Source organism: Lontra canadensis, unplaced genomic scaffold (assembly GCF_010015895.1).
Source record: "Lontra canadensis isolate GAN:19392208 unplaced genomic scaffold, GSC_riverotter_1.0 scaffold27, whole genome shotgun sequence".
NCBI classification, from domain to species: domain Eukaryota; kingdom Metazoa; phylum Chordata; class Mammalia; order Carnivora; family Mustelidae; genus Lontra; species Lontra canadensis.
Genome location: NW_022631021.1, coordinates 1736018 through 1864818, shown reverse-complemented (window position 1 = coordinate 1864818; position 128801 = coordinate 1736018). Strand labels below are relative to the sequence as shown.

The 128801-nt window shown below is 46.7% G+C and overlaps 2 protein-coding genes across 6 annotated transcripts; one reads left to right on the top strand and one right to left on the bottom strand.

Moving 5' to 3' along the window:
• Nucleotides 1-38959: 38959 nt before the first annotated feature.
• BNIP5 (BCL2 interacting protein 5) lies at nt 38960-49538 on the top strand. Its single transcript, XM_032864579.1, has 10 exons — nt 38960-39599; nt 40932-41051; nt 42658-42722; nt 42979-43219; nt 44231-44362; nt 45183-45244; nt 45547-45787; nt 46551-46682; nt 47773-47837; nt 49191-49538. The coding sequence occupies exons 1-10, from the start codon at nt 38960-38962 to the stop codon at nt 49536-49538; spliced, it is 2046 nt and encodes a 681-aa protein (XP_032720470.1).
• A 7383-nt stretch (nt 49539-56921) lies between these two features.
• PNPLA1 (patatin like phospholipase domain containing 1) lies at nt 56922-105346 on the bottom strand. 5 transcript variants are annotated; one of them, XM_032864346.1, is made up of 11 exons: nt 99375-99866; nt 76104-76336; nt 74858-74923; nt 73418-73627; nt 71639-71699; nt 65087-65674; nt 63851-63929; nt 62078-62203; nt 58236-58341; nt 57409-57467; nt 56922-56982 (listed from the first exon to the last, which is right to left on the bottom strand). In XM_032864346.1, the coding sequence occupies exons 1-10, from the start codon at nt 99577-99579 to the stop codon at nt 57441-57443; spliced, it is 1701 nt and encodes a 566-aa protein (XP_032720237.1). In that variant the 5' UTR covers nt 99580-99866; the 3' UTR covers nt 56922-56982; nt 57409-57440. The 5 variants fall into 5 exon arrangements, with proteins under 5 accessions (XP_032720237.1, XP_032720238.1, XP_032720236.1 ...); XM_032864347.1 differs by lacking the exon at nt 56922-56982 and adding an exon at nt 105171-105346 and having other exon boundaries at nt 57006-57467; nt 99375-99495; XM_032864345.1 differs by lacking the exon at nt 56922-56982 and having other exon boundaries at nt 57006-57467.
• Between the last annotated feature and the right edge of the window lie 23455 nt (nt 105347-128801).

The window sequence follows — 128801 nt, the reverse complement described above, 5'->3', positions numbered from 1 at the left end:
CCCACCCCCCACCCTCCCGCAGGTCAGGAAATCCCCAGCCTGAGAGCCTGAGCAGACTCTGAGTCACTGTGCAGAAGCTGATAAGGATTCCTGGACTTTGGCCCTCAGAGCTGCCACCACTCCTGTGCAGGGCTTCTGTCCTGGCTGAGCCCTGCCCCCGGCTCTGGACAGTTCCACGCCAGGGAGTAAAGGCTCACTACAAAAATCCTTGGTCTCAGGGCACCTGGGTGGCTCAGTGGGTTAAGCCTCTGCCTTCAGCTCAGGTCATGATCTCGGGGTCCTGGGATCGAGGCCTGCATCGGGCTCTCTGCTCAGCGGGGAGCCTGCTTTCTCCTCTCTCTCTCTATGCCTGCCTCTCTACATACTTGTGATCTCTCTCTCTCTCTGTTTCAAATAAATAAATAAAATCTTTAAAAAAAAAATCCTTGGTCTCTTTCCTCTCTCTTGAAACTGCTCCATCTCCTTGACTTTGGTCCCGGGTGAACCCTTGCCCCATAGCTTTTCTCAGCATCTCTAACCCAGAACTCCACAACTAGACTGGGAAAGCCTTTCAAAATCCACTTGTCCAGCCTCTCCTTTTATTGATAAGGCAACTGAGGCCAGAAATGGGGAGGGACGGGCTCAAGGACAAACAGCCCAGCTCAGCCTGGCCGACTCCTCACATTGCCTCAGAAGTCACTTTTTCCAGGTACGATGTTGGCATTTTTTTGAGGCATTCGTTCGTGGTTGTCAACAGCAGTGTATCCCGGGGGCTACGTCTTCACCCAGGGTGATGAATCCCACCCAGCACTAGACCCATGGGGTCTGGGCTTGGGCAGAATCTACCACCCCAGAGTCCGAATGCCCGGTCATCCCGCTCAACCCCGAGGGAAGCCCACCCTTTCCCCATCTCCCCAGGCACATCAGGCCCAGGTCAGCGATATCCACCTAGGTGCCATGAATAAAAGGATTCATCTAGCCCTTCCTTCCACCAGCGTTAATGGAGCACTTGCTGTCTATCTGGCACCAGGTGAGGCTCTGGGTTTACAACCATTTTTGGCACAGATTCCTGAAAAGTGATGGGTCACTGAAAACAGGTCAAGATGGACTTCCTCACAGATCATTTTTAAAAAGCAAGAGATAAATTTTCATGATTTGAAAAAGTAGCCAGCCATGTTTGTCTCTTATTTTTTTTTTTGCCAAATAATATTGAAGTCAAAAGTAAATAAATAATTTATTTAAAAACGGAGTGTGTTAAGAAGTTCATTAATGAAATAAATGACACAAGTCACGGTCTCCATACAGTCAAGCCACTTACGCATTCACCCAGGAGCATGGGCTCCATGATTCTCCATTTCTGCTACGTGGGTTCTTGCAAACAGTCTTTTTCTCCTCACAAGGAAGTTCCACTTCTCCCCGGCTTTACTGAGATGTGATTGACATATGGCACCACGTAAGTTTGTGGTGACAACATCTAACACTTCCTTCAATCCTGGTGATACTGCCATTTCTTGGGCTCTTAGGGGAAACCTGAGCTGATGCTTGTGACCTGTTGTCCCTGTCGTGGAGGAGCCTAGCAGTGACCATCGTTCTTGACTTCTTCCTCTGGTCCCTCCCCATGATGTCAATCCGCATTTTCTACTCAAGTCTTGTCTGGGAAAGTTTTATAGAGATGCACAGAAAACACATACATTTACAGAGCAAGGGCTTGTTACCTCCAAACTATCCAGCCTCTGGAGATACCTGCCAAGGCACTCTTGGCTCAGAAGGAGTCTGGGAAACGACCAGCCCCCTCCTGTGTGCCCACTTAGCCCCTCAATGGGACTTCCAAACTAAGCTGCCACGGGGGCCAGCTCCAAGATTTGCGTGGGGAGTTCAAACCATGCGGTTCTGAAATCAGGATACGCCCATGTAAAAAAAAAGATTTTAATCATGAACTTAAATTCCTAAATCCTTTTAAGTGAATTGTGGATGTGGGGAGGGGTGGGGCTGGCATCTGAAGGAGGGTGCAGCCCTGCCTTTGGGAAGTTCACTCATCAGTCCTTGTCGCAGTCTTCAGGGAGAGGTGTAATGAGAGGCATGTCCCCTGGAGACAGTGGGGGACAAGGTGGCGCTGGGAGGTGCCAGAGAGAACACCCCTAGGAAGGATCATAGAGGCTTCTGCTCTGTTTTTCCCTTTTTTTTGGAGGGCCTGGAGGTGTGGTGGGGCTGTGGGCTTCATGATCACGAGGAGTTGAGGGTAGGTCAGGGGCTGACAGCAGAGGCCCGTCCCTGGGGGGAGGGGGCAAAGGGGTCACCAAGTTACATGCTTGGGTCAGCCTTGCTATCAAGGCAGGAGAGTAAACCAGGACCGGGGCTGACACTCCCGTAAGGGTGAAGAGCGCCTTTGGGAACAGGGAGGGGTCGTCCTGTGTCGGACCCTTGAGGGCCTACCAGAGAAAACTCCCGACAGCACCTGTCGCACATACCCCACTTCCTGGGGCAGCTGATGCTGGGAGGAAAACACGTTATATAGAGCCAGTGCACAAGGAGCCTTCAAGGGGTCACTCAGCAGACTATCAAACTGCACTCCATGCCAGGGTTTTCTGCCCTGCCTCCCAGAGGCCTGGCCGGCTGCTAGGCCTGGAATCAACTGTTCATTAAAACCGTGCCCTTTCCTCAGAACTGAAGTGAAACCAAAAGGAGAAGAGGTGAGAGGAGCAGCTGGCCTGGGACAGGGCTCTGCACGGGGCAGGGAGCACATCTCCCTCGGGGACAACTGAGCCCCGGGCTTCACCACCCAGAGCAGAAGGAAGGCTGGGCCAGGAGCCGGAGCCCATTTCAGTGCTTTAGGGGGGCTGAGCATAATCTAACACTCACCTTAGATGGGGCTGCCCTGGCCCACTGAGCTTCCGAATGTCTATGCTTTTGTTGATGACACAAAGCCCGTGGTCCTGTTGACAGGTAATGCCCATTGCAGCTTCAATGGGGCCGTTGTAAGGGCCTCTGATGATAATAAATGATGCAATCAGGTAATAAACATAATGAGAACATGCGTTTTGGTACACAGACTCTTCCAGGATAAGAGTCCATGGGGAAAAACACTTTGAGAGAGTTTATTTTTGTTTTTGTTTTATTGTTGCTGTTGCTTTTTTCTGGGGCTGGTTTCACAGAAACTCACGTGGAACTGAACCGGGAAGTTTTTGCTCCTGGGCAAAGACAATTCAAGGTCACTCCAATCCCAGGGACATGCCTTAGCAAGCCCTGAGTCCCGCTAATAATAAATCCTCCCCGTAACCGTTGCCTCTCTGGAGCCTGCCGATGCCTGGCCGGGCGCGGAGGCCCCACCGAGCTCTCACAAATTAATGCAGACCCCGGTGAAACTGAGAGCGTCTACTCTGTCTTGGGGACCCTCGGGCTCTGGGCTTATCCCTGGGAAAGGGCTGCAGTTTGAAGACATGTCCACCAGATGGCGCAAAGCCTCTTTTGTAAGAGTGTAGGAGCCCATGGTGGGCTCACTGCACCTGCTCTGGGTGGGGGCGAGTCTGCCTTCTCCTACCAGGACGTGAATACAGATCTCCAACCCAAGCATACCCCGTAAGCAGACATCCAGCCCCGGCTTAAACACCTCCGGGGACGGGGTCAGGGTAAGTAGTGGGGGTTGGGAGAGAGGGCGAGGAGCAACCTATTCAGTGATAATGTCACCCATCCTTTCCCAACACTCGGCCCATGGGTTTCTAAAATCCCTAGCACCAGGCTCTTTGTTGTGAATAATTTAGTATCTCCATCTCTAAATCTCTTATCACCTTATCCTTTAGTAGTTTATCAAGAGTCTGAACAGTGGCTCAGACATGATTTTTCAGTCTGGGACGCGGCCAGGGGCATGTCAAAAGTCACTCTACCTGCCCACTCTCCTGCCCGCCCCCCGGACCTAGATAAGGAACCCGAAGGACTGAGACTACCTGAGTTCCCTGGTGGCTTTCGTGAAGGCAGCCTCCTGGGCCTCGGTTTCCCTATCTGTAAAGTGACTAACAGCTTCCCTTACCCTGACTGCCACATTAACTTGTTGAGAAATTGTCAATGAAATGATGCATTCATATATTTACCAGATATTTATTGAGCACCCCCTATAAGGTAGGCACTGTTCTAGAAAGTAGGGAAGACGTAAGGAAACAAGAAATGGCACATCTGATATCAGGCGGTGCAGTAAATGCCATGAAAGGAGATACAATGGAGTCAAGGGAAGGGGGAGCATTCTAAATTGGACTGTCAGAGATGTCACAAGCATGTGAAAACAGGAGCGAGTCATCTCCCCCGACAGCCATTTCCCCCTGTACTGTCTGTCCCCCTTCTCTGTGGCCTGTAGTTCCTACTGTGAAAGTGAGACAGATGGTGTTTCTGAGTGTTGAGATAGATACTGTTGTTAGTTTCTGTTATGTGCAATCAGAAGCAATCCTAGTAGATATGAATAGTGCAGACGGAAAGGCTGGGAAGGGAGAAGACCAAACTGACCCAGAGCTGCTCCTCTCTAGTCCCCTCTTTTCCCCTCGGGGGAACCACAAGCTAAGGCTGATGAGATCATCAATTCTCCTGAACAGGCCTCAGCTCTCCAGGTCAGGCCCGTCTACACATCTCAACTCAAGAAAGCACTGGGTGCTGTTGAAAGCTCTCTGACTGGAAAGCCCCAGGGTTCTAAATGTGGCTCTTGAAATCCCAGCAATTCTTACCAGGAGGAGATTTCCCTTCAATCACACACTCCAGCTAGTGACATGCTCAGGTTCTCAACCTGTAGCCTGGGGTGGAAGGTGCCTATCAGCTTATCGGAGAGCCGATGTCTGGGGGTGGCTGGTACCTGGTGAGTAAATCTCCAGAGAGATTCTGGAGCAGCTGACAAAGCACTTTTCTCCCTACCATCCCTTATGAGCACCATGATCAGACTCTATTTTAGGGATAGGACAACTGAAGAGCAAAGCTATCAGGGGATCCCGAGTGTATGGGATCCTGCCTTTCATTCAGGACCCTTTTCAAGCTTTGGAACAGACCATCCCAACTCCAGCTTCGCACAAACCCTAATGTGATTTATGACCAAGAACGTTATGTTTTCATGGCTGAAGAGTGAATAATTCACCAATTTGGTCTCAATCAGCCACAAAAAGGGAAAAGGATGTTTGACAAAGCAGAAGATCTGAACTAGAGCTAACAGCAGAAGGTCCCCAAAGAAATAGCAGAAATGAAAGCTGGGCGGCCCAACCTCATCTTTATTTTCAGTCAGATGAAGTGCCTTTCTGATGATGCAAATTCATTTATTTGACTTTGCAGTGAGTTGGATGTGCCCAGATCAAAATCCAGTTCCTGGGTTAGATGGGACAGGGGAAGAGGCATCCATCATTTCTGCCCACATTCCATTGCCAGGACTCGGGCAGGTGGCATACAGATATGGTCCTCAGCTCCTTCTGAATGCTGTCCCACCCTTACTTATTCCATTCTCCAGCCTTCCTTATCCTGCTCTGTGGTGAGGAAGCTGACCCATGGGGATGGCACCAATGGGCTCCTTTTGTCCTCTGCTTGTAGTTGGCTTGGGTCAAGGAAGCCTCTGGCAGGAAAACTGGAGAGTGTGGCCAAGGTATGTGTTTCCGCCAGTCTCTCCTTGACTGGGGACTTTCCCCCAGTCCCAAGCAGGTCCATAGGTTGGCTATGTTCTTCTACTAAAGGCCACGTTTCTGTCTCCAGATGGTCACTCCATACGGTCACTCCCTCCAAGTTTTGTTCCTATTCCCTCCACTTGCCCTTTTAGACTGAGGGATGGTAACCACTGCCCACTCTTGGCTGCCCCAGGAAACTGTGCCAACATTTGCTGTTTTCCCTACACCCTGGCTGCATCCTTATAAATGGTATTGTTATTAAACTTTCCACGATTTTCTGGTGCGAGTGGGCCCTCTGCTTCCTGCCGTCGTCCTGACTGCTCCATGTGGATGCACATAGATGCAAGGGGGGCTGGGGAAGGGAGTCCCAGCCTGGGTGTTTCTCCTCATGGTATGGAAAGGACTCTTTGGTGGACAGCTGTCTCTGCTCCACCCGCTCTGACCTCTACGCCTTTGGCTTTTTTGTGTAGGCTATTAGAAGGTAATGCCTCTTTCCCGCACCCCAGTTTCCTCATCTGTAAAATGAGTGAGTGGGCTGGGGAGGAAATCTATTCACCTGACATTCGGTAGCCCCTCCAGCTATAAATGGTGTCTCTGTTGTCCCGAGCTACTTGGCTCCTTGCCTGTGAACTCAAATGCTGGTTTCTCTTTGTGGCTCCAAAATAAAAGTAATCTCATAATTACTTATACTCATAATGTCACATAGCTTCTAACTTCCTCTTGTAAATGCAGTTGTGCCTCTCCCCAAGACCAGCCAAATTCATTTCTTGAAGCCCTAAACCCCAGTACCTCGGAATGCAACTGTATTTGGAGTTAGAGCCTTTAAAGAGGTAATTAAAGTAAAATGAGGCTATTAAGGTGGGCTCCAATCCAATCTGACTGGTGCCTTTCCAAGAAGAGGAGATTAAGACACACAGAGAGACACCAGGAATATGTGCACACAGGGGAGAGATCCTGTGAGGACACAGCGAGAAGGCAGCCATCTGTAAGTCTGTGGTACTCAGGGATGCAGATCTTAGAAAACTAACACATGTTCCACGTTGGGTTCCAGCCATTGAAGGCTGCTGTGTGTTATGGCTCAGTGCTTTGGTAACGTAACCTGTGATGGTAATTCAGTGGAGGTCAGGGAGTCCCTCAAATTTCCCTCAGTAACAAATCTCTACTTGAAGCATGACTCTTCATAAGACAGAGCCCCAGAGAGATGAGCAATGAGGTAATGTGGGATTCAACCCAGCATCCCTCTTGTCATCCTCCTGGTAATAACTGATTTTACCTCTGGGAGTAGCTTCTGTCCTGCTCCATCACATTCTTCTGCCTCTGGCCTTGGAGAAAAGCCTGCAACCCAAGCAGGGCCACTGAGAGAAGCTCATTCCCCTGACTACAGTGATTGTTCCAGAGAAGGCATGTGACCCAGGACAGGCCAGTCAGAGTCCTTCCCTGGCATTTTTCTGACTGGAGCTGGCCAGGAGGTTACCCACCCCACCCCACCCCCAGCTGGTAAAGATCATGCCTTCTGCCATTATGGTATGACAGAGAAGCAGATGAGGCAAAGTCCTGACAGGGCCTGCTGTCCATTTCTGATCCTTGGGAGCTCTGAGCTGTCCTGAGCCCCAAAGATCTTCCTTTAATTCTTTGACAACCCCGATAGCTTCCTAACAAATCTCCTTTCACTTAAGTTGGTTTGAGTTGGGGTTTCTGTCTTATACAATTAAGAATGCTCTAACTCTATTTTGAGGAGATACAGTCCTTGCCAAAAATTATTTGGCACTCTTCAAGTCTGCTCCCAGGCCTGCCACTTCTCTGTCTTCTAGAAGGTGAGTTCCCTATCCCCAGAGGTTTTCAAGGAGAGAGGGAGTGTCCTTTGTCTGGGATGAATCAGAAAGAATTGCTGCTTTGGAGCTGAGGAGATTTCACTGGGTGGCATCAAATATTCTCAGTACCAGTCACTATTCCATTATGTACCTTGTCCTCTTGCCAGGGATTAGAGAGGCCTACTGCTTGAACACAGCTCTACTTTTGTCCCAAATTCATACATCAAGAGTTTATGGACATCAGTATAATAGACTATATTATTAAAATGGAACACAAAACACATACCATCATCTCAACAGACACAGAAGAATCATTTGGCAAAATCCAACATTCTTTCATGAAAAACATACTCATATCTTGGAATAGAATTGAACCTCTCCAACCTGATAAATGTTGTTTATGAAAACCTGGCTGCTACATCACACTTAATGGTAGAAGATTAGATGCTTTCCCCCTAATGCCAGGAGGTTCTAGCCAGGGAAATTAGGCAAGAAAAAGAAATGAAAGGCATTCAGTTAGGAAAGGAAGAAGTAAAACTCTGTCTGATCATACATGTTTTAATATTGCATATTGAAGAGACCCAAGGAAAAATATATATTAGAATGAATAAGCAACTTGATCGTAAGATATAAGACCAATCTATAAAAATCAGCTGTATTTCTACACACCAACAATGAACAGTCTGAAAATGAAATTTAAAAACAATCTTATATACACTAGTATCAGAAAGAATAAAATACTTAGGAGTCAATTCAAATAAAGAACAAGAAGTATATTTTCAAAACTACAAATCACTGTTGAAAGAAATTAAGGAGGATCTAAATACATAGGGAGATATTCCATGTTCATGGATCGGAAAACTTACTATTGTTAAGATGGCGGTACTCCTCTAACTGACCGACAGATTCAGTGCAATCCTTCTTGAAATTCCAACTGTTTGTTTTTTTTGACAGAAATGGATATGCTGATACTAATATTTATATGGAACAGCAAGTGACCCTGCATAGCCAAAACAATAGCCAAAGTAATCTTGAAGAGGAAAACAAAGTTGGGGGATCCATGTTTCCCAATTTCAAATTTTACTGCAGAGCTACAGTAACCAGAACAGTGTGGTACTGGCATAGGATAGACATGTAGATCAGTGAAATAGGATTGAGAATCCTGAAACACACATTAATGACAATTAATTGTTGATAAGTGAGCCAAGACTATTCAGTGGGGAAAGAATAGTGTCCTCAACAAATAGTGTTCAGACAATTGGGGATCCACATGCAAAAATGTGAGGCTGTATGCTTGCCTCACACCAATATACAGAATTCAACTCAACACAAAATTCATCTCAATACAAAAATTAACTCAAAAGGAATCAAAGACATGCATATAATGGCTAAAACCATAAAACCTTTGGAAGAAAACATAGGAGTAAATCTTCATGACTTGGATTATGTAACAGTTTCTTTTTTTTGTTTGTTTGAAGATTTTATTTATTTATTCGTCAGAGAGATAGAGAAAGAACAAGAAGGGGGAGCTGCAGGCAGAGGGAGAAGGAGGCTCCCCATGAGCAAGGAGCATGATGTGGGACTTGATCCCAGGATCTTGGGGATCATGACCTGAGTCAAAGGCAGATATTTAATTAGCTGAGCCACCCAGGCACCCCCAGATAACAGTCTCTTAAATGAGACCCCAAAAGCAAAAATAGATACATTGGGCTTCATCAAAATAAGAAGACAGCACAGAAAATGGGAGAAAATATTTCCAAATCGTATATCTGACAAGGGACTTGTGCCCAGGAAATATGAAGAACTCTTACAAACCAATAATAAAAAGAGAAATAACCTAACAAAAAGGGGCAAAAAACTTGAAGAGACAATGAAAAATCACAAAAAAGATATATGAATGGCCAATAGGCACATGAGAAGTTGCTCCCCACCATCAATCATTCGGGAAACACAGACCAAACCACAATGAGACACTATCTCACGCCTACTAGGATGGTCCTAACACACAAGTGTGTGGAGAATTTGGAACCCTCATACATTGCTGGTGGCACTGTGAAATGGCGAGGCTGCTATAGAGAACAGTTTAGCCATTTCTCAAAAAGACAGTATAGATTTACCCTATGATCCAGCAATTCCATTCCTAAAGACATGTCCAAGATACCTGAAAACAGAGGGCCACATAAGAATTCATACACAAATGTTCATTGTGTCATGCTTCACAATAGCCAGAAAGTAAAAACAACCCAAGAGTGTATCGGCTGATTAATGGATAAACAATATGGGGTATATCTATCCAATAGAATATTATTTGGCCATAAGAAGAAATAATGTTCAGATTGTATGATCCCACTTCCACACAATGTCCATCCAGCTAAGCAAATCAGTAGAGGAAAGAAGTGCTTATGAGCAAACAGACCCCTGTGTGGATTGACAGCTTCCCCCAAAGACAACAGGTCAAAGGCACTTTCCTAGGTCCCTGAGAGTGGGGCACAGCATAAGGATTAGAGCCCAGTCTTTGAATTGTGATGGTTGTGGGCTCGAACACTCCTTCCACCTCTTACGAGACATAAAGTGTTAGAAAATGGTTTCTCTGAGCCCTCTCATCTGTAACATAAGAATAATTCTTACTTTGTAGGCTTCTTAGGGGGATTACCTGCTTGGTAGCTTGGAGTGTTCAATAAATGATAGCTGACATCATCATCATCATCATCATCATCATCATTGTTATTGTTATTTTCTCTTGGACAGAGAAGGAAGAGGTCCCTGGAAAGAAATTTTGACCTTGGATGAGAGGTAGAAGGAAAAGGCCCCCTGAAAGAAGTAGACAGAATGATTTTAGGTTGTAGCTAGGGCTAGCAGGGGACGGATGACCCTCTCGGGGAATGGGGGGCAGGAGGGTGACCAGAGAGGGAAAGGGTACAGATACTCAGCCTCCCAGTACTATCGCCAAGTGGGTTAGAGCTAGATGCAGATGGAGTATTTTGTCACATTCTAGAACTGCAACTTTCCTCCCTTCCTCTTGGGAAGGGGCCAGGAGCTGCTCTGACATCCCATTGTAGATGCTAAGCACGGCACCAAAATCAGCCCAGGTTCCCCTTGGCTAAACCAGTGATGCCAGATACAAATGAATAGCAACAGCTGGCCCATTAGGACTACATCGTTAGTGGCCTGAATGTTTTCTTCTCATCAATATTTGATTCTTGTGCAATAACAGATGATTTTTATTTTGTTCTTTGGCCTTTTTTTATACTTTTCAAATGTTCTGCAGGGATAAGGTTTTTTGTTGCTGTTGTTTTTACTAAAATGCTATTAGGGAACCCATAATAAGCATGACTCATGACAGCATTGCCTATTGTCCATGCTTTTCCTTCTTGTATCTTGACTGTCTCCGTCAAGATTAGTATTTGTGAGCTCTATCAGTCAGGGTTCAGCTGGGGGATAGAGGAATTATGCCAGCTGATTGTAGCGGGAACCGAATCAGGGGCTTACAGTCAGTGGAGGGGTTGGAGGAGTGAGTTCTGAGCTGTGGCCCCCAGGAATGATCTGGAACACCGCCATGAGACCTGTGAGCCGGACATCAAGGGCTACTATCGTTCCGTGAAAGGGTGCCCACAATGCTGGAATGCTGCTGAAAAAGACAGTTTCTCTTGACCTTGCTTGTCCCCACAGGAAGATACCCCATCTCACCTGCTCCTCCCAAATCTTGGGCCCCAGGATCTAATGGTTGGATCCTAATTCACATCCAAAAATCTAGGGGCAAGGGAGAGTGGGGAATGTACTTTTCAGTTTTTCAGCCTATGAGATAAAGGAAGGGACTCTGGCAGAAGGCTGGGATGGAGATGAGTGGGGTCAATCCATCAAAACCAACCTCCTTATATCAAGATTTTGAAATTTCTTTTGGCTTGAAACTTACTTGAGTTAAACAACTGATGATCTCTTTCTCTCTCTCTCTCTCTCTCTCTTTCTCTTTCTCTTCACTGTGTAAAATTTATCTTTGCAGCCTGAAATGACTTTTTCCTGTGTGTGCAGTCTATAAATTTACCTCCGAAGCCCTGGAAACCAGGAGAAGTGGTTTCCTGTGGCAAGTCCTCATATCTGACTTCAAGTGCTCTGGGTTTGGCCGCTGCTGGAATGAAATCCGCTTTTTCTGCAGGAAGTGGGAAACTCCTGTGCGTTATAGGAAGTAAGAGTTTCCACGTATTCTCTTGAGAATAATGAGCACTTCCTGGAGGAAACAATATAACTTAATAAATTCAGTTTTTTCAATAAAGAACTGGCTGCTTAAGAACACACTCAGAGGGGTGCCTGTGTGGCTCAGTGGGTTAAAGCCTCTGCCTTTCACTTGGGTCATGATCTTAGGGTCCTGGGATCGAGCCCCGCATCGGGCTCTCTGCTCAGCAGGGAGCCTGCTTCCCTTCCTCTCTCTCTGCCTGCCTCTCTGCCTACTTGTGATCTCTCTCTGTCAAATAAATAAATAAAAATCTTAAAAAAAAAAAAGAAAACACTCAGAGGTTAAGAAGACTTTGAGACAGCTACACTTCACAAATAATTAAAAGCAAATCAAAAACAAGAGTAGCTCATCAGATCAGTAACAAGGAGCAGCCTCGGTAGTGTCTACTCGCGTCCGGTGTTTTTTGCTGTGAGTGTCTTTGCTGTAGACATTTTTGCTGCAAATGTTTTTGTCACAAAACTAATTGGCCATAAGGTGATTTTGCTGTACAAGATAAAATAACTGGTTGACATTGGGTTTCATTTCTCCATTGACGAAGTTCCCATTTTTGTGTTACATAAATCTTCGCTAGCCCTCAAAATGGTCTAGACAGTATTGAATAGAGGTAGTGATCTTAAAATAGTGGGTGATAACAACTATGTGTATCTCCTTGATAGGAAGTTTGGTGACAAAACTTATCAACAGTGTGACATACCGTATCGAGCAGGCCGCATAATATACTATGCCAGAAAATGATATCTTATCAGTTACAGTGATCACAAAGATCAGTTATAAATACTTTACAGCATTGGCATTTCTTCCACATTTCCCATAGAACTTGGAAATGTCTGTCAGTAGACAGGTGACCATATGCCAAGAGCGAACAACGGTGTGGAAGGCTTTCACAACGCAACACAGAGCTCAGTGACAAATACATCCTACTAGCTGGAAATGGATACCTCTCTTAACGAAAAGAAATTGTGTTCTTTTATGTTTGAATTTACCGTAATTTTATTTACTTATTTGCAAGACAGAGAGTGAGCCAGGAGAGGAGCAGAGGGGAGGGAGAGGGACAAGCAGACTCTTCACTGAGCTTGGGAGACTGACCCTGAGATCACCACCTGAGCGGAAGCCAAGAGTCAGATGCCTAACTGACTGAGCCACCCAGGTACCCCTGAAAAGAAATTTTAATGTTAAAAAAAAAAAAATAGTGTGATGCAGAATGAGGAGATGAATCAACAGGCAAATTAAAAAAATGCATACTATAGTCCCACCCTTATCTGTAGTTTCATGTTGCAGGGTTTCAGTTCCCCCTGGTTGGTTTCATTTACCTTAGTCAGTCAACACTGGCAAAAGCAGACGATTCTCCTCCTATGTCATCACGTCATCACAAGAGGAAAGGTGAGCACAGCACAGATATTTTGAAAGAGAGGGAGAGACTGCAATTACGTAAATTTTATTAGAATACATTGTTATGTTTTATTATTAGCCTTTGTTGTTAATCTCTTACTGTGCCTAATTCATAAATTAAACTTCATCATCGGCATGTACATACAGGAAAAAACTGCATATGTAGGGGTGGGTGTGGTTTCAGGCATCTGCTGGGGGGTCTTGGAACATACCCCTTACAGATAAGGGCAAACTGCTGTACTACTATGAACGAAAGACTTTGAAGACATGTCCTTAAGAACAATCCACAAAATAAAATCAATTTTTTGTACAGTATTACTATGAATCCACATTCTAGATCTTGAACATATTCAAGTAGTTTGTGTTTCCCAATATTTTAAATTCCATTATTCGTTTTTCATGTTCCAGTATGTGCTTTTCAATGAATGTTCCTTTTATTTTTCATGATTTTAGTTTTTATGACAAATTGCCTTCATTTCACAATTTTTTTTAAATGTCCCTCTTACGGGTGCCTGGGTGGCTCAGTGGGTTAAAACCTCTGCCTTCAGCTCAGGTCATGGTCCCAGGGTCCTGGGATCAAGCCCCACATTGGGCTCTCTGCTCAACAGGGAGCCTGCTTCCTCCTCTCTCTCCCTGCCTGCCTCTCTGCCTACTTGTGATCTCTGTCTGTCTAATAAATAAATAAAATCTTTTAAAAAATAATAAATGTCCCTCTTGTATTTTGCATATTTTATCTTTTATGGCAAAATGGACTTGGTCGACAGTTACACAGTGAAAGACACTTGTGGTAGAGTAGAGATGTCTATGGCAAAGATGTTTATGGCTAAAGCTACCTAGACTTGTGTTCACTGTGAGTATGGATGCAGAGAAGCAGTCACTCTCAGCAACCGCAGCTGGCAGGGTAAAAAGGCACAAAGTTTTGGAACGAAATTCAGCAGGGCCTACCAAAAAACTGACTTTATTGGAACTCCTGGGTGGCTCAGTTGGTTTTGGCTAAGTGCCTGCCTTCGGCTCAGGTCATGATTGTGGGGTCCAGGGATCCAGTCCCACTCCTTGCTCAGTGGGGAGCCTGCTTCTCCCTCTCCTTCTGCCTGCTGCTCCCTCTGCTTGTGCTCTCTCTCTCTGACGAAGACATAAATAAAATCTTAAAAAACAAAAAACAAAAAAACTGAATAGATATTCATCATGCTGAATGGATCCCTTGGGACTGAGCCATTCCATTTCTGAGAAAGCACCTTTCAGGAATGTCCTCACATACAAACAAAAATATATTTATAGCAATTGTCTTTGAAACATGGGGTTACAATTGCAAAAATTGGGGAAAAGCCCAAAAGGCTAGCCGTAGGGCTCAGATCAATAAATACAATGGAATAATCTTTGGTTCTGCAGGACACTTGAGATAAATTCTATATATCAAGGAGTCAGACTGAAAGCATGACTTCCTCCAAGAAGTCACAAGGGTTTTATTTACCTCTCAGTGATCCCCAGTGAGGAAGGAAAAGTTGAACTTGGGTTTCTGAATTGTTTAACACCTCGGGTTTAAAAGCTGAAGGGGTGCTACCTTGGAGAGAGAAAGAGTGACCTAGCTGCCGACAGACAGATGGCTGATTTAGGTCCATCTCCACATCCCTGCCTGTGTAGGCTGGGGTAGGAAGGGGTGCTCCTTACACAACGGGGAGTCTGCTTCTCCCTCTGCCTGTTCTACCTGTCGCTCTCCCAGCTTGCGCTCTCTCTTGATGACAGATAAATAAATAAAATATTAAAAAAAAAAAAAAAAAGAAAGAAAGAGGAGTTCCGGAGGACGGGAATGAAGATGGCGGCCTCCCAGTCTCCGGCCCGGAGGAGCTGAGAGCCGGGGGCCCCACTCCTCAGTGTGCCCTCAGAGAACAGCACCCAATTACTCCCGTCACCCTGGCCTCCAGCCGCTCTCCGAGCTGACCAAGCCTGCGACCAATTCAAGAACCTCATGAAGTGTTTGCCACAGTGTCAAAAACACAGGATAAATCCAATACATTGAACCTGTGAAACTATTTTGAGTGTTTGATAATGAAGGCATCATTGAAAGAGTATTATTGGCAATGAAGAAGTCAAACTCTCTGTCTTTGCAGATGACATAGTACTTTACATGGAAAATCCAAAGACTCCACCCCCAGATACTAGATACTCATATAGCAGATACTCCACCCCCATATACTAGAACTCATATAGCAATTCAGTAATGTGGCAGGATACAAAATCAATGTACAGAAACCAGTTGCTTTCTTATACACTAACAATGAAAATATATAAAGGGATATTAGAGAATTGATTCCATTTACTATAGCAGCAAGAACCATAAGATACCCTGGAATAAACCTAACCAAAGAGGTAAAGGATCTGTACTCGAGGAACTACAGAACACTCATGAAAGAAATTGAAGAAGACACAAAAGGATGGAAGAGCATTCCATGCTCATGGATCGGAAGAATAAACATTATTAAAATGTCTATACTGCCAAGAGCTATCTATATATTCAGTGTCAATCCTGATCAAAATTCCACTGGCATTTGTCAAAGAGCTGGAACAAACAATTTTAAAATTGGTATGGAACCAGAAGAGACCTGAATTGCTAAGGAAATGTTGAAAAAGAAAAACAAAACTGGGGGGATCACGTTGCCCGGTTTCAAGCTTGACTACAAAGCTGTGATCACCAAGACAGCATGGTACTGGCACAAAAACAGACACGTAGACCAGTGGACTAGAGTAGAGAGCCCAGATATGAACCCTCAAGTCCATGGTCTAAAAATCTTCAACAAAGCAGGAAAAAACATACAGTACAAAAAAAGAGAGTCTCTTCAATAAATAGTGCTGGGCAAATTGGACAGCTATGTGAAGAAGAATGAAACTTGACCATTCTCTTACACCATACACAAAGATAAACTCGAAATGGATAAAAGACTTCAACATGAGGCAGGAATCCATCAGAATCATAGAGGAGAACATAGGCATAATCTCTTCGACATCGGCCACAGGAACATCTTTCAAGACATGTCTCCAAAGGCAAAGGAAACAAGACCGAAAATGAACTTTTGGGACTTCATCAAGATCAAAAGCTTCTGCACAAGCAAAGGAAACAGTGAACAAAACAAAGAGACAACCCACAGAATGGGAGAAGATATTTTCAAATGACACTACAGACAAAGGACTGATATCCAAGATCTATAAAGAACTCCTTAAACTCAACACACAAACAATGGATAATCACATCAGAAAATGGGCAGAAGACATGAACAGACAATTCTCCAAAGAAGACACAGAAATGGCTAACAGACACATGAAAAAATGTTCATCAAAATTAGCCATCAGAGAGATTCAAATCAAAACCACATTGAGATACCTTACACCAGTTAAAATGGCCAAATTTAACAAGACAGTAAAGAACAAAACGTGTTGGAGAGGGTGTGGAGAAAGGGGAGCACTCTTACACTGTTGGTGGGAATGCAAGTTGGTACAGCCACTTTGGAAAACAGTGTGGAGATTCCTCAAAAAATAAAAAATAGAGCTACCCTATGACCTGCAATAGCACTACTGCATATTTACCCCAAAGATATAGATGTAGTGAAAAGAAGGGCCATCTCTACCCCAATGTTCATAGCAGCAATGACCATAGTGGCCAAACTGTGGAAAGAACAAAGATGCCCTTCAACCAGTAAATGGATAAAGAAGATATGGTCCATATATACAATGGAGTATTATGCCTCCATCAGTAAGGATGAAGACCTATCTTTTATATCAACATGGATGGGACTAAAAGAGATTATGCTGAGTAAAATAAGTCAAGCAGAGAGAGTCAAGTATCATATGGTTTCACTTACATGTGGAGCATAAAGAATAACACGGAGGACACTAGGAAATGGAGAGGAAAAGTGAAATGCAGGAAATTGGAGGGGGAGACAAACCATGAGAGACTGTGGACTCTGAAAAACAAACTGAGGGTCTTGGAGGGGAGGGGGTTGGGGGGTTGGGTGAGCCTGGTGGTGGGTATTATGAAAGGCACGTATTGCATGGAGCACTGGGTATGATGCATAAACAATTCATTTTGGAACACTGAAAAGAAATAAAATAAAATAAAATGGAAAAAGAAAAAAGAAAGAAAGAAAGAAAGAAAGAAAGAAAAGAAAGAAAGAAAGAAGGAAGGAAGGAAGGAAGGAAGGAAGGAAGGAAAGAAAGAAAGAAAGAAAGAAAGAAAGAAAGAAAGAAAGAAAGAAAGAAAGAAAAGAAAAAATTTCAAGGAGAAAAGTCCTCAACCAAAGGCTGAGAGGTCAGTGTGGGTAAAAGGCAATATTCTAAAATGCATGGGAAATACAGAGATGTTGCTGCACTCCCCTCCTTCAATATTCATGTTGACTGTCGCTTGGAGTTCTGAAGCTTCGCACTCACTCAGTTAAAAAAAAGAGACCTTTGGGGGCTTGGAAGGAAGAAGGGCATCTCCCCTGCTCTTTGGCCCCAAACTGCCTTAAGACACTGTTTATTGTGGAAACATAAATAAGAAAGGGCGAGTCATGGAACAGTATATACTGAATGTTCCCATCCATGAACACAATAATAACAATATGTAATGCTATGCTGTTTTCTGTATTAAAAAGAAAAATCCCAGAAAGGCTTATTCAAAACAATGGCTATGTCCAAATGTGGGGGCGTTATGTGGCCTCTGGTGTTTTAAGTCACACACAGACATGAGTTATTCTAGAAGGAAGCTGTTCTGTCCCCAGCCAAGCTGCCCACAGGCTTACCAGCCTGTTGGTAGGCTCTTGTTCTGATAAGATAAGACTTTCAAAGTCTGTCCTGGATGGCTTGTTTTCCGGTTCCCTGGAAGAAGCAAAGAGATCTTACTTATCAAAGGAGGAACAGTCACCTGCTAGGGAAAAGGCCTGCCTCTTCCCCGAAACATGTCTCCTTCCAACTTGGGCCTCCTATCCAAGATCCTGATATCTGATCACATTCCCCACGGAATTCCTAGAACAGTCAGAAGGGCCTGCTGTCACAAGTGTCACCTTGTGGGTGACATCTGCAGGTAAAAATCTGAACCTCCCTTGGACTTACTGGGAGGGTCAGAGATGCCAAAGAACCTTCTGTCACCAAAGGCAGAAAGACCTGTGAATCATACTTTGCCTTGGCTTCAGTAACTTTGATATTGGTTTTACATATTTTATTTCAACCTCAATCATTTTCTCTTGTATTTTATTTTATTTGCTTATTTCTCAGGGCTATGAAAGGACTGCTTTGGAAGTGATGGAATATGGCCATGTCTTCTGCCTGAGATGCACACTTCTGCTGGATGGCTCAGGGTGCTTCTCATTCTAGACAGAAGGGAATATTCCAGTGGGTTCCATACCTTTCTCTTAGTTTCCGGGGGTTGCCAGCAACCCTTGGCATTCCTGGGTCTGTAGATACCTCACTCTGATCTTTGCCTCTGTCTTACACAGCCCTCTTCCCTCTGCGTGCCTCCATGAGTCTCAAATCTCTGTCTTTCTATGGACATCTGCCATGGGGTTTAGGACCCACTCTAAATCCAGGATGACCTCATCTTGAAGTCTTTAACTTAATTATATCTGTAAAGACTTTTTTCCAAATAAGGCCACATTCCCATGTTTCAAAGAGTTAGGACTTGGTCATATCCTCTTGGAGAAGTCATCATTCAACCCACTACAAAGAGGGGCCCAGCAAGAGTGTAGACACTGCTGCTCTCATTGCCCTTTGGGCTACTGCAGTCGGTCACGGCATGTTGCAAATCTCTGTCCAATAATTTGCATGATCTCATATTTGCAAAAGAGCTTCCAGCTCCTGGAGCCTAAATTGCAGCCTTTCATCCAGGTCAGACCTGGCTAGAAGATAGACATAATGGAGCCCTTTTGCAGAAGACACTGAGGTGCTTGATGGATCAAGGGTCCTGAGCTCCTGAGGAGCAAGGGTCTTCTTGAAACTCCTCCTCCTTTCTGATTGTTGTCACTTCCTGGCCTTGGGTGCCTCTCCTCTCCCATACCTGCAACCCTCCCAGATAGGAAGGCTTGATTTGGGTTTGTTCCGTGTCCAGAGAGCTGGAACCACTCGTGGCATTCTGTTTGGGAGCCAGATCATGATGGAGGTCTGACTTGTGGCTTGTGTTTCTTAGTGAAACTAAGAGACCCAGGGTGATGGGTCTGAGGTCCCATGTGGACAGGAAGAAAGTTTCCATGGGGACAGCAACTTGGAAGCTGTCCCTGAGCAAGATACTCCAGGAATCCTCCCCTCACACCCTCTTTACCAAAGAGGTTAGCCAATTCTTTTTTTTTTTTTAAGATTTTATTTATTTTAAAGAGAGAGAGAGAGATTGAGTATGATTGGGTCCGTGGGGGGCACAGAGAGGCTGAGTGCAGAGCCTGATGCAGGGCTCAATCTCAGGACCCTGAGATCATGACCTGAACTGAAACCAAGAGTGCAGTGCCCAAGCCACAGAGCCATGGTGGTGCCCTGGGAAGTTAGCCATTTCTACAATTCACCTGGTGGGGAATTAATCAAGGAAAATATTGTTAACTCATTTTCAAAAATGGAGGATTATATAAAAAATACATATGTACTATGCAAATTGGGAACATTTGGCAAAAATAAATAAATAGATAAGTAAGTAAATATCACCTATAATTCCTTCCAAAATGAAAGTCATTTGAAGTATTTAGGTGATTAAATTTCCATTTTTAAAAACACACTTGCCTGCTTTAATACCATTTAGATTCTTCTGCATGAGCAATTTTATATCCCGAGTTTTCTGCTCAAGGTGTCATAACATATATAAATGAAAATAAACTGGGTATGCAAAGTATAGTTGTATATTAACAATGATGTTAAACATGTATTATGTGTTTACTGATTAGTTCTAAGTTTGCATTTATTTTTGCATCCTTTATAAAATAAGGAGAGTAACCTTTGGCCTGTATTATTTGTTGCAAATAATTATTCCTAGTTTGGTTGTTCATCTTTTAACCTTTGATAGTGTTTTTGATTTGCAGAAGTTTATGATTTTGACTAAGTCAAATCTATCATTTTTTTTCCTTGTATGAATCTTCTCATTATGTTTTTTTTTTTCTTAAAGTAAGTACTAGGTCCAACGTGGAACTTGAACTCACTACCCTGAAATTTAGAGTCACATACTCTACTGACTGAGCCAGCCAGGTGCCCCTCATTATGGGTTTTATTCTTACAAGTCCTTCACCCAAATTTAGTTATGTCCCTATTTTTTTTAGCTTTTTAAAGTAGTGTTATTACATGTAATGCCTTAATACATCTGCAAATTATTTTATACTCCAATATAAAGTGTGGGTCTAAATGAGTCCTCCCTACCTTCTAACCAAGGTCTCCAATACCATTTGCTGTATAACCCACCTCTTCTTGTGGGTTTGTGAGCTTTCTTTCTCATACACAAAATTCATAGATCGCTTGGAATGGTTTCAGAGCTATTTTTTCCTGATTGATTTGTCCATTGATTCTGATTGATGCAGCCTTGTTTTACTTCTTTAGCTTTAAAATACATTTCATATCTGGCAGAGAAAATGTCCCCTCTTTATTTATCTCAATTATTTTTATCTTCCAAAAATATTATGTAACCTTACCTGTCAGTTTTCTAAGGAAATATAGCCAGAGAAAATTTGCCAGTTTCTATATTCAAATTCTGTCAAATTCTCTTTAGTTTTAATCAAAACTATGATGAACTGTGAATTACTAGCAGAGAATTGAAGTTCTTTTTTCTTTTTTAATAAGCTTTCCTTTCAGGAATGTGGATGTTTCTGTATTTTTCTCAAATCTTCTGTACTTCTTTTAGATCTCATATATTTCTTCTTTGGGACAGAGTATTCTCTCTCTCTCTCTCTCTCTCTCTTTTTTTGGAAAGATTTTATTTATTTGAGAAAGAGAGAGTGCAGGAGAAGGGGGAGGAGCAAAGGAGAGGGAGAAGCAGATTCCCACTAAGCAGGGAGTCCAATGTGGAGCTTGATCCCAGGACCCTGAGATCATGACCTGAGCCGAAGGCAGACGCTTAACTGGCTGAGCCACCCAGGCACCCTTGGACAGAGTATTCTCAAATTGCTTTATGGCTGCCAAATTTCCTGCCATCACACCTTCCACCTAGTTATATAGAAATAAAGTAAATAATAAATAGAAAATATTGTAAACAACAGTAAATAGAAAAACTTGACCTTTTTGTGGTATTTATTAGTTTGCACACAGGCTTTTTTGGGTTATTAATCCTAAAAGTTTTCAACTGATCCTGATTTTCTGGTCGTGTAATTATATTTTCACCAGTGATAATAATATTGCCTATCTAGATTTATATCACGAAAGGATTTCAATCTAAAATGGAATCAAAGGATACAAAGTAGAGAATCTCATACATGTACCCTCAGAAAAACAGAACTTAAGAACCAAGAGACTGATTTCCATTAAATGCCTTACTTACAGAAGACAAGACTTATCTACTGATCAGTGAACATCTGCCAAGAATCTCTCCCTATCCTCAAACCAATGAACCCATTGCTTGGACTATGAGCTTCTTGATTGTAAATACAGCCCACCCACAACCCTCAGCTGATTCCCCTGTAGCTTGCTAAATCTTGTGTTTCTTGCATTGCAGTTCCTCTGCTATTCCTAAATAAATTCAAATTTCTTCGTAATTTGAGCTTGCCTCAGTTTACCCCCTTATTTAGGTTGACATTCAGTGGTGTCAGAAGTGAGATTGGAAAGAGATCCACACTCCCCTCCAACCCGGGGAGGGGGGGGACAGGAAAAGGAGCCTCAGAATCAAGCAAGTCGCCTGCACTGAGCCCCTTGAGCTCAATGCTTTTATGAGTGACATTCTGCTTCTGGTTTTGTGAGTCTGCTCTTGAATTTCAAGCTCCCTCTTTTGGTTGAGCTCTCTGACTTTTTTTGGGATTTGGATAAGGACAGATTGTCCTTCTGGTGAGTACTCTTTTGGTTTCTGAATTTAGAATGCACTTGGTTTCTGAATTTAGAATGTGCTTGGTTTATGAATTAGAATGTGCTTGGTTTAGATGTAAACTCGTGAATTTTCTTGAGACCAAGATTAAAACCAAAGCCGATGGGCATGGGTTGGACACCTGGATCCTGCTAGAGCACTTGCCTCCTTTCCAGGAGAGAGAACCATCTGTGAAGCTCAAGACTACTGTGTGAATATAAGGTGATCATGGACCAGGAGGTTCCATGTTAAGTCACTCACCACCAGCAAGAAAATTCTGTGCGATAAGGGACACTGGGTCACACGTCAGATAAATAGGGCAGAAGCTGTCTGTTAGGAAAAGGGAATAAGCTGCAAAAGGCATGCTCTCAAACAAAACTGACATCTCAACCCCAAGCATGATCCTTAGGCTATCTAAGGATATTTTTCTTTGCTCTCAAGAAAACTCCAAAAATGGGATCAAATGCTTTAAGGACAGTCCCCTCCTTAGCAACTATGGTTGGTTTTATGTTAAAGATACGGTCTTTCCTCATGTGCATGGACCAATCTTACTGAAGACAACCTAGAGCAATGACCATGATGAGGAACGTTCCAACTGGACAAGATCGTTTATTTAAAAAATGCACTCAGAAGCTAGGGTTCCTAAATCAAACAAAATGGGACATCTATTTTAATTGGCATGTAGGAGCCTCCAAAAGGCTTCAAATTTCCCAAATAGTTTCATTGAAATATTCACTGCAAAAGGCTAATGAAGAATTAAAGGCATAAAGGTGCCTAAAACAAAAGACCATGGGGCTGATGTCACTCCTCCTGTGCCCTCTATCCTCCTCTATGTATGGACTCATGCTACCACTACATGACTGTAAACAGAAAATAAAGACCACTATTGGTGGTCTTACAGATGCCCCTGTGTCTGTCCTCAAAGGGCAGCTGCCCCCCCTCAATGCGTCCCTCCTAGGGTTGACAGGATCTGAGGAATTTTCTGGTAAACTGCTACCAATGATTTCCTTGAACAGTCAAGGGAAATCTAAAGCTAATGGAAAATCTGGTCAATTTCTGGTAGATACCAGGGCCACACTCTGTGCTTTAATCCCTACTTGCTTTGGATTGCAGATGGCATCCTATTAAAGCGAACAGTGGCCAGCAAAGGGTGAGAATTCTCACCAGGGTCAGCTCTCCTGATTCTCCGTCTGTAGTGCTCAGGTGAGAGAGGAAGGTAAAATTTCACATTGGCTCTTCCTTTCCAAATCCAAATCCACTGGTATGGATCTTTTTTTCACCCCGCACCCCGACCCGGAGTAGCTGTTACTCTCTTGTTTGTCTTGTTTTGTGTCCTAAGAACTTGGCTTGGCAACCATTAGGTTGGGGCCCCCCAAATATGGCCGGACACCAGTGAGGGTTGCAGCCCATTTGCAGGCAGAGTCCATTGCCGGCCCCCCGGGGGACTTGCCTAAAAAGTCTTTCTTTCATTTAGCTATCCCTGGGAGTGGCTCTGAATCTTTGGCAGGTATCAACTTTGGCAGTGTTTGGGGGGATACCTCTTGGGTCCGTGGCGCTGTTTAATATTGCCAGGAACATTTACTGTTTGTCCTGGCCGAAACCTGGTAACACACTAGGAAGGATTTTTTAAGTAGCTCTATGGTCAGAAGTTGGCTCACTTGGGAGCCAATAAAATCTGTACATATACGTATGTGCATCTCTCTCTCTGTATTTATTTCTGTGTATCCATCTCCCTACCGATTTACCTTTTATGCATAACTTTTATTTCTATCTCGGTTCTTAATGCGTGGGTCAGAAGTCCCCAGAACAAGGTTCACCAATTATGAGATAATTGGCTTTATCTTTTTTTCCAGTTTTCAACTGGAAGTCCTCTGATATTTCACTATTGTGTAATAAGTTTTGCAGGTTTAAGAGATTCATGGTCTTCCTGTTTATTTTTGTTTTGTTTGTCTATTTTTTTTTCCTGGACCTCAGGTACAGTTCGTGGTATATCATTTGCCTGTGCAAGGCCCCCTACAGCCTCTCTAGCCTCTATGTGTGTATTTATCCTAGGTGTGTCTCTCTCTCCCCAACTGACCCTGCCAGTATACCAAATGTGTATCTTTTCATCCGTGTTCTTACAAACCCAGCATTGTTGTTTTGCCTGTTCATAATCCGTTTTTTTTTTTTTTGAGAAAGAGAGAGAGCATGTGTGCAAGTGTGCACACGTGCGTGCACGAGAGTGAGGCTGGGTGAGCAGGGGAGAGGGAGAGAGAGAGAAACAGGCAGGCTCCACGCCCAGTGTGGAGCCAATGAGGGGCTCCATCTCAGGACCCTGAGATCAGGACCCCAGCTGCAATCAAGAGTCCCGTGCTTACTACTGAGTCACCCAGGCGTCCCTGCCTGTTTATCTTCTTAATTTACATAATGTTATTTAGTACCTCTCCTTCTGTTTCTCACTTTTTCCCAACAAACACTGCATTTTTAGGATCCTTCCACATTGCTACGTTCATCCAACTAGATGCCTCTCATGTCAAATAATTCTTCAGGGTGTCCCTCCTCCACAGTTTATTTGTCCTTCTCCAGGATCCTTTAACTCTCCGGTCTCACAAACGGTGCTGCGGGGACTCCTCTTTCTGGTGCCTTTATGGGGCCGTGTGAAAACTTCTAGGAGTGGAATTGCTACCTCTGGGGAACACAGACATGAGCCCATACACTACCCTCCCCCCGCCGCAGAAAATGCCCCTGCAGCCTCATTACCATTCAGCACTTCCTAGTCCTCTACTACATGAAACCTGATTTTTTTAAAAAGCCCTGTTGTTGTATTTTTTTTTCCCCCAGTGGTTACTTCCATTGATCTAAGTCATATGTTGGATATGACTTAAGATAAATAATTTTTATCACGAAAAACAAATCCCCACCTACGCCCAGTTTTAAAAAATTCCCATCAGGATTGCATATAGAAATTGTCAAACAGTTTTGTTTAAACCCGTTGACATGGCTCCCTGACAGGAATAGTTTCTTAATCTCAAATTGCCTTTGATTTCTTAAAATACAGTCTAGTGGATGTTGTGGTGAAGTCATTTAATGCACTTTCAAGTTTAATTTGTTGCTTGATATTAAGAAATACTCTGATATTACTGCTCTAAGTGACCCGAATGTATTCCTGAGTTTGATCTGGAAAACCCAAAACATGTGACTCTTTGTATCAATCTGGGTCAGTAAGCTATGGCTTGTCACCTGTTTTTGTATGGCCCAAAAGCCTCAGGGAATGATTTTTACATTTTTAGATAATTGAAAAAAAAAAGATTTTTTAGAAGAGTACTATTTCATGGCATGTAAAACTTATATGAAATTCAAATTCAGCGCCCATAAATAAAGTTTTCTTGGAACAGAGCCACTCTCATTTGTTTACGTGTTATGTATGGCTGCTTTCTCACTCACTCTGTTCAGAGTTGAATAGTTGCAACAGAGGTCATGCGGCCCACAAAGCTGAAAATATTCCCCATCTGTCTCTTTACATCAAAGCTTTGCCAAACACTGGTAAGCATTATTTAATCAACAAAAGCTTATGGAGACCCTGCTAGGGTAGAACGTGCTGTTCTGGTCCCCATGGGCAATCACTGTCCTAACAAGGAGAAGTCGCAAGTAACAGAGATCACAGGGCGACAACTGCTAAGACAACATGGGGGGCTTGACGGGGATATAGCAGAAATCTCTGAGCCACACTGGAGAGATGAAGGAAAGCTTCTTGGAGGGGGTCACGTGTAGGCAGAGGCATAGAGGGTGAGAAGGAGCTGGCCATCCAAAATGGGCGAGGGGAGGCTGGAGGTGGCCGGAAGAATATTCTGGGCAAAGAGAACAGCATGCCCGATAACCAGAGGGACTGTGCCTTGTTGAAGGAACTCATTTGCGTTATGGGATTGTTCTTGTTAAACCATGTTTAGTTTGCATATGAATAAATAATTGCCTAGGTAGGGCTTTTAGTGATGTAAGCAAAGAAGGGGAAGTGAAAGCATTCATTGATTGGTTCACTCATTCATTCATTCGATGAGCATTGATTGAGCACTTTCTCAGTGCAAAGCACCTGGCTAAGTTCTGAGGACACAGAGGAAAAACTGAGGAGGTCCCTGTTGTCAAGGTGCTCTCGCCTAGAGAGGAAAGCAGATAGAAAAATGATTTCCACAAGTATGGAGACTGCCCATACCGCCATGTCAGGGGGGGACCCATGCCATTTCCTACCCTCCTCTCCCTGGCCACCTAGTCACTTCCCCAGCCTCATTTGCAGCTAGGGGTGGACATACAACCAGTTTTGGTCAACAAGACCAACTACTGAGAAGTAGCTGGGAAAACTCTTAAGATTAAAGGTGAAGCCACACGTGACACTATCACTTTGCACCTCTTGCCTACCTTTGAATTTGAATGTGATGGTGTAACAGTGGGATTTGTAGCAGCCATATTGTGATCATGAGGCAATGGTCCTTATTAGCATCCTTAAGCTGCTGCACCAAACCTGGAAATGCCTACCTTCAGGGACTTCCAATCAGATGAGATCATTACACAGCATCATTGTTTAAGCCACCGGTTCTTACCTGGGCATGATTTTGCCCTCTAGGGGCTATTTGGCAATGTCTGGGGACATTTTTGTTTTTCACTACTGGGAGGGGGTACTCCTGGCTTCTAGTGGGTAGGGGCCAGGATTCTTGCTAATCATCCTACAATATGTAGGACAGCCCACAAAACAAATAATTATCTGGTCCAAAGTGTCAGTAGAGTCAAGATGAGAGACCTTGGCATAAATCATTGTTGACCAAGTATGTTTGTTACTGATACAGAGAATGTGAAAGGCGGGCCAGAGCCACAGGAGGGTGAGCAGACCAATACCCACTTTAGGACATGGGAAAGAGGAGTGCAGGGAATTATCCTAGCTGGCTTCACTCCCACAGCCCTGTTAGACTTGATGCAAGTTCCACGAGAGAGGAATGGTCCCCAGCCCCTCAGCTGAGACTTCATTGTGGGCTCCGCTACACCCAGTTCTGTGATGGCCTGAGTCCCTTACTCTGTGGCCCAGGCTAATGCTCAAGGGAATCGCCTCCTTGAACTTTCCCGCCAGTTCTGCCCGATTGGAATTGCTTATATCCATTGTACAACTATGAAAACTGAGGTTCAGAAGAACAGTGGTGTGCCATGGTTAATGGCATGTTTGGAGACTGACGAACAGGTTTTCTCCCATTTAGCCATGTCACTTAAGTATTTTATCTTTTTGGGTGTCACTTTCCAGATCTGTAAAAGAACAGAATTGACTTTATAAACATTATGAGGGGGGATAAAAATAAATAACACACACAAAAGCTCTTAGCACAAGGTCTGACATATAGGAAACATTTCACAAATGGCCACTGCTGGCATTACTGTTCTAGTATGCCCACTGCGGGCGAGGAGCTGGATTGCCCTGCAGCTCTGTCCAAAGCCAGTCGTGTCCTCATGATGGTCACCGAGTTGCCCACTTGCAGTGAGGCCCCAGAAACAACTGAGAGAGGGGAGATTCTGGGAACCACTGGAGGGACAGGAAAAGACACCAAGGCAGGGGAACATGGAGACGGATAGAGATTCCCTGAGCACTTAAGGCAGGAGACCCCAATTCAGTCATTTTTGTCCCCAACCCAAAAGAAACTCGGAGACTGCCTTCTGGCCAGGGGATTTCCGTCCTTGGTCCTGATCTGGCTTGGGAAAGGGTGCTGTCCAGAGTTCAGGTACCTGATACCGAGGAGAGAGGAAGCAGAGCTGGGTAAGTGGAAGGGGCAAGCATACCGGATTGAGGCTGGACTTTGTATTGGCGGATTCTGGGCAGAGGGTGTGGCCCCAGGAAGGAGGGTGTGCCCAGCCACTCTCTCTTTGCCCTTGGACTCACCATTTTCACAATGCAAATTCTCTCACTGGGATACAGTTAGATTTCTGGGAATGGGGGTTCCAAACTCACAGATTCTTGAGTGTCTCTTGGGAAAATTCCTCTGTTCAATATGTCACCCCTCCTCCCCTGGCTCCTGACACTGGAGACCTCCCTTCCACTCCCCATCCCCCACCCCCTCCCCTCTTCATTTGATGTCTTCAATTTCCCTCAAGACTGAGTTTATCTTCTGGTCCCAGTGTTGACTCCACGGGCCACCCAAGAGAGTAAATGGTCCTTCTAAACAAATGTACTGACTCCGGGGGCAGGGGGGGGTGGTTCTCCATTTTGTGAATATGCCCATTTTTGTAAGTGTTTGTCTTTGGGACTAATACAAACAGCCCTCATAGAAGCCGTCTTAGAGCAGGCGCACGCGGTTGAGTTGTGTTTGTATCTAGGAATGGAAGTGCCAGTCTGAGGGTGGGTGTCCACTCAGCTTAGTGGACAACGCCGCTCAGTTTTCCAAAGGGGCTGCTCCCTCCTGAGGCTTAGGAGAGTTCTAGGCCTCCCACATCCTCTCTGACCCTTGGCATCGTCAGTCGGAGAACTTACAGCCCTTACAACCACACTACAGGCCACAGCATGGCTGAGACATGAAAGAGAAAAAAGCCAGCCTTGGAAGAGAACATGCCCTCCGGTTCCCATTTACATGAAACACCCAGGGGGACAAAAGTAATCTACGCTATTGGAAGTCCGGGTTGGGGTCCCTGTGAAAAGCACGAGGAAGGCTTCTGGGCTGCTGGGATTGGGCTTCTTGATGTAACTGCTGGGTCCACAAGTTTATTCTCTTTGTGAAAATTCTGTATGGTTATGATTGGTGAACTTTTCTAGTTGTGATACTTAAATGAAACTTTCAAAAACTATTCTCTCATTTTTCCCCTCTCCCTTCCTCTGTCATCTTCCACCAAAGCACTGACTGAGAACTGTTCCCACCAGAGTCCCTTCCATGGTCATGGGACTCTTACAGTGGCTCAGAGCTTGCACTCAGAGAGCCCTGCGATTGGTTTCATGCTCTGCTGTCTCCGTCTTGAAATAATTAGCACTTTTTTTTTTCTTAAAGATTTTACTTATTTATTTGAGAGAGAGAGAGTAAGCACGAGCTGGGGAAGGAGCAGAGGGAGAGGGAGAAGCAGACCAAGAGTCAGCCTTTAACTGACTGAGACACCCAGGCGCCCCTACTTAATACTTTTTGAACAAGGGGCCCTTTGTTCTCATTTGGCACTAGGCCTCACACATCACATACGTAGACAGCCCGGGTCCCAGGCCGCTGCCAATGTCTCCCCACAGAACCCTGCCCAAGGCTTGGTGTTTGACGGGCACAGGGCCAGGGCTAGGTTGCCCCTCTGACCCCTGATGCCCATAATGGCCCCAAGATGGCTCTCCCTCCTGTGAGAACCCGGGATTATATGTACCTGCAGATGGACTTACTGGGTCCATAGAGTAACTTTGTGCAAAATCAATGCCCCCCTTGGCTCTGCCCCTGCTCTTCCATCTGCCTTTTTTTTTTTTTGTGGTAAAATATACATAACATGAAATTTACTGTCTTTCTTTAAAGATTTTACGCATAAGCAGGGGAAGCAGCAGGGGAGAGGGTGTCTTCGGAAATTTATCATTTTAACCATTTAACCATTTTTAAGGTCTACAGCCCAGTGACATTAAGTACATTCACTTTGTTGTACCAGACTACCAGCCATCTCTAGATCTCTTTCATCTACCCAAACCGACACTCTGTACCCCTGACACAATACTGCCCATTCCCTCCCACCTGTTTGCATGGTACTTCTATGTGTCTCTCCTCCAGGCTATACTGATCACCCTGAGGGCTGGGAGGGGCTTACTCACCTCTGAATAAGAAGGAGCAGGCAGGATGCGCACCCAAACTGGAGAACCAGGCTGAGAAAACGCAGTTTCCTTAAATAAAAGGAAAGAAAAAGTTGGAGGGATGGAGTTATCATTTAACCCTTGTTGAAGCCTGGGTCATCTCTTGTTCTAATCAACCCTCTAAATCCAATGTTGAGACAGTGCCCAGCCCGTAGCTGGATCCCAAACCTATTTGCTGGCAGAATGAATAAAACATTAGTAACCATGCTACCAATAATAAATTATTGGCCCTTTATTGAGTATTTATACTAGGGGCTAGACATTCTTAATACACAGAAAGGATGGAGGGGCACCTGGGTGGCTCAGTTGGTTAAGCCTCTGCCTTCAGCTCAGGTCATGATCCTGGAGTCCTGGGATGGAACCAGGTGTTGTCAGGCTCCCTGCTCGGGGAGGGGTTGGGTGTCTGCTTCTCCTTCTGCCTCTGCCTCCTCCTCCCCTGCTCATGCTCTCTCTCTCCAATAAATAAATAAAATCAAGAAAGAAAGAAAGAAAGAAAGAAAGAAAGAAAGAAAGAAAGAAAGAAGAAAGAAGGAAAGAAAGAAAGAAAGAAAGAAAGGAAAGAAAAAAAGAAAGAAAGAAAGAAAGAAAGAAAGAAAGAAAGAAGAAAGAAGGAAAGAAAGAAAGAAAGAAAGGAAAGAAAGAAAGAAAGAAAGAAAGAAAGAAAGAAAGAAAGAAAGAAAGAAAAGAGTCCAGCACTCAGTACACTTCCTTGTTTTTTCCTTAGGAACACTATCACATTTGGCCCTACAGTCACCCTTTAAGGTGACTACTTAGTTTTTGAATGAGAAACAAACTCAGAAATACTGTGTCCCTGGCCAGAGGTCACACAGCTGGCATATGGTTCCAGGTCTGGGTGCCTCCAAAGCGTGGTGCTTTCAATATTTACTTTGCAATGCCTCCCCATGTCAATTAACCAAAATTGGATTTCTGCCAATTTTTGCTTTTGTTTCAATAGAACTAGTTCTTCTTTTTTTATTATAAACATGTATAGATGCCCTTAAAAAAATTCAGGCATTACAGAAAATGAAAATGTGAATTTTCAAGACATCTTAGAATGATCTGTCAAGATTCAGGGCAACTCTTTCCAGGGGTAGCAGGATTTAGAAAACATGTCCCTTATCAACTTCTCCTGAGTTTTTCCTCCAACTCGAGGAGTATATGGATTGCGTTCAATACCTTTCTTTTTAGAGCTTTCCCTCTTTCGGGAGAGCTGAAGGTGAAGGAGATAAAACACCTCCTTCTTCGGCCTCCCCACCTGCTTTTCCCATAAAGGCTTGTTTTCTCTTCCACGGACTGGCTTTCATCCTGCCGGGTCCAAGGTTATTTTCTGATATTGGTTTCTTGTTGATGTTTGGATGTAATAGGGAAGTTGTCAAATGAAACTGTTTTTTTTTTACTCCCAGGTAGCTGAGGTAAGCCTCCTATCACTGGAGGAGCAGGAAGCAGCCCTGTGATAGGACGGGGTGAGGCCGTAGCTTGCAAACTTGACCCTGGCTCTCTGGATTGGCTGCCCATGAGCTCAGCTCCTGGGAGTTAGGATATAAATTCACGGTGACCAAAATATCTTCGGAGACACTGGAAACTGGCAGCAGCAATAGCAGCATCTTCTCCCTGGGTGAGCCAGGGGGATTACCCCCTGGATCCAAATTCCAGTCAACAGGAAGTGGTACCCAGACACTGCGGGGGTTCCCGACACAGAGTCCCTGGTCTGGAGGTCCTGGCCAAAGGTGTTCTGTGACAGCAGTGACTTCTGTGGTCTAAGGTTAGTTGAATGATACTCTCTCTTTAGGGGGCTAGAGTAGTGGGTATCTCAGGGTCCTGAAAGTAGGGGCAGACCCAGGACTCGGACTCTGAGTCAAACCCCAGTTCTGCTTCTAGCTTGTTGGGTTTTCCCTAGGCCTTAGTTTCTGCAACTCTAAAAAGACAGTGCAGACTTCAGTGACGTAATCTCAACGGTGTCCTGCAAAGAGCTCTTAACTAACTTGGACTTACAAGTACTGAGTTCATGTCCCAAGCCTGCCGCTTACTAGCCCAGCAACCCTGAGTGAGGACAGTCCCTTTTTTGGGCCTCAGTTTCCTCACCTATAAAATGGGAGCAGTCTTACCCATCTCTCTTACTTGTTTCCTTATTGAACGTTGTGGAAGTCAAATTAGAGACTTTATGTGACGGTCCATAGTAAAGGGAAACCTTACATAAACAGGAGGTATTGTTATTACCCATGGCTCAATTCGATTTCTAACAGTTTAAAGTTCTTAGAAGTTAGTCCAAGGGCAGGAAGATCTTAGGAAGAGTTCTGGTGGCCTGTGGCTTTGACAACAATTTGAGGAGGGGATAATAGCATTGCAGTGCTTGTGGTCCTGGAGACAGGACATGATGACTTGGGGACCAGATGGGACACCAACAGAGCACAGTCTAGTGTTGGATGGTGGGGAGTGGTGGTTATCTTAGGGGTTTTCCAGCTTTGGAAATGATCACTACACTACCCCTGCCCCAAGTCTGCCCCACTGCTGGGTCCTAGTGCCTGAAGCTCCACCATCAGATAGTTCTTTCTTGTGGTTTTCGAAACATCTTCAAGAGATGCAAATGCCTAGCCTTTTGGAAAACAGGCACCAGGCGTCAGTGTGTTTTGGCAGTGATGATAAGGAACAGGCAGAGGTCAAAGTCCACCCTTTTACTCTGAACTGGCACCCTCAATGGTGCCATGTGGCTGCTCAGATGTCCCATGGTCAGAGGCTTCATGCAAAGATCTCATCCTCTGCTGGCTGGAGCCCCTATCCCAGCCTAGGCCTCATGTTTTGAAGTGGACGAGGACCAGCAGGTGACTACCATGGGCAGGGTGCCCAGGAGGAGGACAGGTCTAGGAACCATGTGATTTGAGGTGACTGGGGTGATGGGGGTGATGGACGGGGACAGAGAGGACTCAAAGGGCAACGCGGCCTCTGCTCAGGTGAGAGGGAGTGCTGCTGGTGACTTCAGCTCAGTCTAAGGAGGACTTCCCTTAAAAAAAATTACGGGCTGGCCTGATTCTGTGTGGAATCCCCTGCCTCGAAGGGTGGAAAGTTCCCACTGCAGGAAGTGTTCCAATATGGGTGACAAGTCTCCCTGCCAGGAATGTGGCCTAAAGGAATCCTATACGAGAGGTGGGGCTAGATCCTTCTCTGGTCCCTTCTGGCTCCTGGAACCTATGAGGAATGAAAGGAGAAGAAACACCTTGAATCACTGCCGTCTAACACCTGAGAGGTGGGCACGGGACTAGGACAGTGTTGAAAGAAAATATGACAGCCTCACCCTCCACTTGATTCTGGCCGGTGGAGGTGGAGGGTCTTTCCCAAGGAGGCCCCTCCCTGCACGGCATGTGGGGGGGCGTGGGAGCTTCCCATGGGACCTACATCACTGTGGGGGCCCAGGTTGAAGGCTTTGAACTTGGACTCACACAGCTCCCACGCGAGGAGTTAGGAGTGTCTATGGGCCGCCTATGCCAGTGAGAAGCAAGCATGACCTTAGGGTGTAGCCCTTGACCCTCCAGCCTCCTGATTGGCTCTAGTCCAGGGGCCTATGAGCCCCTCCTGGTGTTTACAATCTTTGCCTCAGGCACAGGCATCCATTCCAAGGACGCAAGACATGGGTCTCCGTGTGGGCAGCTCACAGCGTGCGTGTCTGTAGATCTGGTTATCTCCATGCATGTGGACCAGTAGGTCCCTGGGTGTGTGTTTGTATTTACAGAAGGCCCCTTGGTGTAGGAGAGAAAAGGAAGGATTTAGAAATCAAGGAGGTGGATTCAAGCCCCAATTCACTACGCTTCCTGGCTGCGGGCACCCAGGCAAGTCTCTCGACTGTTCAGAGCCTCAGTTTCCCACCCCCAGCCTGTCGGGGTCGCTGGGCCATGGCTCTGCATCTGGACCAATTCAGAGGACCATCCAGAGCATTCTGGACATTCTGGGGGCAGCGCACAGGTGACAGGTCGAATCTGCATGTATCTGTGTCTTGCTTCTTTGTTGTGCAAACGCTGAGAACTCCCTAGGCAGGGTGGTCCCCACTGGGAACAAGGCAGGCTGGGATCCTCTCTCCCAGCCTGGGGAGGGGGGCGGTGGTGTGGCGGCAAATAAACTCAGTTACTCCCTTGCATTTGGTTTAAGAAAAATAACACGGTTAGGAAGCCACATAGGCTTATGTGTGTTAGAGTGTGTTTTTGTGACCCACGAGTGTGTGAGCCCATTTGGGCTGCCGTGGCCCCCAGTCTGGGTGGCTTAAACAACGACCTTTATTTCTCACCGTTCTGGAGGCTGGAAGTTCAAGAACAAGGCGCCAGCAGATTTGGTGTCTCGTGGGGGCCTCTACAGGTGGTCCCCTTCTCAGGGTGCCCTTACCTGGTGGAAGGGGCGAGGGAGCCCATCTCTTTTAAGAGGGTTCTGCTCTCATGACCTAATCACCTCCCAAAGACCTCACCTCCTAATATCGAGGTGTGTGTGGGGGGGGGACACACACAAACATTCACCCTACAGCAATGAGTGTCTGCAGGTGTTGTTGATCTTGGGCCCCCACCTGGGCGCCACAGGCACTCCATCAGATTGTCCAGCTGTCTGTTCACATCAGTTGTGTGAAGCCCAGGGCGGAGAAGGGGAGCCACAGAACCTGTCTGTGAACTGGAGCCAGAGCAGTTACAGAGTAATGGGGCCAGAGGAATGAAGGAGCGAATGGAGTACAGATGAGGTCAGTGTTATCATTCAGACAATAAAACAAAGATGGCAGCATGCTTCGTAGAAGTTGGCAAACTTCCCGCTCCCTGGTCCCTCAAGGTCAGCTCTGCGGGCTTTCTCTGGTGGGCGGTGGTTGTTGTGAACACGTCACCCACCTGGATCGCGGCTTATCAGAAGACTTGAGCTTTGCGTCTCACCTGGGGGTTTCGGAGCAGGCCGGGACTTTGCTCTGAAGTCCACTTTCTGCCAAGGCCATAAACAAGTTTACGAGAGCAGCTGGGGCTCCTCGCCAGTCAGGGTTGGCTGCTGTCTCAGGGTTCCTGGTCTGCACCTACATCCAGGACAGGGTGGAATTCCCCGAACGGCCGAGAGTGGGTGGACCCCCAACAGGTCAGGGGCATGGAACATGGAAAAGAAAGAGGAAGGAAAGAGAAAGTTTTGCTTTGCTGAACTCTAGATAGGCAGAATATTATAATTAGAAATTCTGGAAAGATTTAATTTCAGCACACATAGAATTTGGGGTGTGTGTGGTGTGTGGGGGGGTGTAAACACAATCAGGGCTTAGAAGCTTTAAGAGTCTGAGGACACATTGGCCAAAGGGAGGCTCTTCCTGGGTGTTTCCTGGGGGTGGGTGGGCGTGACCTCCTGGGCCAGCAGCACTCTCTCCACTCCCTGCTGGTATATGGAGAGAGGATCTTTGGAGCATTACAGAGAAGAACCGCTGGTCAGAGAGGTAGAGGGAGGCTGGGCTGAGCCAGGTCATGGCCGCCCAGGGAGGGAAGAGTTTCAAGGAAGTAGAGAGGCCATGTGAACGCAGTATCAAATGCTGTAGACCCTTAAGGGAGGATGAGGTCCCTGGTTTGGAATGAGGAGAACTTGAGAGATCCTGGGTCTCTCCTCTCTGGGGAAACCCTCGGAAAGGCTTCTGCCAGCCAGCCTCTGGGGCTTCGGCAGCTGCTGCTCTCCCTGGCCTCCTTCAGGCCCAGGGCATCAGTGTTCTGGGGAGGGGGTGGCCAAATCAAGGCAGTTTCCTTGAGAAAACATCGAGAAAGACACCACTGTCTGGTGGAATTATACCAATGCTCTGATGAGAAGTAGCAGCGTGTCCTTCAAAGACAGTAGGAGGACACTGCGACCATCAGCAATGGTGGGAACCGTTTCCATAGCAATGACAGCTTTTAAACGATTACTGCAGCTCTGTTCCCATTAGCTGGGAAGGATGCTCCGACCCTCCCTGCCATGCACCCCCCCCCACCCGCCCCCTCGCCACTCGCAGCCCTGCCGCTGGAGCCAAGGTAGCAGAGGAAGAAGAGGGGCTGAGCTGAACAAAGGTGTTCTGCTGTGTTTGGCTGGTTCGGTGGTTTTGTTATCGAACAGCCTCTCGGCCAACCCCATCCAAGGTGCCCTGACCGCAGGAATATACAGAAAAGTCAGAGAGAACCCTGACACCACTCAGTAAATATTTCTGGACCAACTTACTTGGATCTTGAATTAAATAGACCTTCAACCTAAATTTATCTTCTCTTAAGACCGTGTGCTACTAAAGAGAGAGCAGCTCTCAGGGGAATAGACCATTACTGTCACTACCACTTACTGTGGTGCCCATCTGAAGAAGACCAGAACATTCTCTCCGAGGGCACAACCCGCCTCTCATTCCTTATATCCTCAGCACCAAGCCTGATCCCTGGTACTTGGCGGGTGCTTATTGAACATTGTTGAAAGATATAAATGAGAAGAAAGTATTTTCTTCTATGATTTCTTCTGCGTAGCCTACCCCACACCACTTTTCAAAAGCATGACCATAGACTTCCCAGGCTTTTGAGCGCATTCGTTAATTCCATATAAGATGCAGGCACAGAGTGCTAAAGGTTTCGTGTAACTCAGATATTCCTTTGAAGGAACATTAAACAACAAATAAAGCCTTCCAAATTGCCTGCTTCCTCCCCAGCCCATTTTCTCATTTTCTCCAAGATTGTTCATGTGTGGACACCCAGCTGTGCTGCTGGTACCGGGGGCCTCTGGCCACCCTTCCCAGTCCCTTCTCCCCATACCCGTGCTCGAAAGAGGGACGACATCCTGAAAGTTACGCTCACCTTCAAATCTCCCTGTATTTCCCCATGCCTGTCCTTTCTCTCTCTCTCTCTCTATGTATTTTCCTCATATTCACATGGATCCGCACACATCTGAAACTGCAATTATAGATTATTATTTGCATCTCTTAGCTGGAATATGAGAGAGCACATTTTAAAGCAAAGAACTAGGGGCGCCTGGGTGGCTCAGTTATTAAACGTCTGCCTTTGGCTCAGGTTGTGATCCCAGAGTCCTGGGATCGAGCCCCTCCATTGGGCTCTCTGCTCAGCGGGGAGACTGCTTCTCCCTCTCCCTCTTCCTGCTTCTCTCTCTCTGTCAAATAAATAAATAAGATCTTTTTAAAAACATAAAGTAATGAATTAGTTGGTTAATGCAGGAGATATGATGTAAATACATAATTCATGAATATATAATACACTAATACTTAGTAAATGTATAATAAGGCTATAATTACAAAGTAGAATAGCCTGTCCATGGATTTAAATTCCATAGCACTCTCTGGGGGCTCAGATTTGGCATTCAAGACCATATTTTATTTTTCTTTTAACTTGCACCAAAGGGTAAAGGGTTTCTGAACAACTTTGAAAGAATCGGGAAGGCACAGGAGTTTTGGATTAAAGACATGCAAAGTAGGTGCACTGCTCACAGCCTGCCCTGCTTAAAACACTGCCCAGGAGGAGATGATTTTTTCTGTCACCTTTTCCATGGGCAGCTGCTTTCTTCTGGATGGACCAAGGAAGGACTCCCACTGTTGTAAGGTGAGAGCAGTCCAGATATGTTGACTTTACGTCAACTACACACCCAAAGACACCTTATGTATTGTAGAGTTTACTAAACTTTGTTGTTGTTGTTGTTGTTGTTGTTGTTTAGGATTTTATTTATTTATTTATTAGAGAGAGAGAAAGCGTGAGAGGAGAGAGGTCAGCGGGAGAAGCAGACTCCCTGCTGAGCAGAAAGCCCAATATGGGACTCCATCCCAGGACTCCAGGATCATGTCCTGAGCCGAAGGCAGTCGCTTAACCAACTGAGCCACCCAGGTGCCCCCTAAACTTTGTTTACTAAACTTTGTTTAGTAAAGTTTACTAGACTTTGACTAGAGTTTACTAAACTTTGTTTACTAAAACTTTGTTTTATACATTTATTCATTATTGAAGGAGGGCTTATAGAGGGCTAGGTGCTCAGGATACAAGACCTTACAAAACAGAGGGAAGGAAGAGAGACTCAGAAAATAACAACGACACAGAGAGAGATGTGATATTGCATAACATGACGTAGTAAAGGGGGAGAAGATGTGCTTATTGGGGGATGCACAGGGAGGGCCTCTCTGGGAAGGGACATTTGAGCAAAGCCCTGAAGGAAGTGAGGGAATAGACCATAAGAATGTTCTAGAAAGAGGGAACAGCCTGTGTAAAAGGCCCTGAGGCAGGGAGCAGGGCCGTGAGCATGGAGTGAGTGCTGAGAGGTGTCGAGAAGGGCAATGGGACTAGGTTGTACAAGGCCTTGGTGGTTAGGGTAACGACTTTGACTCTGAGTGAAAGAGGAGCTGTTGGAGGCAAGACAGTGACATGTTCTGACTTAGGGTATATCCCCATGGCTGCTGAGGGGAGAAACTGGGAGGAGGACAAGAGCAGAACGGGGGGAGTAGGTGGGGAAGGGACCCATTGGGAGGTATTGTGTAGCCCCAGTGAGCAGAGCTGGGGCCTAGACTGACCCAGGGGGTCCGTGGAGGAGGTGGAGGGATGGGTTGGGGTCTGGATGACTTCACATTTTTGGCCCGGGCGATGGGAGGAGCACGGTTGCCATTTACTGAGCTGTCTTGTAAACAGTCTTGCAGCCAGTGCGACAGACCCTCAGGTCACCAGCATATTTCAGGTGAGGAAGCATGCTCAAGCTGCCCGAAGTCCCGAGGGGCAGGACTGGGCCCCTGGCTCCAGCTGTATTAGTTTCCTATTGCTGCTGTAACAAAATACCACAAACTCAGAGGTTTGGGAACAACATGAGTTAATCACTCTCCAGTTCTGGGGGGTGAGAAGTCAGTCAGTCTCAACGGACGAAAATCCGGGTGTCGGCAAGGCCTTGCCCCTTCTGGCCGTGCCCTGGGGTAGTTGCCGGCTGTGACACCTGGGGCATGACCTCCACGGTTTAGTTTCCTCCTCTGGAAAACGGGGACGAGGCTAGCCCAACCTCCCGGGACTGCTGAGGCATTGAATGGAGACGACAGCTCTGAGGGTTGGTTGTCGCTCACATGAATGGGCACAGTGGCTCAGAGCACAGGTCAGCCTGGCTGGGCGCTGTCGCATCTGTGGTAGGGCTCTTGTAAGGGAACTGTTTGCTTTGTTCATAGTGCCCATGGAGAATCCGCGGGGACCCAAGAAGCCTCTGTCAGGGAGGAGAGCCAGGTCTCTGGACAGGTCACACGGCCTCAAGAAGGACTCAGAGTCATGGGACTTCCAGTGCCTGTCCCTGCCCATGCTCACCACCCCCTCCAGGCTGCTGCTCCACCGGACGGCCAGCGATGGCACCAGATGTCCCCGGAACCCAGCTCAGTCTGTGGAGGCTCAGGACACCATGGCCACAGCCCTCAACCCAGAGGAGAACAGGGAGTTTCTCCCCAGTGACCAGAGGCCTCCGCAGGACACCAAGAAGGACAAGGCCCAGAAGCGCGGCCAGCAGGGGTGGCTGAAGACCCTTATAAACTTCATTCTGAGGACGGGCCCAGAGGAGCCTAAAGAAAAGGGCAGCCACAAGGCAAAGGGGAAGGACGGCCTCTCCAAGCCTGCAGAAACCCCTGAGACACCAGGGGACACAGCTCCTAGGAAGAAAGCCCACGACAAGAAGGCCAGCCGCAAGAAACACGGTCACAAGAAACATGTTGCTGAGGAAACCAAGGGGGCCCAAAATCAAGAGGCTGAAGGCCAAGAGACAGGGCTGCCCAAGATGGCTTCTGCCCAGCACTCTAAGGAGGCTGACCTGGGCCCAGCACCTAAGGGTGAGCAGACCATGCCTGGTCACCCCCCTGCCCCACCACCAAGGGCTAGGGTACTCTAAGCTGGGGGTCCCCAAACCTCTCAACAGAGGGGACTTGGAAGGCAGGGCAACCATCAGGGACAGCTCCACTGTGAAATTCCTTTGAGGCAGAATAGCACCGTGGCTGAGAACTTGCCATCAAACCTGGCTGCCACCAGAGCAACCCGGGGCTGGCGACTTTCCTCTCTGAGCTTCAGTTTTTTTTTTCCACCCATAAAATGGGGATAACAACAGTTGCTACCTCCTGGGATAACTGTGGCCCAGAGCTGGCACAGGGTGGGGTTGGGGTGGGGGGGCTTGTGGAGCAGGGCAGGGGATGGGAAGGCCAGGTGGGAGGTGAGAAGGGAAGCCTTCTCACCAGCCCTTGACTTTAATCCAGAGGTGAGAGGACTGTGGGTGGGGCCAGAGAGGGGGAAAGAGTGTGCAGGTTCTAGGCTCGGCTGTATCAGGAATAAACTTGCTCTGTGACCTTGAGCAAGTCCTCTCCCTAATCTTTGGTTCTTCATTTGGAAAATAAGAAAGCTGGTCCCCAAGGTGCCTTTCTTTCCTGACTCTTACTTAGGTCCTGGAGTGGAAGGGCCTGCAGGCACCTGGAGGGAAACAGAGCTTCGCCCTGCTGCACTCAAAATTCACCATGGGTGGTGGTGGTTGTTGTTTTTGGGGTTTTTTTAAGATTTTATTTATTTATTTATTTAGAGAGGGTACACATGAGCTGGGAGAGGGGCAGAGGAAGAGGGAGAGAGAGAATCTCAAACAGACTTCCCGCTGAGCGTGGAGCCTGACGGGGGCTTTTGATCCCTGAACCCTGAGATCATGACCTGAGCCGAACACTCAACCAACTGAGCCACCCAGGCGCCCCCAAACTCACCATGTTTTTAATGAGAATAAGAATGCCTGATTGAAGCAGCCTGTTTTCAAATGGAAACCTTCGCAGGTTTCTGGTTTTTTGGTTAAGCCTAGAGCTCCAGGCGCCTGGGTGGCTCAGTGGGTTAAAGCCTCTGCCTTTGGCTCAGGTCATGATCCCAGAGTTCTGGGATCGAGCCCCGCATCAGGTTCTCTGCTCAGCAGGGAGCCTGCTTCCTCCTTTGTCTCTGCCTGCCTCTCTGCCTACTTGTGATCTCTGTCAAATAAATAAATAAAATCTTTAAAAAAAAAAAAAAAAAGCCTAGGGCTGCAGTTCCTGTTCTGCTGTGAGCTCTGTGCCATTTCAATGTGTTTAAGAACAAAGTCAGAAGAATGTCATGGACACCCCTTCACACCCCCACACATACATTGACTTTCCGCTTTCTTCCAGGTGGGGAAGGTTCTGATCTCCACCAGTCCTTGTCCACTGAGGACAGGGGTCCTGGAGTGTCGGAGATCTCTTCTCAAGCCACAGGTCACTGGCGGGAAGAGGAGCTCAAAAACCTTGACAGTGAGTCAGAATCTACTTAGTGTCCTCTTTCCCTGCAGCTGGGGTGGCCCGTACCAAATGAAATGGATTGTTCTGGATGACTGCTTAGACCTTGGATGGTCCCTTTCAAAAATGCCTGTGCTGATCTTGCTCCTTCTGGTGCTTCCGGTCACATTTACTTATTTTAGAGTTTCACAGAAGGGAGTCTCAGGAATTAGAACAGCCACTGGCAAATGTTCCTGCCTTATGTGTTAATGAGCATGGGCCTTTTTTTTTTTTTTAGTCTTTTTAAATTTATAGAAGGAAGGTGGAATAGGGAATATAGATTTATTTATTTTTTTGGAATATAGAATTTATATATACATTTACATATATGGAAGAGTGGAAGAGTTCTGTGCACACTCATATACTCCCAGTTGTTGACAGAGGCCAATGTTTGCTTCATACGTGTGTGTGTGTGTGTGTGTGTGTGTGTAATTTTGTTGCTGAGCCATTTTCAGTAAAATGGTCCTTCATCCTTAAATACTTAAGCACCCATCTCCGAGAAATGAGTACAGTCTCACGCACAACCACAATACTGTTGTTGCCCCTACTAAAATCGATAGCGATGCTCTATTAATCTAAGTCCTTATAAAGAATGGGCATATTTTAAAAGATAATAAAACATCTATGCATCTGTCAAAGAATAACTAAAAGACATTTAGTTGGCTGGTCTGCAGGCTGTGTGTTTTACATGCTAATTGTTTTTCACACTAGAGGAAATCAGCTGGTAGACTGAGTCAAGGAACAAAAGCCCAACAAGATTTATAAATGAGACAGAAGCGAGGAAGGGAAATTGGAGGGTGACAAAATCTGTAGACAGCCTGGGACTGGGGAGTCTTGTTTGCACCTTCTTTCGCATAAAGCAGTCAGCTGGCAGCTAGCAGAGGCTACTCCCGGGCATATCGTCTCTGGATCGGTGACAGGGGTATCAAAGAAAACCATTTATGTTGTTTGTGGTTTCTCTGTAAAGACTTTGTGGAAGCATCCACGGAACAGGCCATCTGTGTCATGCCTGCTGGGGTCCCTCTGTCCTCTGCCTTAGTTAGGCTGGGTCACCACCATTTCCCCCACTGGAATTTGGCAGGTGGGAAGATCAGCATGAGGCTCCCACAGTATTTCCAAGCACCGTTCCTTGATGGCCTGATAGCCATCTGAGGGAAGCGGAACTGAGATGATGATTCATACTTCACAGGGAAAGAGATGAAGGCCCAGAGAGGTTAAGAGATTCAAGGTCACACAGCTTGCCAAACCCAAAGCAGATATTCACAAATCTGTAAAGGTCAAAGGTAGCAGTGGTATACAGGTTGAACTCATGAAGGACTGACCTGAGATGGCCTGCATAAGAACTCATGCTTTGGCCTTTCCCTGTGGATCTCCCAATTCTCTCTCAGAAACACTAGCTCCTGGGACATGGTGCTTTTTCTCACGTCCATGGCCTAAGGAACTGTTTTAAGAGTGCCCTCAATACAGAAGGACTAAGTTGATCTCAGAAGTCCAAGACTGCCATTAGAAGGCTTTCCTCTGCACCCGGAGAAATGTGGTGCATTTCGCTAATTCTAACTGGGCGCATTTCATTTTCTTCCAGAGGAGACTATCATCAGGATGATAGTGGAATTTCTCCAAGGAGTGGGAGACCAGTGGGAGAAGGAGGTGAGGAGCAAATGGTCTGTGTAGACCCCCGGAGGCTTGCTGCTTCCTCTTCCTCACTGTCTACCCCCGCCTTCCCCTTCCATGCTCAAGCCCCATCTGCCCTTCTAGGCCTCAGTGCTCCCCTGCTCTGGGTTCTGTCACCTCCCTCACCTGGGGCCACCTTGAAGCACTTGGTTGTTCTTCAGTTGCTTCTCAGGGAGGTTTTCCCTCTCCTCAAGGTCAGTCCCTGACTCAGTTTCTCTCATCTCTCCCACAGCGGCTTCAAGCTCCTCGGCCAGAGGTAGTTCCACAGAACCCAGCACCAGCTGTCAGGAAGAAATCCCAAGAGAAGAAGTCGAGTCTCAAGAGAGCCTTTTCTCACAAGAAACATGGCTCTGAGGAGCCTAAGAGAGCAGGGCCTGCAGATGTTTCCAGCCCGGAGTCCCGGCCGCTCAGGAGGCCCAACTTTCTGCCCCTGTGTGTGGGGGGCCACCAGCCCTCCACCTCCAGCAGCCCTGGTAAGTAGGCTCTGAGTTACTAGCAACAAAGCAGCTGCCTCCAGCTCTGGAACCTTCTCCCGGGTTCAAATTGGACATTTTAAGGGCTGCTGTCCCAGTTCTGACTTTTGTTCTGGCCCAAGCAGTGTGGGGAGGACAGTGGGGAAGAGAAAGGGATGATAGCAGGTGACCTCCACACATGAAACCTCACTGTCTAGGCAAGCAATCCAGCTAAGTCCCCAGAGAAGACTGTGTTGAGGAATTCCTCAGCCATCCCCATCGCTTCACAGCTCCAGCCTCTCGACCCTGGCAGGGGGTCGCACTTGCAGGAAGGAACTGCAGCCTGGGACGCAGGACACCTGGACTCTGAGACATGACTTTCTACATCATTCCCCATCTCTGTGCCTGCCTCAGTCTCCTCATCTGTAAAATAAGACCCTTCCGTACTGTGTATCTATACTCAATCAGTTTTCATAGCCATATTGTTATCCCCATTTTACAGATGAGGGAACTGAGGCTTGGAGAGGTCAAACAATGCGTTCAAGTTCACATGGCCCACCAGTGATGGGACCAGGGCTAGACCTTGCCACCTGGGTGGCAGGGAGGAATGGCCTAGCCTTGTCACTTGTCCTGGCCAGGAAAATTTACATTTTAAAAAGGAGGGGCAATATTTTGGACCAAATAGCCCCAGTAGTGGAATTCTGGCCCTGCTGTGTTAATTCATGCCAAGGCAATCAGGCCTTTACTCTCCACACCACCGAGATGCTGGAGGAGGAATGAGGTTACTGGAGGAGAGAGTAGAGGAGGGCAAAGCCCGGGAAAGCCAGTTGTAAGAAGTGCAAGGGGATAAAGGAGCAAGGTCTGGACCAGTACCTCAGAGCCTTGACCCTGACCCCCTACTCATCTCTGCCCCAGCATGGCCTTTGTACACTCTTGCCATGGAGTGGACTTTGGAACATCTGCTAACTTCTCTGTGTTAGCTAACACCCTCACACGGATGAAACACACCCACCATTTCTTCTCGCTTCTCAGGCTCGGAGGAACCCCACATCCAAGAGGCCCTGTCCACAGACAGCGGGGCTCCAAGTCCCTTCGAGCTTGCCACCCAGGCAGAAAGCCAGGGATCTGAAGAGGCCTTGCAGACCAACAGAGCCTTGGAATTCAGTTAGTACCCCCTCCTTTTCTCAGAGACCCCTTGGAAATCATGTGGCCTGACCCCTCCCCACCCAGAAGAGAAACTGGCCCAGAAACAGGCAGTGACCTGGCCTTGACTTCCACAGAGCAGAGCAGGCGGGGTCCAGAGCCTCGGGGCCGTGAATAAGCTATTCAGAGCTAATAAATGTTAGCTGCCCTTTATTGTTATTATAGTGGTGGTTCCGGAGCCCAGCTTGAGAGAGCGGGGCCTCAGGAGAAGTCTGGAGGAGAGGAGGGAGGGGAGGGGCCCTAGGGGCGAGGTTCAACAGACCGGTGGTGCTGTTGCTCTTACTCCCTTACCATTGGCAGAACTGTCAGTTTTGTGTGTCTGGAGAACCTTTGAAGTATCCACTTCCTCCACATCCCCCGTCCTGCCTTGTCTACTTCCCACAGAAACTGTGCCTTGAAGGGGAACTGAGAAGGGAAGAGGAGAAAGGTGCTGGGCCAGGAGACCTGTGGGGACCAAGTCTTTCCAGATGGCCTTGAGACACCTTCTCCTGGAGGCAGGGGCCTACGTTATCTTCCTCACACTTAACGGGTGCATTGGAAGTGCAACCTGGCCAACGAAGAAGTGAATAGATTCCCAGGGAACCAGCTCAGGCCACTTCTGAGGAATTCTGCCTCGTCCCCATGGCCAGGCCTGGGACAACCAACAAGGGCAAGCTGGTTAGCAACCTGGAGACCTGTCAGATTCACCCAGGGAGCCAACTGGGCCTTAGGAAGTGAGGGCTGACCATAGAAAAGCTATTCCCCACACTCAAATGTAAGCAAGCGTTTTGTTCCCTTTTAGAAGAATTCATCCAGAAGATCACGGCCCTACTCCAGGATGCAGAGGAGCAGTGGGGAGAGAAGGTGAGGCAGACATTCCCCACACAGATCCTGACCCTCAGGTGGACACCCCCACTCCTGCTTGGCCTAAGAACTTCCCTGCCCCTCACCCAGTGTTCCATCTTTCCAGAGCCGGGCTCCGTTCCCTCCTTCCCGAAGCCTCCACCAGCCAGCCCCATGGCTGCAGGCTTTTTCTGGACAGGCCTTGCCCTCTGGTCCACAGCAGGGTCTCCATTTGTTTCGGGGGTGCTGGTCTGTTTCCCCAGCTCACTCACAATCTCCTCACAATCTGGGGGCCCTGACTCATTCTCTCATCTCCCCCACAGCAGCTTCAAGTCCAGGACCCAGAGGTGGCCATGGAAAGTCTGCCCCCACCCTGCAGAAGGAAATCCCCTGAGAAAAAGTCCAGCTTCAAGAAAGCTTTTTCTCATAAGAAACACGGCTCCAAGGAACCGAAGAGAGCGGGGGCTGCAGGCGTCGCCAACCCAGAGTCCCGATCTCACAGGAGGCCCAACTTTCTGCCCCTGTGTGTGGGGGGCCATCAGCCCTCCACCTCCAGCAGCCTTGGTGAGCAGGCCCAGCGTTGCCATGGTTACAGAGGCTCCCTCTGGCTCCAGGCCTCCCCCTGCGTGGCCTCAGCCCCAGGCTTGACCTTGGCTCTCGGCTCTGAGAGGGGTGGGAGAGTATGGAGGGGGTGGGTGCCGGGCGCCCACTGGACCCACCACCCACAACGCAAGCCCTCCCTCCCCCCATACATAAACAAATAAACACACAAAAATAGAAAAGTTCAGAGACCCAGGTTGGGTGAAGTAGGATGTGTCCTGGGCCTCTGCTTTTTCACAAATCCACAGGCCAAGGTACACCGCGATTCCCTTGACCTCAAAGGAGGGCCTCCTACATGCCCCTCTCACATGTGTCATCTCATTTAACCACATAGCAACCCGTGAAGTCAGTCTTGTTATTCCCATTTGGCAGGTGGAGAAAATGAGGCACACATAGGTGAAATGACTCAGCCAGGCCTCACGGAGTGAAGGGGAAGCGGGCTGATCGGGTGGGATCCGTTGGCAGACCTGCTGTTTTCTCCCAAACTATGTGGAGGCAGAGGGGGCTGCCGGCAGAAAGGAAGAAGGAGATTTCTGGAGGGGGTGAAGAAGGCACTTTGAGCTGGGCCCTGCAGGGCTGGGGGCTCGCTGAGGAGCCTGGGAAACCAGGACCCCTCTGGTGCCAGTGCCTTTGGACAGCTTCTTGTCGGGAACTGGACCCCTGTGATGTGCTTGTGGATTTGAGATTTTTGCAAAACACACTCACACCATCTCCTTTCTGCCCTCAGATCTGGACGATGTCGAGCTCCAGGAGTCCTCACCTGCAGAAGGGACCCCTGTTGGATCCTCAGAAGCGTTCTCCCAGATCAGAGGCCACAATCCGGAGGAGGAACCACAGCCAGACGAAGTGTTCGAAACTAGTTAGTACCACCTTCCCCTCTCCTGTGGCAGCTGCCCCGGGGCTTCTACTTGTGTGGGTCTCATAGGGTGAATCCGAGCGGGCTCTGGGAAGGTGCTGACAAACACCCCAGGAGACTCCAGCAGCGCTGGGAAGAGGCAGGGCTGGCCTTTCAGCTGGGGCTCGTGGGGCAGAGTTGCAGGTGGAAAGTTCTCATCAGCTACAGAACACCTGTCTGTTCCACGGGGTGTCACTTCACCCCACGCTACCCCCCTGGTTTGTTTGAATCTTTCATATAAAATTCCCAGCTGGCTCTGGGTCTCATAACCAGTGGTGTTCTGGCAAAGGGGCTGGAGGTAGGCCTGGTGGGGAACCCAGATATGCAGGATTTGCAGATTTCTACGGTATAAGTGTTCCCACCATGGCTGATTTCAAGCCGCCACTAGTTTATACCAAAAGGACCACAAATATCCGGAGTATGTGCAATTAGGTCTTGCAGCCCAGGTTGGTGGATGCATTCTTTTTTTTTTTTTTTTTTTTTTTTTAGAGATTTTATTTACTTATTTGACCCAGAGAGACATAGCGAGAGAGGGAACACAAGCAGGGGGAGTGGGAGAAGGAGAAGCAGACTTCCCGCTGAGCAGGGAGCCCAATGCAGGGCTCAATCCCAGGACCCTGGGATCATGACCCGAGCCAAAGGCAGAAGCTTAATGACTGAGCCACCCACACGCCCCTCATGGACGCATTCTTGTTGCATCTGTGGCCGTGGCCTTTCCCCCTCCCTGCTTTCTGATTAGCTGCTCCTGGTCCCAACTCCCATGTCTGACCACGCTATTCAGTAGCCTGGACAGGGGACACTGGGAGGTCTCAGTTTCCCCATCTGTCGAATGGAGCTGAAGTGAGCCTTGACTGGCCAACGTTCTTTCAGTTTCTATAAAGCAAACTCAAGTAAAGCTTTCATGCCCCAGCCCTAGTTTCGGGTAAGATTTTTCTTCGCCCTTCAGAACTAGTCCATGTGCTGTGCTTTAGAGACAACAATATCATCTGTAATGGGAGGACGAGTTGTTGCAGAACTCATTAACAGTCCATGGATCTTTCTTTATTTTCCTTAGAGGAGCTGATCATTCAGAGGCTGGTGGACCTTCTCCAAGAAGTGGATGACCAGTTGGGGGAGCAGGTAAGGGATGTTCAGTACCCCCAAGGCTGGCCCTGGGGGGCCTCATCATCCCACAGCTGAGGCCTGAGTTCAATCCCCATATCTCTGCATCCAAGTGACCTTGGGCTTGTCCCTTAACCTCTCTGAGCCTCTGTTTTCTCTTTTGCAAAATGGGGGGTTATATATCAACTTGACAAGGCTTAGTATATATATAGAAAATGCCAGTCACATAGCAGATGAGATAAACGTTAGCTGAAAATAATATAACACCCATGGGGCTCACCCTGCCAGCCAGGACTTCCCCAAATCCAAATCCCCCTAGAGGTTTCACTCGTGTCCGACCTCCCCGGAAGCCTCCTTCCCTAAGTCCAACCCGCCAGTCCCACTGATCGTGTCCTCTGCTAGCTTCCTTTTCACTCTGCCTCAGCCCACATTTCAGCATCAGTGTCGTCTGCAGTTCTCTCAAGCTTTTAGCTTTTCCCCTCCTGCTGGAGAGCCTATAATAGAAAGTTCCCTCTTTGAAAGCCTCACAGTCTGCTTGGAGAGACAGACACAGATCATGTACGCGGTATCAGATATGAGCACAAGTCATGGATGGGTCATGAGCAGAGCAGCCTCTAGGAGTGTCTCACTTTACCACCGTGATGCACACTGGCCCAACCCCCCACTGCCAGCACCCTTGTCCTTTTGCCTGAGGACTGGTTTCTGGAACAATTATCCACCCACATGGCAAGCCAGAATGATCACCACCCCCCTTACGGGGATAACTCCGAGGAGTATGTTCTACCCCCGCTCCTGGAGTGGCCAGTGAGGACCACGCTCGGTAGCTGGAGTATGTGGACTGCCTTCCCAGCTTTGTCCCAGATCTCCATCACCCGTCAGTGTTTCCCTGCATCACTTACCACATAAACTACCCGCCCCTGAGCCCTTGGAACGCAACCCAGGACACTTAGGTATTAAGAGGGGACAACTGAGAGTGGGAACTGAAATTCACCCAACATCTACTCCGCATGGAACATTCTACATAAACGACCTCACTGAATCCCCTCCCCCAACAATACCGTGCAGGCGCCGGACATCATTACTGCCATGCCCTGACTAAACTGAGGCTCAGGGAAATCCCACAGCTAGTAAATGCTATTTTGCTATTTAAGCCTCCGTTATACAGAGACCTGCTTTTTTTTTTTCTTTTTTTGCTTTTTTTCCCCCACGTTGTTCTGCTGCTTGGAGTTGAACCTCACAGAGCAGAGTCTGAGAGGCTCCCGTGGGACGGGGAGGCGCCCAGCCTGGGTGCATGGAGCTGGGCAGAGGGCAGCTGGCGGGAGGGGGCTCTCTGCCACCATCCCTGATGGCCTTCCTCGTCTCTGCTTCCAGATCCGGCGACACCCCAGCTTTAAGAGGTTTTTACACAAGCTCTCAGACTCCTCCCTCAGGAAGCTGGCAGCCACCCTGCAGAGACAGAAGGCCCACCCTGCAGAGCCGGACAGTCACCTCACCGAGAGAACTTACCACTTTGCCTTCGGCTCGTCTAACAGATTTGCCCGCAACGACAGCCACGCGGTCCTGAGGCTCATGGGCCTGTGCTACGGTCACGGCCAACACAGCTACACCCACTTCCCATGCCGGGTGGCCCAGCAGGTGAGAACCAGTGGCAACAGGTTCCAGATCCTAACAGGACCAGGATCCCTTGCTGGCCTCTCCCTTCCCCTGCTGAGTTCTTGACCTTGGGGGTGGGGCTCACTCAAATGCCACCTCCTTGCGGAGGCCTGGTGAGATGCTTCAACACCCACAGGGACCATTTTATTCCAAAACCCTCAGTGGCCTTAATGGATCCTCAGTACCTGCTTTATTTGGCTCTGATCCCTAATCGTCTGTGCATTTTCATCCTTTTTTGATTTTGGTATGGACCCCTGGACCGGTGCTACTCTCGCTTGCCGTCTCGTTGTTTCATGGGTTGTGCTGTTTGGCTTCCCAAAGTCAAGACCGTCACAAAATTTAAACCTCAAAGCAAAGGAAGGTTCTGTATCAAGTGATGGGTGAGGTAGATGGGGAAGGTCCATGGGCTGTTGGTTCTGGAAGGCTTCCAAGGAGGGGCGGACCTTCACTGACCTTGTCTTGGTTGATTAAGAATAGCTTGGATCTCACTCTTCTGATCAATTTCATGCTCTTCCTAATAAGCCCCTGTGCTCCTAAGGCTCTGAGATGGTCCCTTTAGAAATAATACTTCTCACTGATTTTTTTTTTTTTTAAGTCTGAGTTTTCATGTTGTCTGGTGGATTCCGATAAGCAGTGTTCCCCATCTTTTCCAAAATCACTTAAGATAACCTACCTACAGACAATTTGACCCAGATCTTTAGTGCAGAGGCTAATGAACGAAGGTGTGACATTGAAAGAAGGAAGCAGTCTTGGGGTGCCTGGGTGGCTTAGTCAGTTAAGCGTCTGCCTTCTGCTCACATCATCATCTCAGGGTCCTGGGATGGAGCGCTACATCAGGCTCCCTGCTCCATGAGGAATCTGCCCATCCTTCTGCCGCCCCCTGCTCATGTTCTCTCTCTCTCCTTCTCTCTCTCTCTCAAATAAATAAACTTTTAAAATCTTAAAAAAAAAAAATAAAGGGAGGAAGCATTCTGTTTATTGGCATTGGACAAACAGAACTTCTATATCCAGGGATGCCTGGGTGGCTCAGTCAGTTAAGTGGCTGCCTTCAGCTCAGGTCATGGTCCCAGGGTCCTGGGATCGAGTCCTGAATCAGGCTCCCTGCTCAGTGAGGAACCTACTTCTTCCTCTGCCTGCCGCTCCCCCTGCTTGTACTCTCAATTGCTCTCTCTCATGTGTGCTCTCTCTCTTGCAAATAAGTAAATTAAAATATTTAAAAAAAAAAAGAACTTCTATATCCAAATGATCCCCAGACTTTTATTACAATGATGTCACCATCACGCAAACACTCTGCTTCTCCTGGAATTACCTTTCAAAGTCATGTGATGCATCTCTCAAGGACGCTGATCTGATTTCATAATACTAGTATCCTGTCATTCAAATGGTCTGCTCTATGTTCACTTATTTTCCTGGTGGAAACTCCTTATGACCTTCAACTTCTCTTTCCTCAGCCTCATCTTTGCCCAGATATGGGGACAGAACTCAGATCACTCTATAAGCGATAACCTAACACCCTAGGATGGGTTAGGTTATCGCTTATAGAGTGATCTGAGTTCTTTGTGAAAGATATTATAGAAACAACAGCTCTGACATCTGCAGTAGCCCCAGCTCCATCTTCTGGTTTTACTGACCATTCATTCACTCACTCATTCATTCACTCACTTATTCATTCGACCAATAGGTACTGAGAACCTCCACTGGGCCCTGCTGTGCAAGGTGCTGTGAGGGCCTGAGGAAGGTTCTGCTATAGGAAAAGACAGAATGTTTCCTGATGATGAAATTAAGTACCTGTAAAATGCCAAATTAGTGGCAAATGAGGCCAATGAAGTCATTGGTCCTGGAAGCCTTCCAGGGGGTGGCAGGGATGGATTTTGATGTTGAAGGATGGAGAGGTTGTGGATAGGGAGAAAGGACCAGGAGAGCACTGCAGATAGGAGGTACTGAGTCCAGACCCACAGGGGACAACTAGTGCGCTGTGTTGCTATGCTAATAATTAGAAATCTATTGCTATCAGAGTTGGACCCACACGTTATTGGGGCTATAGCTAAAACCTATGTTCTTTTCTCCTTTCAGAACGTCGCAAGTCATGAAACCCAAAGTCCAGATTAAAAGCTGTGCTTTAAACTCAAGTTCCCTTGACCTATTCAAATAATTGGCAGCTTGAGGCCGGACCTCCTCATGACCTTCACGGATATGAATGAGGACAAGAAGGGATGGCCGTCTGTGTCCGTGTGCCATCTTGGGCTTCCTGAGACTGAGATAGATGAAGCCCTCTCCCACTTAGCTGGACGCGGAAGCCATGCTAGGGAAAGGAGAGCACTGTGCTGGAAGTTAGGAGACCAGAGCACCACCTGCTGACCTACTCCAAACTTGCTGCAAGCCCCCAGACTTGTTTGTCTTCCTCTCCAGACCTTGGATTCGGGCCAAGACTATGGATGCAGCCCATGGGATCCCTTCTGACCCCATTGTGCTCAAGTGTCTCTAAACAAGGCGGGGGGGGGTGTCAGTGCTTTCATTCAGTGGCTAACTACACGCCAGTGAGCTGGAGGCAGTCCTTAAGTCCTCGCTGAAGGAATGAATGACCAGACAAATGAGTGCCAGAGCTCCTGAGATCCAGGCGACTCTGCCAGGCATCCCTTAGGAGGCCTGGGTCCTCCACTGGAATTGTGCAACCCGTAGTTCTCTCTCTAGATTGGGAGGTAGGGAGGAAATGGGGAGCTACCTTGATAGGCCCTAGTCCTGAACATTGGACCAGGGGTCAAGTCCTTCATATAAGAGTACCAACTTACATACCCTTATTTTTTACTATATTTTCCTGATCTGTAGGGTCTAAAACTATGTCTACTATCATGTGGAAGGCTGGCCAGCATTTTCTAGATGTCAATTTCCAGTGAGTCTTATTAGTTGTTGTTGTTTTTTTTTTTTAGTTTTTATTTATTTATTTGTCAGAGAAAGAGGGCACAAGGAAGGAGAGCTATAGGCAGAGGAAGAAGCAGGTTTCCAACTGATCAGGATGCCTGATGTAAGGTTTGATCCCAGGACCCTAGGATTATGAGCTGAGCCAAAGGCAGATGCTTAACCAACTGAGCCACCCAGGCATCCCAAGTCATAGCTTTTTAAAATAAATTTTTGTCTAATCTCTCACCAGAATACCCACATTCATTTAACCAGATGTGCATTCATGTGCAACAAGTAATTTATTCAGTTGACCAGCAGTGCTTAATGTCCGTATGGATTTACAGACACCTCTCAGGAGGTCTGCAGGCCTCAGAGAGAAGACCTATGGACTGGGGATCTCTGGTCTCTCAGAATCCTTCCAATCCTATGTCCTATAATCCCATGTCCAGAGAAGGGATGCTGATGCCTTGTACCTCTCCCGTCTCATGGGGTTTTGCCCAGAGTCAATGAGAAAACAAATGCGAAGATTTCTGAAAATAACACAGTGCCTTGTCCATGTATGTTGTCATTCTGACTATAGCTAAAATCTGGGTAGTTTTCAGGACATGGGGAAAGGCTTTAAGTTGGATTGCCATGGTTGGTTGCATGGGTGTGCACTGCCCAAGAACACCATACCCCAAGCCGTGCTATTCACTTCCTAGACATTGTAGATTTGTGGATTTATGATAGCAGTTTTCTACCTGATGGCAGAAAAGTGTCTTGAGAAAGGGGCTTCTTTTTGTTTTTGTACAAAGGCGACGTGTGGGCTATTAGAGACTCTGCCTTCTACAGAGCTGGACAGTTTGAACAGCTTGGCTCAGATGGGCAATTTGCCAGATGTCCATTATCTACATGCCTGCCCAACAGGGTCATAAACATAGTCATTGGACATTGCCTGGAACACATGGCCATAGGGGAGAGAGTATTAAAATCTAGACTCTCTCTTATTACCCTGATTGGACACTGTATTTGCTATGTTGAATGTGGTGACCACTGTGGGGTAGGACTGGAGACGGGGGTGAAACCAAGGGCAGAGAGAGAGGCTTTGGACACTTAGATGGGACTGGCTTCAAACCTGATGCAAAGTTTCAGGAAGTTCAACAAAGCATTTTCTGTAAGTCATTTGGTTTTATTGCTGATTCTAAGACATGGGGGAGAGGTGATCTATTTATGGATTTATTTCAGTTTCAGGAACACTGCCTCAAAATGCGAAGGATCAGAATCCGTTTTGAAATGAGGGTCAGGAACCTTCTGTACATAGTTTCTTATTTGGGATGATGTTCTTTAAGTTGTATGAGTATTTGGTATGAGTTCCTGATGCTGGCATCTGAGTCTCATTTTTGTACTGTTATTTAAGCAAATAAAGAAATTGACTTTTGCCAAAGTCTCATCTGAATTATTCACAACTCTGTCAAGATGGAGGCCACCGGCCACATCTGGGCCAGTCTGGGGCCTTCGAGGCAGTGAGGGTCAGTCTCCCTTTCCCCACCTGGAGACCCTTTCTGGTTGCTCCCCAAGTTTCCGCTCCTTGGGGTGCCAACTTGTTGAGCCAGTAATGGAGTGCCCTGAGCATCGGAGACCTGGGTTTTCACCTGACTTCCCACAGAATGAGGCCCTGAGGGACACGATACTTGCCTCTGGACCTGATGTTCTACCACTCTGTGACTGTTAAGATGACAGTTAATTGTACATCCAGGAACATCTGGGTCAGTCTTGATTCTACATCGTCTGTTTTATGAAGTCCCTAATTTTGGTGCCCAAACTGTCACTCAGAACTGGGGTAAAAAATGGACAGAATACTGTGTCTAGATTTTGGTCCAGAGAATGTGGTCTCTGCTAAAAGGCTTTAAAGACCTCCTCCCCTGACTCTCAGGTAACACGTGAGTTCTTCCAGAGGCTTCCAGGGGAAGGTGGTACATAGATCGGCTTCTTTCCCAACCATCTCTCCGCTCCCAAACCTTGAAGGCTCACTGTAATGCTCTGAGGAGGGCAGAAGAGGGCAGCACCTCACTTCACGGACCAGAAAGAGCAAGCAGCCCGCTCAAGGTCACATGGCCACCTATAGACAGAACCAGGCCAGGTTCCAGCTCCCAGAATCCATTTAGTGCCTTCCCAAACTATCTAATCCACTAGTTCATTCACTCAACCAATATTTATTGAACATTTACTATGTGCCTGGTCTGATCTAGCTCTGTGCAATACATACGTGTAAAAGGCACCATCCCCACCCTCGGGGAGTTCATGGACCTCACTCATTACAGGATTTTGGTGGTGGGGACATCATTGTGCAAAGGTGGGCAGGGGTCCCTCGACTCACATCACAGAAGTTCTCAAGAGCACCGAGGTACGTGGGAGTCCCTGCTGCTTTGAAAGGCTTTGAAAAGGACGGTAAGTGCCATCAGGGCATAATTAATTTGATCTCTGACCCTGAGAAGTCAGGAGGCTAAGTGAGTAAGTCAGAGATAATGGGGTCTGCCAAGACCTGGTTAGTTTGGGATGTGAGCTGAGTTACACAGAGGTAGAGGTCGTTCGGATATGCTTGTTTGGAAGACCAGAGAATGTTCTGCCCTTGGCCTCTGCACCAGTGAGACCTCCAAGTTCAGAGTACAGTGACTGGCACGTTAAAACAAAAACAAAAACAAAAACAATCCACTAGTATTGGCTTAAAAAAAAAAAAAGGCATTATAAGGAGAGAAGAGCTAATTAGAGTTGCCAAATTTAGCAAATAAAAATATGGGTGGCCTAGTTAAATGTGAATTTCAGAGACACAACAAATAATAGCAATACTGGGGCCATCCTTATACTAAATGAGTCATTGTTTATCTGAAATTCACATTTAACGCAGTGTCCTGTATTTTATCTAGCAACCCTGGAACTAATGCAAGAAGAGTTCTCTTAATTACCTTGTCATGGGGAAAAGGGAAATAAGCAAAAGGAAGGAAAATATACAGGGGGATTTATCAATATCTATAACTGTAACATAACAACATCTGGGCTTTAAACACAGGCTTTAAGTTAGAATGACAATGACTGTTATGTTCCATTCCCCCTTGAGCACCAGGGAATAAGATTCCAGATGCCTCCCTGATCCCGTTCACAGGGCTCAAGGCCTTAGGGCCTGCAGCCACCGGCAAACCACAAGACCACTCCTGGGAGGAAAGCCGGGAGACCGCAGCCAGGAGGACCCCTCTGGGTGGGACTGGTCTCTCCCCACCCATGTGGCCCCCAGGCTGATCCCCCTGACTGGTCTGGGCCACAGAATCAGAGTGTCAGAGAAGGCGGAGGGTGTAGGAACACCCGAGATTTGATTCTTTTCAGCCTCTCAAAGGTACAGTTAGTTAGTAATGTAGGAAATGGGGTTTGGAGCTGACGGCCGAGAAAGAATTCTTGGGGCGTCTTCAGTGCAAAAACGGTGGTTTTATTGAAGCACGGGGACAGGACCTGTGAGCAGAAAAGGCTGCCCTGGGATTGTGAAGGGTGACTGAGGATATACTTTCGAGTTGGGAGGGTTTTAGGGACAGCACAGGCCTCCAGAGTATTTTGGAAACAAGGTTTCCAGGATACTGAGGGGGCTAGAGGGGGCTGGCTATGGTTAGGAAAAGGTCACTTATTACTGTTTAGGAGAAACTCTGTCATGAGCCCCTTCACATGCAGATCAGTGGGCCATATTTTGGAGGATGATTGCCAACTTGTATCTTGGGGGTAGAGAAAAGGAAGTTTCCACAGGAATTTTTAAATGGTAAAGCAGACTGACAGGATCCTGGGGGGCTGGGGTAGGATTGTCCTTTGCCCTTAGGGAAGTGTCAATATTGAGGCAACTAAGCTCCCAGCGGGAGGTCATTCTGCCCATTTCAAGGACTTGTCAGTGGGCTGTCAGCAATAAGGAAATTTAATTTTTTCTCTTGTCTTTGTTTTCCACATCAGTTAGGATCTTCCAGGCAGAACCTTCTGAAGGGTGCCTGTGTGGACTCCTGCACCCTGACATGGTCCCCTTAATGTAGGTTCCACCAGGCCCCCTTGGCACAGCCTCCCGCACTGCCTGGCTAACATTTGCATGCATCTCCCAGAGGCCCCAACCCAGCTCAGGGCTCTCTTATACCCCAGTCCTCTGGGTCTTGCATTCCAGGATTTGCTAAGCAAATACATCTGAGGTCTGTGGGCAGCCCGGGCTTCCTTGCTGGGCCTGACCAGGGCTGGAGGTTATCCGCACTCCAGCAAGCAGTGGGGCTCTTTTTTTGTTTTTTGTTTTTTGTTTTTTTCCTGGGTGGACTGGAAAAATTGAGGCAGAGGGTGTCTTTCTCACAGAATGTTTTCATTGAGGCATGAAGAGCAGAACGATTCGATTCGGCCCTCGTGCCGCCCTCCTACTGGGAGATGGAGAGGGAAGGGATATCTGGCCTCCTGTTTCCTCCACGACCACAGCGGGACTCACAGGAGCACAGGGCAGCCTGCTCAACATGGCAGCAACCGCGAGCCTTGGGGAGCTTTGAAGGACCTCATGCCTGATGGGCCCTGCAAGGGATTCCGGTGAGCTGCCAAGAGTCCAGTGGTTGCAGATCAAGCCTTTGGTCCACTAGGAGAATTCAAAACAAAACAAAACAAAACAAAAGAACTTGGTCTCTTGACACCACACAAGAGAGGAAAGTGCACTGCCCCCCCACCAAGTGTTCAACCTGGAGACTAGATCCTGGGATGCCAGGATGGATGCAGTCCCTCTCAAAGAAGAGGAAGGAAGGCCCAGAGCTCAGCCAGCCAGGAGGAGGAAATACTGTGGGCTCTTCAGAGCCCATCCATGCTGGTGTCCATCTGTCTGTCCAGAGCAGAGTAGTGGAAGGGCCGGAGGTCCACTGAGAAGCTGAGAGGATGTCTAGGCAAAGAGGTGCTTGCCCAAGGGAAGCAGGACCTCCACACCAACAGGCTTGGTAGTGGGCAACACCTGGTCCCCAAAAGGCCTAGGGTAAGGAGGATGCATCTGAGAGCCTTGCGGAGAAGGCTCTACCTTGGGGTCATCACATTCTCTCCCACTCCAGCTCAAGTTCTCTCTTGGTTCACAGCTTCCTAGAAAAAGGACAGAGAGTCATCATTTCCAAGTCCCTCATCGAGGACTTTCCTCCCCTTATTTCCACTGAGAACATCCCTCACAGCTTCCTATATGTCAGGCAGCCCCAAGCAAGGAGCCAGGCCCCATTCTAGCCAATTGGATGTGTGGAAGTTGGAAATCTCAATTTATATCAAAAAATCAGTTAGCAAATCCCACTTTATTATACAAGGGTTTTTTTGTTTGTTTGCTTGTTTTTGCAAATGGAGAATTTCATCTGCAGAGCAGGAGTTGAAAAAAGAGTGTTTGAAATGTTATTCATTTTACAAAAGTCTGATTAATATTTGGTTTTTCAGGAAGAGGAAGGAAGTAGAGTGACCTCTTGCGTGCTGAGTGTGGTTGTGTAAACTGCAGACTGCACAAGGAGACCCTGCCAATACAGAGGGGAGGCATCTCACAGAAATATTTATGCCACAGGTTATTTGTACAGTTTGGTGTCTTTGTAAACCATTCATACAGATGTCTAGCAGGTGGCAGTCAACTGTTTTAACAAAATCAGTATGTTATCACAGTCTTCCAGGAGCTGGCAATCAAGTTCTCCAGGAAAGGGTACTGTTTTCTTAGTGCACAAAGCAATATATGGGCTCGTGTTGGCCCCCACTATGACCAGGAAGAGATGGGTGGGGTCAGAAAGGAAACTGGGTGGGTGGAGCTCAGAGGTCACTGCAACATCTGGGCACAGAGCAGGTAGTGTCTGGCTCCCAGGGTCATCCTGGGAAGTTCCACACCTCAGGGTCGCTGTATTCCTGGATCCAGCTGGGGTGAGGCCTGTAGGTGACCCAAACTGTCTCCGAAGTGGAGAGAAGAGAGAAGTCGAGTGGGCAGGGAGCAGACCTGGATGTAAGATGCCAAGAAAGCACATGTGAGGAGAAATGAGACAAAAAGGGGACAGTGGGAAGCCTCATGTTTCAAGGCCTCTTCCACCTGCTGTGTGACCCTGGCCAGTCATTGGCCCTCTCAAGGAAATTGCAGGAAGTCTCCTGCAGACTGCACCTCAGAGAAATGCTGGCCTGCGGACCTGTCCATTCTTGGACAGTTTTCAACTCTGACTGTGTCATTCTGTTTAAACCCTGTAATGACTCCCCAGCACCAAAAAGTCCAGCTTTGTTAGCATGGTCCCCAAGCCAGCCTGCCCTATCCCTGCCATGTCTGCCCGTGCACCTGTAAGTGCACCCCCAGGCTTCTCCCTGCCCAGACAAAGTAGACTAGAGCCTGTGATGTCTGATTCACTCCAGGGCTCCTTTTACCCCGGGAGGCCATATTCCTTAGTGCTTGACACCAAGACATTGGTGACAGACAACTTGGATTCAGATCCTGGCTCTGCCATCTCCCTACTCTGTGACTTTGGGCATGTTGCTCACCCTCTCTGTGCCTCTATGCCTGGATCATAATAACTACTCAGTAAGTTTTAGCTATTATCATTACATTCCCATTCGAATAGGGGGAAATTCCAAAGTAACTCAAAGGAGGAGCTCTCTAGCTACAGAAATGGTAGAAATCAGAGGAGTCTGACAGACTTGGCGGCTGTTGAGAGGATCTGAGTAGTAATTAGCAAGAGGGACCTCCCCCTTTCCCATGTGGAGCCTGTAGGCAGTCGCTGAATTTCTCAATCTGTCTTGCCATTTACAGGCCAGTTACACAACCTGAATCAGATGACCACAGAACTCTTACGGGAGGAGAGCCAAGGCTAGCAGAGAAAAGTCAGGCTGACACACATATCTGAGAGCCAAGGCTAGCAGGGGAAAGCCAGGCTGACACACATATCTAGCCATGGTTCAGGGGCAGAGCATATTTGGCATATCTGTTGGTCCTGGAATGAAAGGGACAGGGAGCAGACTCAACCCCAACCTGTAGCCTAAGCAGAGCTATCCCGACAACCCACAGAACTCTGACAGAGTAAAAGAAACATGTGTTCTGGAATCCACTGAGATGCGGGGGATTTTGTTATGTAGTACCAAACAGAAATTACTGACTAATACAACCAGGATCAGAGTATGATTTTGAACATCTGATTTAAAAAACACAGAGGGAGGGGCTCCTGGGTGGTTCCATCAGTTAAATGTCCAACTCTTGATTTTGGCTCAAGTTGTGATCTCAGGGTAGTGAGAGAGAACCCTGCATTGAGCTCGGCATCAGGCTCCGCGCTCAGCATGGGGTCTACCTGAGAATCTCTCCTTCTCCCTCTGCTCCTCCACTTCAATGGTTTTCTCTCTCTCTCTCCCGCAAATGAATGAATGGATGCATAAATAAATAAAAACATAAAATCTTTAAGAAACACACAAGGAGAGAGAAAGAGAAGGAGAGAAAGATATTGATGTATGGAACTTCTACCCTATAGTTGTTTTTTTTTTAAGATTTTATTTATTTATTTGATAGAGAGATCACAAGTAGGCAGGGAGGCAGGCAGAGAGAGAGGAGGAAGCAGGCTCCCCGCCAAGCAGAGAGCCCGATGCGGGGCTTGATCCCAGGACCCTGGGATCATGACCTGAGCCAAAGGTGGAGGCTTAACCCACTGAGCCACCCAGGCGCCCCTACCCTGTAGCTTTTATTCTCACTTCTTTCCTCTTTATTGGGAGGAATATCTGTTGGGGTCCAGGAGTTGCACAGGACTAGCCGATGGATGTGACAGTGTCTCTTGTGATTGTACTGTTAGGAAATGAGCAGATTTTCTCTCTTTCTGGATCTCTCTTTCTCTATGCCTAACCTTTCTGAGCTTCTCTTTTCTACCCTCTACCCTGGTGTTTGAAGCTCAGAGCAGTGAATTTGCATGGAATTGCTTAAGAACATTAACTGGTAAACTGCTTCCAGGCAGTTTCATAATCTGTTCTATAAAGGAACACCACAGATGGCATGTGTGACCTACTGACAACAGGGTTTCCCACAGCTGTGAATGTTGTTTTATTTGTTTTTATCACAGCCTGCTTCTGTATAAAGTACCTTGATTCCTAGAAGTTTATTGACCAAGGTAGCTTTGGCTGAATTGCAGTTCCACCACTCCGATGCACAGGTGGAGGCCTGGCCCCGGAATGAAGGGACTCGAGCCTGGGCCTGGCTTCCAGATGGCACTCCCAGCCCCAGGGAAGTTTCCTCACCCCCACAGCAGACCTGCCTGTGTTCTCCTGACCAAACTTGACCTTGAGCTCCTAGAGACAGAGATACGGACACTCAAAAGTCAAAGAAGTCTTGGGGCTGGAGACCAAGGAACAGAGCGAGACTAATCCCAGGATTCACTAATTGCATGACCCCAAGGGGACTGCCAACTGCCCTCTGGATTACAGGATGGGCACCTTCCCTCCCCATCATTTAATCCAAAACTTGACACATGCATCTGCCCCACTTCCTACGGCAGCTCTGAGAATCTCCTTCCCACCATACTGCTTCCCTCAACGCACCAAGTACCTACTTGCCCAGACCTCAAAGTGGGCCTGTGGCTGCTGGGGTGAGACTCTGACCCTCATCTGTCTGATACATCTCTCTGCCCACCTAGGATAGGAACAACATGGAAGGATGTCACTTAGAATGATTTGGGCATTTTTCTGACCAATGGAGGCTTGAAGCAAAGTAGATAGCTGTGTGGGTCTGTTCCAGTCGGAGAATATTTTGATAATCCAGTAAAATCGTTGTTGATGACTCCTGGCTTGGTTTGTGTTTGAAGCTGGCATTTTTCAACTGTAAATGTGTATGTATGTATGCATGTCCCTTTAAAAAAGTAGTTCAGTAAAAAATTAAGACTTGGTTCTTGTCTTTGGTCTAAAGTTCAATTTTGGGGTAAACTCTTAAAAGTTGGGGATTGAGGGGTGCCTGGGGTGGCTCAGTAGGTTAAGCATCTGCCTTCGGCTCAGGTCATAATCTCAGGGTCCTAGGATCGAGCCCTGCATCAGGCTCTCTGCTCAGCAAGGAATCTGCTTCTCCCCCGCCCTCTGTGATCTCTCTCACTCTGTCTCAAATAAATAAATAACATCTTAAAAAAAAAATTGAGGATTGAGTTCAATTTGCTTTCTCTAGAGCCCAGAAGAGTTGGTGGTACTCATTAGGTGCTCAATAAAAGTTAAAACTGATGGACTCAATAACAATGTAAAATAACCAAAAGCTACAAGCAGCTTACATTGGTAAGGACTTTTAGTTGTACCTTGGCAACAGTTTGGATCTCTTGAGGGTCACAAGGTCACACATCTGTCTAGTTTGGTTTTTAAATAGAGGTCTATTCAGAAGCTGAGAAGTCCTAGTTAATCTCTGCATATAACACTAATATCTACCAAATCATTGAGTGTTAATTACACATCGTGCATTCTGCAAAACAATTTACGTGTTGGCCTCATTAAACCTTCACAATATTATCCCTGTTTTACAGATCAGGAAATAGAGGCTTAGAAAGATCACATGTCCTAAGCATGATCACTGAGTAAGATTACGGCAGAGAAGGGAATATATGCTGGGTGGGTCTGATTCCAAAGTCCAGCTCCTAACACCCGCTCCTACTGACTCTTCCTTTACCCCTTGTAATCTTCCTGCAGACTCTTCCCAGAGCTTTTACTCCCCATGGAACTTGAGAAACATTAATCATGCTCACTGCACTTTGCCGCCTGTTTTTTTGGATCGTGGATGTCTTGGGAAGCTTATTCTGGTGCTATTTGTCTTTTGTTTGTTCTTCTTAAACATCTTGCTCATCCAATTGGAGTCTTCAGCAGGGTTCCCCCTGGGCAACAGATGAAGTAAATAGTTTGTTAATGACCTGTCCTGTGTCCTCCACTATCAGGGCCCTGCTCCAGCTCACAAGATAGACGTACCAATGCTATGTCTTTTTTTTTTTTTTAAGATTTTATTTATTTATTTGACAGGCAGAGATTACAAGTAGGCAGAGAGGAAGGCAGAGAAAGAGAGGAGGAAGCAGGCTCCCTGCCAAGCAGAGAGCCTGATGCAGGGCTCGATCCCAGGACCCTGAGATCATGACCTGAGCCGAAGGCAGAGGCTTTAACCCACTGAGCCACCCAGGCACCCTGCAATGCTATGTCTTTTAACCCTGGCTGAGCCCCAGACTTCCCACAACAAGCATTTGTTTTTATAATCAATGACCATTTATCTAAGTAACGTCATGCTAATGAGTCAACTGAAACTCAACTGAACTTTTTTAAGTTATAAGTCAATGCAATAAAGTTTAAACCCTGTGAACAAAATGCATAGTATATGCCCAAGCACAAAATTTTTAATTTCATGAAAACGCTTTCAAAAAGTTTTATAATTAAAATTGTACTTAATGTGAGAACCAGGTATGTTTTGATATATTTGATATGATATAGAGTTGGAACATCAAAAGGACCTGCTCTGCCAATAGGTGCCACTGTGGCCATGGAGAACCCCAGCCACCACCAGAACTGCCCCAAGGCAGGAGGGATGAGGTTGAGGAGGGGAGAGATACTCTTTAACCCACCTTCTGATCTCCTGCTGGTGTCTTCCATTGGCTAGCCCAACTGGCAAGAAGCCAGCAAAGGGAGCCTGGGTAATGTGACCCCCAAAGAACTTAAAAAAATACCAGTCCTGGGGTACCTGGGCAGCACAGTCGGTTGAGCCTCCAACTCTTGGTTTCGGCTCAGGTCCTGATCTCAGGGTCATGAGACTGGGCCCCACATGGGGCTCTGCACTCATTGCAGAGTCTGCTTAGGACTCACTCTCCCTCTCTCTCTGCCCCTACAAACCCCCCCACGCTTCCCCACCCCCGTGCTCATGTGCTATCTAAAAAAATAAAACTAAATAAATCTTTAAAAAACAACAACAACCAATCTTCAGGCCCTCTCAGAATGACTGTGAAGGTAAGTAATGGAGAACATGTCACACAACCCAGACAATTGATAAGTATTATAAAAAAAAGACTTTCTGGGGACAATCTATAACATAGGAATATTAGCCTGCTTATTGCACTGGTAGAAAATAATTTGTATTAAAGGAGGCCTTTGACAGAGTCCCACAATTCATTCAGCCCAGGAAATAGCCTACTTCAGGCTAGGATGCAGCATGCCTGCTAGCTCCCTTAAACTGAGACACCATCAGAGAGTAAGACATGGGAGGTGGGGGTGTACGTTCTCCCACTGCACTCAGAGAAGGGACATTCCCCAGTGAGTACAGGAAGGAGCTGATGAGAATGACACTGTGAGCACAAATAGCTCATTTCCCATTCATTGCCCCCACTAAAGACGAGAGAAGTATAAAGGGGTGGACTGTAATCACACAAACCAGAAAAGGATCCCAGTGTTGCTATGGCAGCTAAAAAGAAGGAAAATTTCCCTTAGCTGGGCCCTCCTCCCCCAGCCAAAGGAAAGAATGTGTCCCTAGTTAAGGAGAAACTTACATTATGTGAGGCTTGCTGGTGGCTTTCTTCACATTAACCAAAGGCATGGCATCTTTCAGATTTGAAGAGGCAAGAGGAGCTATAGTCAAAAGTAAAAATAGAGGAGACAAGAGTAAGGTGGCAAAATCTTGCCCATTTCAACTCATCTGTCACCTCCAAAAAGGCTTTCTTAACCCCCGAGAGAGAAGTGATCTTAATCTCTATGAGTACTTCCAACACTCTGTGTTTGCTAGTAATGTAGTACTTAATAATTTGTGCTGTGTTTTTAAGGTTAGTATCTCTGTCATCCCCTCGGCTGCAGGGGAGATTTCCTGATAGTGAGGAGCTGAGAGCTGTTTAGCTTTGAAGCCTCTAGAGCAGTGCTTCTCAAACTATCTGTAGACAATACCAGTTTTAAAGAACCGTCTTTTTAAAATCTTTTTTTGGAATCCAAATGGACTAGTACTTTTGTGACATACAATACAAGGACTTAGTAGGAAAATGACCAAGCTCTTGGATGTTATGGCTGTAAACATTTCTAAATGCTTACTTTCAACCTCTGTACTCAGTTCATTGTGAATTAGTAACAAATAGTTTGGGAACCAGCATTGGCTCACGGAGCACTCTTGGAGTAGCTCTGCCCTGGAAGAGCAGTTATTACAATAACAAAAAACTTCTGGTACAGTAGTTCTCAATCACAGCTCTCAAAAGAACCCCCCAGAGGGCTTATAAAAAGATAGATAGCTGGGTCCCACCCCCCTGAGTTAGTAGGTCTGTGGTAGGGCCAAAGAATTTTCATTCCTAACAAATCCCCAGGTGTAGAGTTTGCTGTAGGTCAGAGACCAACCTTTGGCAATCAGTGGACGAAAAGATAAGAACAAAGGTCAAGAACACTGCCCCCCCCCTTGTGGTGGCCTATCCTCAAAACAGGTAGAACGGCTAAAACTAACTGCTGACTTCACCAATGCACCCCCACTCCCCAACGAATTGGTTGGGGGCAACTAATGAGTTGTTGAACACTACATCAAAAACTAATGATGTACAACAATGAATCTTGGAACACTGCATCAAAACTAATGATGTATTTTATGGTGACTAACTTAACACACACACACAAACTAATGATGTACTATATGCTGGCTAACTGAACATAATTAAAAAAATAATAACGCAATGGTTATCAACTCCCATGTTGTGGCACACTTGCTGAGGGGCTCCAGACATAAGGAAGGTGGGAGAAGCCAGAAGGGTCCATACCTTGGGACTGTTCTGGGCCCAGTTCCTCCACAGGTGGCTGTGCAGGTGACACTGAAGGAGAACACAGGGGCAGTGTTTGAGATGTCCCCATAGATGAAGACCCCAGGGATGGCCTGAGTGACAGAGATGACTGGGAGGGTGGGGATCTTGGCGGTGATCCAGTCATTTGTACCCTCTGCTGTGGTGGTGATATATGAGACAGTGCAGGTGTGGAGCTGAGTGTTAAGGGCACAGCTGGGAGTGATACAGGGGGCAAGTCAGCTGGAGAATGTGATGGTGAGGAGGCCAGTGGAGATGCATGTGACTGCTCAAATGAAGAGACAAGTGGTGAAACAGGTGATTCTACAGGCCACTCATGTGTGGATTCAGGTGTCTGCACAGGTGAGGACACAAGTGGACTGTGGCAGCTCTTTCCTTCCCTTTCAGGAGCCCACTGTGTGTGAGGTTGTATGGATTCTTCTTGCTCTGTTTGGAGGCTTGATTGACTGCGTTCAGGGCACTCACTGCCAAGGGCAAGTTCTATATTGCTGTATACTTCCACACGGGGGAACATCACTCTCTTGGAGGGAGAATTGAGGTAAGCAGCATCTAGGAAAACAATGGCATTGAGTCACCGGTGGCATTACTAGCCCCTGGCATCAGCATGGCATTTTCAAAAAGTGATTTCCCAAGTTATTTTCATAAGCAGGATTAGTGCTTTTTAATGGCCTTTCTTTACTTAATCAAATTTATATTGAGTATTTGATTGTGTATTGATTCACTTATTCGACGGATGTTAATTGAGCAACTATATGTACCAGGCATTATACCAGGTACTGAGGAGTGAGGGAGACAAAAACAGGTGTGATGGTTCTTGGCCTCTTGGAGCTTACAGTCTGGCTTGGGGGCAGGCATTGATTATCCAAATAATCTCATTTTAACCAGGACAAGTTCTGGGTGAAAAAGGAACATGATGTTAGGAGAGAGAGAAGCAGGGAGGACTTCTTCAGGAGGGTTTCCCTGAGGGAGCAACATTTGCACTGAGATCTGAAGGGTGAGTGAGGGTCCAGGGGGTGTTGGTGTGGGATGGGGAGGAGCATTTCAGACAGTAGAAACAGCACACACAGATGCCACAGGTTTGAGGGAGAATGAGGAAGGCCTGAAAGGTCAGTGTGGTTGGAGCAGGGGTGGGGGCATGTGGTGGGAGATGGGGCTGAGGAGGCCACTGGAGCCCAACCATACTTGTAGAAACCATTGAGGGCCCTTGATTTTCACAGAGACCATGAAAGACCTACAGGCAATGGGGCTGCTGCACTGTCTCTGGCTTTGACAAGATCACTGTGACTGCTGTGTGGAGACTCGCTGAGAAGGGCCTAGAGGACCCAGGAAAATGTGTAAGGCTGTGGTGGAGAGGTGTTTAGGGCTTGCACCTGGAAGGAGAGAGAAAGAACTAGAAGATTCTATTTAGGAGGTAAAATAAATGAGAACTGGCAATGGATTGACTGGGGGGAAGAGAGGAGGGAGCTGGCTTGCACAACCAGGTGAATGCTGGTGTTGACAGGGTGAACAGGGAGGGGATGGGTTAGGGGAGCAGTGAGGAGGGCACAGGTTAAAGTTTGTTTGAGGATATGTGAATTTTAGGGGTACTTAGAGATATCCAAGGAGAGATGAAAAGTGTGGGCACTCAGATATATGGATTGGATCTCAGAGAAGAGTTGAGGGTTAGAGGTGTACATTTGGGAATCCATCTATGGATGGTCATTGAAGCTGTGAAGGTGGTCATGGAGGAGTTTGCCTAGGGAGAAAAAGCAGAGTGAGAAGAGGAGGGAGCCAGGACTGAGTGAGGAGGGGGAGAGGGGAACCCAGGCCAAGATTCTAAAATGGGCAAGACTCGGGTAGACTAGGGTAAGGATCCATTTGAGAAATGGGGATTGGATATATAAAAGAGAGATGAAATAATGGATAATTCAAGAGTGCTGAGGTGGGAAGGGGTCTGAGCACAGGTAGGGGGTGGGCTCTAGGCAAGAAAAGGGTTGCTTCCTTTAATGTTCTAAGAAGGAGAGAGACAGAGCAGGCTGAGTTTGAATATTTGGTAGTGCAAAGTTGAGAGAACTTCCCTCTGTTGGCTTTGTGTTTCTCTGTGAAGTTGTTTGGAGGAAAGGCCTTCTCCTGGTGATCAGGGAGAGGGGAAGTCTTAAGGTGGTGATTGCAGAGGAGGAGAGACTATGTTGCCAGGACAAATACAGCACAATCACATTTTATGTAGAAACTCACAAGCTAATTCTAAAATTCATATGGAATTATAAAGGACCTGGAATAGCCTAAACAACTTTTAAAGAAAAAAAAGGAACAAAGATGGAAAACTAAGACTGCCTGGTATCAAGATTTACGATAAAGCTTCAGGGATAAAGACAGTATGATATTGATGTAGAGACAGAGAAATAGATCAATTGAACAAAACAAAAGGTCTATAAATAGACCTGAGACATACAGAGACAACTGACTTTACTCAACAGAGAAAGCATAGTCTTTTAAACAAACAATGCTGGAACAGGTAGTCATCTAAATGAAAAGAAAAAAAAAAACTTTGTTTTATATCTTGAACCATATTCAAAAACTAACTCAAAATAAAATATAGACACAATAAAAAAACAAAAAGCTATAAAACTTCTAGAAGGAAACATAGGAAAAACCTTTTTGTGATCTTGAGTAAAGCAAAGATTTCTTAGATAAGACACCAAAAGCATTATCCATAAAGAAAGCAAATTAATAATATGGGCCCCATCAAAATTGAAAACTCCTTTTTAGGAGACTGTTAAAGAACTGAAAAAAGAAATCACAGACCGAGAGAAAATATTTGCAAATCATATTTCAGATAAAGGGCATTTATCAAGAATACATAAAAGCTCTTAAATAAGAAAATGACTCAATTTTTAAGCTGGGCAAAAGAGCCCACTGAGGGGTGCATGGGTGGCTCAGTAGGTTAAACCTCTGCCTTCGGCTCAGGTCATGATCTCAGGGCCCTGGGATCGAGCCCCGTGTCGGGGTCTCTGCTCAATGGGGACCCTGCTTCCCCTTCTCTCTCTGCCTGCCCCGATCTCTCTCTGTCAAATAAATAAATAAAACCTTAAAAAAAAAAAAAGAGCCCACTGAAAGAGCTCTCAATGGCCAAAGGAAATCTGAATATACAGACTTCAGTTAATAATAACCAACATTAGTACATTAATTGTCAACACTACACTAGACTATGTACCGAATTTTATATGTACCATACTATAACTTCTAACAAATATAAAACATAATAATACGGAATGTGGAGTACATAGAAGCTCTTCATGCTATTTTCACATTTTTTTCTGTAAATCTAAAATTATTCTTAAAAATAAAGCTTATTATAGGTCTGGGTGGGAAATGATCAAAAGAATTGAACCCTTCAACAAAGATGATATATAGATGGCAAATAAGCATATGAAAAGCTGCTCAACATTATTAGTCATTTAGTAAATACAAATTAAAATCACAATCAGATGCCATCACACAACTATTCACATGGCTGTAATTAGGAAGACTGACCATTTCAAGTGTTGGTGATAATATGAAGAAACTGGAACTCTTATGCATTGCTGATGAGAACGTAAAATGGTACAACCACTTCAAAAAATAATTTGGCAGTTTCTTAAAAAGTTAAACATACCTTCTGGGTATATGCCCTTAGTATATATCCCAAAGAATTGAAAATAAGACATTTGGAAACCTGAGCTAAGAAGAAGAAACAATTCAAATTGTTCTTCAGTAAAGAAAATGCGGTATGCACACAGGTGTATGTCACATGCTACAAAATGGATAAGCCTGGAGGACATTATGATAGCAAAATACACCAGTCACAAAAAGTCAAGTACTGTGTGGTTCCATTGATATGAGGTATCTGAATAGTCCATCTCCTAGAAGTAGAAAATAGAGTGGTGGTAGCCAGGGCCTAGGAAAAGGAGAAACGTGGAATCACTGAGTGATGGGTATAGAGTCTCAGTTTTGCAAGAGGAAAAAGTCCTGGAGATTGGTTGTACAGTGTAAATATACTTAACACAACTGAACTGTACACTTAAAAATGGTTAAGATGGTGGAACACTTGGCTGGCTCAGTTGAAAGAGCGTGAAACTCTTGATCTCAGGGTTGTGAGTTTGAGCTCCACATGAGGCGTAGAGATCACTTAAAAATAAAAAGTCTTTAAAAACTGCTTAAGATGGTAAATTTTATGTTATGTGTTTTACCCTAATTATACATATATATATATAATTGTATATTACATAAGTATAGGTTAAATGTACATCCACCATACCATCTAAACATTCCACTCCTCAGTATTTACTCAAGAGAAAGGAAAGCATAAGTTCATACAAAGACTCCATGAGTATTCACAGCAGCTTTATACATAATAGCTCAAACTGGATACCAACTAGATGTCCATTAATGGGTGAGTGGAGAAATGAACTGTGGGGTTTTCATAGATGGAGTGGAATGTAGAAAGGAATGAACTATTTATACACGCAATAACATGATGAATCTCAGCATGATTATACTGAGTGAAAGAATGCAGACAAAATCAAGCCCATACTGTAAGTCCATACTGGAAATTTCTAGAATGACAGAAAGTAGATTGGGGGCACTGAGGGAAAGTGGGAAGGGTCACAAAGGAGCATGAAGACGACCTTGGGCATGATGGATAATGGTTCACTCTCTTGATTGTGGTGTTGATTTCACAGGTGTGTGTGTGTGTGTGAAAGTGAGAGAGCGGGAACTTAACAAATTGTGTGAGCGAGGAAGGGTGCAAGAGAAGGAAGAATGCCAGGAAGGAAGGAAGGAAGGAAGGAAGGAAGGAAGGGGGGAGAGGGAGGAAGGGAAGGGAGGGAAGAGAAGGAGGAAGGAAGGTCTGGCCAGGCACGCCTGGATGCCAGATGGATAATTTTAGACATGACATCCTTTGAGCTCCAACCTCACTCAACGCCCACATCCACATGTCTGTGTGGGGAATGTGGATTTTCAAGCATACCAGCAAGCAGTGCCCTTCCCTTTGGCAGGAGGCTGCTGCCTGGGGAGGCCAAGGGTGGAGGGAGAAGCTCGCCTGGCAGCAGGAATAATTAGGCAGATGTGAGTCCTGAGAAGGGCAGAAAAGGGGGATGCCAGGATGTGAGCTGAAGAATTCAGGGTGACATCTTGCAGGTGTGGCCTTCTGCCAGAGCTGACCCCCATCCAGAAAGCAGTAGGGTAGGAGGCTGGAGCGGACTCCCGTTTTTCTGTTCCCAGATGGCAGGTGGGAATTAAGAGTGTGGCTCTGGGCACCAGCCGCAATTTCTCAGGATGCGTCATACCTTCTGCTTGCATCTGGTGCGGAGAGGAAAATCCAGTCCTACCAAACCCAAGAGGATTTAGGGGTGGGGCTGAAGGAACCTGCGCTGAGAGAGCCATGCAAACACTGGCAATTTGGAAGGGGAATCGAAAATAGCTGGTAGCCAGCTTCTTCCTTATGAGTTGGGTCAGTTCCTGCTTGGAGTGATTCTAGGGCCCTGAAAAAACCCACCATCCTCCATACACTGCCCTGATTCTTCAGCAGATGCCAAAATGCTCCTATTAGAGTCTCACCCTTGGGTTTAAAACTGTCATTTATACAACGGCGTCCACATCAACTTAAGGGGGAAGGGTGGGGAAGCACGAGACATCGCTGGGAAAGACCAGAGATGCTAAAGCAAGGCACTTTGTAACTTACCCACCCACTGACACCCCCCCCCCCCCCCGCCCCGGGCTTGCCCTGAGAGAAAGAGAAAGAAGTTCTAGGAGAGAGACAGGGACATTTGGTAACCAGGCAGCCAGGTGCAGAGGGGTCTTCTGAGGCAAGGATTATGTCCCAAGTCCCGGTTTCAAATCAGGGGATCCTCCAACCCCATGTCCCCAGTATACACCACAACTGAGGAAAGAGTGAAGGGGCTTCCCAGCTGGGGGTGGAAAGGACCTCAGGCCCTTGACAGCCCCTCCTCTTCCTGAGACTCCGTAGGTGAGACCTCATCCCTACCCCCCACTGACACTCCTCACGTGGTCCCCCTTTTGGGCACTTGGAGCTTAATTTTCACAGCTGTCACCCATGTAAATGTGTAGGAGGTGGGGAGCTATTCAAGTAGAGTCAGGGTCAGGAGGAGTCTGTCCAGCAGAAAGGCGAGAGGAGGGCCCTGTCTCCTAGATCAGAGGGTCAGTGGGCTGGATTGACTGTGTCCAGGAATAAAATTCTGAGGTGGGTTCCATGATCAGCCCTATTATACAGATGAGAAAACCGAGGTCCCAGGAGATGAATCCCTGGTTCAAGATCACACAGTTAGTAGGTGTCAGGAACCAAGATTTACCTTTTTTACAGATTAGGAACCAAGACAGAGAGGGCAGGTGATTTCCCTGAGTTCACACAGCCAAGGGGGATGAGAATCATGGCCCAGGCCTAATTGCCTCCAGAACCCACATTCCTTCCATCCTTCTCTCCTGCTCCTCCCATCCCCCAACCTTGTCCAGAGAATGGTCCCACCTCGTACTTACTCAGTCGCCTCAAATAAGAAACGGTGTCTTCATAACCTCGGTAGTAATAGTTGTGCAGGATCTGCAAGGGGGGAGAGCAGGACAATGACAAAGGCTGCAGCAATGGAGAGAGCTGAGGTCCCCTACCCCAGAGCAGCTCCTTTCATTGCCTTTGATCTTTATTCAATGGATTTTTAAAATGAACCCATCCAGTGTCCCATCCCTCACTATCTGCTAAGAAGTGGGGAGCAGTTATGATCTTGTGTCCATTAATGTGGCGGGTCATTAATGTGTTAAATAATTTACAGCTGATCATCAGCTTCCCCTGGGCAGGAGAGGGTGAGATGTTTGTAGTAGAACCAGAAAAGGTGCACGAGGGCCATATGAAGAGCCGAGTTTAAATCCCAGTGCTGTTATTTTTTAGCTGTGCGGCTCTATGGCTGTAACCTCTCACGTCCTCAGTTTCTTCACCTGTAAAATGGGAACAATGGTCGTATCTATTGCAAAGGATGCTAGAGGGTTTCATGAGATATTGCTCACAAAGCTTTTCCATAAAGGGCCAGAGAGTAATATTTGGGGTTTTGAACACCACAGATAGTCTCTGTCTTTTCTTCTCATTCTTCTTGTTCTTCTTGTTCTTGTCTTCCTCCTCCTTCTCCTCCTCCTTCATCTTCTTCTTCCCTCTTCCTTCTCGTCCTCCTTTTCCTTCTTCCTCTTCTTTTCCCTCTCTTTCTCCTACTTCTACAACCATCTAAAAAATGGAGAGCCCATTCTGAGCTCACAGGCTATATAGAAACAAACCACCTTGAGAATGAAAGTCAAGCACTGATGGTGAGCAGAAAGTCAAGTTCGAGAGGCTCTGATGAATACAATGTATTTATTCTGTCTTTCTTGAACTGCCTGTTGGTGGATTGCTTTTATGAGAGTAAATAGTCATACTCTTTACCAATAAATTAGTGTAAGGCAGATGCTGGAATTCCTAACGTAGTTGGAAAACAAAGAGTCAATCACATTAATAAAATATCTTGTGTATCCATTGCCTGACTAAGCATAATAGTGTTTTGATTATGAGTTTTGTAAATAATAATTAGACTGTAAGTCACAAAACTGGCTTAGAGGAGTTATCATTCAAACAACAATTGTTGAGAACCTTCTATAAGCAAAGTCTTTTGTAGACATAGTGAATGTAGTCAAAGAAATGAGTAAAACTTGTTGCCTACTCCCAGGATCACACTTCGTGCCAAAGAAAGACATGCATTTTGTAAAGACATATAGACTTAATTTTTTTAGAGCAGTTTTGGAAAGGTTATGATCTCGGGGTGCTGGGATTGAGCCCCGCCCGAGTCAGGCTCTTGGCTCAGTGCTCAGTGGGGAGTCTGCTTCTCCCTCTCTCTGTGCCCCTCCCCCTCACTCGTGCTGTCTTTCTATCAAAAGAAATAAAATAAAATATTTTTTAAAAAGTAAAATAAAATTGAAAACAAACCCCAAAACACAAGCCACTGGCTGGATTTGGCCCGTGGGCCATGGTTGCTGAAGCCTACATTGCACGTCAGAGTGGGAAAGTTCCAGTAATGTCCTATCAGCAGTTCTGTCATCATCTCCTTTTACAGGGGAGAAAACTGAGGCTGGGAGCACTTAAGGGCCTCATTCAAGGTCACACAGCTAGTTAGGCACAAATCCAGGATGCAGGTTTAGGAGGAAGTCTAAGGAGGCACGGATGGAACTGCATAGATCCCATTGGCTCCCACAGGCCCTGTCAGCTTCCCCCAGTTCCCCTTCCTTCCAGGCCCCTCGTCTCACCAGTAGGTCCGGCGGGAACAGGGCATGGGTCATCCTGGCGATGTTCTCCAGGGAGAACTGGAAGGAGCAGTTGAACATGCGGAAGTCATGGAAGATGGCAGGGCAGTCCCGGGGGCAGATGTCTTGCTGCCCGCTGAAGGTGGAGATGGTAATGGCATCGGTCCAGAAAGAGCAGGGCTGCATGCCCGTGAAGCCCCCGTCGATGTAACGCTATGGGTGGGTGGGACAGAGTCGTAAATGCTAATGGGCTCAGAGAGGTCCTCTTCCCTATTCAGGGAGTCCACCAAGGAAATGGGTCCCTTGGGACAAGCCTGGAGAGCAAGGTCCAGGTGGGTGCATGGTGTGTCCACAGTGGCCCCTGAACTCCCAGCCCAAGGCTCTGTCCCTACACTGCCTCCCCTCAGCCATCTTGAAGGTTCTGAGCCAGGGGAGGGAGGGGCATTCATACTCTGGATAAAGCAGGAGCACATGCTCCCCCATCCCAGCTGCCCTTCCTCAGCCACTCAACTGCTAAAAGCAGGGCAGGGGGAATAGAGCCTGTTCCCATGGTCTTTCCAGAAGGTGAACCCATGGTGGATCTGAGCAGGTTGGGCACTATCCCCTCTTCCAGACTGCTGTGAGTCCAAACTGTCCCCCTCTGTTGAGGTCGGGTATCCTCAGCACTTTCCAGAACACCCCCAACCATGGTCTGGCCACCAGCCACCACATAGCCCTTCCCTCTTGGGGCTTCTGTTGCCTCAGCTGTGAACAAAGGACCACAGATTCTGAGGTTCTAACTCTCTGGGGTGCCTGAGAAGCACACGGGTGACATGAGCAGTATGTGCTCCATCTCCTAGAGGATCCAGGATTCAGGAGTCCAGAATCCTGATTTCTGGACTCATTTTCTCATTTTCTTTCTATATAAAATGAGGAAGGGGCATGTGTTAGATACACGTACTCAGAGCACGGTCTGAGGACCAGCAGCCCTAGCCAAAGCTGGTTGGAGATAGGCAGAGTCTCTGGCTCCGCTCTAGGCCTAGGGGATCAGAACTTGCATTGTTTTACAAGACCTTCCCCCTCCTCAACCGGTGATTCAAGTGCATTAGCCTAGATGACTTTAAAGGTCGCCATCATTCACGGTTCCGGGTACCACTGTCACAGGGTCTGTATTCTATGCTCTCTGTCAAGTACGGTAAATTCCAGCAAGGCTATGGAGTCTTGACTAGCCAGGCTCAGTATTGGGTTGGTGGGCCCAGAGAGAAGCCCAGTGTATGGAAGGAAAGTTCATCTGAAAGCCCCAGAAATCCATCTCTACTGGGAATTCTAAGTAGAAAAACACAAGAATATTACCACCTCTTGGTCTTCCCACTGAATTCTAAGACCACCCCTCTACTCTCCCAGATGTGGGCCACAGGGCACTCCCAGGTCGCTGCTCACCCTCTCCCATACTGAAGAACTCACCACGCCACGGTAAGTTGGGGGGATGAGACCACAGTACACAGGGACAAAGCAGCCGCAGTAGAGGGCCTGTAGGGAGAGAACCCGAGGAGAGTGAGGCTCTTGTGGCTGGGTGGGGAGGGCTCACCAGCAGGCCTCTGGGGCACCACCAACCTGGTCCTTCTTAAATCCAAGGCGGAGGCACTGCCCTGGGGAGCCGAGCCCCAAGTTCAATTCCTGGCCTGGCCCCAAAGAGCTGGGTCCTTGTTAACCTACTTGGTAGTCTGGACCCATGTCCTAGCTGTAAAGAGATAAGGCAGCCTCAGTGACCTCCAGGGTCCCTTCTGGCACCATATCTCCATGAATCTAGCGGAATTCAACAGCCATTAATGTGTGTGTGGCCAGGGCCAGGCTCTGGGACCAAAGGAGAGTGAGATGCGCCCACTTGGGAATGCTCGACAGGGGAGAGTAAGGAAGAAGGTGATGGTACACAGGGTGACAGGGGCTAGGATAGAGGTGAACGTGGGCATTGCGGCCTCTAAGGAGGAGCACCCAACCCAGGAGAGTGTGGGACAGGCAGATATTGAAGGGAAGTTCCCAGGCAGAGTGACTAGTCTTGTCAAGCCCGTGAAGTGAGCTGGGAAGGAGGGAAGGGCTTTCCAGGCAGAAGTCACGGCAAGTACAAAGGTCCAGAGGTCTGTTTTGTGTGTGGTTTGCTCTGGTTGGCAGAAGTAAGAGCAGAAGCTGACAGGAGGTAGAAGGGAGAGAAAAGTCTCAAAGAGCTGAGTGCTAAAAAATGCAGAGGGACATGAGGTAAGTTGAGGAGGTGTCCGTGCCTACTGCCCATTCATTCCCCCAGCCCCAGGATCATGGTCATGCCTGCATGGGGCTGTGAGGCTGCATGGCAAGTGTCTTGTATTCGGGAGAGAAGAGGCGAGTGGGGATATGGGAGGGAAGGTCATGCCACTTAACACTTTTGTCCTGAAAGAAAACTGGGCATATCCACAGCACTTGCCAACAATAATAACTCACAACTAAGATTTATATTAATGAGCACAGAATGGTGCACAGAGCTCCCTATGTGATAACGCATTTGGTGATAATTCAGTCTTTTTATCAAGAGCCATTGGGAGAGAAGGGACAGAATGAAGGGCTGGTTCCACAAACTGGGATCTACTCCCTGGTCCGCCCCCACACTCCTCTACTACAATACCCGGGCCCTGCCCCCACCCCAGGGCCTCACCCCTGCACCCTGGGCCTCGCCCCTTGCCTCAATGAGCTCTTCCTTGGATGTGTACTCTGAAACCACGACACTCTCTCCATCTGTGAACCGGGTTAGGGACACGTGGAGCTTCCCTGTGGCGGCCTTGTAGGAGTCCTCCGGCAGGACCCTGTACAGAAACTGTCGCATCATCTGCACCATCTTGCAGGATGGCGACAAGGGCCCCAGGAAGGATTTCTTCACTTCTGCGACACCGACGTTGAGGACTCTGAGGTACTCATCTGTGGAGGAAGCAGAGAAGAGAGGGCAGGTCAGCAGCCCTCCACCTTGTCCTACACCCGACAGAGGAAACCCCAAGAATTCTGAAGCAGGGCTGGTCTCAGGGATCCACCTGTCATTCTGCACACATGGAAAGCAAAGCACAGGAGAATTAAATCACTGCTCATCAATGGCAGAACTAGAGCCAGCCGGGGTGCCTGGGTGGCTCTGTGGGTTAAAGCCTCTGCCTTCAGCTCAGGTCATGATCCCAGGGTCCTGGGATCGAGCCCCACATCGGGCTTTCTGCTCCACGGGGAGCCTGCATCCTCCTCTCTCTCTCTCTGCCTTCCTCTCTGCCTACTTGTGATCTCTGTCTGATAAATAAATAAAATCTTAAAAAAAAAAAAAAAAAAACTAGAGCCAGCCATCCGGACTGAAGACAAAGGACCACTTGCCTACCCTACACTGTCTTTCCCCAGCTTGCCTGGAAATCTACCACCAGACTACATTCTTCTGGGGCCTCAGAGGGTTTTTTGCCTCATATGAGATTCCTATTAAAACACTGGTACAACTGAAAGCCCTCACCAATGGATACCCTGTGACCCTTTGCTTGGGGCCCACCAAATCTGTGGGCAGGGAAAGGGGACTGGCCCTGAGGCAGGTCACCTACAGGGATGGGTGACCTGTGTCTTGAAACCATGGCCTCCAACTAATCTTTAGAGCCCCTGGCACAGTCCTGAGGGAGAGAAGGCCAAGAGGTATGGAGCACAAGCTAAGCCAGGCCAAGCTGCAGGTGTCTCCAGGACAGGAAGAAGAAGCTTCTCCCTCTTTCTAAGGGGAGCACAGCAGGGTCACATGAGGGCCTACATGTGCCAGGTAGGGCTTAGAGGGTGGATGTGTTGTTCAGGGGATCACAGAGGAAGGTGTAACCTATCCCCCACCCAGTACCCAGAATTCCCCTGGGGAAGTTCGGGCTGTAAGTTTGATGAGAATTGCTCTCCTGCCAGATCTCATAGCAATACTATGAGGTAGGCATTTCTAGCCTCATTTCACTGATCAGGAGACTGAGGTTCAGAGAGATAATATAACTTGCCCAAGGTCAACCACCTGGTGAGTGAACAAAGTGGGAATTTAACCTAGAATGTGTGACCCCAGAACACATCTCCTTCCACTACAGTAGGCCACAGGCTTCTAGAGCTGGGCCTGTACCTGTTCCTTGCCTGTTGCTGCTAATCACTACCCTGTGCAAGCCCTCCGGCAAAATTAGAAGCTCTGAAAAGGATTGCTAACTTTTTTAAATGAATATTTAACTGTAGAACATCCTATGCTGAAGAACACTCTTACAAGTAATGTCATGTAGATGTGGTTATTTGGGAAGTGATGCAGTCATGAACTCTCTGCCACTGGAGGCAATCAAGCAGAGGTGGGACAAGTACCTCAGTGAGAGAACTTATCGAAGGGATTCCTGCATAAGCGTGAAGATTCTTTACATCATGGAGATTCCAAGATTCTTACAGGTGCCTGACAATATATCTGGGGAGTCATCACTGTGGGCATTATTTTCCCATTTACAAATAGAGCCACTGAGGCCCAAAGTCACACACAGCAATTTGGAGACAAGCCAAAGCCAGGGCGGTTCTCCTCTTCTGTGTTTTACAGTTCACAGATGATTCCTCCTTAACCCTGGAGATGGGTAGGATGAAGAGCTTCACCGTCATTTTACAGATGTAGAGACTGAAGCAGAGAAAAGCTAAGTGCCTTGCCCGAGGTCAGACAGCCTGACGATGTTTGTTCTGACTCTAAATCCCACCTTCTTTCCCTGCACTTTGGACTGATCCCAGAGTCTGAGAAAGCCTGGGTTGCCATGGTGACCGTCTTTTTTTTTCCCCTCCCACACCAACAATCAGAATCACACCACCTATGTGTAGTAGGGACGGACCTGAGCAAGACAGCATCTCGGCTTTCACCCTGTTATAGGAGAGGGTGCTCCCAGGAGGTGAGAAGGTGTGATTTTAGCAAGGTCAGCTTTACTGTGTCCCAACTTGTACCCACAGTGTTTTCCCTCAAGGGAGACCGATGGCCAACTCACCGTCGTTATGTAGTTACGAAGCAACTGTGCATTTGGATACCAAGGGGCTGGGTCACTGAGTTCTCGCCCCACAAGACCAGTGAGGATGGGAAGTCAAACCAGGGTGGGGACACGCCATTTTGGGAATTCTTAATGAGCAGCTTGAGTGGCCTTGCATGGGTTGGTGGCCTTTCCCACAATGCCTCTGAGCCAGGAGCACCTGGTTCAGCTCATCCCTCTGCACCTGTACTCCCCACGGGAGATGCTCGATGGGACGGATGGAAGGAGATTTGTTCCCATTGCACAAGAAATACATATTCCTTGGGGGAAAAATAATTTTTGAAAATGCAGATATGGGGGCACCTGGGTGGCTCAGTTGGTTAAGTATCTGTTTCTGGCTCAGGTCATGATCTCAGTGTTCTGGGATCGAGCCCCACATCAGGCTTCCTGCTCAGTGGGGAGTCTGCATCTCCCTTTTCCTCTCCCTCTGGCCCTCTCCCCCAGCTTGTGTTCTCTCTTTGTCTCAAATAAATAAAAAAATCTTTTTTAAAAATGCAGATATGCAAAAAGAAAAAAATTAAAGTGTCTTGGAATCCCTTCAACCAGAGATCAACATCCCATTTATGTCTTTCTAGACTATATGTTACTTACCTATAAGAATACTTACATGAAGTCATACTATATATATTATTTTGTAACTTGTTTTTTTTAACCTAATAAATCATGTCTTTCCACATCAATAAGTGCCTATTTATAACCCAATTTACAAGCAGCATGGAAAGCTATTGTAAGGTTATCCCATTATTTGCTGAGCAGGTGCCCAGGAGGGGTTGGCTATGTAGTCTGTTTCTTTGCTTTTCTAAACAATGCTGCAGGGAATAATCTTGTGCTAATTTTTTTTTCTCCCCTATGTCCTTAATAATTGTCCTCAAGATAAATTCCTAGAGATGGGAATGCTAGGTCAAAGGCATGCATATTTTGTCTTGTACTGCTTGTTTTAATCGTGGCTTTTATATAGCATCCATTTACAGTCCGCTCTTAGCTCATCAGGAGTGGTGATGGGTGACAGGGACAAAGCAGTGGCCAAGACAATAGGAATAGTACAGAAATCTCCAGAATATTCCCATTGGAAAAAGTGGTGCTGTCTAGAAATTAGCAGCCGTCTAGCCACGATCATGTAATCAGAGAGGGAGGGGACAAGAGATTGTCTGACTTCTCCCACTCAGGTGCCCAGCTTCACATTCTCTCCTGCTGCTCCCTGGGGCTGTGGAGCAAAGGCTGCCTTTAACCCTAGCTCTCTGTGCTCCTTTTCAGGTCTCTCCCTGTGCCTCTGTCTTCAGAGTCTCCAACCATCCCTTTCTCTGTCTCTCTTTGTCTCTTCCTTCCTTCTTTCTTTCTTTCTTTTTTTTTTTTTTTCAAGATTATTTATTTATGTGTCTGGGAGAGAAACTACAGAGGGAGAGGAAGAAGCAGACTCTCTGCCAAGCAGAGAACCTGATGCGGGACTCGAGCCCAGGACCCTGAGATCATGACCTGAGCCAGAGGCAGATGCTTAGATGTATCTCTTCCTTCTTTCTCTCTCTTTTCCCAGCCAAGGGAGAAGCAACTAATCTTCTGGTTAAACAAGACTCTGTCGGTAGAAAGTCAAGTGTTAAGCATAGCAATTGCTGGGTTCTGGGAGAAGGGATAAATTTAGCTTGCTTCTTTATGCATCTCTGTACTTTCCAGCACCTTCTCCCATTTAAAGGCCTCCTTCCAAGCTGCAGGCTGCCGGGCTCTGAGACACAGTATCCCACACTGACCACAGCAAGATGGGATTTAAAAGCAGCACCACGGGGGACTCTAGGTTGGCTCTCCCACCCCCAACCCACGCTTGCTACATACACTTCTGCTTCCTCCCACCTCCTTTCACACCTTTTATCATCTAAGTGCGCTCTGTCTCCTAAGCCAAGAAGAAGATTCTCTGGGGGAAGATCCTTATGGTCCTCCCCTCTCTAAGTCCTATCACTGTGCTTTGCCTAGGGAAGGCCCTTCAGAAACCTTTGTTATAAGCTGGGAGCTCCTCGAGGGCAAGGACAGACCATATTCACCTTTGCCTACCAAGCCTCCCATGACCCTGGGTGGGTGCCCAGTGTTTGTTCAATAAAACCTGACAGGGTGGAAAAGCAAGTGATGGAGGTGTTCACAGGGAAGAGCTACTCAATGTCATTACCCAGTAAAAGCTTGAAGGCAAGATAATCCCAGATAGATGAATAGATAACCAGGCCAACTGTGTTGGTACCTGTGGCCAATTCATCAAATTTATGAGCCCATTGTGCCAAGAATTTCAATAGAAAAATAAATAAGATCCAGGACTAGGAGATTTAAAGGGCATTTGGAAGCCACTCCAGGTCTCAGCCACTCAGAGAGTTTTGACTCTTTTCTAGGACCAGACCCATTTCACGGAACAAGCTCAGGCTGTGGAGCCAGGGGACATGATTGAAATCCCAGCTTCACCACATACCATCCGAGCCATCATCAGCAAGTCAAATTAACTTCTTCTGGTCTCAATTTTACCACCTATAAAATGGGAATAATAATACCTTCAGTGGGTGGTTAGGAGGCAGATCGGTTTTTTTTTTAAAGCACCTGCACGTAGTATGTGCTCGCTATCAGTCAGGTTATGTCAGTAATTTTCCTCGTGACCATGGAGAAGTCTTCTTGATGTTTCTGGCTTTTGGCTTTCTCACCTGAACAGGGAACAGTGATTCTTGACCCATATTTTTTTTTAAAGATTTTATTTATTTGACAGAGAGAGATCACAAGTAGAGAGAGAGAGAGGAGGAAGCAGGCTCCCTGCCTAGCAGAGAGCCTGATGTGGGACTCGATCCCAGGACCCTGAGATCATGACCTGAGCTGAAGGCAGAGGCTTAACCCACTGAGCCACCCAGGCAGCCCCTTTGCCCCATATTTTTATTGAGTTGTGCTCAGGCTTACTTTGGGATGCAAAAGAGCACAGTAAATGGACTGTGGAGATGAGCGTGTCCCTCTGTTTCAGACTTCAGTGGGGTGATAGGCTGGCTGTCATGCAGTAAAGGCACTGTTAACGTCCGCACTCCCTCCCTTGTCAACCTGGGGGGCCCTACAGATTTAGTACGGAAAAGGCGCAGGGCTTAGAAATATCACAGAAAAGGAAGAAAGGGGACTAGATATAGGTTTGTCTTATTATCTTATTAATTTGCTTTAAAGTCTAATCTCCTCCACCACCCCCACCCCCCAACGTGGCATCATGAGAGCAAGGATGGTCTCTGTCTTATTTATCCTTTTGTCTGTAGTTCCTAATATGGTGCCTGGAACATGGAAGGCACTTAATCAACGCAAATGCCTGCATGAATAATGAATGAATGAATGGACCTCAGGAATCACTGAGGTCCAGAAAGAGAAGCAGCTTCTTCAAGGTGATCTGCGAATAAAACAGCTTCTCTTCCCCTCCTCCACATGACCTCCTGATAAATGGAAAAAAAAAAAATCCTAGAAAGATGGGCATTTGGCAGCTGACAATTTAAACTGCTGGGGAATCTCCTTCACAGGGTGCCTGGATGGGGTCTGAGGTGGGGGAGAGATGTGCCCTGGAGGATGGGACTACGTGGCCCCAGTCTCCCGCGGACTGGTAGCCTAGCAACAACCTCCGGTTCAGCCAATCACCGCCTGGCGCCCCCCTCCTCTCGCCGCCAGCCCAGCTCCCCGGCAGCGGGAGCGATAAGCGCGGCGGGGGGTGGGGGCCGCTAAGCAGGCTTCGCAGCAGCCCCAGGGGAGACGGCGGCGAGCAGAGCTGCGTTCCCAGGAAAGCCCTGCAATTCTCAGAGTCCCTGCGTGGAGCACCTGGGAGTCTGCTCCTCCTACCTGGTCCCTAATTGCGGGCTGAATTATAGGCTGCATTTCCCTGTGGGTATATCTTGACTGCCCAACTTCACTATAATAATAAAAATGATTATTATCTTAACAACAGTCTTTTACCCAAAGCGGGTTTTCACGCTTACATTCTCAGTTTATCCTCACAGTGACAGTGAGCCCCCGAGGGGTAGTGACCTTCGCTTATTCACCATTTTATTTCCATACTCCACACTGCAGGGGCATTGATTGGAAAACAGTTTGGCTTGAAGCAGCAGTGTTGCCACGGGAAGACCTTCTGGGCCAGCGATTTTTCAGGCATGGAACCTTTGTTCCAAAGAAATCACAAGTGGAAATCCAATACATAAGACAGCTAAAAGCAGAGCTGTTCTAGGTTGAAGCCAAGTGGGGGTCTCAGACCCTGTTGGGTCGCCCCCATCCCACCCTAGGAAGGTGGTTGCTGAAAGCACCACCTTGAAACTCCTAAGATTCTAGAAGCCTAGGTCAAAATATGAAACCAGACTAATTCTCTCCTTTTGCAGAGAAGAAATCAAGCCCAGGATGAAGACAAAACTCCATAAACACAGCTAGCTGGCTGGGTGGTTGGACGGACGGAGAAATGAATCAAGGTGGATAGACCCCAGGTCACACAGTCTATGTTAACAGGAACTAGAAGAAAAATGTATGAGAAAACTTGTATTTTTCTATTCTGTTCTGAATGCACATTATAGGCTTTAGCCAAAGGCAAAAACAGTTCTTAAATACTAAAAAAAAAAAAAAAAACCCAAGCCAATACTCTCCTATGGGTGATAACAATCTTTCACACAGACCTTTTTCTAACCATAAGAGTTTACTATAGAACTGGCTTTAAAAGTTCAAATTGGTTTATATCAGGTTGCCATGGAAACAACAGTGCCTCCCACTGGTTCCTCACCTTGGTTCCTATCAAGATACCAGTGGGACTCTTTCCAGTATCTGGGGCCTCACCCAGCCCCTGTGTTTCCTCTCCCCCAGAATCCGGACACCATCTCCCCAACTTTCCACTGAAGGATCTGTTGATCACCTTGAGATAAATCAGGCAGAGAGGGAATGTATCTAGAAGGTTCTCTGGAACCTCAGAATGTTCTGAGGGCCATTGCCCCTGCTCTGTTCTCTCTTTTCCTTTGGTGAGCCCAGAAGTCTCTTCAGGATCCTGCTCCAAGGTAGAAACCAACATTGTCCTGTTTCTAGGCTCTGGCCTGCCCTACCCGCCAGACTCTCCCTTCACTACTGAGGGGACCCCAGAATAATAATGCAAGAGCTGTGAACTAGTCACTCTCTAGTCTTTAAAGCTGTTTCTGTTTTGTTTTATTTTGTGTGGGGGTAGCGGGGAGGGTGGTCAAGAGACCTCCAAGCGAGTCTCTGCTCTACAGACTGAAGGCCATCTCTGAGCATCTCCTCATTCGAGATATGTTCAAGTTAGGGTGCCACCACAGAGGAACACCCATGCTTCCATCTTCCAACAGCATGATAATGAAAGTTTGTTTCTGCTGACTGGGGACACTCACTGCCCCAGCTGTCTGAGACTTCGAATGGTAGGGTCTGTTACCAATATCTCTCTCCACCTATGTCACAGGAGTCCTGAAGCTCTAGAAACCACAGTGTTCTAGTCCTCTCTGTTGCTTACTGGACTTACCACGTTTGCTACCACTTCCTGGTTTCTCCCTGGTGCTGGCTCTGTGCCAGGCTCAGAGGCCTCACTGTCTCATTTCATCTTCAAGATGCTCCCTTGAGGGTTATCTCTTCATAGATGAGGAAACAGAGGCTCACCAGTAACTCGCCCAAGGTCACACAGCTGGAAAACAGCAGAACTAGGCCTCCACATCCTGAGGACCCCAAAGCTGGTGTTCTTTCCACCACAGCTGGCTGCCTCCACTGGGGACATGCCCTCTGTCTCTCAGAGCCTGTTTCCCACTGTGAGGCAAAGGGGTGGTTCCATGAAGGCTCTTGGGATCTGCCTTTTCAGGGCTTAGTTTAGGCACACATCCTAAGGGCTCAGATGTCCCTGGGAGACAGGAAGACTCTCTTTAGAGCAACAGAACCCAAATCACGTCTTCAAACATTTGCTCTTCTATCCCTACACCCAGAGCCCCTCCTCAGGACAGTCTGTCTCATCTCTCTTGGGTAAACACAAGTACACAATCCTGCTTATTACCCTTCTACACACATCTCTCTTTTTCTTTCTTTCCTTTCTTCCTTCCTTCCTTCCTCCCCTTCCCTTCCCTCTCCTTTCCCTCCCTCCCTCTCTCCCTCTCTCCCTTCCTTCTTTCCTTCCTTCCTTCTTTCTTTCTTTCAAACCATGCAGACCTCACCCTTAAGCCCAGCTTAAGATCTGGGCCTCCTCCTTGAAGCCCTCCTTGTTCACCCCCACTGTTCCCCCCTTTTTCCCATTACTTTCCACACCATATATCTCAGGCTGCCTTGAGTGGCCTGTCCTGTTTCTCTGGCTAGCTGCATCCCTTGAGGACAGGGCCTGCATAAGAAGACCCTTCTCCCCCATGATAGCCTAGCCCAGTGTTGAACGATTAGTAGGTATTCAAGAATGAATAAATAAACTAATATCTCACAAACAGGGACTATTTGTTTGGTTCCCAATTACAGCCCCTGCACTTAATTCAGTACCCGGCACACTATAGTAAATGAAGGTATGCTGAATAAATTAATAATGAATATTTAACAAAATTTAATGACTGGACTGGAGAGGGACATCAAAGAGTGTCTTTTCTACTGGGTTGTTAGGAATCTTTCCAACTAGTGGTCAGAAAGGCAAAACCTTCAGTGACTCAGCCGGACCTGGAATTGTGAGAAAGCAAACCACAGAACAGTCTTCTCTGTCAAGCCCAGTCCAGACTCCTGTCAAGGCCCTGAGCTGGAGCTAAGGAGGAGAATTTTCCTTAAGCGGTGGTTTTATGAGGACAGAGTTGGAGCAATGGGTCAACTCCTGACTCAAAGGAGGTTTGGAGGTTTATCATTTGTTTGCCTGTTTGCCCTATAGAATCAGAAATGGAGCTCACCAATCTTTGCTGAATTTACTCCCAAAGTGAAGCAAGAAAGACAATACTATCTTAGTATTGAGTGAGCGGGTTTAGAAATGAACCACCAAATGCAGGGAGGGATCCTGGATTAGATCCTGGGACAGAAAAAGGATGTTAGTAGAAAAACTGGTGAAATACATCATGAATAGTAATGTGCAAGTGTTGATTTCTTAGTGTTGACAAGTGTACCATAGTTATGAAGATGCTCACATTAGGAGGGAGCTGGCTGAAGGACACGCCAAACTATCTGTATGATCTCAGCAATCTTTCTGTAAATCCAACAATACTCCAGAATTACACATTTATTATAACTGAAGTAAAAACAACAAAACAAAACAATAAACACAGATGACCACAGCTGTCAGACACACAGAGCCTGCCACTCAGGAGGGGCTCAGTTAATGCCTGCTGATGTTGGGGGAAACGGATTGCAGGAAGGGCCCCGCATGAGTTGTTTTCTAAATTGTTCTAACAATTTGTTTGTACGTGCAACCAACACATTCAGAGTCTGACCAGATTTGCCATTCAATTCTCTTCAACTTAAGAGTTTGAGAGGATTGTTTGGGGGAAATGAACCTTTATCCACTTGGCTGGAGAGGTTAAACATGTAAAGCACATGTTTACTTTGAGCGACTTAAAAGATGCCAATCTCAACATGGTCATTACAACCAACCATTGCCATGTAGTGATGTGATTTCTACGGCATTTTATTAAAAAGTCCCTTTTGCATTTATTACGTCATTGGATCTCAGTTTCTTAAGCAATGTGCAAATAATTGCTTGGCCACAGAGTTTGGCAGGAAAGCAGTCGAGTTGCTTGCAAAGCAACATCTAAACTCGTTGATTTAAGAGGATGGAGGAGGTGGAAATTAAGAGAGCTCAGTCTTGCCTCTGCTGTATAAACCCTGGCAAGTTATCTAATCTCTCTAAATACCTGTTTCCTCCTTTCTAAAATGGGTATAAATATAGTGTCTGCCTCGTGGGGTTGTGAGAGAATTAGAGTAAATGATTCGTGCAAGGCGTTGAGCACAGTGCCTGGCACATTCTAGGTGCTTGATAAATGGCTGTTAATAGCATGACATCAAGACATGAATCAGAGCAGAGTGACTTTTTACAGGAACTATTGCCATCTCAGGCAGATAAGTAACTGGGAATGATATCCGATGAAGACATTTTGATTCTGAAAACACACCCAGCAGCCAGGACTGAACTCCAGGTTCCGTCTGGGATGGGCGCACACGTATGCGCATGCGTGCGAGCACGTAGGCACGCGGGGACACATACACACGCACGCAAAGGTAAAAAATGGAGGTTCTCATTCCTGTCTTTAAAGAAGTTTGGAGAGACTTTCCGCTCCAGCAGTCCCGGAAAATTTCCAGCTTCAGGAATAGCAACGACAACAACAAAGAGCCTGATATAGAAGTCGTGAGATATGGTTGAACTCACAAGAAAGAAGGGGAACAAATGAAGGAATTGAAAGCCAGCGCCAGGAGAGAGAAAGCTGATGATGTGGTTATCATACCAGAAACCGGAAGGGATAGAGGCTGTGGTCCTGGGCTGTGTGAGGGGCACTGAGATCCCTGCTGAAAGCCGGGATGCTGCAATAACTGCTGGGCCAGTGAAAGGTGCCAGGAGCTTATTTCTGCCCAGGGCTCTGGGTGGGGGAAAAAAAAAAAAAAAAGTCTCCCATAAGAATTCAAAGCCCCTTGCCTGCTTTAGGCAATTGATCCTGAGTTGGTGATAACCCTGGGGTGCCTGGGGTTTTGGGGAAGCGGGTTAAGGCCAAGGCCAACCAGCTCAGGTAGGTCCAGTCACTGCCCAGACCACACGGAATTCCCACAAAAACTAAGTCCTCGTGCCCATGAGCTCACAGTTAAAATATTAAAAATATTAACTGGACCAGGTTGCAGTCTAGTCATCTTTGTTTTAGTAAGTTTAACAACGAAAGACATTCTTCAGTGAAGTTTGAAAAAATGCTGCTTTATCTATGCTTTTCTATTTCAAGATAGTTTTGTTTTGTTTTTTGTTTTTTGTTTTTACTTGTTCATCCATTCACTCAGCCTTCATTCACCAAAGACTTATTTTGTGACTAATATTTGCCAAGCACTGTGCCAGGAACATCCATGACTTCTTTTGTCCCTCATTGCGATGTCCAAAGCATGTGCTCCCCACCCCACCCTAAGTTAGAGATGGGAAAACCAAGGGAAGGCAGGTCACTGGCTGGCCAAGGACCCACTATGATTAGCGGGAGGCAGACCAACAACGCCTGTAGCTGACTCTATCTCCATGGGAGGGGGCGTGCTGGGTCCTGTTGTGCACATGTATGTGGGGCAGGGCCCGTGCTGCTCCTCTGGCCCTGTTGTGTACTTTGCAAGGTGCTTTTAAAGCCTATTCCCTGCGCAGAGGGACGGTTTGCCTTGCTTTCTGAGAATTCAAGCCACTGTCTCTCAGTTGGAACACTCCAAGCTCACGTGACTCTTCCTCCCTCCCTTCTGCCTGGAGAGGCCTCCCCTGAATTTCGCACCTGAAACGTCATCCCTTAATCGTTCACCACACCCTTCTCCTGCTTTATTTTCCCCTTGGAGTATGCACGCTGATGTTTTTCTATGTGTTTGGTGATTTAGGGCTTGATTTCACCAAGACAATGTCAGCTTCATGAGGGCAGACAGCTGTTTTGTTCACTGCTGGATCCCTAGGACCTAGTATGAATGAATGAATGAATGAATGGTCTATTTTGTCACCGTAATTCATTCAAAATATGGCCCTCAATTTCTTTGTCTGCACATTACGTAGATTAGATTCAAACAGCGGCTTTCAAACTTAAAAAAAATTGTTGGAAAATTTACTCTAAATGAAATTTTAAAAAGAATGGACAATAGCAGGACTATACTATTTGAAGCTGGGGAAGGTCCCAGGGGCTTCAGCGTGTGTCCTTTTCCTGTTCCCTAGCTCCCCTGCCCCTCAACCTCCCTCCTTCCCATAGAACTTTGGGGTTTCTCAGAACACTGTTTGGAAACCACTGGCTTAAGCAGGGTCTGCCTTCAGCGCTTACTTCCTTTCCCAAAGTCTAAATACAGTTATCTATAGAATGAAAAATTTGGACTCACTGACCTTCCTTCTGTGAAATTCTATCCATATCCATACCCATAAGTGCAGAAACTTGTCTAAGAGTCAGATAAACCCCAAAATAGAAATTGCAGAAATACATTCAACATCATACCTGCCAATGGCCAGCAATCATCAGGAATTTATCAAGCATTTCTTGTTGGACAAGCAGTTTGTGGAGCCAGGGGACCCATAAGATCTCAGATGGCTCACCCAATCTAGCTGATGAAATTAGACCCAGCTTCTGAAACAATTAAGACCATATATCATGAAGCACTAGGACAGGCGGACGGATTCTGTGGGTAAACTAGAGATCATGGAAAGAGATCCGGTAGAGTACAGTGGGAAGGCGTTTGGGGAGGAGGTAACATTTCTTGAGAGAAAACCAGAAGGTCATTTTTGGTGGGGGATGTAAGGGGTGTCGTGGTGCCCCACCCAGGCCCCAGTAGCAAGACTGAGGCACTCATGCCCCCAGGTGCCATGGAGGGGTGGGGGAGCCTACTGATGGCTCAGAAATGAGACCCTCCCAGCCAACACACTGGATTGACCTGGCAATTATGGAGTCATGGTCTTGGTCCCAGACAGGGACTGAGTTTTGCCATCACCACCATATCTCCAACTATGGTGGCTGTGGCAGAGACTGCTAGTTGTTCGCACCATCCATTCTCCTCTTCTCCCTTAGTAACTGGAACCTGCAATTTTTTAGTGGAAACATGGCTTCCCAGAATAAAGTCTCTATTTTCCAGCCTTCCTTGTGGTCAGTTGTGGCCTTGGGGGACTAGAGTGCAAAGACCACGTGAGTGAGCAATGTTCTTCCATCTTGTGGAAGCCTATGCTACCCAACCAAAGCAACTAGACTATCAGTCCCTTAGTTTGCAAAGCTCCTTCATAGGGACCACTGTGATTGCCAGGGGAGAGGTTGTGGAGAGGGGGAGGCAGGCACTGTTCACCCCCATTGTACAGTAACTGAGCTGAGCTCAAGGCGGCTTGTCTAAGGTCACTTACTGCTGAGTGGATTCCTGGGACCAGAGGGAAAGGAGGGGTGGACTGAGTTTGGATGTTGGGGTCACACCAGCTTTGGCTTGAACCCCACTTCCCTCCTTACCAAATCCTACTGTGAAAGACCATGTGAAAACAATGCGTGTGGCCAGCTAGGCCCATAATCTGGCCGCGGGACACTTTGGTTCTCAGAAATCTCTGATTCCTAGTCAGGTGCTCTTTCCCGTAGGGATTCTGGCCTCTGAGACAAGCGCTATACGAGAGCCGACTGTGGGAGCATGAGGGATTCAGTGCCTGAAGGGAATCGGGATTTACTCTCAGGGGAGGTGACATCTGAGGTAGGCTTTGGAGGCTGGGGAGATGTTCCATGGGGAGAGAAGCAGGGACGCATTCCTCAGGGAACAGCTGGAACAAAGAGGCAGAGAACAGAGGCATCCTGAGTCTACCTGCTGTGGAAGCGAAAAGAAAAGCTCCCGAAGCCAGCCCTGATCCTGCGCCCCACCCTTTTACTATTTTATTTAGTGGTTTGGGTGTTTGGGGCGGTGGGGGCAAGGGTGGGGAGGCCAGGGTTATCATTGTTGGGAAGGCAGTGTGAGAAGTATTGGAAAATAATTACTTTTAGAGGTCGAAACAAAGTCATTTGATGAGCTCAGCTAAATGTCAGCTCTGTCCGCTGGTTACTCCCCTCGCCCACTGAGAAGAACTGGGGAACAGCTTCGGGAGCAGGTGCCTGCCCCTCACTATCTGGGCTGTGAGCAGTTCAACGAGCCCTGTTCCCTTGGACTTCCTTGGGCTCCCAGCCCTTATCTGCACAGAGACACTTGCTCTGGAACACTGGCACGGAAAACAGAGCCCAGTGAGGCTCCCTGCAATTTCCACATGAGCTTAAAATTATTACAAAACAAAACAGAATAAAACAAAAAAGAAACAAACAAACAAAACAAAGCCAAGCAGGGCAGGGAGTCTGTGGCTGAAATCCAGCTAGTAAATGCTGATAATTACTGGAGTTATAGGATGGGTCCTTGGGAATCCATGATACTGCCCTCTCTGACAGGTTTGCAATCTTTTCATTAAAGAAAAGTTATTAATAAGTATTAAAAACGTACATGAGGGTTTTAAAGCAGCGTTATTCATAAGAGCCCAAAGCAAAGACAACCCGAATGTATATCACGTGACAAACAGATAAATAAAATGGGTGATGGCCAAGCAATAGAATATTATTCGATAACAAAAAGAATGAAACAGTAGCACAGGCTATAATAGGGGTGCACTTGAAAATACTCTGTTACTTAAAGATGCCTACGGGCGCCTGGGTGGCTCAGTCTGTTAAGCGTCTGCCTTCAGCTCAGGTCATGATCCCAGGGTCCTAGGATTGAGCCCCTCAAATAAATAAAATCTAAGAAAAATATTTTTAAAAAATATAAAAAGAAGCTGAACACAAAAGACCACATGTTGTGGGATCCCAGTGGTAAGAAATGACCAGACTGGACAAATCTACAGCGACAGAAAGTAGATTAGTGACTTCCAGACCCTTGTGGGGGGGTGGTTTGCAGGAATTCAGAGGTGACAGCTAGAGGTGTATGGGCTTTCTTTGGGGGATAATCAAAATCTTCTATAATGATTGTGGCCATGGATGCACCATTTTGTGAATATAACAAAAACCATTGAATTATGTGATTTCATTGGGTGACTTGGATGGTACAGGAATTAAATCTCAACAAAGCTGTTTTTGGAAGTTAAAGACCAAAGTGGGGAGAAAAATAGGGGAGAAAAATAAAATTTTTTTTAAAAATATACTTATTTTTAAAAAATAAATAAAAAATAAAATTTAAAAAAAAGAAGAGAAAAATAAAGACAGTCAGGGGCAGCTCTGGGCCAGGGGTGTCTACCAATTTGTCCGAAAAGTGATTTCAACATGTGGATTGGCTAAGGGGAAGGGATGGACCAACCTCTTAACCAAAAATCAGTCTTCCTCATTTATGGCCAGTTAGAGGAATTCATAGAATCTAATACAACCTAAGGGCACTCTAGTGAAATGGTTTCTCTTTATCCTGGAAAAAGACATCCCCCATTAATAATCAGAGAATTAGTCTAAGACCATGATGGGCCTTTGGAAGGTTTGCATAGGAAATGCCCGACCCATTTCCACTGCCTGGTCAGAAATTCATCAGACATTCATCGAGTCTTAGGGAGGCCATACATCTTAGTTTTTCTTTTTAATGTATTTTTAAAAGATTTTATTTATTTATTTGAGAGAGAGAGAGAGAGTGTGTATGAGAGGGAGAAGATCAGAGGGAGAAGCAGACACCCCACGGAGCGTGGAGCCCAATGCAGGACTTGATCCCAGGACTCTGGGATCATGACCTAAGCTGAAAGAAGTTGCCTAACAACTGAGCCACCCAGGTGCCCTTACATCTTAGTGTTTCAAAGCGCACTGGGTCTCCCCCTACCCACGGCTGAAATAGTGGAAACTTCTGTAATTGGAATGAGTACTAGTGCCTGGGTTCCACCCTGGGAGATCATGATTTATTTAATTCGCTTGGTGAGAAGCCTGGGCACTGGACATTTTAAAAGCCTCCCAGGTGATTCGCATGTGCAGCTGAGAGGACCACTGATCTAATGAAGGTTGTTTTAATAACTGGAAGAGAACAGTAAAATTACGGCAGTAGAGCATGGTATCCTATCATGAAAAAAAATTTTTAGAATTATGTTTATACTGGGTCTTCAGGAGTGGCCTTTTTGCATCTTGGGTAACTCTCACAGAGTCAAAAGCCACTTCTCTGACACTGGTACAGGGTCCCCACCCTCTGGGGGCATCACATTTCCCTATGTGTTATTGTTGTGTTGTAATGCCCTGTCCTCACTAGAAGCCTAGGCACCTGCCCAACCTATCCCTCCCCGTGAACTTCTCCTCACCTCTCAAACACCAGCTCAGATGCCACTTTTGTGAGGCTACCAACCATTGGAGGTGTTGCTCCCTTCCTCTGCATTCCCCTGCCTTTGAATTAGCCAGCATTCAGTGGGAACTCTCTTGTATTATACCTACTTTGTATCTGCCTTTAAGTTTGAGTAGGCTTTAAGTTCCTTGACAGCAAAGGTGGAGTTTCATTTTGTGTTATAATTCTGTGTCCTCTGCAGAGCCTAGCATGTGCTCAGAAAACACTTGTTGAAGGGTGCCTGGGTGGCTCTGTTGGTTGGGTGTCTGCCTTCAGCTCTGGTCATGATCCGGGGGTCTAGGGACAGAGCACTGTGTTGGGCTCCCTGCTCAGTAGGGATCCTGCTTCTCCCTCTGCCACTCCCCCTGTTTGTGCTTTCTTACTCTCTCTCTGTCAAATAAATAAATAAAATTTTAAAAAAGAAAAAGAAAATACTTGTTGAAGGAAGGAAAGAACGAAGTTCTTACCATATAGTCTTTATGAGGGAAAGGTGCCAAGTAATAGCTAAAGCAGAGATGGGTTTTAAATCCACCATATCCCCATTATTTAATAAGAAACTATTTTATTTTTCAAAATTATGCAACTGCAGCTGGAGGCAAGTTCCCAGACCCACTTCTGACCAGATTGGAAATTCCGAGTGCCCCCACCAGTTGTCACAAAGACCATCTATTCTTGGGTAAATGCATGAAGGAACAGAAACCTTTACTGCATCACTAATGAAAACCAGGCACTGTGCTAAGTGTTTTTACAAATATTTTCAAGTACCCCAAATTGGACCTATCACAGGGCTTGGCACATGTCTCCAGAAGGTGGACCCACTGCTGCCTCTGTTTTCACAGGAAAAAAAACATACAATCTCAGGGCAGAAAGCCCAGATTGGAAGAAGAGGAGGGAGTGTGACCAGGAAGAGAGAGGCCCCACATGCCACGTGTTGAAGAATTTTTATTTTTTAAGAGAAAGAGAGCATGTGCACACGAGTGGGAGGGGAGGGGCAGAGGGAGAAGGAGAGAGAATCTTAAGCAGTCTCCATACTCAGCACAGAGCCCAGCATGGGGCTTGATCTCACGACCCTGAGATCAAGATCTGAGCAGAAATCATGAGTCGGAGGCTTAATTGACTGAGCCACCCAGGCAACCCAAAGAATTAAAAAAAAAGAAGAGATAAACCTCTGGTTCTATGGAGATATGGTAATTGTTTACATACAAAATATGAAATGATCTACCAACAAACTTTTGGAACTATTTAGAGTGTTCACAAGTTTGCTCAAAACAAGATCGATATGCAAAAACCATCAACATTCCTTTATATCAACAGTAATCAATTAGATTAGAAAATGCCGTTGGAAAAAAGAATCCATTCTTCAGAGCAACAAAAGATAATAAAGCCAATAAAAGACACAGAATCTTTCTTGAATGACACAAAAGGCCAGAAGAAATAGAGACTAGATTTATAAATGGGAAGATATAATTTCAATTAAAATCCCAACAGAGTTTTTTTCTCAAGGAGAAAGAGGGGTCATGAATAACAGAGGCAATACTTGAAGAAGAAATCAGAAAAAGAGCAGAGGAGAGGGATTGCCATGTATAACAAAGCTACAGTAATCGAAACAGTGAGCTGTGGTGCAGAAATACACAAATTTGCCACTAAGAGAGAAGAGAGACTCCCGGGACAGACCCTTGAGAATCCAGGCACTTGAGTGAGCCAGAAGAGAGCATCTCAAACCACTGTGAAAAGGATTGCCTATAAATGGTGTGAGGGCATCAGTTATCATGTAGCAGAACAATGAAAACTTCTGATTTCTGCCTCAAACTAGCCACAAAATAAAATCCAGCTGGATTAATGAAGATTAATTAAGAGCAAAAAAAAAAAAAAAAAACCCTAGAAACTTGAAAGAAAATACAGAAGAGATCATTGTAACAAAGTAAAGATATGAAAACAAAGATAACAAAGTAAAGAAATTGTAGGAGGAAAAGACTGATACATTTGACTGTGCTTAAGATTTCTGAATGACAAAAGAGATCCTAAATAAAAAGACAAGCCACAGAGTGGAACAGAAGAGCTGCAGTGCTTGTGACTGACGCCTGATTCGTGGGTAGAACAGCTGAAGTTAAAGAGAACAAGGCAATGGTGAAAAAGAAAACAGGAAAAGTTCAAGAGCAGACAGGCAAGTCGCAGAAGAGGGCACACGGTAGCCAATAAATACACAGATAATACGTACAATAAATCCGTGCTTAACATGACTACCAATCAGGATACGAAGATTAAATAATCAAAATAAAATGAGATGTAGTTTCACATTCATTAGATTGACTTAGAACTTTGAAGTCTGACAGTTCCAGGAGCTGGTGACATTGTGGGGAAATTAGTACTTGTACACACTGCTAGTGTTTAAATGGGTACAACCACTTTGGAGAATAGTCAGGTTTGGTAATTTTTTTTAAAGAGATTTTATTTATTTGACAGAGAGTTCAAAAACAGGGGGTGGGCAGTAGAGGGAGAGGGAGAACCAGGCTCTCCACTGAGCAAGGAGCTGGACACAGGGCTCGATTCCAGGACCCTGTGATCATGACCTGAGCCAAAGGTAGATACTTAACTGACTGAGCCACCCAGGCGCCCCATGTCTGGTAATGTTAATGTGAATGAATATCCTAGGGAAACATTCTATGTGGGCTTGAGAGACATGAACACGGATGTTCATGTCGTGGCCATCCCATCCACGGAATGGCTAGATGAGCTGCGTTATAGTCTTAATGGAACATACACTGAAAGAGGTAAAGATCCTCGAAGAAAGTCAGGAAATGGAGTCCTCCTTCTTGCTCTGTTTCTGACTGATAACAGGGAGTTACATTAGTCACCTGTTCCTTTTTACAGAATGCTGTCCCCAGATATTCCTGTGGCTTACTCGCTCAGCCTCTCCAGGTCCGGGTGCAAATTCCCGTTTGCTTCGAGAGACTTCCTTGACCCCAGGATCCGAACAACCAGTATTTGTACTCCCTGACCCTGCTTTGTCAAGAAACAGAGTGGTTTAAAAGGTGAGGCCAGGGATACCTGCGCGGCTCCGTCAAATCAGTGTCCAGGTCTTGGTTCTGGCTCAGGTCACCATCTCAGGATTGTGACAGTGAGCCCTGCATGGGGCTCCGTGCTCAGCAGAGTCTCCTTCCCACCCCCTCTCTTTGCCCCCCACCCCGCTTGTGCATACTCTCTCTCTAAAATAAATAAATCTTGGGTGCCTGATTTATTTATGGCTCAGTGGGTTAAGCCTCTGCCTTCGGCTGAGGTCATGATTTGGGGTCCTAGGATCGAGTCCCACTTCAGGCTCTCTGCTCGATAGGGAGCCTGCTTCCTCCTCTCTCTCTGCCTGCCTCTCTGCCTCCTTGTGATCTCTCTCTGTCAAATAAATAAAATCTTTTTAAAAAATGAAATAAATAAACCTTTAAAATTTTTTTAATAAAAATAAATAAATAAGTAAATAAAATGTGAGGCCAGACCATGTTCTAATCCCAGATTTACCTTGTGCTTGTGTGTATCGCTTTAAAGTTAGTTAAGCCTTCTGTGACTCAGTTTCCTCCTCTGTAAATGGAGACAATAATAGTTTTCACCTCAGGGGATTGCTGGGAGGACCAGGTAAGTTAATATGCCGCAGACTTAGAACAGTGCCTTATACAAGGAAGTGCTAGTTAACAGTAAATTACGCGGCAGTTAAACCGAATGACGTGGGTAAATCTCATAAACTGGTTGCTGAATGACAAGAGCAAGTCCCACGTGCATCTCACTCCTCCTTGAACTTCCCTCCTGATTACGGGCATGTGCGTGGTCCAGGCCTTGGTCACACCTACAGTGAGGTGTCTCCATGGGTTCCAGTGCCTCCCAACTGCTGTCCATGCCTCCCAGAGCCCGTGAGAGTCCATTTTGGGCAGTATGGGTTGAACTAATTGAAACAAATGCATTTTGACAAGTCTGTGAATGTCAGAGGATGAAACTCCACTGACTCTCTCAGATGGGGTATTTTAAGAAGCCGCTGTAAGACGTGAAGATGGAGGGAGCAACAGAGCAGGTGAGTGACACGGATACCCGGAAAGGGAGAGTATCCTAGAGGCAGGCTATTTCCAAGGGCAGGAGTTCTGGGATTCCCAGACAAGAGAGCCTGTGGGCTCTCACGCAGCCCGTTTTTGAAGACTTTTCTAGGGTCTACTGTGCTACTGCAGCATTAACTGTTATATTCAAAGAGGGCTCTGAGCATTTAGAAAACATGTAGGGGCCCAACAGACACATGAAAAGATGCTCCACATCACTCATCATTGGGGAGAAATGCAAATCAAAACCACAAGGAGACAGCACCTCCCACCTGTCAGGAGGCCTAAAATCAAAAATGCAAGAAACATGTTGTTGAAACACAAGAAACATAAGAAACAACACATAAGAAACAACAGAAACATAAGAAACAACACAAGAAACATGTGTTGGTGAGTATGTGGGGAAAAGGGAATACTTGTGCGCTGTCGGTGGGGATACAAACTGGTGCAGCCACCGTGGAAAACAATATGGAGGTCCCTCAAAAAGTTAAAAATAGAATTACCATCTGATCCAGCAATTCCACCATTGGGCATTTACCCAAAGAATACAAAAACACTAATTTAAAAGAATACATGCACCTCTATGTTTATTGCAACATTATTTATAATAACTGCCCAAGTGTCCACTGATAGATGAATGGATAATTACTCAGCCAGAAAAAAGAATGAAATCTTGCCATTTGCAATGACGTGGATGGACCTTGAGGGTATAATGTTAAGTGAAATAAGTCAGGCAGAAAAAGACAAATACCGTGATTTCACTCCTATGTGGACTTTAAGAAACAAAACAAATGAATAAAGAAAAAAAGAGACAAACCCCTAAACTGACTCTTAACCACAGAGAACAAACAGATGGTTGCCAGAGGGGAGGTGGGTGGGGACATCGTGAAATAGGTTAAGGGGATTAAGAGCACACTTATGACGATAAGCACCAAGTAATGAATAGAATTGGTGAATCGCTAAATTGTACACCTGAAATGATACAACACTCTATGTTAACTATACTGGAATTTTAAAAAAATGTTTTTAAATAAAAAAGAAAAAAAAAGATCTAGAAGGATCTAACCAGAGCCCTTAGAACTGGCCACAGGAGGGAGAGTGGAACTGGGGACAAGGAGGGTGAGCAGAGGCTTTAAAAAGAAAAAAAACCTATATACTTTTGCATGATTTGAATTTTTTATAGTGAGAAAGAATTTATAACTTGTGAGGTATTTGAAGGAAAAAATTATCTTGCCTGTGAGGTACTCGGTGAATGGGCATCACTATTATTCTTTAAAATGAAGACAGACTTCTCACCCAGCACAGAGGTCCCCAGGCAGAAAGGCAGCCCGCCGGCACCCCTTCCTCCTGCATTGCCGCTGGCCCTTCAGCAAGTCTCACTGGGTCTAACCTCCAACGTACATCCTGAACCCACCAGCTTCTCACTGCCCCTCAAGACCTGGCTGCCTGCAGAGCTCATCCCTCCCTAGACCCACATGCCATAGTCTCCCGCTAGTCTCCTGGCAGCCGCCCTTCCCCCTCCAACTCCCTCTGCCCAGCAGTTGAGGTTCCTTAAAATCCCCAACCAGGTAGTTGGCACACACCAAGCAGTTGCCATGTGCTAGGCACTGTGATAAACCAGTCACTCAAGCTCAGTTAACCCTTTAACAACACTGGGAATTAGGTACAGGTAAAATCTCCGCTTCACAGGTGCAGAAACCAAGGCATAGAGCATCCAGCAATTTGCCCCAGGTGCACATGGTGGAACGGCAGAGCTGGGATCCAGTCCACCTGGAGCACACACTCTTCACCGCCTCCCCACGTCACCCCCTTACAGCCTGTCTGTGCTCCTCTGTTCCTGCTCCAAGCATTGAGCGTGCGCCGTCTGACCCTTGCTTGCCTCTCCAGCCTTGGCCCCCACTCCCTTCTCCTTGCCCCCACTCCTTGGCTCCCCAGCTACTTCCCTGCCTGGAAAGTTCTTTCTCTCATCTTCACATCACTCGGGTCTCTGTTCAGATGCCGCCCCCTCCAATAAGTCTTCCCTGATCACTCTTCCTAAAATAGCCCCCACTTTATTCTCTGTCCCTTTCCTGCTATCATTTTATCCGTAGATCTCATGGCATCCTGAGGTGACATCATCAAGTTACCTGCCTGAATGTTTACTTTCTGCCTCATCTCTCTAGAATGTCTGCTTCACGGGGGCACGGGCTCTGTATAATAGCACAGTAAATGAATAAATACACTCGAGGCAGCCCACGAGGACCCTGGCCCAGACCTGTCATGTGGGACTGCCTGGCATCTGTCCAGTTCCTCTGCCCAGGGGGCCGCTTCTGCCCTCTGGGTCAGAGGTGGGACCCCATCCTTCTCTCCGGGGACCAGGACCAGCAGAAAAGAAGGTGAAGTGAGATCCTTGGGATTCCTTCCCGGTTTCTCCCCATCTGGTTCATCCCCGTAACCACGAGGCCTCTAGCCCGCCAACCACCTAGAAGGTGAGCTCACAAACCTACCCTGCCAAAGTGGTAAAGATGTGAAGCATTGCCCCACCCAAGGAGATGTGCACTTTAAAAGAGGCCAAACAGGAATGACACTTTACCCCAATGTCTGACTGTGTCATGACGTGACTTCCAAGGCCAGGATGCTGGAGGGGGCTGCTGTCTTTCCCTCTCCCAGGCCTTGGCACACAGGGCATCTCAGAAGAGTGTTGAGGGAGGGGGAGTAGGAGGGGTGGACCTACTACCTACACTACCACTGGGTGAGTGTGTGAGAGACCGGGATCTGGCTGACCCCAACCTCAAATGTCCCAGCTGCCTACCTGCCGGCCCACTCAACCCTCCTCTTCCTTTTCCACCACCCAGAAGGCCTGGCTCTGTCCCCGAAGCGCCCCCAAATGATCCTCAGGCTCCACTTCGGGGACTCTCGCCAGAGACTCCCCCAGGGCACCCAGAACAAAGGCCTTACCCATTTCAATTCCGCAGATGACCAGAGCAGCGATCACTGCACCTGCCGATGTCCCAGCAAAGCGATGGGTGGTTTCCAGCATCCGGGGGGCCAAGTCTCGGAAGGCATCCACAGCCCCGGCCTGGTAGAAGGAGAGAAATCCACTACCAGAGAAGGAGATGGAATGAGGGGTGTCTGGGTCCCCTTTGAACACCTGTTCTTCCATCTCCTCGGCCCCTCGGTGCTCGCCTCTCGGGTTGCTGCTCTCTTGCTGGAACTCCGACCAAGCTTCCCTGCCAGCTCAGAACCTAGAAAGGGGTCGTCTCTCCCGGGTTGGCTGGGACACCCACGGATGGCACCGGCAGCCACTGCCTGGGCCTGTCGAGCTCCTGCAGGAGGCAGTCCCAAAGGCTGGTGAAAGGCTTCAGGCCCCGGTCGAGGTGCAGAAGGCACCTTGAATGTGCGAGCAGTGTCCTGGGCGTGCGGCCACCCCCTGGCTTCATCGCGTGGCTAGAGTCATCTCAGCCCCTGGCCTGTGCTGTGGACAACAGGCAGCATTGGCAGCTGCCACGGGGACCGTCCCAGGGAGGCAGGCACTGCTCAGCCCAGGAGGCTCCACACACGGAGTTGCAAAACCTCCGCTGATGGTTATCAGAGGCTTCCTCTCTCTCTGACACGCTGCGACAGCCAAGGAATTTTATGCTGGCCTCCCTCCAAGGGGAAGGCGTCCCCACCCCCACAGGGGCCAGAGCCAACAGGTCGGTCATGGTTTTTGAGGGGGACACCCTCACACCACCCATGGCCCTGCCAGCATCACCCCTCCCTGGGCTCCTCTTCCAGGCCCTGTGGGGCGTGCATGGTGTGTTACACAATTGTTTTTATTTGTTCTTGCAAAAGAACTTACGTGTTTGTTCACATGTTAGGACATGGCCATGGGCAAAATGGCAAAGGAAAAGAAGTCAGGCTTCAGGGCCGCACCCATTGCCACCTCTCCATCTCTCCCCACCCTTTCTCCCCAGCCCGACGTTGACCCACTCTCCTGTAACACCCTCTCACCAAGTCCCAGACTGTCATGTCATCTCCTAAGTATACAAGAAAAAATCGGACTGAACTCTAGATCACTCTGTCTGGAGCTTTGTACAGCGCACTCTTCTAATGATAAATTTGAGATGACAATATTTAACCCTAAGAATGCACACAGCTTGGGAGGCCAGATATGGGGACCTCGGGGGCAGAGGTATTTTGGAGCCCTGAGGGCCAAGGGGCTGGTGCCTGGGGACCAAGTTTGGCTACAGGTCATGCCCCCTCTGGAGCTGTACACAGTGGCCCTGGAGACAGGGCCCCTCCTCAGTCCACAAATTTCTCTGCCTCAGATATCGCAAAGCTGGCAAGATCACATCTCTCTCTTCCCCCACAAGACCATGCAGTGGCAGAAACAGAATTAGAATGGGACACCAAGTCCCCTACTCGATGCTTGGTCCAGCTCCCCACTCTGTTACAATGTGATGTCAATGCTCCCCCCAACGCAAGGAACTCCCCTGCACGCTTCGCCTCCCTGGTCCAGCCTGGAATCCACAATGTGGGCAATGATCATGGGATTTAGTAAGAAGGGACTTTTCTCTCTTGGGTGGATAGTCCCAGATACAGAATCGCTTCCTCCATCTGGGAAGAGACTTTTTTTTTTTTAAGATATTTTTTATTTATTTGACAGAGAGAGAGAGAGAGAGGTCACACGTAGTCAGAGAGTCAGGCAGAGAGAAAGGAGGAAGCAGGCTCCCCGCTAAGCAGAGAGCCCGATGCGGGGCTCGATCCCAGGACCCTGAGATCATGACCTGAGCCGAAGGGAGAGGCTTTTACCCACTGAGCCACCCAGGTGCCCCTGGGAAGAGACCTTTTGACCAAATGAGTGTGTAACAGGGAAAATGCGTGTGTCCGTGGGCACGCACACATGCTCATGTGTGCAGAGAGAGGTATGAAGCTCACCGCTTCTTGGGAATAAGACCAGCCAATGTGAAATAACCAGGGAAATGCACGAGGCAGTCTGTAATTAAGGACTGACTTGTGCAGCGCTGAGACTCCTGCCAGGGAAGCGAAGATACGAGGGCGAGTAGCATGGTTTGGGGGATGTGAAGAAGCTAGAAGCTAGAAAGATACGGCTATAAATTGCCAGGCATGTGGTACGTCTGTTATTATTAAAGGGTAAGAAGAGTCAAGGCTTCTGGAACAGATGGACGTGGGAGATGAGGTGGGATGGAAAGGTGGGGTCGGAAGAGGAAGGCGTGATCTACTTGTGACTCGAAGGAGGAGCTGTCAGGGAGCTCAGACGTGGCAAAGAGACCTGGATTGGAGGGTGAGGAAGGAGAATAGCACCATAGCCTCCTAGAGATGTGGACGCCCAGGCTAGCACAGCAGCAGGAGGGAGACAAGCTAATGAAACAACGGCCGCAGAGCCTCTCGTGACCAGGGGACTGGCTGGATGAGGGTGAGTCACTGCTGTTGCCCCGTGTTCAGCCTGGGGGTCGGGAGGGGTAGGCAGCCTTTGGCTGACTTAAGGAAATGGGGGCAGAGCTGGGGAAACTGGGTAGAGGATGAGTTAACTTGGAAAAGTGTCTGAGGAGACAAGAAGATGCTGGTGTTGGAGGCAGGGGGAGGGAAGGCTCCAGAGAGGTGAGCAGAGACCCCTGTCCTTGAGGCTGCAGAGAAGGGTGAGAAGTCTGAGGGGGTTGGCACGGGGCTATGTTGAAGAAAGACAACCTTGGACAAGTATTCTTTTTTGAGGTTCACCTCGCTATCCCCAGTAAAATAGGAAGTGAGATCACCTTGCTCTACACAGGCTGCCTGAGCTCGAGAAGGCTGGGGCCCACTACCCTTTCAAGGACAGTGCCTTGTCCTGATGTGGCCTCTGGTGCCCCACTCTCCACTTCCCAGGCTTGGCTGCTGGATTAGACCATAGTCCCTGTGGAGCCCACATTGATGAGGGCCCGTGGGCCGCAGGTCTCTCCTGTCTTGGGCCTCGGAGTTGAACACCTGAAAAGGTTTTTCTCATCTTCCCTTGTTTCTGACTTTACACCGAAAGCCCTAAGAACTTCAAGTGGAGGACATCAAGGAAAGATCACATGCCAGCATTTCTGCATTTGATTTTTCAAGTCGGCTCATAATCCATCAGGGGTTTTGAACTCAGTTGGCACGGCCCATGTGACTCATCAGTCCCTGAGGCAGTCCCAGGCAAGAAACAGAGACTGCTCACCACGCATGATCCCAACAAGGCAACCTGGAACGAATTTACGGAGGAACCCGGAGTTCCCATAAGTATGAAATATGTGAAGCCTGCCAGGGCACAGCTCTCGGAGAGAAAGGCAGCATCTGGATTCTGGGTTAGTGTTCAATGATGGCGCACCACCCTCTGCTCAAATCCTGTAACATGTTTACTTAGTGAAGAAACGGGTTGTTTCTTGAGGTGAGTGAGAATGAAGGTCACGGCATCGCCCATGAATAACCTTGCCAATAATGTTTAACCTGAATCTAATTCAGACTTAACTTTCCAGTTCACGGTGAATACAGAGTATGAAGGAAAAAGTGAAGAGTGCCGGGTGGAAATAACAAGACAAAGTGAAACTGTGGGAAGGGCTGGTAGCTCCATGGTAGCCATTCCCTGTCCACTTGTTCTTTGCCCACACCCCTATAAAGCAGCTGAAAGACCTGATCCTTGATTTTCCAGACACCCCTCCACAACCTTGATCTAGAAACAATCATAAGATCCAATTGCGGTCAGTGAGAAGCAAGCGGAAATCTGCTGGTGGCTTCTAAGGAAGACTTTCCTCTTTGGTAAAAGGAGAAAGGTACATAGGGAAAGCCCCTTTTGCTCTGTCCGCCATTTTTCCTGCCTGAGATGCTGCCCTGTGAGAACTCGATGTTTGGAGCTGTAACAGTCATCTAGTACTCATTGGGGGAAACATGGCAGACACGATGGAGTGTATGAGTTATCTATTGCTGTGTCACAGATTACCTCACAACTTAATACCTTACAGTAACATTTATGATCTTACATCGTTTCTGAGCATTAGGAAGCCAGAAATGGCTTGTCTGAGTGGTTCAACACTCTCATGGCTGTTGGTGGGCATCAGTTATTCTCTGAGTTAGAAAGCTCTGATGCCTCACTACATGGACCTCTCCAAGGGGCTGTTCACAAGAAGGTGGTGTGATTTCCCTGGAGTGAGATGCAAGGAAGTGAGAGAGAGTGGAAGAGAGATAAAGAGAGAAAGAGAGAGAGAAGAACAAGAAATAGCGTGAACCCAATATGGAAATTATAATCTTTTTATAACCTCATCTCGAAGGTGACACCATCCCTTCTGCCATATTCCACTGGCCACATGGGTCAACCCTGGTAAAATGGAGGAGGGATGTGAATACCAGAAGGTAGGAATTGTCAAGGGTTGATTTTTGACGCTGGCTACCACCCTGAGAATAGCAAAAGAATCTTTGATCGACTAGTGGTATATTCTCCGTGTGGTGCAAGTGTTTACACCTTTTTCTAAAAAGTCAGCAATTTTTTAAAAATGAAGCTTAGGGAGAGAGGAGAAAATCTGACCCAATGGAAGTGGGGACAGAGCTTGCAGGTATCCTGTCATGTTGTCCTTTATATGACCTTGAGATAATTCATGCAGCCTAAATCATATCTTCTCATTATGAAATAGCTCCCACATGAAGTAAAGTACCCAAAATAGAAAAGCAAATATCCAAGTACCTACCAGACATATTGAACAACCTTAACATTTTACCACATCTCAGTCAAATATTTGTTTGGGCTTAAAAGAGTGAAACACCAAAGGGTGGAGGTGAACCTCCTTTGAACCCTTTCTTTCTTTTTTTTTTTTTTTTTAAGATTTTACTTATTTATTTGTCAGAGAGAGTGAGCACAAGCAGACAGAGTGGCAGGCAGAGGCAGAGGGAGAAGCAGGCTCCCCACTGAGCAAGAAGCCCGATGTGGGACTCCATCCCAGGACACTGGGATCATGACCTGAGCCGAAGGCAGCCGCTCAACCAACTGAACCACCCAAGTGTCCCTCTTTGAACCCTTTCTTAATCTTACCTCCCTCTCTTCTTCCCATGGGAAACCAGGTTCCCAGATTGGACAGAATTTGTCTCCTCCATGTTTTTACACTTTTATTACATGAATAGGATTTATAAAAAATGTATAGTATTGTTTTAAACATATTTCTAAATTTCACATAAGCAAACACACTGATTTATTCTGCGATTTGCCATTATCATCCAGTGTTACGATACACAAGGCTCTCGTCTTTTCCTTTTTGCTGCTTTTGGGTAACTTATTATGGAATTGTGGGACAACATATTTATCATTCTACTGATGGACCTTCTGGTTGTTTCTAACATTTCACTATAACCAACAATGTTGCAGTGAACACTTCCTTTGTAGGGCATGGGAATTTTTCAGGTCATGGTGTGGGTGTATTAATTGTACCCACGAAACCTGAATGTTCCAAAGGGACTGAGTGATGATGGGAGAGGCTATCGTCATTGAAAGAAGGTTTCTATTACAGTGGTCCTACCTTCTGCTGGGAACATTCTCCAAGACCCCCAGGGGATCCCCGAAACCACGGGTAGTACTAAACACTATATATACAATGTATTTTCCTATACGTATATACCTATGATAAAGTCTAATTTATAAATTAGGCACAGTAAGTAAGAGATTAGCAACCATAATGAATAATAACACAATTATAACAAAATTCTATAATAAAAGTTGTGTGAATGGGGTCTCTCTCTCAAAATATCTTATTGTACCATGCTTACCCTTCTCATGCTGATGTGAGATGACAAGATGCCCCTGTGATGAGATGACATGAGGTGAATGTCACAGGCATGGGACATGGCATGGGGTTACTACTGACTTTCAGGCATGATGTCAGAAGGAGGATCATCTGCTTCTGGTCCATGTTTGACCACTGGTAACTGAAATCATGGAAAGTGAGCCACTGGTTAAGGAGGGACATCTGCACTTACATTTCCAGAGACCAGGAGATATGCCATGCCAGGGCTATGAACTCTAGGCGTGGTCTCTAACTGTCTGGTAGCTTGCTCTGGGTGATGAGGGCAGAGGAATGTCACTTCCCAGAGTATGGGAGCCCGACAGAGGAGGTGGGTCAGAGTCTGGACTCTAGATGGTGTGTGCTCCCAGCTCTTTGTTCTCTCCAAGAATTGGCTAGCCCTAGGGTGAGGGGTGGGATAGGAGGGCAGTCCCTCTCCAGTCAGGGAAGCCACACAGGCCAGAGCTTCCAGAATATACAAAATAAGAAAATATAGTTAATACAAAGGGCATTCCTTCAATTTGAGTACTGCGGTCTACAGTGGTAGTGCCAAGTTGTGCTCCCACTGAGAGTTTGTAAGAGGTCTCATGGCTTTGATTCTCTTGGTATTACCAGAATGAAAAATGTTACCAATCTGAGTGAGATGAAATGCTATCTCGTTGTTCAATGGATATTTTCCTGGTTATTCGTGAGGCTGGGCATCATTTCTTCCATCCGCTGGCCAATCCAGTTTCCTCTTCTCTCAATTGCTGTTCTTAACCTTTTCTCTCTAGGGTGGGAGCAGTGTTTGTCTTTTGTCAGGAATGTGTAGATGTTGGTACTAATACGAGCTAATATTAAATGCATAGCAAATATCCCCTCCCTGTTTGTGGCTTGTCTTTTAACTTTTTTTATGATGTCTCTATGGTACAGAAGTTTAAAATGTACCATTCTTTTTCCCTTACGATTTGTGTTTTTGTGGCTTCAAGTCATGAAAATGCTCTCCCATACAAAATAGAGTCTGGGTTATTTTAAATGGTTTAACCATCAAGCCTAAGCTATTAGTTCTGTCTCCGTTGGAAAACTACAGTCTCGTGGGCAGTTTGGCACCACCTGTTTTAAAATAAATACTTGCAGAAATTTATCCTACAGACATACTTATACAGGAGTCCCCAGAAATCTATGCATAGGTTTGCTCGATACAACAAATGTAATAGCAAAAATCTAGAAGTAACCTAAAGGCCTATCGGTGGAACGTTAGGTAAATGAATTATGGCATGGTCATAAATGTAATTCTCCTTAGCCATAGTAAAGAATAAGGGAGATCCGGATGTACTCATATGGAAAGTTCTCCGAGATATATTGGTAAGTAGGAAAAATGAAAATAAAAAACCCAAGGATCCAAACAGTGTGCTCTCATTTATGTTGAAGGGCGGTGGGGCGGGGGCTTGGGGGGGTAGATTCTGTATATGTGTGTTGGTAAAATTCCAGAAATTACTGATGGGTGGTTACTTCTGAGGTGGGGGACCAGGGTTTGCAGGTGGGAAGGAAACCCAGTGTTCACCATCTTCTGTGCTGTTTTCACTGTTACTCCTTTGACTGTAAACAAAGAAGAATGTATGGACAGCCCCGTTTTCCCATAAGCTGCTATTTGTTTTGGCATTTGAAAGATTCTGAGGTGAAGAGGGCCTTTCCTTGCAATAGCTGAGAAGACACTGAATTATTAGAAGTGGGGCAGGAGCCGCGGCATCAGCGGGACGGTTTCATTACATGTGTTGTGTCGCTGGGTCAGAAGGGCAGCGCTCTCAGCAGCACGCCGACCAGGGTGATGAGATTCAGACTCGCCATTGTCTGGGGGACAGGGGAGCTGTCTGCGGAACAAGGGAGAGGGGAACTGAGAGAGGTGGGGGATGGGGACCTGTCTATGGAACCAGGGTGTGTGGGGGGAGGGGGCGGAGGAAAGACAAAGGAAGGTGGGGGCAGGTCTGAGCCAAGAGCCGCCGCCGGAGCCCTGCGGTCCCAAGACCAGTTGTCTGAGTGCCTAGATCTGGGCCTGCCCCGGGCTCTGAGTCTCCTTGTGCTGTACGGGGGCAGGATGAGATGAGGCTCTGCACCCTCTTCCCCAGGGGAGGAGGAGAGCCCCCATCTCAAAGCTGCTGGCAGGCAATTCTCTGGAGAGGAAGAAAAGCCGTGCTCCAAGTAGGAGATCGCTCATCCTGTAAGTGAGAACTAAAGGCACTTGAGTTTACCCTCCTTGAGATTTAAGAAGGGAAAGGAATTGCGCCAGGGGTCATAGAACAAAGACAGAAAGTGCTGCCAGGGTTTAATCCAGGGGCTGCAATCCCAGCCTAGCCATTGCACCGCTGGCAAATTACTCAACATCTCTGTCTTAGTTTTCTTATCTGTAAAATGGGAAAATAATATTTACCCCACAGGGGGTTATCCTGGCATACGGTAGATGCTTATGAAGCGGTAACCACTGTTAATTCTGTCTGCATTTAGAAATTTTTGTAAATTTCAGCGCAGCAGAGACCCTGGCTGTGCCGGGTCAGCACCTGGAGGTGGGATTTGGGTCTGCGGCGCATGCGCATTAAGGACGCTCACAAGCCCAGTGAATAAGCGTGACCCTACTTCTTCCTTTACACAGGCCAGCGCCCTGGGTGGGTGCATCACAACCCTTCTCTCCGCTCTACATGTGGGAGCCCAGACTGTACTCAGAGGCTCCTTGGGGGAATGGAAACACTTCTGGGCTCTTATTTATTTCCAGAACGGCTCCAGCGGCTTGCCTGTCTGCCCCTTGGGGGAAAGCCCTTCGGTACATAGGAGGAGCACAATTGTTGGTTGTTAAATAAATACTTGTTGAATGAGTCCACGGTCATAGAGTGTGCCCTGTCACAGCAACACTGCAAACAATCTGGATGCTCAACAACAGGGAGTTCTTATTAAATGTGGCCCAGCCACCCCACAAAATCAAACAGTCATCGAAGAGGATAATTACCACAATTATATAGAAAGATAGAGATATGCTTGTGATGTAGCTTTAGAAAAACAAAAGAAATCAAAATGGGCTGGATACGATGTTGATCCATCTTGATGATATATTATTAAGTGAAAAAGCAGTGCTCAGAGAAGAGAGTATAATAAGCTACCATCTGTGTTATATAGGGGGCAGGGAATATAAGGTTTCACTCGCTAACCTATCTCTGAATGACACGCAGGAGGCTTGTAACACTGGTGGCCTGCAAGGGAGGGGCAGAGGTGAGCAGTGGAGGACAAGCCACTGACAATTCGTTTATACCTTCTGAACGCTGAGCCATGTAAGAATATTTCCAATTCAAAAATCAAATAATTTAAAACACTTGTTAGGAGAAGAAAAAGAAAAAGGAAAGTTTAGGGGGCGTTTGGCTGACTCCGCAGAGCATCTCACTCTTGATCTCGGGGTCATGAGTTCGAGACCCCTGTTGAGCATAAAGCTTACTTCTAAAAACACAAAAGAGAGAAAGAGAGAGAAAAGTAAAACACTTGCTGATACATAGCAAAGTAAAATAGATCAAGATTTTTTTCCTGCTATATTCCTCAATTCTAAGGCATGAGTTTTGCCCCTTACAGTTTAAAGTTTCTGATCTTAGAATATATCTTATAATCAATGGGCATTCTTAATAGGTTCTTGTGGTGGTTTCTTTTTCTCCCTAAAAAGCTTTTAGTAAACTGATGCTGCATCTTAAAATTGATGTTGTTTTAGAATCAAGGAAAAGCAGTACATAAAAATGTGGCAAGTGCAAAGGGACTGTAACAGTGAAACCCATTGTGTCGTGGGATGGCGGGGAACTTTCTACTTTCAAGTGGCCCTTACCAGTCTTTTTACATCATCTTTTCAATAGTTTTTTAAAAACATATTTCAAACTGTTTTTAGGACAATCAGTGGTTTTTAGAGGGAGGCGGCATTCCCCAGCACCAGGGTCTAGATAACCTGCAAAGCAGTAAACCCAGGAAAGTCACCACTTCCTCAGTTTTTTTTTTTTTAAGATTTTATTTATTTATTTAACAGAGAGAGAGATCACAAGTAGGCAGAGAGGCAGGCAGAGGGAGAGGGGGAAGCAGGCTCCCTGCTGAGCAGAGAGCCCCATGTGGGCTGAGATCATGACCTGAGCCAAAGGAAGAGGCTTAACCCACTGAGCCACCCAGGCACCCCTAGTTTAGTTTAGTTTAAATAATTATCAGAGCAAAGCCCTGGGCCCTAAATTTAGCTGTTACAAGGAAAAACTCATTTTCCTGGAGAAACCTGCCTTCCAGGAACAGTTCATCAAAAATTGAGACAACACGTACTTAGCCACTATTGGTGTTTATTTCAGCAATTGGTTCAGACTTCAAGTTTTGGTCCAAACCATTGCCATAGTTCAAAAACAGCTGTCGAGTTGAAAACACTGATAAAACCTATGCCTGGGGGTGCCAGAGTGGTTCAGTTGGTTAAGCGTCTGACTCTTGGTTTTGGCTCAGGTCATGATCTCCAGGTCATGAGATCAAGCCACATGTCAGCCTCCAGCTCCACAGTGCAGCATCTGCTTGAGATTCTCTCTCCCTCCTCCTCTGCTCATCCCCATGCTCATGCTCTCTCTCTCTCTCTCTCTCTCTCAAATGAATAAACAAACATCTCAGTGCTGGGTGAAGCACACATGAGGGTTGTAGCCAAAAGATGGTGCAGGAAAGTTGCTGTTTCCAGCACTCTGCAGAACTCAGTTCTGATGCATGCTCAGTGGATAGAGGATTTCTTAATCAAATAATCAAGTTTAAGAAATACTGCAGGTGAGGGACACCTGGGTGGCTCACTCGGTTAAGCATCTGCCTTCGGCTCAGGTTATGATCCCAGGGTCCTGGGGTCGAGCTCCACATCAGGCTCCTTGCTCAGTGGGGAGCCTGCTTCTCCCTCTGCCTGTTCTGCCTGCTGCTCACCCTGCTTGTGGTCTCTCTCGCTCTCTCTGACAAATAAATAAATAAAATCTCTAAAAATAAATAAATAAAGGTTAAGAAATACTGCAGGTGAGATTGGGATAAGAATTTGGAGATCAGGATGCCTGGGTGGCTCAGTCAATTAAGTGTCTGCCTTCAGCTTGAGTCATGATCCCAGAGTCCTGGTATCAAGTCCCACATGGGGTTCCTTGCTCAGTGGGGGACCTGCTTCTCCCTCTCCCTCTGTTTGCCAGTCCCCCTGCTTGTGCACACACGCTCTCACTCTCTCTGACAAATAAATGAATCTTAAACAAACCAACAGAAACCTTAAAAAACAAACAAACAAAAAAAGAACTTGGAGATCCACAATGCAAACCTTCATATTAAAGTCTCTGAAAATCCTAGGAGGCAAGTTCCTTTGGTTTCTGGCTTAACAGAGGTTCTCAACTTCCTAGCTAATCAAACTCTAATTCTGTTTACCCTCTTCAGGGCAACGATGTCCCTTCAGGGCAAGCAAGTCCCAGAACAAGGGGGATTTTTAAAAAATTTTTTTAAAGATTTATTTATTTATTTGAGAGAGAGACAGTGAGTGAGAGAGAGCAGGGGCGGGGGGACAGAAGGAGAGAGAATCTTATGCAGACTCCGTGCTGAGAATGGAATCCCATGTGGGGCTTGATCTCACAACCCTGTGATCATGACCTGAGCTGACACCAAGAATCCGGACACTTAACAGACTGAGCCACCCAGGTGCCCCCAAGGGGAATTAAGAAAGAGCAGATGAATGTAATTCTGGCCAGTGAGACAGAAGAAAACTGCTGAGGAATTCTGAGAAAGGCCTCTTTGTTGTTTAAAGAGAGACTAACAAAAACTCTTCATACAGGATGACATGATATTACAATGGAAAATCCTTAAGGGGCCCCTGGCTGTCTCAGTCAGTAGAGCATGCTACTCTTGATCTCAAGTTGTTGCGTTCAAGCCCCACATTGGGTGTAGACATTATTTAAAAATAAAACTCTTGAAGAAAAGGAGGAGGAGGAGGAAGGGAGAGGGGGAGGAGGAGGGGTGCCTAGGTGGCTTAGTCTGTTGAGCATCTGCCTTCAGCTCAGGTCATGATCCCAGAGTCCTGGGATGGAGCTCACATCCTTGTCCTCTTCTCCTTGGCTGCTACTCAGCAGGGAGCCTGTTCTCCCTCTCCCTCTGCCCCCTCCCTGCCGCCCTGCTGGTGCTCTCTCTCTCAAATCAATACAATCTTTAAAAAGAGAAAAAAAATGAAAATCCTAAAGAATCCACCAAGAAACTATTAGATCTAATCAATGAATTCAGTAAAATTTCAGGATACAAAATCAATATATAAAAATCCGTTGCACTTCATTAATGATAACCTATTTAACAAGAGAAATTAAGAAAACATAAAATTTCATCAAAAAGAATGAAATATCTAAGAATAAATTTAACCAAAGAGGTAAAAAACCTCCTTGAAAGGTGAAAGACTGAAAACTGTAAGACATTAATGAAAGAAATTGAAGAAGACACAAATAAATGAAAAGAAATTCTGCACTCATAGATTGGAAGAATTAATATTGTTAAAATGTCCATCTAGCCAAAGCCATCTACAGATTCAATGCAATCCTCATCAAAATTCCAATGGTATTTTTCATAGAAATGGAACAAACAATCCTAAAATTTATATGGAACCATAAAAAGCCCCAAATAACCAAAGTAATCTTGCGAAAGAAGAACAAAACTGGAGACATCATGCTCCCTGATTCAAACTATACTACGAGCTGCAGTAATCAAACAGTATGAACTTGGCATAAAAATAGACACTTAGATCAATGGAACAGAACATGGAACCCAGAAATAAACCCATACATACATAGTTAATTTATGACAAAGGAGCCAAGAACATACAAGAGTGAAGGACAGTGCCTCTGATGAAGGATAATTGGAAGGCAGACAGGCAGGGACAGTGGTGAGGGGGGCACCCTAAGAGACGACCACCCTTGGAAGGATTTTACAGCGCCCTAAAAGGGGCCCTCTACCCCTTCCCTGGTGATAGATGGTGACATAAACCTGATTGGATAACAGGCACAGGGAGGGGTCATCAGATGAAAACAGCTTGCTAACAAACCCATAAAAACATCTAGACTTAGAATCTCCAGTGGCAACCCTCTTCAGGAGCTTTGTACTATCACTTTGCTATCACTCAATACACCTTGCTTCGCTGCCTGCACCTCTGTCTGGTCTACCTCCTCATTCTTCGAAGCAGTATGACCAAGAACTGCAGGCACTGAGGGAGAAAAAAAAAATCCTGTAACACCTCCAACAAATGGTGCTGGGAAAAATGGACTGTCATGTGCAAAGGAATGAAAATGGATCATTATCTTACACCACACACAAAAATGAACTCAGAATGGATTAAGGACTTGAACAAAAGCCCCTGAAACAATAAAATTAAAAGAAAACATAGGCAGTACGTTCCTTGACATTGGTCTTGGTGATGAGTTTTTGGATTTGACACCAAAAGCAGATGCAACAAAAGAAAAAAATAAATAATGGGGACCACAGCAAACTAAAAAGCTTCCGTACAGCAAAGGAAACCATCAACAAAATGAAAAGACAACTGATGGGATAGGGAAAATATTTGCAAATCATATGTCTGAGAAGGTGAGTATCCAGAATATATATTAAAAAACTCATACAACTCAATAGCAAAAAATAATCTGATTAAAAAATGGGAAGAAGGTCTGAATAGATATATTTCCAAAGAAGACATACAGATGCCAACAGGTACATGAGAAGGTGCTCAACATCACTGAAAATTGGAGAAATACAACTCAAAACATCCATGAAATATCATCTCACACCTGTTAGAATGGCTATTATCAGAAATCAAGAAACAACAGATGTTGGCAAGAATGTAAGAAAAAGGAAACACTTGTGCACTGTTGTTGGGAACATAAATTAGTGCAGCCGCCATGGAAAACAGTATGAAGATTCCTCAAAAAATTAAAAACAGAAATATCATATGATCAAACACTTCTGGGCATTTACTCAAAGAAAATTAAAACATTAATTCAAAAAGAGATCTGCACCCCCATGTTCACTGCAGCATTATTCACAAGAGCCAAGATATGGAAACAAGCTTAGGGTCCACCAGTGGATAAATGGATCAAGTAATTGTGGTGTGCATATGTGTATACACATAATGGAATTTTATTCAGCCATAAAAATGAATGAAATCTTGCAACGGCTTGGGTGGACCTTGAGGGCAGTATACTAAGCAAAATAAGTCAGAAAGAGAAAGAAAATCCCATATGACCTCACTCCTATGTGAAATCTAAACAGACAAAAACAAAGAAACCCAACCAAGGCCACAGATACAGAGAACAGGCTGCTGGGAACCAGAGGCAATGGGTGGGAGGTGAGCAAAATGGGTGAGGGGGCTCAAAAGGTATGAACTTCCAGTTATAACATAAATAAGTCCTAGGAGTGCACTATACAGCATGCTATGTAAAGTTCATGCCATGCTGTCTATTTGAAAGCTGCTAAGAGAGTAAATCTTAAATATTCTCATCACAAGAAAAAGAAATTTGTAACTACATGTGGTGACAGATGTTAAGTAGACTTATTGTGATGATCGTTTTCCAATACATATAAATATCAAATCATTACGTTATGCCTCTGAAACTGACATGTCAGTTATACTTAAATTAAAAAAAAAAATTTCTGCATCCAGTAAAGGCTGAGCAGCACCTATTGGACCACACACGATCTTCATGACAATATCATAAAAAACAGCTATGAAGACATTGAAGAGTGACCAAAGCACTCAGATAATGGAAAGAAGGAACTAGCACTGGATTCATTTTTAAATTGTTGTCACTTTTTACCTGAGGGAAGGCCCTAATCAGGTGCATGTGGGGTGGTTAAAATTGGGATAGAAGCCCACAGTTGTGCTGGCATGAAAAACCAGAAGACAGGGGTGCCTGGGTGGCTCAGTCAGTTAAGTGTCTGCCTTCCGCTCAGGTCATGATCCCAGGGTCTGGGATTGAGTCTAATGTCGGGCTCCCTACTTAGCTGGGACTCCACTTTTTTCTCTGCCCCTCTCACTGCTTGTGATCTCTTACTTTCTCACTCTCTTTCCCAAATAAATAAATAAAATCTTGAAAGAAAGAAAGAAGGTAGGGAGGGAGGAAGGGAGGTAGGAAGGAAGGAAGGGAGGGAGGGAGGGAGAGAAAGAAAGACCAAAGGATAGAGTTCTGGTAAACACATGGCTGGAAAGTGAGGAGCAAAATCCTGGAAAGGGGAAGGAGCCACAAAACGAGAGCCCCAAACTCTGTGTGTAGACTGCATGCATCTCTGAAGCTCGCTTGTGCAGGACAGACAGCAAGCAGCACACCTAAGAGTAAAAGATCTACACTGAGATGTCTGCTCATGTCTGCCAGTGAGGAGACAGTGTTTGCAGTTTGGGAGTTCAGCCCACTCCACTGCCTGCTGAAACAAACACAGAAAGCAACACTCTTTAGAAGAACAACAGAAATCCAGGTTCTCTACAGCATAACACTTGCAATATTCAGGATACCGTCCAAAGATGCTCGACATTAGAATAAGCAGGAAAATATGGCCCATCCGACAAAGAAAGCTCAATCAGTGGAGACCAGACTCAAGATCCCCAGATGGAAGAATGAGCAGGCACAGATTTTAAAGCAGCAATTGTAACTATGTTCAAGACTATAAAAGAAAACATGAAAAAGGAAAGGACTTGAATGAAAAGATAGGGAATCTCAGTGGAGAGCAGAAACTACAGAAAGACCATCATGGAAATTCTAGAACTGGAAAATACCTGGAAGAAAAGGACTAAAAGAAGAAACAGCCCTTTTTTTTTTCACCTTGGGCCAGCATCAAGATGTGATGCTTCTTTTGACATCATTATCTTCTGATCATAAGGATACCTAGCCTGAGGTTGGGGCCGATGTGCCGTGCGTGGTGGAGCAAGAAGAGGGACAGGACCTGGGTCCTTAATGGTATCAGTCAGCTACTGGATTAGCCAGCCTAGAAACTTCCGTGGGGCCAGAATTCTTGTATTGGGGGAGGGGGAGGGAGAGGAGTGTTTACCTAAGCAATTTCAATTTGGGTTTTATGTGACTTACATGAGAAAGAAAGCATCATAGGTTATAACACTACAATAAAGAACTTGGGTTAATTTTGCCTAATCTAAGGTTTACCAAATATATGTGACCACATCTTTTTTTAGCTAGTATCTATGCAAATGTCAAGTGCACTTAGGGAAGTCCTGTATAAACTCCAGTTTCTCCCTCCTAAATCTGTGCCATTCAATTATATCACCTGTAGGATATTAAAGGCCACAGGTTGTTTTGATCATACAACAATGTGGAAGGCATAACGACTATGCAAACAGATGATTTTGAAGTCAGCCTGGAATCTACTATTAGAAAATATCATGCTTGCAAATTGCAGCAAACCCTTGTTACTCAAAGTGTGGTGCGTGAGCCAGAAGCAGCACCTCATATCCCAGACCCCCTGAAAATCTGCATTTAAACAAGACTCCCAGGGGTGCCTGGGTGGCTCAGTCATTAAGCCTCTGCCTTCAGCTCAGGTCATGATCCCAGGGTCCTGGGATCGAGCCCCTGCATCGGGGTCCCTGCTCCGAGGGAGGCCTGTTTCTCCCTCTCCCACTCCCCCTGCTTGTGTTGCCTCTCTTGCTGTTTCTGTCTCTCTGTCAGATAAATATATAAAATCTTTGAAAATAAATAAATAAACAAGACTCCCAGAGGAGTCATACACACATTGGAGTCTGAGAACTACTATAGATTATACACCGCAGGATAGATGTTAGCTGTCTTATTATGAGTGAAAACAAAACATGATATTAGCTAATTTCTTTTTTAAGATTTATTTATTTGAGAGAAAAGAGTGCAAGCAGGGGATGGGCAGTGGGAGGGGGAGGGAAATCTCAAGCAGACTCCCAGCGGAGTGCGGAGCCTATTTGGGGGCTCGATCCCAACCCTGAGATCACGACCGAGCCTAAATCAAGAGTCAGACCCTTAACTGACTGAGCTTCCTAGGTGCCCCTTAGTAAATTTCTTAATCTGTTTTCAGAGACCTTCAGATAATCATCTCATCTGGCTTTCACAGCAATACTGAGTTAGAAGCTTTTTTTAACCCCCATTTACACAAGAGAAAATGAGGGTCAGAGTAACGAAGTGATATTTATTATATTCCGTTTCCGTAGTCCTATAGTAGGCAAAAGGTGGCCAATTCATTGTTGGGATGCTGTCACGGTTTTTGATGATGCAGTCCTTTGCTGTCTAACCAAACTGGGAAGTCAGTCCTTGCCGCCCCTTTGAATATTCTTTCCAGTCTCTGCTAGGAATGTGCTCCTCTCTCAATGCCCAGGGCTGTCCTGTCCCTCAGGAGGAAATATGACAATCCAGTTCACACAGCTACCCCCTCCTGTCTGCTTAGCCAGGGCTCAGAGAGGGCTCAAGCCCCAAGTGGTTCAGAGCCCAAGGCTGAAGAGCCGGGAAAGCAGATTCCAGATCCAGACGAGCTAGCCAAATAAGGACTTTTAAATTCTACTCCAGTTGGAATGGCCCATTCTAACCAATTAGAGGATCAAGATGAGGATGGTATTGGGCTGTGACAGAACAATCCAGGGTTAGTGAGAAAAGAACAGAACATTTCTCAATGTTCTTATATTTCTCAGGAAACTTATATTTCTTAGGAAACTTAGGTAGTATTTAAACCTAAGAGGTTTGGGGCACCTGGGCAGCTCAGTCATTGCGCATCTGGCTTCAGCTCAGGGTCCTGGGATTGAGCCCCGCATCGGGCTCCCTGCTTGTTGGGAAGCCTGCTTCTCCCTCTCCCACTCCCCCTGCTTGTGTTCCCTCTCTCACTATGTCTCTCTCTGGCAATAAATAAATAAATAAAATCTTAAACAACCTAAGAGGTTTAAAAAAAATCATAATGTTGGATTATTTCCTTGGCTATTTAATGGTTACTTAGCTGTTCGATAAAGGGTTGCAATTTTGTTTTTTAGAGGAAATATTTTGCCTTCTAGCTCAGTTAACAATATCTATAACTTAAGCCCCATATTCAGACCATATGAGCTTAGAACCAGAGCAGTATGTCCTGACTGTAAGTGTTGCATGTGTAATGTCAAACAAAATTCTCATATGCAATGACAGAACCATTTTTGGTTCTACCAATTTGCAAAAGCAATTTAGCTCTTTATCAAAAATCGTAGGGGTGCCTGGCTGGTTCAGTTGGCGGAGCGTGCAACTCTCGATCTCAGGATTGTGGATTCGAGTCCCACATTGGATGTAGAGATTACTTAAAAATAAAAATTTTTTTTAAAGATTTTATTGATTTATTTGACACACAGACAGGGAGACCTCAAGAGAGAGAACGCAGCAGGGGGAGTGGGAGAGGAAGAAGCAGACTCCTTGCTGAGCAGGGAGCTGGATGTGGGGCTTAATCCCAGGACCCTGTGATCATTTTCAATGGTCATGGCACCAGGGGCAGATAAAGAACAAAGATCCATACCAGCTCTCACATGCTTCCACCTACCACCAACATATATCAATTCTGTTCATATTTTATTGGCTAAAGCAAGTCACATGGACACACCTAACTTCAGAAGGGCATAAAAGTAAGATCATCCTTTGTGCAGGGTAAGCTGCCCTCACAGTTAACACATTCGACAAATATTTATTGAGCACTGACTATATGCTAGGCAAGGCACTGGAGGGGTATTGGTAAGAAAAAGCATCTGTTGTGAAAGCATTTACATTCTAGAAAGGAAGGAAGTCCTTCCTTTATGTCCTCATGCTAACACAGAAGGACATCAACTGTAAGACCTCTTACATTTTCACTGTATTAAAAAGAAATAAAAAGGGACTCCTGGGTGGCTCAGTTGGTTAAGCCACAGACTCTTGGTTTCAGCCCAGATCATGGTCTCAGGGTCCTGGGATCCAGCCTCATGTCGTGCTCCACGCTCAGCAGCGAGTCTGCTTGTCTCCCTTTCCCTCTGCCCCTTCCCCCACCCCCACTCATGCTTTCATGCTCTCGCTCTCTCTGTCTGGAATAAAGAAATAAATCTTAAAAAAATATCGACTCTCGGGGCGCCTGGGTGGCTCAGTGGTTAAAGCCTCTGCCTTCGGCTCAGGTCATGATCTCAGGGTCCTGGGACCATCGAGTCCCGCATCGGGCTCTCTGCTCAGCAGAGAGCCTGCCTCCTCCTCCTCTCTCTCTCTGCCTACTTGTGATCTGTCTGTCAAATAAATTAAAAAAAAATATATCGACTCTCCTGTTGAATAGGTTGTAAAGCCTTAAGGAAGTCTTCTCCCTCCCCATAAACTTCATACCTTGAATGGGGCTTGGCACCAGTATTAACTTAATCAGTGTTTATTGAATGATATATGAGCGAGGACAGGCTCAGCTATAAAGACAGGAAGCCCAGCTGATAGCCACCTAAACAAACAGGGCTTGTATTGTTAAATGGCAGCTGCTGGACCCAAGCTCTTTCCAGCTATACCCTATGATATGCTTGGCTTGTTGGCTTTTTCTCCTTGTGGTTTGCCTCATGGTTACAAGAACGCTGCCACTGCCCCGCATAATGTATTCATATGTAAGGGGAGAAAAAAATAAAAAAGACTGTGGCAGGGGGCTCCCCTCTGGTGACTCCTTTATCACAGGGAAAGAAAGTTCTCCTAGAAGCCATTGGTAGCTTATGTCTCATAGCAAAACATGGATCATACGGCCACCCCAAACTTTGAGTGAGGCTGACAGAGTATCTGTGTCTCCAGTCTCTGTGGTTGGACGTGCCAAACAAGGGTCTGGGAATGGGTATAGCCAACTAAAAGGGTTCTCCACAAATGCAAAATATGTGCTCGATAATATTTATTGGTGGAAGTTCAGATTTTTATGATCTTTTTTTTTTGGGGGGGGTTTGTATTTTTAAATAAATACTTATGTATTTATTTAACAGAGAGAGAGAGAGCAGAACTAGCAGGAGAGAACAAGAGTGGAGGGGGAGGCACAGAAGAGAAGGAGAAGCAGACTTGCCACTGAGCAGGGAGACAGACAAGGGGCTCCAACCCAGGACCCCAGGATCATGACCTGAGCTGAAGGCAGATGCTTAACCACTTGAGCCCCCCAGGCGCTCCGTGTGATCTGGTTCTTTATGGATTTCCAATAACACAGAAAGAAACTTCATCATTGTCGTGTCATACTAACTTGAGTGCATCTTCTGTTCATGCTGGCCCCCTATGCCAAGCAAGTAAGATGAATTTTCTAAAACAGGCTTTGCCACCTTATGACAAAGTCATTATCAATCTCTGTTTTACATGTGAAGAAACTGAATCCCAAAGTAGTTAAGCAACCTGTCCAACCTGCTCATGTACCAGTTGGTAATGATGAAACAGGGCTTGAACTCCAATGTCTGAGCCCAGAGCCCATGTTCCTATCCTAGCACTTCGGGTCTAGAGGGGAATGGATTGCTCATCAGAACCACACCCTTCATTTTCATGGTGTCAAACCCCAGAGAGGGGAGGTAACTGCTCAAGGTCACACAGCAAGTCCAGGTCCTGACTCCCTGGCCATGGTTCTTTCTATCCCCGTGGGCTTCTCCAGTTAGAAATCTCACAGATTCGGGGCGCCTGGGTGGCTCAGTCGGTTAAGTGGTCCACTATTGATTTTGGCTCAGGTCATGATCTCGGAGTCCTGAGATTATCCTCACGCAGTGGGGAGCCTGCTGGAGATTTTCTCTCTCCGTCTGGCACTGCCTCACCACTCGTGCCCTCTCTCTCTCTCTCTCTCTCAAATAAATAAATCTTTTTTAAAAAGAACTCTTAACAGATTTAGCGACCTTTAAAAAGACAAAATGCCAAACTCGGGATCCCATAGACAATTCAGTTTTCAAAACAAAGCATTTGACTTAAGGTTTGGCAAATTAGAACAAATTGTTTCCTTTTTTGGAGTCAAAACTTGGTGATGAGTGGGCTCAAACCCCTTTCCCCAACTCAGGGGAAAACTCCCGTCTGTCCAATACTTTCCTGTTCTCAAGGGATAATAAAGGAAAGACCAAATGGTCAGAGCTTCAGCTGGGACTGAGGATGCTTAAGACTCCAAGCTCACGGCCCAGAAATGCTTTCCTTGTGGGGTTCCTGAATGTCCCGTGTAACAACACAGCCTTGGAGCCTCTCAGTGGAATAAATGTGTCTGGTTCGAATCTCACTTCCATGACCAGCTCACTGTGGAAGTGTGTGGTGAGAATCAAGCAGGGCTGAGGTGCAGAAAGCCCCTGGCCCAAAAGAGCACGTGTGAGGGGGCAAGCCCCTCTCCCTGATCCTCTGCTGCTTCCCCTTTGGACTTAGGGCTGAAGTGCAGCCGGGGCAGCCCACTGAGCAAGCCAGGCCCGCCTTGCCCACACCACACCCTGTCTCAGAAGGGTCAAGTTCCTTTTGCAGACAGGACTCAAACCTGTTGGGGGATAAGCTTGCTTAAACGGACAAGTCACTTGGGTGTGACATTTCCAGCCCTGAAGAGAGAAGGTTATAGGCCCAAGGCTCTTGAAACAAGGTGGTTTGGATTTCGGCCCTGATCCTTCCTCATTCTGTGTGTCCTGGCGTAAGCTCCTTGTGCCTCAGTTTCCCTTTCTCTACAATGGGGGTGATGACAGTGCCTCCCTGGGGGGTTGTCTTGGGGGTGAGATGAGGTGTAGACAAGAAAGGAGCTGTTAAGGGGCACCTGAGTGGCTCATAGTCATTAGGCGACTGCCTTTGGCTCAGGTCATGATCCTCGAGTCCCAGGATCGAGTCCCGCATCAGGCTCCTCGTCGGTGGGGAGTTTGCTTCTCCCTCTGACCCTCTCCCCTCTCATGTGCTCTCTCACTCATTCTCTCCCCCTGTCAAATAAATACATAAAATTTAAAGAAAGGAGCTGTAGTAACTAACTGTGGAGTTGAGACTGGGACAAGAGGGGAGGCGGGCTTGAAGGGCACTGTGGAAAGGCGATGAGGTCAGTGACTGTGGGCCCCATGGGACCTGTGAAGCTTGAAGGAGTGAGCTGGGAATGAATGTGGGATCTTGATCTTGGGCTTGTCCAGGGCTTGACCTTGGGACTGAGTAGCCCAGGCATTGCAGGAGAGGAGATCAGGGAAACAGGAGGCCAGGACATCGGTGAATGGCAAAAGCACCACACATCGAGAATCAGAGCATCGTGGGCAGGACGAGTGGAGTAAGAACAGTGAGCAGGGAGCTCAGACCTTCAGGGAATCTGCAAAACTGACAGGGTGAGTGACAGAGCTTGTAAAGACATATTTAACAGTGTAATTTAATGTTACATTCGGGGATATCCTCTCCTGTTTTTATAAGAACTACAGGAAGGGAGATAGCTGTTTCTGTCAGGAAAGACAGACCTGAGCATTCAAAGGGGGCAGGGCAGGGGGGACGTACCTGGGAGAATTTCATTTCCTCAAGGATCCAAGCTGTCAGCCTAAGAGACACCGCTCTCCCCGTGCAATCGAAATCAGCCCAGAGCTGGTGGGAAGGTAGTTCATTTTTTATGGGTGAAGGGTCTTCTTGCTTCCCCTGAAATAAGGAGGGGACGCCTGGGTGGCTCAGCCAGTTAAGCGTCTGACTCTTGGTTCTCGCTCAGGCCATGATCTCAGGGTCAAAAATCCATGTGGGGCTCCAGGCTCAGCGTGGAGTCTGCTTGGGACTCTCCCTCCCTCTCCCTCTGCCCCTCCCCTCATGTGCATGCATGTTCTCTCTCTCTGTGTCTCTCTCAGTAATAATAATAATAATAATAATAATAATAATACAAGAAATAAAAAATAAGAAAAACATCACGGAGATAGCCACCATTTCTGGAGAAGTTTGAAATAATATTATAATGATAATTTATGAGTGTCACCTATAGAAAGCTATTGTTTGAGAGGCCTTGGTATAGAGGAGTTAAGAATATGGGCTCTGCCTGGGTTTAAATCTCAGCTCTGCTCCTTTCTACCCCTCATTTCACCTCACCTGGACAAGGGGGGCTAAGAACAGCTCCTATCCTCCTGGCCTCTGAGAGGTAAACGAGCGAATGGGGGCAGAGGGAGACGCCTGGAGTGTGGGAAGACTAAAAAAACATTGGCTAGATATTCTGATCTTTGTCATCTCTGTTGGCAAATAAACGGGCAAATAAAAACTGACTTGACTAAAAAAACATTGGCTAGATATTCTGATCTTTGTCATCTCTGTTGGCAAATAAACGGGCAAATAAAAACTGACTTGAAAGGCCCCATGCCATTCTTATTGTTGTGTGGAAAACCAGCCAGAGAGTAAAGCAGGCCTGCCGTTCCTCCCTCCACTCCTTGCAGTGTAAGAGCTGCTGGGAGGCAGTGCGGCCCTGGGGGCAGTGAGTCTGCTGGGAATCAGGAGTCCTGGGTTTTACATCCTTCTCAGCCTCCGAGGCCCAGGCCAAGTGTGCGCAAGCATCCCCTTGCCCCGCTGCAAAGGGGCCGGGGTGGGGGGGCAATCATCCCCCTAGGCCCACAAAAGGTTGTTTTGACCAAATGAGGAAAGATTCCATGAGGGCAAATGGAACTCTCTGGAAGAGGGCCTCTGGCTCACTGTGTTGAGCACCCACCTCCCGTGTGCTGGGCACGGGGGTGCAGTATCCAGCCTGTGGAATTTCTCTTTCCCAGAGGGACCCAAAAGACAGAGGGTATACCCAGATGGCCAGAGTCTCCCAGAGAAAGTGCGAGGGAGGTCAGATTACCGGAGAAAGAAGTGGTTTTATTGTTAAGTCTATGAGCAGATTTGGTGATAACACAATGATGGTGCTGAGTGTCAGCAGTTCCCCTTCTAGACCATTATCCAGCAGAGGTTCCTGCTCATGGAAAATGACCCAAGCTTGGGATGAATATGGGCTATAAAGCAGGATAAGGAAAATATATTCTCTTGGTGAACTGACATGGAAAGACAGCTGAGAAATACTAAGTAAAGAAAGAAAAAAAAAAAAAAACTAGGTGCAAAACAGTATGTAGGATGCTACCACTTTTTGGTCCAAAAAGAGCAGGGGAGAGTCTCTATGGAGTATATGTATTTATATAGGCGCGGAAGATGCTAAAACTAGTTGTTAGAAACTCTTCCCATTCGTTGTCTCTAGGAAGGGGATGAAGAGGAATATCACTGCACATCCGTTTGAACTCTTCGGTTTTGAGGCCGTGTAAATGTAGTATCTGGGTGGGGGGCGCGGTGGAAGGAAGGGGAGAGGGGGCGAGAAGCAGCATGCGGGCTCTAGAATCAGGTGGCTGGGCATGAGCCCCAGTCCCACCACTTCCCAGCTGTGAGACCTTGCGCACGTCACTCCATCTCTTTGAGGCTCAGTTTCTGCACGAAAGGCGCATGGTAAGAAGCACGGCAATGGCTCCTGGTAAAACCCACTTAGACTCACGGGAGGCCGAGGCTGAGTTCAAAAGCACTCAGACGGAAAATGGTTGCTGTAGCTGTCTAACTAGCCAGGGCTTCCCACTCTCCAGATCAGCTTCCAAACTTCCTGAGGCAGGGATTCACAGTTCTTTTCCATTTCCATGCAGTGCCCCAGGCACCTGGCCCAAGAGTCCCTGTGCCTCCAGGGTACCAAGTCAACGCTGGGTGGGCGGTGGTGGGAAGCTGCGGGAGGGTCCTGAGTCAAGTGTAATGTACAATTCTTCCTCCCTGAGGAAAGCCCTGCAGACCAGCTGCTGGGTTCTCTGGTAACTGGGTTCAGCTCCACTGAGCCCCACATCCCTTCATGCGGGGGTGCAGGCCCTGACTGTTGAAAACAGCAATTCTCAAACATGAGCGTGAATCGGAATGTCTGGTGCACGCCAGATTCCTGAGCCCACCCTAGGACCTAGCATGCCCACTGAGGCCTCCAAGATGGAGCTCCAGCCACATCCCTGGCACTCAGTCCCACACCCTTTACACTCCATGTCTCTCCCCAAATCATTCATCTGTCCTCAAGCATATTCAAACCTTTCCTCCACCCTCCACACTCCTGATTTTGAGGATCCCTTCCACCAGAGAGATTTTCCCACTTGCCTAAATGAAGCCTGTCTCGATGGAGGCCGCAAAAATACCTCCTCCTTCAGGAAGGCCCTCCGATTTGGGCTTCCTTCCCCTTCCTCCAGGCATCTCAGATCCAGAATTTGCATCTGTCAGAGCACCACCAGGACATCCTTGAATTAGAAGTATCCTCGATAATGAGGAAAGCTACCACTTCCAAGTGCATAAATATGGGGGTGCTCTGGGTGCTCCGTCCCATTCCGTCCCCAGCCCCAGAGACATGTTAAGTGAGGTTCAGGGTCATGGGTGTTTGCTCAGGGTGTCACAGCTGTTGGATTCTGGGCTGCGATCCATCCTAGCCTTTCTGGTTGTTTCTGTGTATATGCTGCCCGCCCCCTTGGAGACATCCTCTCTAAGGGTGGCAGGCAGTTTCTTTCCCTCTCCTACAGGGCCGGGCAAAGCCTGACTCCCCGGGGGAGGCTAGGTCTGAGCCAGGGATGGCCTAAGAAGGAGATGCTGGGGGGCAGGGCCCATCCCTGAGGAATCTCTGTGCAGGTGGGGACAGCAGTGTAGGGCCAACAGGATGGGTCTGGGTTGGGGCAGAGGGAAGGGATGGAGATGAATGTCCCCACCTTCAAAGGAAGAAGACAGTGTGATGGCACAAGACAGGACAGATACATCTCCTACCTGGGGGAGCTCGGGGAATTAAGGGAATGTGCTGGAAATAGCCAGGCGCACTGCCAGAGGGGAGCAAAAATGGGCTTCCATTTCCATCTCAACATTTCAGAAAGTTCCTGAATATAGACTCTTCCACATCGGGACACCCTTTACCACCGAGACACAAAGCTATTCATTGAAGAATTGTCTGGGAAACACTGGAACTGACTCCATGTCTTCTACCAACAAGGAGCTGGTAAAATCAGTCAGATTCGCATGCGATAAAACGCTCTCCAGCCCAGGTAAGGAGGAGGAAGTCCTCATTGCTCTGATATGCCACAATCTCCAAGATATATTTTAAGTAACAAATGCCATGTGCATCATCAGGGAAATCAAATTTTAAAGCACGATGAGTTATGATTTCACACGTATCCGCCTGGAAATGTTAAAAAACTGTTAATTCCAAGTATTGGCAAGGAAGTGGGGCAAAGGGAAACCTCGAGCACACTGGCAAGTGTGTGACTTGTCACAAGCACTCTGGAAGACAGTTTGGCATCAGCTACTGAAGTTGACGCTGTGAATTCCGTGGGAGCCTGCAAATCCCCGAGGGCGACCTGAACCCAAGTTCCCACCAACCCCCACGCCCCCAAACATACCCACCAGGAAAGAAACGATAAAGAGCATTCACACCAGGACTGTTCCTAGAAGCCAAAAGTGGGAAGCAACCCAAATGTCCTTAAATAGTGCCATGAAAAATTAATGGTGTCCTCTTAATACAACGGAATTCTGTACTGAGTGACAACGAACCAAGCACAGGCAGGCACATCGACATAACCAAATCTCGGATCGTACTCACCAGTGGGACAAAAGTAGGTTGCATAAGACCACATGCGTGATACACTTCCTTCTCTTCGAAATCCCAAAAGAAGAGACAGTGCGCCATATTTATTGTGTGCTGATTTAAACATATGGCAGGACTATAGAGGAAAAAAGGAGGGGGCATGATAAGTATAACATTCGGGATAGTATTGGGGGGAAAAAGTGGGAGGTGGGAAGGGAGGGCCACAGAGATTTAAAAAGCTCTGCTTCTTTGTCTCGGACAGGTGGCAGACACCAGATGTCTTACAGTATTGTGGAGTTTTTTTAAATTTATATGTTATTGTATAACTGCTATTTTTGTAGATGCTCAATATTTAATAAAATTGATTTTCAGAGAAGACCTAGACTAGTGCGAAGGTATGTTACCACATGTGCAAAGGGACACACCCAAGCATGTGCACACACACTGGTGTTCAAGGATTTCTGGAAGGTTACCTGTGCAGCGGACAAAACTATTTGCCTCCGGTAGGGGAACTGGGAGACTGGGCACAAGGAGGGAAATTGTCTTGAGTTTTTAAAATGTTGAATCCTATAAACCAACTTAGAAATAATAAAGTTCTAAGACAGAGAAATGGGGGTGGTGGGGATGGGTGGGGAAACGGGGAAGAAAAGGGAGGGTGTGAGGGAAGGAGAAGGAGGGATTGGGCCGGAGGAGGAGGTGTGGCTGGACTTGGAGATCCAAAACCTTCTGGGTGTGCCCAGGGTTGCACGGGGAGCCAGAAACCCCACTGGACAGCCCTGGGGAGTCTGTGTCCTCGTCCCACAGTTCAGGCCTAGAACCAGGTCACTCTCCCACCCTTAAGGACACGGCCAGCTTCAAACAGTTGCCCACATCAGTTCTGGCTCTGCAATCTTTTGATTCCCGTGGTCTCTTTCCCCGACCCTGCCTTATCTCAGACCTTTGTCCTACTGGTGATTTGAACTTCACTTTAATCTTCTGAGCCTTCATCCTTGATGACTCTAAAATGTGCCTGTGTGTCACCAAGGGCAGTCAACGGCAAACAGGCTCTCTTCATCCTTTTTTTACTCCTCCCCTCCAGGACCTCATTGAAACCTCCCGGCACATCCTTAGTTCACGCTAACTCAACAGGAACCAGGGTCATGAACATGTTCCCGAGGACCCTAGCCAGAGAAGTAAAGGCACAAATCAGTGGCATCAGCCAGTAGGCAAGGAAGGATTTGGACACAGTGTGCAGGAGGCCTTCTGCCCTGCTTGAGGACTAGAGTTCTGGCAGGTTGAGTCTGGATGAGAATCGTGACCCTGAAGCTGGCCTCAGTCGTCTCCAGCTCAACCACCAGGGTTAAGGAGGAGAGACCCAGGGAGCATTGTGTTACTCTGAACCAAGAGGTACCTTATTGAGCAAAGAGCCAGAGCACGCATCTGGGTGGCACCGAGAAATGGGTTCCCCAATGCAAAAGCACCTTAGCCAGAAGGGGAGAAGCCTTACTGTATAGTGGGGCTTAGTGGAAGCCAGTCAGCAAGGCTGCCCGGAGCAAGGCCCCGCCTGGGCTGACAGTGCTAAGTGTTGGTGAGGATGTGGAGCGACCCGGCTCCCATTCATTGATGTGGGAGCACAAAGCGTACAACCAGTGGGAAACTGGAAGAAACTCATAAAGCTAAACACATAAATGTTATGCTCAAGCTAAATGCTTAAAGCCAGACTCCAAGTCCTAGCACTCCTGGGGATATTCTGAAGAGAAAGGGGCTCCGTGTCTACAAAACGGCACAAATGAGAATGTTCACAGCAGTGTTATTCACGCATGAGAGCCCCACAGCAGAAACAACCCGACGCCCACCAGCAGGAGAATGGACAAACACCCCGCAGTGTTTGTCTGTTTGTGTTTGTCTATTTGTACGATAGAATACTACACTCAAAGCAAACTAGAGCTACATGCAAAACAGCGATGGGGTTCAGAGACATAACGTTGAATGAAAGAAGCCAGACTCAAAGGAGCGCATATTATAGGAGTCCATTATATGAAGTTCAAAAACAGGCAACACTAATCTATGGCTATAGACGTCTGACAGTAGTTACCCTTGGAGAAGGAGGATATGGACTGGGAAGGAGTACAAGGAGCTTTCTAGGGCACACTTTCTAGGGTGGAGACACGTACAAATTCACGGAGATTAAACTTGAGGTTTGTGTACCTTAATTACTGTATGTAAAGTTGTATATAAAACAACAATAAAGGGACGCCTGGGTGTCTCGTCGGTTAAGCGTCCAACTCTTGGTGTCAGCTCAGGTCATGATCTCAGGGTTGTGAGTTTGAGCCCTGCGTTGGGACTCTGTGCTCAGCAGGGAGTCTGCTTGACATTCTCTCTCTCTCTCTCCCCTCCCTCTTCTCCTCCCCCCATTCATGCATGTGTTCTCTCTCTCTCTCTCTCTCTCCCTCCCTCTCAAATAGAAAAATACATCTTAAAAAAATAAAATAAAATTCAAGGTCTAAAGTTCCATTGCTTCTGCCACTTGCCCTTCCAACCTGGCTGCTGGCCTTGCCCTCAGAACAGTGTTTTGTGTATCTTTGGAGTGACCTTTCACTCCAGGTGATGGTGGTTGTACTGGAGCAGAGTGGGAACTTCTCAAGCTAGAGAAGAAATGGTGTAGCCACTGGGGAGTGTCCTTCTTCCGCAGATGTTTGAACACAGGGCAGAATTTGGTCTAGGACTTATTTCCATGGAAATATACACCCAATAGCAAAGTTCCTGGGACAGAGAGGTAGAATTCCCATTCAATTTCAAGTGCTGGAGACTACCAATATGTTAGCAAAACAAAAAGGAAGAAAACAAAAACAAAAACAAGCAACAGTTGGCTTGGGTTGGTTCAGAACACACAGCAAATGAAGAAAAGCCAAAGTCGGGCAGGAGAAGTGTTTGGCCTTGAGTTCTGGTCATGCCAAGAATTTCTGCTCTGATGTCAGAACCCACAGCCTCTCGGGGCAGCCGATTTACCCAGCTACCCAGTGCAAGAAACTGGAGTACGTGCTCTGTCTAGGAAAAAACAGGAGACTATGAGGAATGACACGAAAATGGTGGAAATGGCTATTTCCGGGTATATAATATTCTTACTTTATATATAAAATTACTTTTATAACTT

Excerpts from the sequence above, each read along its gene's own strand:
- BNIP5 (XM_032864579.1), top strand. The coding sequence starts at position 38,960 with ATGGAGAATCCGCGGGGACCCAAGAAGCCTCTGTCAGGGAGGAGAGCC. Across the intron at positions 39,600-40,931 it reads CCTGGGCCCAGCACCTAAGG|GTGGGGAAGGTTCTGATCTC; the intron begins GTGAGCAGACCA and ends GCTTTCTTCCAG. Across the intron at positions 43,220-44,230 it reads CTCCACCTCCAGCAGCCCTG|GCTCGGAGGAACCCCACATC; the intron begins GTAAGTAGGCTC and ends CTCGCTTCTCAG.
- PNPLA1 (XM_032864346.1), bottom strand. The coding sequence starts at position 99,579 with ATGGAAGAACAGGTGTTCAAAGGGGACCCAGACACCCCTCATTCCATC. Across the intron at positions 62,204-63,850 it reads ACCAGCAAGCCTCACATAAT|GGGGAACCCTGCTGAAGACT; the intron begins GTAAGTTTCTCC and ends TCTGTTGCCCAG. Across the intron at positions 58,342-62,077 it reads AAAACAGGCGGCAAAGTGCA|GTCTGCTCCCTGCCCACTCG; the intron begins GTGAGCATGATT and ends TCTTACATCCAG.